Here is a 144,179-nt window from a genome sequence, read left to right as displayed (position 1 = left end):
AGTGTTTGTCTTGAGGCAATTTGGTTGAATGTTATCAATACAACCCTTTACTGTACATTTTCTTGATGTCATCCATCGCATTGACAAAAAGTAATGACAGCATCATTGTGTGTTTACAACAAAGTATAAATAAATAGGGTTTGAATATTCTGTTTGATGGCAAAAGCTGATATTACCTGCCAGAGACAACATTCCTTTAGTATGCAGCTTGAAAACTTACACTTTGCACTTACTGTCAGACTCCCTCACGGCACCCTACTGTTTATGGTAAACACATGGCCCAAGAGGGTCCACATGGATGCTGGTATGTTTTACAGGAAAGACTGTGTGTACGCTTTGACGCTTAATTTACTTACCGACCTTATAGGAGTGCTCTGATTGCAGTCTGTTAGTGTGAGCTACTGAAGTCATGGCAGAGGGAACAGAACAGATGGAGGAGGTCTTCAATACTGACGATGAGCTGCCATTACCTGAAGTGGGCCCTGAGCTGCATGAAGAAGAGACAGCGATAGAGCTACATGCGGCTCCTACCTCAGACACCAGCTCCAGTGTACAGGAGCCAGCAGCATGCGGCCCAAACCTGCTGAAGATGCTACTGGCGGCAGAGACCAGACAGACGGCTCATCAGAGCAGAGAGAGAGATGGGGAGAATGCATCTGGCACTGGAGAAGAGCTGGTTACTGAAGCTCTGAAGACTGATATGGTGAGAATGAGAATCTATGGCAACACACACACACACACACACACACACACACACACACACACACACACACACACACACACACACACACACACACACACACACACACACACACACACACACACACACACACACACACACACACACACACACACACACGGCATTGACAATGACATGAAAGTTTGTCCTTTCTAGACCAGCACATCAGAATCAAGCACGCATTGTATAGTATTTAACAAGGGACTTCTGGAGGCGTCAATCTGCAATACTTATGCTGTCAATGATCTCACCTTGAATGCACAACCCCATGAATGTTTGACCAGCATGGCCGTTCGCACACAGTGCACAGGGTTTGAGGGAAAAATGGCAGAGAGGAACCTTTTCCCTCACGGACGTTTGTAATGTGTGAGTGAGTTAATGTAGTCATTGTGTAGACACAGCGAGAGCAATGAGTCACAGATTCAGACTCCTGATTCACTAGATGAAAAGTAGCTCAAGCTCCAGTGTGTGTCAATGGTGGTAGGGTTTGTTTGGTATAAAGTGAGGTATTTTTCCACTTCATACTTTACTTTATAGTCCCTGCAGCCCCCCCCCCCCCCCCCTCCCCCTTTCACACATTCCATCATGCATACACAAGTGTACTATACTGTACACGTACACTCACACATTAAGATGCCTTCGCTGTCTTAATGTTTACCCTAGCGGCTAAAGAGACCAAAGCGTACTTCCGATATCATTCATATTCAGCACTAGACCTCTGGTAATATTTGACCTTTATGGCACCCAGCTCCTCCTTCCCTCACAAATGTTCTCACAGTCTTCACCTTGCTTTCCTCTCAAATCTTCCCAGTAGCCCCTCCTGTAAAACAAAGCCTCTCTTTAATCCTTGACGTCAGGTGCCTCTGTGCCATTCATTCATTCTCTTCACCTGTCACCTGCGTGTCACTATATTGCCTGAGAGAGCACGCCTCCTTGAGCGATCCCATTCAAAGCCTTGAGCACTGGAGGGTCTCTCTGTGACCACTGTGCAAGGGTCTCTGCCACCATGAAGAAGGGGTACAGTCTAGTGAACCTGAGCAAAGCAAAGGACACGGAGCCAGTGCAGTCCATCTGCATCAAGGTACCTCTAACTCTGATAGTGTACAAATGGAGTCAAATGGACCCATACGGGTTCATTTGGTTCCATTGTACACTCTCAGAATTACAATTGGATGAATTAACAGTAAGGATTTTACCGTGTACTGTGATCAGTGTGATGGCTAATTTATACATCACTGTATGGCCGTGACCATCATCAAAATAATGTGGATGTGAGTGAAAAGTAGGAGAGAGTTGAATACACTATGACTACTCTGCTTTTGAAATCTACTTTGACGCTAAGGTTTTTGCGTTTTGTGAAGATTTTTCCAGGGAACACATGTTTTAATCTCTCCCTAAGGATATTGGATACATTTGACACATACAACGACCTACATGAGAAGAATTACTGCCTTCATTGTACTTTACAGTGACTAGCTAAGGTTAAAGAAGCTAATTTCATAGCCCTGTTAGAGTTAGTTATGTCATCATTAAGTTAACTTTTTACACTGGACTGCACTGTGGCTTGGTCCCCTCTGGTAATGATTAAGCAGCTGCCTCGTCAATGGAACGAAACCCCAGACAATTAATTTGAGGACTTCATGTCTTGGGAAGACATAGATTAAAATGCAATCTTGTTTCAACTCTCACAGCCAACACTTTTGATGAGCGTACTCTTTTGTGCAGAGACAAAAGAGTACTGTAGGGGAAAACCCTTGTGCTGAGGTGGTGTATTTAAATGTAACATTTACTATTATATTCAGCCATTGATGTCAGTGAATCTGCAAAAAGGAACTGGCCTGAATACTTACACAGTTAGCCTATCCTGGGTATAATAACCACATGGAATTTGCTGTTGGCAGCGTGGGTCATCCAAGGTCAAACTAGCCTTTGGGCTCCAGTGTGTTTTAATACGTAGAATCGAGTTGCAGCCAAATCACAGAGGTTAGTCAGCTACAGAAGAAAAGAAAGAAAGAAGGGAAAAAAACAACAACAATAAGGATGATTGTGCTCGACTGTACAGCACTTTTTTGTTCCCACAGGTGTTAGAGAACAAAGGAGCTAAGAACAAGTGTTGGAGGCAGCATTTGTGTGTGCATGTGTTTAATGAGATTGGTCTGTTTGGTCAGAAAAATGAAGATCCTTATTCTACTTTACATTGATAGGCAGTGAAGAAAGAGACACAGACCCGGGACTAGGTTCATTCAGGGGCCTTGACCAAAATGCCCTTGTCAGAGGACTTGAAATGACCATACTAATGTAATTTCCCCATGGTTTAACTTACTGGATGCAGCTGAATAAGAGCAAAGTCACAGAAATAAATTCAAGGGACACTAGTCCACGAGATCCTCATTAGAAACTATTACATACATCTCAAATTTAATTGCCTCTAATGAGGAAGTAAGTGGACAGCAAGTGTCCAAATTTTGCATGAGTGATCACTCACTTAAGCCTTGGTGAGTGTTACACTTTTCTCCCCTTAATTCGCTAATGTGACTGGAATGAAAGTCATTAGAGGGCTAGCAGTGGGCACCCTCATGTTCTCTTTGCTTTTTCTTCCTTTTGCCCACTTTTTGTGACAGTAACTACTACTTCCACATACCGTGAGCTAAGGAAATGCAGTTAAAACTTTACAATGTTCAGCTGTTTAATTGACAACATACTGCAGATATACATTTGTATTTGACTAAAAACCTTTTTATATAGTGGGAGTCAATGGGGGAAAATGAAATGTTTTGTTCATACTTTCACTGAGAAACTTAATTTAACTTATTTGGAATTGATTAAATGTATTTAAATTATTGACTGTTTACTGTCATGAACAGGATCCAAATGCAGGAACTCAACTCCAATAAAGGAACTCAGGAGACTTGAATAACACTAGGCGAAGACTTTACTTGACAAATGTAGAACTACAGATAAACATTACAAGGAGTCGGAGAACAATTCACTAGAACATGACACTCATATATGCAAACATCTGTGAACTGAGATATAACATCCAACCATAAGACTACATAAGACCACTTCAACACAGTCTTTATAGTCTCTAGGCTTGTCAGCCAGACCAGGCTCAGCTGGCAACCACAGGTTCACTCAGGGCAAACAGGGAGGGCAGTAGGAGAGAACTCAGGGCAAATGGGCATGGGGGAGAAATCTCATTGACAAAAGGGACAGAGGCTGTGACCATGAGAGCTTTGTCTTGCAGATAATGAATTATCATATTATTGGTTGAAAACTCACATAAGCTACATTTTGGGTTTGAGTGTGTTTTGTAGTTGTCATGAATCAATTTATATTCTAGACATTGGTTACTACTACCTTTCCTTTCCCACTAAACCATCTGACATCTGTACAGACACAGTGACTCAAGAGGACCCATAGCAGAAACCGTAAGATGTTCAAAGAGTTATAGGGCTTGACCACCCTCATACTGTCTGTAACGAACCACTTAAGCACTGCCTTGCATAAAAAAGTGTCTTCAAAGTGTAGTGTTACCCTCATACTGTCTATCCCTTAGGAGAATGTGGTTGTTAAAAGTAGACATGACGGACTTAAAATGGGTGGCATTCATATTAGTGATGGAGTTTGAAATAGAGCAAGCCTGCACTTAAGAATACAGCACTAAAGACTTATAGGAGTAGACTTTCAGAACTATATTGGCTAATCCTTTCAGGAGCTGCCAGCTCAATTGCAGACATCTCATCTCAGCCCCATAGCCCTAAAATCCCCCTCGTGTGTGCGTGCGTTAGTGTGCACGAGTGTGCCCGTGCGTGCATGCCCGTGCGCGTGCGCGTGCGTGTGTGTGTGTGTGTGTGGAGAATGAAAACAGGAGGAGAGTTTGGGAGGAACATGTTAGGGTACTCAGTCTGTAAAGTGAAACTTGAAACACAGGCAAACAAAGTGTGAGCAGCGAGTGAGCATGGCTAAGTGGGATCCCTCCTGTAGCACTCCAGCTTTCCAACTCCCCGATTGGATGGGGAGATACAAACAGATAGAAGGAGGGGTAAGGAACTACAGGGGAAAGGAATCATACAGGATCTGTAATAATTAGTGTTTACTGAGTAAAGGTAAAGTAGCAATGCCATAATGTAGAAATACTCTGTTTGCAAGTAAAACCTTTAATTTAGTAAAAGTACAATAGTTTTGACCTACAATACAGTTACAGTACCAAAGTAAAAGTATCCATTTTGCAAAATGTCCCATCATGCAATCATGGTATTGAATTGTAATTAGTAATGCATTCATGTGTTCATACTGTAACTTTTAATGTTGCAGCTGATGAATGTGGAGCTGATTTTAATTACTTTGTGTGCTGTTGGGTAGCTTAGCCTATAATAATACATAATAATGTATAATTATGTGTATTAATAATCTAATTCTACAAGGTCATCAGTAACTAAAGCTGTTAATTAATGTAGTGTATAACAAAGTACAACATTTGCTTCTGAGATGTAGTGGAGTACAAACTATCAAAGACAGTCAAGTAAAGTTAAAGTACCTTTACTGTACAAGTAAATTGTACAGTAAAGTACAGTATTTGAGTAAATGTACTTAGTTAGCCTACTTGCGTCACTCGTATAAGGAATATTAAATATGCATACATGGTCAAATCCTTTATATAACTCTGAACGTGTTCATAGTCTTTGGAACAGTACCTTACTATAAGAAACATGGAACCTGCTGCTACTTTTTTCACTTACAGTATGATGCTAATGTTTCAAGATAATAATGTACAAACCTGCATATTATGCTAATGTTCTAAACATAATGTATATATCTGCTTTCATAGTTAAATTAATTTTGGTTTGTGTGTCGTTGTGTTAGTTGCTTGTTGTGTTATTCTGTCATTAGCGGATGGAATAACTATCTCTTATTGGTGATCTGTTATTCTTGCCCATGTCATTTGGACTTAGTCTGTTGTATGTTTTGTCATGAAAAATGGATGTGTCTTATATGATCTGTTCCTTCTCCCTGCAGCAAATACAGTTCACTGAACAGAAGCAGGAGTTCAACAAGCGTCCCGGCAAGATTGGCCGCCGTTCTTTGTCTCGCTCCATTTCCCAGTCCTCCACAGACAGCTATAGCTCAGGTATTACAGTCCACACATGCAGACATTCACACACATGCACACACACACACACACACACACACACACACACACACACACACACACACACACACACACACACACACACACACACACACACACACACACACACACACACACACACACACACACACACGCCTGTGTGCAGACACACAAAACCACAGACAAAGCGTGTGCACCCCAGGCGCACACACTGCGCCCACATGCTGCGCACACACAAACATATGCACACAAACCACAGACCAACACACACACTTTAAGTCTGGTCACGTCGTTGATGTAGCCCGCTATTTAGTTGGAACTGGATCTTATCCCAACAGCACGAGAACACAGGCCTCAAGGATTAGTCTCAAAGATTTGTCCTTCTGCCAAACTTTAATTAAAATGAAAAGTCCTCTGAAGAATTAATTCTGTTTAATTTAGTCTTAAATCGTCTGAGCCTTTCTCCAATCTGCTGATCACTGCCATCATTTATGCAGACATCAAAGGCGGAGAAAAGAAACGTATTCAGACCCACCTCACTGGAGTCTGATCCAAAAGAAATGGATGCTCAGTGTAGTAAAAATCTCCACCAGGAGCAATGCCCCAATAATAATGCTCACACAGTCTGACGCAGTAACATCAAACTGCATCTCTCCCTCTCTCTCCCTCTCTGTGTCCAGTGCACGCACATCATAGGCGTGTGAGATATGTTGTCACGTTTAGTATGTTGATTTTAATCAGACTTGGGCTTTAACCGAAGGCGTCAGTAGTTGTTTGCAAGATTACCTGTGAACAGACACACACACACAAACACACGCATGGTAGAAAACAATCATCTCCGTCCACAGCCTTCAGCCTGGCCCGGAGATACTGTAAAAATAGAGATTGAAAACACAACCAATTTGCACTCTTGAAACATTCCGACATCTCTCTACGAGGACGACATTTCAACCTAGAATTATTTTCAGGCTGTATTAATCATGTCAACCGCTTGTTTCCATTTCATGAAGCCTAACGTTACCATGTGACTGGTTCTCTGTGGCACAGCGAACAGCGACAGCTCTGAGGATGAGTCTTCACCCAGGGAGAGACAGCAGAGGAACTCCAAGGGCCACTCTGACTTTTGCACCAAAAGCATCAAACAGGCCAGCTTTGGACGCAGGGAGATAGAAATCGCAGAGCAAGGTTAGAGACCTTAAAGAGTATAAATTAAGCATTAGCTTACTGTGTATTTGTGTTAAGAACATTTGTGCATATAATATGCAACCTCAATATAGAACATAGACCTTAACAGTGCTTTGTGACTGTGATATATATATATATATATATATATATAGAGATGCCGGCTCTAATGGTCCTGAGGAAAAGAGCAGAGGGAGAGAAGCCGCTGGCTGGATCCAAAGTGGTTGGCTGTACACACATCACTGCACAGACAGCAGTAAGTCTAATGCATGTGCATATATATACAGTATGCACATTGGGACATATGCACATGCCAACATTCACCTAACCACAGTGGAACTGAAACCTGGGTGTTTTATTTATTTTATAGGGATAGAGCACATTAATGAACATCAGTGTAAGAGCCATTTGAGCCATTTCATTTTGTTTCTAAATTGATGATGTCACCGCAGGGCTTGGTGAAGGCCAAGGTGGCCAGGGTTACCGGGTATTTAACCCTGTCAGTAATCAAGGGCAGGCGTTGCTGATGGGTGGCAAACAGTTTTTTGACTGTGTTTAGGAGGGCTGTTGATTTAGCCACCATACGTTTAACTGTTTTTTTAATTGTATTTATTATTTGTATGCTGGAAGTGATTGTCACGAAAGCTACTAAGAATAAAGCGTTTATTTATGAACTTTACGGACGGTTTGGACTTTTGAGCACACGTCGAAACAACCCTAGCTGTCGGCAACCAGTAGTGCCTAAAAGTATAGGACTTTAGACACTACAATCAGAATAAAAATATAAGATGTAAATATGACAGAGTTTACCAAGAATGCTTTACATCCTTTCAGCAGTCCCTAGAAAGGTACTGCTGAAAGCTCGGTGATGCGAGGTTACAACTGTAGTAGGCAGGTAACAACAAAAACAGAAACATTATGTTGAGTGACAATATAAAAGTACAAATATACAACATACAAACGGAAAATTGTGTGTGTGTGTGTGTGTGTGTGTGTGTGTGTGTGTGTGTGTGTGTGTGTGTGTGTGTGTGTGTGTGTGTGTGTGTGTGTGTGTGTGTGTGTGTGTGTGTGTGTGTGTGTGTGTGCGCGCGCGCGCGCGTGCGCATGTGTGTTTAACAGGCAGACAGGCAACAGGCCATTAGTGTCCATTGTTCCTAGGCCTGGTTGCCTGGTGGAAAAGCTGCCCTTAAACGGTAGCAGCTGAAACAGTCTGTGGTTGGGGTGGCTGAAGTTTTGATTAATCCTACAGGCTTTACTGACACACCATCCATTGTATATCAGTAAAGCCCATTGTAAAGCCCCTCAGACATTGTTCTGATTAAAAACAACATTGTGATTTCAAAGAAAAAGTATGAGCATCAGATGATTCACGTTTATATGCTTATGTGTTGACATAGGTGCTGATTGAGACTCTGTCTATTCTGGGGGCCCAGTGTCGCTGGGCCGCGTGTAACATCTACTCCACCCAGAACCCAGTGGCTGCTGCCCTGGTGGAGGGAGGTGAGGATGTCTCCCCACTGCCCCTTATTATCATCCATCCCTCCCATTTATCTCTTTCACCATTATTTTATGATGATCCCCTCACTCCGTCTCAGGGATATCAGTCTTCGCATGGAAGGGAGAATCAGAGGAGGACTTCTGGTGGTGCATCGATCGCTGTGTCAACCAAGAGGACTGGCAGCCTAACATGGTACTCTGACATGCAGAAATTGTGGGGGGGGGGGGGACATTTTGGTAACCACTCATATGGCAAATAGCAAAAATAGCCGATCTACAAGCCCAAAATGTGACGCATTGTAAATCTGCAATATTCACAGTATTTGAAAAGAAGTCCACACCAACGCAACTATAGTTGCAACGTGCAACCAGTTGCAAGAAATTGCTGCAGTTTGAATTGACCAATTGCAGATGCATGGGCACAGTTTTGGCATAATGTAATTGCATGGTTGCAAGCGGTTGCAGTTGCAATTAGTTGCATTGCAAATCATTGGTGTGCACTGTGCTTTACAACTCAATTGTAAAGAAGTATGACCTGACACACTAACTTAAGATCCAGCACTCGGCATACTCAAGGACACAGTCTAAATAGTCTCTGGAGTTTGTCAACCAACCAGGCTCAGCTGGTCCTCACAGATGTGAATAACTTACTTAAATCTTTTTTTTATTAAATTGTTACATTTTGTTCATCAATTCCCTGACCTTCTCAGATTCTTGATGACGGTGGAGACATGACACATTGGCTGTACAAGAAGTACCCCAATCTATTCAAGAAGATTAAAGGCATTGTGGAAGAAAGTGTCACAGGGGTCCATAGGTTGGTTCAAGTTCCTTGTGTGGCTAGAGAGTCAATTAATAATAATGATAATAAATTGTATTTGTATTGCACTTTCCATTCACAGGGAATCCCAGGGTGCTACATGGTAAAAACACATCATCAATCTTAGAAGGTTAAAAGCAGGGTTTAAAAACAAATGTGGTTACACAACAATTTAACACGAAAACGCCTTCCGAAATAAAAAACGTTTTAGGCCTGTTTTAAAAGAGTCCAGGGTCTGCGGTGCTCTCAGATAAATAGGAAGGCTGTTCCACAGGCGCGGTGATGCCGACCAGAAGGCCCACTCCCCCATGGTGCGTAGATTGGTACTGGGGACATCGAGGAGGAATCTGTTTGCAGATCTGAGGGTGTGGGTGGAAGTTTGTGGAGGCTTAATTAGTTTCTGTAGGTAGGGAGGGACATGTCCGTTTATGCAGTTATGAGTGATTAGCAGGACCTTGTAGTCGATCCTGGCTGAAACGGGGAGCCAGTGCAGTGAGAATAGGATGGGTGTTATGTGGATGTATTGCAGCTTCTGAATACTCTTGCCAGGAATCCCAATGAAGAGTGTGTTGCAGTAGTCCAGTCTAGAGGAGATAAAGGCATGGACAAGCTTCTCTGCATCTGACAGGGTTAGAAGGGGCCGGAGTTTGGAAATGTTTTTGAGATGATAGAATGCGGTTTTGCACAGATGCTTTGTATGGCCATTGAAAGTCAGGTGAGGATCGAACTTAACACCCAAGTTTGTGACTGAGGAAGAGAAGGGGGTGACCTGACCGTCGAAGGTGAGATGAGATGAGGGGCATGACTGAACCTGGTGTGGTGTACCAACAAGGAGAGCTTCAGTTTTGTTATTGTTTAACTGAAGGAAGTTGTTGCTCATCCATGTTATTATCTCCTCAAGACAGGCATGGCTGCAGAGGGGCTGCGGGCAGTTTTAATGTACAGCTGGGTTTCATCTGCATATCAGTGGAAAGACATTCCATGTCTGCTGATAACACGACCAAGGGGTAACATGTAAATAATGAAGAGGAGGGGGCTGAGAACCGACCCCTGCGGGACACCACAGCGGACAGGGAGCAGTTTGGACTTGCACCCTCCTAGTGAGACATATTCAGTCCTATCAGAAAGGTAGGATTGACCATGCACTTGAGTGCAGAGTCTGACAGTCCAATGGTGGTGTGTAGATGCTCCAGGAGGAGCCTAACCGTGTCAAATGCCGCGGTTAGGTCAAGGAGGATGAGGAGTGATGGTGATCCTTCATCGGCTGTCATTAGCAGGTCATTTGTCACCCTCAGCAGAGCTGTTTCAGTACTGTGGGCTGAATGAAACCCTGATTGAAATTTCTCAAAAAGGTTGTTGTGGTTGAGATGGTCTTGGAGCCGAGAAGCAACCACCTTCTCTAACACCTTGGACATGAAGGTGAGGTTGGAAATAGGCCTATGTAATTAGCTAGAACCCCCGGGTCAAGGGTGGGCTTCTTGAGAAGGGGACGGATGACTTGAATTTGTTTTATTAGACGTCATACAGGAAAGGTTTTAAACACATGTTACATGATGTTCATCAGAGAAACGTCAAGGATACAAACACAGGAAAGTCGTGCGACTTATTTCCATAGTGGTCCTTGGTCTGTGACAAACAACATTGCTACAAAATTGCTAATATAAGGGACCATACTATTCTGCAACATTTTCTAAAAGCCATGCTTTGACCCTTATCTTAAAAAGGAGATGACTGCTGATGCTGTTTATAGTCAGGGGTAGCGAGTTCCAGTTTACTGCTCCTCCAAATCTAAATGGGCGTTTTCCCATTTCAGTGGTTTTCATACCATACTGAAATCACTGAAATCTAAATGCTGCCTGGAAGGTAGGAAAAACATTTGAAAATCTAAAAATAACTATGGTATGCTTTGGACAATGGTGGGCAGTAATGTGTGCTAAAACATGCAAAACTACAAGAATGGTCTTTTAGGAAGCTTCTTTGTTTTGGTGCTGCTTTTCTAACTTATGGGATGCCATCCACTTTCAATGTCTCTGCATAATTCCATCTCTACGTTTAAAGATTGTATATCCTGATTTTCTATTTTTCTATTCTACATGCATATCTCTTTGAATTTTCAGGCTGTATCAGCTGTCAAAGGCAGGGAAATTAGCTGTGCCAGCCATGAACGTCAACGACTCAGTGACCAAACAGAAGTTTGACAACCTGTACTGCTGCAGAGAGTCTATACTGGATGGGTATGAATCATTTTGTGAGAGGACAAACATGTGAGAACACAGGTGCAGCACAAGCCAGAACAGTTTAACTGTTCTTCACCATTTCTTACAGGTTAAAGCGAACTACCGGTGTTATGCTAGGTGGAAAGCATGTGGTGGTGTGTGGTTACGGTGAGGTTAGTAAAAGAAAAAACTAAATGACACTATTGCTTAGTAAAATGCATTTGTTTCGCAACCAAAGTTGTATCCTGCAACTAAGTGAACTATCCTCACATGTTAGGTCATATTTACCTTTGAGGTGTTTTTGGTATCTTATTGTGTATCGAATTTTACTGCTCACACCCCTCCACCCCCCTGTCTGTAGGTTGGCAAGGGCTGCTGTGTTGCCCTTAGGGCACTGGGTGCAATTGTATACATCACAGAAGTGGATCCCATCTGTGCCCTTCAGGCCTGGTATGACATATGACTCCAGGTCGCTATTGCAGGCTCAAATTTGCTTCCTTTATAACAAACTATCATGATACTGTCTCATAACATACTTGAAATATTTCTGCAACTGCCTCCCCCCTGCATTTCCCCAGCATGGATGGCCTCAGACTAGTCAAGCTGAGTGAAGTTATCAGACAGGCGGATGTGATCATTACCTGTACAGGTGAGATTGCAGCCATTAGCCTATATATAAAATAGTGTCCAAAAGAAAATTAGAGTCCAAGTTGTATTTTTTCTTACTAACATCCTCCTATATATTCAAATTGGCTTAAGGGAGGACCAGCCGTCCGTCGGACCACGGCCACGTCACTCTGGTTCAGACATATAACCATTAACAAACCCCATACGCCCATAGGCGTAGGCAAAGCAAGGCCCAGTCTTCTATGTATAGCACATTTCAACAACAAGGAAATGTGCTTTACACAGAACATCAAGCTAAGGAAACACAATTATACAATGACATTAGGATGCTTAAAACAATATAAGTAAAAATAACAGATACAATTTCAGTGCAGAAGAGAAAGAAAAAGGAAAAAATAAAAGTAACCCAATCAAAGGCAGCTGAAAACAGAAAGGTCTTTAGTTGTGTTATAAGAGAAATAAGAGTAGCAGCAGACCTGCAGTTTTCGGAGAGTTTGTATATACGGTATAGGCAGGACCACGGCCACGTCACTCTGACTCAGACACAACCATAAACAACCCCGATATGCCCGATATATAGGTTACGGTATATATGGAGATCCGGTTCTCCAGAGCCACAGATCCGACCACTACTGTATGTGCATATGGTCGTGACTCGTGCATATATGGGACCGACCGACTTCAATCTCGGCTCTCTCAATCCGACTGATAGGCCTATGTCCATATATGGGCATATGAATATCCAGTTGTCCAGAACCGCCGATCCAACCTATATGCTCATGGATGGGCATGCCAATATAAGGGTATGGGCAAATATACTAATGACATCAGTGATCTCTATATATGGGCATAAAAGGGACACCGGTAGACAGACAGATACGTACAGAGATCTCCATATATTATGGGCACAAAAGGGACACAGACAGACATGTACAACGACTCTGAGAAATCCCCCGACACTATGACTCAGACATATCGGTCGGATCGGCAGTGCGACATCTGTGTGAGGGCCACGTAGCGGCTCGAACCTCTAGTTACATAAAATAACCAACACGGAATATGAGAGGTGCAGCCATTTTGGATTGGAAGAACACAGAAAGACACTATAGCGAACTGTCTTTTATTTCTCTCATTACAAACGTGTCAAACTTAAATAAAACTCTGGAAGAGATAAATGATAGGTGGGCCAGTTTTACCTTTTTAGCTCCATTTTAAAAATAGCAAAAACAGCAGATCTATAAGCTAGCAATAATACATTGTGATGTGGCAGGTTTGTGAGCTGCTATTTTCAATTGTGTTATTTGCCATTTTGTTACTTTTGAAATTCTTCGTCCATAAAGACATGCCCAAAATAATTTTATTTAAATTAAAATACTAGCTTGACTGACTTGTGGTGCCACAGATCAAAAAAGAAAAGAAAAGTGAATGGGCTTTTGATCTGTGGCACCACAAAATGGCTGCCACTGCTATGCCCTTTTGGGTCCCTCCTTTGCTGGTCCACATAACATAACAGAGTTCCTGATTTACCTTGCGGTCCCTTACAGTCCTGCAACCAGGCCTGGTGGGTGGTGTCCTGGCAGGTTCACTTCATGGGCTCCTGTCTTACACCAGCAAAATATAGGACAGAGCTAATTAGAACAGATAACAGTGAACAGGTGTATCCCATTTTCCCGGAGGACTAGCTGAACAACCACACACACTTGCACTTACGCACACACACGACGCAAGCACGCACGCACGCACACACACTGATCTAAAACAGATACCTACTGTAACAATTATGCTGGGTTAAGTTGGAAGAAATATGAATTGTGACTTAATTGTCAGTTGTCAATTGTAGTAAAGATACAGCCTTCGGTTCTTGTGGGGTTAACGGTCACTGCTGTGCTGTGTCTATTATCTGTCTGTGTGTGTGCGCGTGTGTGCGTGCGACCATGCACGTGTGTGAAATTGTGTCTGGTCTCAGACTGATTCTGTTTCTCATCAGGAAATAAAAACGTGGTGAGCCGAGAGTACCTGGACAGAATGAAGAATGGCTGCATTGTCTGCAACATGGGACACTCCAACACTGAGATTGATGTGGTATGATGAACAAATTGTGTGTGTGTGTGTGTGTGTGTGTGTGTGTGTGTGTGTGTGTGTGTGTGTGTGTGTGTGTGTGTGTGTGTGTGTGTGTGTGTGTGTGTGTGTGTGTGTGTGTGTGTGTGTGTGTGTGTGTGTGTGTGTGTGCGCATGTGCGAGTGTGTGCGTGTGTATATAACTGAATATTCCTTTCCCTCAGGCAAGCCTGCGGACCCCAGAGTTGACATGGGAGCGTGTGAGGTCTCAGGTGGACCACGTTATCTGGCCTGATGGCAAGAGAATAATCCTCCTGGCAGAGGTGACAAGCATAAATACAGTAGAGGCTTAGTAACACACAATACCAAGACACTTTATCACCTTCAGATATATTTGTGAAGTACTGAGACTCACTGGCAATCTTCCAATATGTTCCTTTTTATTTATTTATATAATATAATGTTACATACATTATATTTATACTAGACCATACCCGGTCGACGCATCCGTGGGGGGATATGCGCACATGATCTGGCAACCCGGGAGGCGACATCCGTGGGGGGATATGCGCACATGATCTGGCAACCCGGGAGGCGACATTGTTTGACACATAAACGCTAATAAGAAGCTGAGATTTGATGAAATTGAAAAACGGGCTTCACAGTTAAGTTCAGATGGTAATGGTCAATGGCTGTGTGCAAAATCAGAGCAATTGCTCCAGACACTGAGGAGAACCGGGTAGCTTCACCACTACAGTCACCACTACAGACACACGACAGACAAACGGACAGAGGTTACTCAAATTATAGGAGGATGTTGTTGAAACTACTTTTTCTACTGTTAGAAATACAGTAGAATCATTAAGAATCAGACTGTAGAATATTAAAGGCAATGAAGGCAAAAACTATAGGAGAGAAATAATTTAAATGAAGTAAGAATTAACATTTTCCAAAAGGTTTTGGTGTGCAGGGGTGACTTGATAAGTGCTTTAAATGTATGTGTTAACTGAATTGCCATTTGTCTGTCAGGGTCGTCTGCTGAATCTAAGCTGCTCCACGGTGCCCACATTTGTCCTCTCTATCACCGCTACCACACAGGTAAAAATAAACTAACTAATCTTTAAAGGAGCATTTCACCCCTGGAAGAACTTACAGTCACTCAATGTTAATAATATTTGTAGTAGATAACAGTAGCAAAATTTGAAATTTGCACCCTATGGCCAGAAAAGTATAGAAGTCTGTGTGTTTGACTGGGGTTTGACTGGACTGCTGCATTACTACAATGACCATAATGCTTTGGGGCACTGCCCTTCCTTGCGGGGACGGGAGGCTGCGTGGGGGTGTGGTCTACATTGTAGTCAGGAAATAAGGTGAGATAAAGAGACTATGAGTCAAATGACTCATAGTCTCTGAGGATATGGATAAAAATCTAGAAATACAGATAAAACACAAAAAACACACCAGGATCATGTTTATGGGTCCTAGACCTAGATAAAAATAGGGGTTTGATGCAAAATCGGCGAAATGTCCCTTTAACAGGTCAAACTCTGCAGCATTACTGAAAGCATCTATTTTTATACTTTTTATGAGCCTTGTGTAACATTGAGAGTGGGTTGTAATATTCTATAGAAGTTAAGGAGAGATAAGACCACATGGCTGCTAGTAGTTTCTTGGCATGATTTATGCTTTGGCATAAAAATCACATAAAGATGACATGTTTACCACTTTATTGAGGTGACCTGTGATTTCCTCTGTGGTCCCATCAGGCTCTGGCTTTGATAGAGCTGTACAACGCCCCTGAGGGCCGCTACAAACAGGATGTCTACCTGCTGCCCAAGAAGATGGGTAAGGAAGCAACGTGAGAGACAAAAACTTTAGAGACAAAAACTGTTTTCATTTTTGGGGGATTATGTTTTGGCATTCCTTCTTTACTGGAACAGGAGACTGAAGAGAGAAAGGTAGGTAAGGACAGAGAAATGAGAAAACATGAGAGGAGCAGTTATCTGACATTTTGGAAAACATGGCCATACACTAATGAATAAATTACCATTATTCTAGTGCAGCGATTCCCAAACGTATTTTGCCATGCACCCTGCCATGACCCTGTTACCCCTGGAAATACGATACGATATTATAATACTTTATTGTCAGTTCACATTGAAATGTGTCCGCCTGCGTATTTGTCTCTACATATATGTACATATATATATCCATATGTGGGCAAATATGTGGACATATATAAGCTATATATGAAACATATTTTCTATATATCCACATATGCACATATATGAACCTGAATATGGCATATATGCAGCATATATTCTGCATATACTTGCCATATATTGGCATATGTTCATATATTAAAATAACACCAAGGCATAGCACCACCATTAGCCTTTTCATGTCACGCACCCCCTAGAGGGCGCCACAGTTTGGGAATCCCTGTTCTAGTGAATACAGTCCTATTCCGCCCTCGTCAAAAAGTTCCCCTTTTTCCAACTAGACAACTGGGAGTCCTTTTACTGTTTCTCGCAGAGCGATGGATTTATTCCTCCACTTGGTAACAGTGTAGCAGGAAAAACTACAAAAGAGAAATAAACATGGATTGGTAAAGTATTCTGTACTGCATACAAACAGAGCTGTCCAATTATGAGACATGAACTGACAACAATACAGAAAAGAATGAAGACATGAATTGACAAGCCCATACAATACAACCCCAATGAACAGAAAGCTGGCTGATGCAACACCAGCTAATGCTAAAATACAAGGTGTAAACTACAATGTCTAATAAAGCACAGAACTGTAGCCTAAATCAGCTTATATCAACACATAATCATTCACACAACAAAGGAATGCACAAACTTACAAGCAATGATCCTATGGTGATCACAAACTGAGTGGATGCCAAAAACGTTTGCAGAGTGCAGACACAACTTGCACACTGAGTTAAACAGGTGTTCCTAATGTTCCCTTAATTAGGCCCAAATTAGACCACAGCACAGAGGCTAAAGAGTTACACAACATACATGCACCACCTAGTGGCTCAACAATGAAATGTATGAAAATAAAATACAGAGTCCAGCACAAGTCCATATACCAGTGAACAAATGACCACTTGCACTTATACCTGTCCATATTCTAGTGAATAAATGACCATGTACTAGTGAAACCCATCCATAGAGTGGATGGGGAGAATTGTTGGAGAATTGCTTATTGACTAAATACGTTTCAGATGAATATGTGGCGGGCCTCCATCTACCAACATTTGACGCACACCTCACAGAGTTGACTGACGAACAGGCCAAGTACCTGGGCCTCCAAAAGTATGGGCCCTTCAAACCCAACTACTATAGGTGAAGACAAGCACACTTTGACACACACAATTTATACAAAAACCTGCATTGCAAGTTCCCCTGCTGTATCTAACCACCAAATATGTATGTTCAAACAGGTACTAAGCCACAGGCTTAAGGTTTCAGGACAGCTGCCTGACTGAGATAAAGTGGGAAAAACTTGATGCAGCTTCACAACCTCTCAGGCCCTGACATAGCGCACTGACGCCCTCTAGAGTCTCATGCTTATTGATACAGTGTGTAGCATGAGTGGGTCAAATCATTCCTCATCAATCTTTTACTAATATTTTCTGTTGTTTCTCTGGCAAAAATGTCTGATTAATTTAATCCAATTAATGTACTCTCTACCTTGCTTGTTACTATTGTATACTATAGTAGTAGAGCACTGCAATTGTAATTGTTTGACCAATATGACCGTAGAACTTCTGAAACAGAACTATACAAAATCCCCAATTTTCCCAAATCATAATTTGTAACTTTTGAAATAAAAGTTTCATCTCTTATACATTTTTGTGAGCAAGTATGTCAATGTTTAATGGTGGCAAGATAAAATTAAGCACAGGTGTGTCCAAACTGTCCAGTCAGCTCATGGGCCTGTAAATAATCCAATAGTGATTTCTCCCGCTAGGGGTCATAAAGGCACTGGTGATTATGTGATATTTATTGGCAAATGCTCAATAGGCTTTATGCACAGCAACCATATTGGAGATAAATTGGGCCTCTTCCTTACTTCCTTCACATGTGTTAGCAATTATATCATAATTCAGTGCAGAAGTAAGGAAGAGGCCCAATTTCTTTCCAATACGGCTGCTGTGTATGGAGCCCATTGCAAATTGCATCAGTTCTTAAGGGTCTCTCGAAAGAAAGAAAGAAAGAAAGAAAGAAAGAAAGAAATAATCCTTTATCCTCCTACCTTTTATGCTGAGTGCTAAAATGATCAGACTGCAGTGACAGATGGATGTCTGTGGATCTGTGACTTGCCCTGTAGCTAATCTGCAGGGTGAGGGGGTCATTACTTAACTTTGCTCTGGGGTGGGAGAGGTGACAACAAAGCTTACACACATACTAGAGAATTGGATTAGGGGGATATTGTGTATATTGGTGCTTGGCTACGTGTTGTATATTCATGCACATAAAGGAATATCAATCAGACCATCTAGCATCCTGTTCTTTCTGGCCTTGGCAAAGTCCCATTAGACCTACAGAGTGGGCTGTTCACAACATTCACAATATGCACTCTGTTCTATCCACTTCCAGCCCCCTGCCTCATCAATAAAATAAATAATAACAATAATAATAATGAACTTTATTCATCGCACACTAATCAAAACAAAGTTAGCCTACAAATGCATACATAAAACTGAAGAACTCATCAGATTAAATAAAACAAAAGAGTAAAAACATGACACATTTAATGAAGTAATTATTTCAACAAAAGTATTAAGAAAGATGAGCTTAAAGCTTAATCGAGCAAAGAAAAACTCCAAAAAGAAAACCCACAACGCATCGTGATGCTTTGTGAGCTTATACGTTGGCTATTTTTGCCATGTCGTACAACTACGTATAGGGCTTAAAGGACAACTTTGTTTTTTTACAACCAAGGTTTATATTTTAGCTTGTAATTGAAGTAAATAAATGATGAGTGTAATTTTTTTTTCATTTACTGCTTTCTATAGTTTTAGCATTTTTTGCGATATTTTTTACAGTGGGCGGGGGCATTCTGTCCGCTGGCTAAATATGCCTTTTTTACACAATAAAAAAGGTCCGGCTGTCTGAGATGGCCAGATGTGAGTTATTGGGGGCTAGAAGAGCTACTGTAAATAATAATAAAGAAAACGCCGGGTTAATGTGTTAAAAAAATACATATTTAGCCACCGGACAGAATGCCCCCGCCCACTGTGAAAACACTGTAAAAAAGATTGTGAAAATTGCTAAAACTATAGAAAGCAGTAAAAAAAAAAAAATTAACACTCATCTTTTATTTACTTTAATTACAATCTAAAACATAAACATTGGTTGTAAAAAAACAAAGTTGTCCTTTAAGTGGTTAAACTTCGTGGGAATGATCAGTAGACTACCTTGAAGAGAGATGATTAGGGTCAAATTTGGGTCAAAGGCCAAGGTCACAATGAAGGTCAAGGTAATCTTAGAAATAGAGAGGGGTAGAACAGATAATGCGGGCAGCAGGGTTTTTCGCCTCCGGGTACTTTTTTACCCCATTTGGATGTGGCCTCAAAAATGTTGAGTTTTAACCATTAAAATAACTGGTGCTAAGAAGATGTACTTACTCCTCATCTTTTTTTCTCAACTGTTGTGTCATGTCTACGACGTGTGTCTGGACACGAAAACCTGGAAATAATCTCCTTCCCTGGATTACTGTAATCCAGGAGTGTGTGTGTGTGTGTGTGTGTGTGTGTGTGTGTGTGTGTGTGTGTGTGTGTGTGTGTGTGTGTGTGTGTGTGTGTGTGTGTGTGTGTACAGATGCATTTATGTGCATATATTGTGTATCAGACAGTCCCTTCAACCTCTAGGCCACATTGTTGCTTCTCTGTCACTCCTGTCACCGACCTGTTCTAAGTCTTTATAATTCTTAGTACTGAACGAATTGCCATAATTCTGTTTCATTAGCATATCTTTAATGGTTGCTGGTAAAAACTGTAATACAGTAACTCAAGAGATTATAAAATCCAACTATATATTCCACACTAACACCAAGAGACAAATAAGATATCCACTGCAGGTACCTCATGCATCCACTCCTAAACTGAGAGTGAGAAGCATGCTGCATGCGCAATGGAACAATGAAGTGATGAATGAATGTTTCAATTTGACATCACTGGAAGTAGGGCCTATATTGTGTCGTACATTATTATCCCCCACACTAAAGCCTAATTCATATCCCATAATATTACAGAGTCACAATAATAAAAATGTATCTGTTTGATGTGATGCAATATTTTTAACAATGCATTTTCAAGCTAATTATTCCTGGTTCTGACCAAACTTATATTGTTTGAGAAAGCAGATCATCCAGCACATGAAGAAAATGTTATTGAAGCATACGTTGAGCTGACAGCACTGTGAAGTGCTTATGTGTGACTTCATAAACCCAGCATTTTCACACGTACAGTACTCTGAGAGAGGCTGCCTGCATGGTGGAGACACCAGCACTATCCAGGAGACTCCTGTTTAGAAGATGGATGCTGAAGAAAGGGCGCTACAAAACAAACATGACATGATACTGACCCTGATACTGACCCTGATACTAACCATAATATTGACCATGATTTTGACATGATACTGACACGATACTGACCATGATACTGACCGTGATACTGCCCACGACACTCACCATGATACTGTCATGATACTGACATGATACTGACATGATACTGACCATGACTAACCATAATACTGACATGATACTGACCATGATACTGAAATGATACTGACATGATACTGATATGATACTGAACATGACTAACCATGATACTGACCATGATACTGACATGATACTGACCATGCTACTGACCATGACAAACCATGATACTGACATGATACTGACATGATGCTTTTTTTCCCCCTCCCTGAGGCTAATAATTACAAAATAATCACATATAACAGTCAAGTTTAATGTAAAATCTGATATTTGGAAATCGAATTACATGTTTTCTAAATTATATAGCAATACAATTACACCTTCAGTTTGCTTCTTCGGATAGTCATGTCTGTAGAATCAGTGGTGTGTGTAGGCCTAGTGTGTGGATGAGTGGAAAGTGGGCTGTGGGAATGTTGTCTAGTGTTAACTGTTAACACAAAAAAAAAATCAAATGATGGAGGCAGCCATGTAGCAAAGAGAGAGAGAGAGAGAGAGAGAGAGAGAGAGAGAGAGAGAGAGAGAGAGAGAGACTGATAATGTGCAAGCCTTTAAAAGCATGATTTATACACGGTTAACATCAGTCTCTGTCCCTTCCATATTGGAAACTTTCTGAATATCAGAGCATGTCCACCTGGCTTGAACAGAACGAGCGGAGAACACAAAGAGTACGTTTTTGAGTAATCTCCCTTTCATTAACCACATGAACCCTAGTGTCCCTATTCTGGGCATGTCATAATAGGCACATTCATTGAAAACAGCCTAAGTTAAAAGCATAATGAAACACTTCTCGTTTCCATTGTAGTCCTGGTCACTATGCAAAGTAGAACACAAGTTATAAAGAATTCTGCACTAAAACTTCTCTAAAATGTCTTTCCCCTGGTAATGCAGAAAACAAGATGACACCAGGTTTAAGCATTCTTTGACACGGTCAATTATCTTTATTTGATTTGTATTCTTTTTTTTTTACTGGTTAGGTGTATACCACTGAGTGCAAACTTAGCAATGCATACTAGCAACACGCACGCACGCACAGGCACACAGGCACACACACACACACACACACACACACACACACACAGGCACACAGGCACACACACACACACACAGGCACACACACACACACACACACACACACACACACACACACACACACACACACACACACACACACACACACACACACACACACACACACACACACACACACACACACACACACACACACACACACACACACGTTAAATATATTTTTGTATGTTTTCTGCAGCAATCACTATAATATACTTTTCACTTGCAGTGTGACTGCAATGAAAAGCTAATTCAGTGCAGCATTTTCAAATAATGGATCAAGAGTTTCCATCCTCTCCAGTAGTCTCTCTATCTCCTTACCTCCTCTCTCCTTCCCCCTCTCCTCGGCAACCATACAGTATGTCTTCTCCCAACCCGATCGCCAGAGGAAACGTTCTCATTGAACGTTTTTCAACGTTTCTCAAAATCCGTGCATAGACTACTGGAAAACCACAAATTCCGTGCATAGCCGCCTCGCATCTCCCCCATTGTGACTAAACCATTTCGGAGCCGCGCAGTCTCAAGGGAATTGTCGCCGTGTGAAGGACCACCGAGCGAGCTAAAGCGAGCGAGTTGCCGTCCTGAACCTTTGCGACATTCCCTTGAGCCTACTCAGCGGCGTTTGAGTTACGTACCGATAGGCACAGAATCGTAAATTTTGTTGTGGGGACTGCTCTACCTCCTGGTTTTTCCGGGTTGCGACTGGTTACGCCCACCGTGGGACTCCCCGTACATATGCACGGAATTTGGGGGTTTCTAGGCGACTATGCACGGAATGACGTGCACAAATCCGTGCAATGTATACTAATTCTCTGGCGATCAGGCTGCTTCTCCACACTGACAGCATAACAAACCCACTGTCTTCTTTTTAAACCTTGAGGGTCCAAAACCCTTACTTTTCACAAAATGGAAAATGTTTTTTTTTTTTATTGATTGAATACTTTATTTGTCAGAAATGTAAACAGCACACGGTACAGTCAGACATTAAGACTAAAAGGATTACACAAAAAGGTCCTGGGGACTTATTATTTATTATTTTTGGCATGTAATCATAGGCAAAATTGTTTAAAAATATCAAAAAAAAAGCTAAAGTAGGCAGTCTACAAGCTCACAACGTTGCGCATCGCTACACATAGTGAAGTATAAAATTTGGCATTCATTTATGAAGAAAACATAGATAAAATATAGAGATACATGGTTTCTGCCCGTCATGCCCAGCAGCGACAAGATCTCACTCATCCCAACCTGACCCAGTGCCTCACACCAGACAAGTGTCATAATCTAACCTGCAGCTTCTATAAACACCCCTCTCCCCTTTCGTCCAAGTCCCAAAATTTCCAGTTCAAATCAGCTGAAGTCATCTCGTCCCTGCCTGGAGCATGGCCCCCCACCTCATGAATACAATTGATTAATTGATTGGGGCAGATTGGTCACGCTGATAGTGAAGTCAATGCTTAATGGCCTGCATATGGATTTATGTGTTATCCCCCAATAGTCGCCTGTCTGCTTTTGCCTATACCTTCTGGCTTTGAAGTGTAACATTACACTCAGTGTTTGATGTCATCATCAGCTAATTGCGTCCAAGATTGCCCAGAGGGATAGCATCCATACTGCTGCTGAGAGCCTTGTCTAGGGGTCCCTGAGAGAGAGAGAGAGAGAGAGAGAGAGAGAGAGAGAGAGAGAGAGAGAGAGAGAGAGAGAGAGAGAGAGAGAGAGAGAGAGAGAGAGAGAGAGAGAGAGAGAGAGAGAGACAGACAGACAGACAGACAGACAGACAGACAGACAGACAGACAGACAGACAGACAGACAGATGAGGAGGGGCGTAAGGAGAGGAGGAAGAAGGGAATCACATGAGTTATACATGCAGTAATCTAGAGAGATGGGTTCCAATTCACATGTCACATGTCTCCTAAAACACAGACTGGCAATAATACATCTCTATGCAGACTCAGGTGTGTCTATCATTGGATTTTGGGTCACGTGAAAGTCTTAAAGCCTTTCATCGCATTTCCAATAGTGCCCCTTGTGGAGTGTTCATGGTGTTCTGAGACTGCAGGGGTGCATGGGGGGATAGTGAGTTCAAACCCCTCTCTGCTCCACCTGCAGTCACTCACACACCCCACATCCACACCTTGCTGCATGCCACAGAAAATACAGGCCTACCACCTACAAGCTTTCATAGCAGTCAGAGCTGACTGACAATATCACATGTTGATGCTGCAGCTGTCATATTGTTGAAATTTTCATTGTGTATTTCTAAACATCAACAGCATCGCGGGTTGCTGGGAATGAAAGTATCTCACATATTGTTTAATTGTTTTCTCTGAAAGGAGAATTGGCTGTCCACTCCCTTTGCCTTTACTCTTTATTGAGACAGTGTATGAACGCTGGATGGGAAATGCACACAGACAAATGAGGCAAGTTTGGGGGTGGGATTCAAACAGGCCTGCAAGGGAGACCTTGCATGGGGTTCCAGAGGAGAACACTTTAAGCCGCTATACCGTTGAACGGGTGAGTCACCAAAGGTTCTTGCGATGAGTCTCTGAGTCAAAGCTCTCAGTCAGTTGTTGGCAAGTCTAGAACCACGGGATCCATCTATCTCACCAGTGTGAGTTCTACCATTGCCAAACACTGTGGGAGAGTAGCCGAGAAGAGTAGCCAAGTGGATGAGAAGCCGATAGCAGATACAGTAGAGCTGTCAGTTTCAGAGTCGAGTCCGGGACTGAGAGTCAGGTTACATGAGGCAGTGTCTCACGGATAGAATGTGGGCTTCCATGGCAACCAGGGATATGTGAGCGGGCTCACGCAATCGATCAGATCATTGCAGTGAAACCCTCAGTGTATATTTAACTCTGAGAGTGTAAAAAATGTACCCAAATGGACGGGTCCATTTATACACTCTTTTAGAGTTAAATTAACACTAAGGATGTTGGAGTGACATAATATGCCACAGATTCTTACCACACACACGCGCATGTGTGCATAGGCACACGCACACGCACATGCACGCGTACACGCACACGCACACGCACGCACACACACACACACACACACACACACACACACACACACACACACACACACACACACACACACACACACACACACACACACACACACACACACACACACACATATAGACACACACATATAGAAGAGAACAGGAGAGAGATACAATTATTATTATTCATCAACCTATAGAAATAGCTACGGTCATTCGACATTGTGGAGCTCAACCACAGCAGAGTGTCTCTCTTGTCCCATATTGGCACTACACATGATTGCTCAAACAGACATGAACAAAGCAAAAATGTGCTAGTGCCAAAATGGGCAAAGTGGATCGGGCCAGACCAGCTGAACATGCGGAAACCTGACCGTTGGAGTGTTGGTCAAAGGAAACTTTAAGGTACTGCACAGGTGCATATAAGGACAAATGTTGTGGGGAGTGTGGTTCTTTCTCTACTCTGTTTATGGCCCTATGGTAATTCACTGATCGTGTGCTGTCACAGTGAATTCTACCAGTGCCATACACAGAACAGGAGGAGATACTGCACGGCCCCAATGCACTGCTTTGGCCCACGTTGGCTGAAAGAACATAAACACAAGCATGATAAGCTTATAGGTCTGTTTTAATTCAGGAGGTTGCTTCCCTAAAATGATCCATCCATGAGCTTCATCTGCTGACCTCTGCTATTTTATTTCTTAAAACCTTTGGATAAACTTTGAGTTTTGAGTGGCTTTTCCTTTTAGTGTCAAGGGACCAATGGGCCGGAAGTAACAGTACCAAAGTCAAAAAATGTTGATTGTCCTATCTGTTTATTGTAGCCTAAGTTACAGTAATCCACCCATGCCATCTGCTCAACGGATAGACATAGTGCTTTTCCACAATCCTCCAGATTATTTGCGTAAGCAAGTCCTATATGCTACCATTCACACTGCCATCCACAGTACTTGTTACAGTAAAATCCTCAGTGTATATACTCTCTGAGTAAAATTAACACTGAGGATTGTACTGTGTAGAAGGTAGATTGCATTTGCGTGGTGACCTTGTTATCCTTGCTGTTTTGAGAAATTAGATCTGACTGGAGTACCAGGTGAATGAAGTCAACTACCTGGTAAGATGGGTAGGCTACTCAAGGACCAGGGTGTTTGGGCTCCATGAGACATCACCGATGAGAGCGGTAGGCTTATAGCGCACAGCATCGCAGAGTGTGGATTGATTCTGGCTATAGGGAATGATGGCTAAGTGATTTTTGAGACGCTCCAAATGGGTCCCAAAGCAGGGCTCATCTTCCCATTTCCGGGAGAGATCAATAGCGTAAAAAGCTTCAGAGAGAGAGGAGGGTGGGGGTGTCTAGAAGCCATATATTACACAATGTACCCCTGGTCTAAAACACACAGTACTATTTCTAAATTGTTTGAATTTGACTAATTGCCTGTAGTAAACTTTATACTGACATCTTGCCAGTTGCCCAATCGACTGTGAGTCCTTGTAGTGTTAATCTGGTCTGTGATGATGATTAGAACGCAAGTTATTTTTGGACCGATTTAGTATAGCAGGTCTGCCACCCGCTAAGATAACCTACAAGCAGACAGGTCAAAAACACTGCAGTTTAACGAAGGACCTTTATTACGGCTTTATATGCCAGTTTTAGCATAAAATCTGTAATCTGTATCAATATTTCAGCTCTTCCTCTTCATTTTAGAAATGATATGTCCACTTTATTTAGAACAAAAAGATTAAACATTAGCCAACACCAGATACCACGTGATTATAATTACTTTTTATTAGCCTACATTGGGTGAAATAGCATCGAGGACTATCAATATTATTATTTTTTTTCTTTCTAGAAAGTCACAATCTTACCTTCGATTAAACTTGCCCTTCCCTGGCTCGTCATAACTTCACACGATCACGAAAATCTCGAAAATTAAAATTGTATCAATAGCCTATAAATGAAAAACGTAGTCTATATTTGCCTTGATGGTCCAGAAGGTTTGCTCGTTATCTTTTTCTACATTCTATTTCAGAAGAGAGAAGGCTATTAGCTGGCCTGGCATCCACAGTGTCCGTTTACCTCTCCAAATATCTCCATCTGTTTGGATTTTCCTGTGGATAGGTTAGGTAATTAGTTGGTAAGCATCTTAACCCAGTGGCAGTGGGCTGTAGTAATCCATGCGGCCCTCCTCCTCCCTCCTCCCTGGTCCCTTCCCGTCTGCCGCGTGCTCAGAGGCCTCGAGCAATTCTCCTCTTTTTACGCACGGGGCGCGCGCGCCGGGGGACACTTGATTCATATAAGGGCTAAAGGCTGATTGAGTAAAAAAAAAAACATTATTAGCACCTTATTGTTAAACAGTACACTACAATGGCCAACGTATCGTGCCCATAATTGGTGACCTGCAACACAAAAGCCCTATCAAATTATGTTCTCCACTATTCGAGACGCATCTATTACTTTTTTAAGACTCATTATAACATTGATGTTTTGGTCTGGCTAGCCATATAGGCTACAGGGTAGCCGGAAAGCTCGCCCAAAAACACGCTCGCCCTCAGTTGTTCTTGTATTCTTGAATTTGTTTTACTGAGGATAAGGTTAGAAAGAAGTTTAGGGTTAGGCATAGTTTTACTGAGGTTAAGTTTAGGAATAGGGTTAGGTTTTGGCACCGTTTTACTGAGGTTAGGCCTACGTTTAGAAATAAGGTTAAGTTTAGTTTAGGCATAGTTTACTGAAGTTACTTTTAGGAATACCAGGTGGCGACCGTTCCGAGGTCTTGCCCCGAGGCGACTGTATTTTGGGGCGAGGTATTCGGCTGCTCTCACTGGGCATCTGCAATAGGCCTAGACTACCTTTATGTACATTATGCCAATAGGCTAATGTATATTTGGTTTATTTCTACTCTACATTAATCACCGCACATATTTATTTTTCGATTACAAGAGTTGATATCGATCCTCAATTCACACATTTTCCAAACCAAAAGTAGTTGGCCTACCTACCTATATGGGTGTGGCATCATGTCCTCTGCAGCTCCTTTCAACAACCAGGCGGTCCAAGCTCTCCTTCAGGTTTGTGAATAAGTGTCTTTGAGCTGAGGCCTCTACTCATTATATACAGGTACCCACACACCCCTCTTCTACTCCGGGGCTCATTGACCTGCTGTCGGTGATTAGACAGATGCCCAGGCCTAGGTGGAAAAAGTAGCATCATCCTTTCAGTTGATTTGAATTCGTCAGAGGGGATAGGTTTAGATTACGTCTCTCTTTCAAACTGGTAAAGTTGCACTGAAATCCATCCATGCGCCCATTGTCCTTCCCATACATTATGAAAGAGTCGCAGCCGGCGAGCTCGCACGTTGCCACCCTCCTCAGACAGGCTGAACGCCCGGACGCTCACAGCGCAGGGCAACCGATTCCCCGAATGGTAACCGGAAGACTCGCCCCAAAACATGCTCGTCCCCATTTTCTTTCGCAGACCGCTCGCCCCCAGCTGTTCTTGTACTCGTGTATTTGTTTTACTGAGGATAAGGTTAGCAATACGTCTAGGGTTACGCATAGTTTTACTGAGGTTAATTTTAGGAATAAAGTTAGGTTTTGGCACAGTTTTACTGAGGTTACGATTAGGAATAAGGTAGTTCCAGGCCAGCCCAGGCATAGATAGTTTACTGAAGCTAGGTTTAGGAATACGGATACCAGGTAGCGACCGTTCCGAGGTCGCCGGATTTGCCCCGGGGCGACTGTGTTTTGGGGCGAGTATTTTGGTATTCGACTGAATTAGACAGAAGTTGAAACTCTAAACCCCGAATATGCTCGGAGAGACACACAGGCAACAAAAGAAAGGGATGTTTATAAATATTTCACAAGATAATTAGAAGTGCGCCTATTGAGGACGACCTAATGACGAGGCAGCGTATTTTAGCAGTCCTCTGTCATGTCTACAGACAGTATAGGCTACCCTTTGCAGAGCAAAGGGTGAACCTGCCATGGGACGTTGTCGTTGAGGATCAATGTAGTACTACGCAGCCAATTGTTGGCAATTAAATTAAAAGCACACTGCAATGTTGAAGATGAATGTTAATATGTTAAAATATTACAATTTAAAATAATACAAAATAACACTAATTAGCAGGTGGTATAATACTTATATAGCCTAAATATGCTATAATAAATAAATACTTATTACTTATATAATTATTTATTTATTTCAGGATCAATTACTGTAATGACTTATGGGTTTCTGTCTTATTGATAATTCAAACCCGCTTGGACTTCTTGCTGAGATGTAATTATATTTCTAAATGACTTTCATTGTTGACTTTTATTATGATAGCCAATGATGTATTCACACAACTTATCTTTCCAATATATAATAATAATTATTATTATTATTATAATAATAATAATTATTATTATTATAATAATAATTATAATAATAATTATAATAATAATAATAATAAATAATTGTTTATGAATAGATCGCACTATATTGATTGTAAGTCAATTGATGTATGACCTTATCATTTGTTTAATCATTTGTTTGTTTCTTTCAGTTTGTGGCTTTCCTGTCAGTCCTACAATATGTTCTTATTTGAGGCAATCACAAATGGTGCTAGAATGCTATTGCATGTCAGCAAGGGTTAAAATGGCAGTAATTTGATCCTGGATAATTGTTAATGTACTGTATGTCCTTTATTGAGTGCCAAAGCCATCAACCAATGTTATATTATTCAAAAATACATTGTTTCTAAACCTGCAGCAGTTTGCTTTTGGAATGATATATTTAATGATAGCCTAATGTATAGGAAAAACACCTGAGTTTTATCAAGAAAACATTTCATCTTAAAAATAAGGTGCATGAGTGAGGTAACCTTTACGATGCTGCATAGATACCCAGTTAAAATCTTGTACTTGTACGTTTAAGATCTATATCAACATGCAATGCTTGTTTAATGACGATTCAAATGAAACAAAAACTGTGAATGTACAGTGTCATGTTGTTTTAAGGCCTTCTTATAACTATAAGACCTTCTCATTACTATATTTTGACGATATAAAGCATTGTGTGAATCCTAAAACTATTACAGACCTTGCAAAAATAAATTAAGTTAGGTTGATCCTTAAACTCCACCCAGAACTCATCTGCCTGCTCATTTTATTAGCCCAAAGTGGCTCAGAGTGGAGGAGCGAGTAGGCATATCACATCCTTTTGGAAGGGCAACAGATGGGACAACTTCATATATTTAAATAGTACATCTAAACAACATTATCAGTTACTTTTTCATAATTATATGGACATGACTTTTGAATAGGTGACCCTACTGGTAGCAGGAAGGAACTTCACAGTGATGACATCATGAATGGTGGAAGTTGCTAGATGTACACAGAACTTCAAGTACAAAATTGGCCCATAAATGAACATTGTAAATGTCTAGCATTAAAAAACCCAGAAATATTAGCAATGCTCTGGAAGCATTTCTACTGTAAAACTGCAGCACTATGTAACTTTCCTGTTCTACATCGGATGTCAACCCTTGTGTCCTGTGCTTTACCACTGATAATAGAGCCTGCCTGCTTGGTTAGGGAAGAAATTGAATTTTGATCTTCTTGTGACAGACAAGAAACAGGACCGTGTCAAAGGTCGTGTCTAACCTCTAAATGTCTCAATAGAAGAGCAGGCAGACCAAATACAACCACCCCAATTGTATGACTACTGTATTAACATACTGTACCATACAGATTGGACAAAATAACATTGTATTTGCCTAAAAAAAAAGTTACATAATGCAGCTTTAATTATTAAAACCATCAATTAGTTGAATTGAAGCCAGTACCACATACAGTGGCACGTGGCAATCAGTTTACACACACATTTACATTCCAAGGACCACAATGGAAATAAGGCAGCTCTTAAGCTTTTTTGTGCTTTTTGACAGATAGGTACAAATCTGTTCACGTATAGACATCTTTATCAATACAAATGTAAATCAAACCATTTTTGATGGTTGTCCACACAGAACCTCCATGTATTATCTTTCTTCCAGACCAGGATGACTGGGGTGGCCCAGGGGTTGTTAAGAGGGTCAGATGCTGCCTGCCTGCCATCTCCTGCACCGCTGTTGCCATAGGCGAACATGGATAGAGAAAGCCTCCCCTGTGTTCATTTTGTGCTGAACCAGTGGCTATAGGGTACGGTCCTCATCACGGGCAGCAAAAATGTCAAGGGTTTCTACAAGTAAGGCTTGTAGCTGAGAGGCCCTAGTGAGCTGCACCATCCCCTGAGGGGCCCTGTACTGGTGGTATTGGAACTGGTGGCTGACTGATCATCTAAAACCTGATTCCACTGTTCACACCCCCTGTTGAGCATCATTCCACTCTGAACAGCTGCCTGGGCTAGTGTGACAATATCCTGTCTGGCTGCTGTCATGGGTGAGCATTCATGCTGCCCCTGAAGTGGAATGGTGACATTATTGGCTCTCTTGCCACACTAAATGGCTATTGTCACTGGGCCCATATGGAAGTGGTGGGCCCTCTGTATATCTACAACTACTATGTCTGCAGTCTGAATCTGCATCGTTGTTGATGACCACATTGGAGTCGGTTCATTGTGAGCATCGGGCAGGGTTCCAGGGTTGCCCCGGTCTTTCACACCGATTGCAACTGGACCGGGAACGTTTGCTTTTCCTCTGTCTGGAAAAGCAAACCTGGAATGTGGTTGGGGCTGAAAAATTGCAACACATTCTGACTCCCAAGCAAATACAGATATGCCCTCAAAGACGATTGGGACTGAGGATATGATGCAGAAAAGCAGGTTCCTATGTTGTCTTAGTTAGTGCAGCTTGGTGGCATAGGCTGCTATCCTCTACTTTTCTTTTCTTGTCTGGTGAACAGTTGTTCCCTGGCTTCACTGGCCAAATCCCACCAGAATGGTCCACTCCTCTGGTCTGGTCTGGCTATATAGCCTGTAGTGACCATAGATGGTAGTGACCATCCTTCCAATGCCAATGCATGGTGGGAAGCTGTTTCATCGTTGGACCAGCCAATGAGTTTGGCCGTTATTTCAAACTGGACGCAATAGACGTTGATAGGCCCATCTCGGAGGTAACTTGGCACCTCCATAGGGGATACACTGCCGGGAACAAACAGTGGAGAGAGTTGGCTGCAGGGCAACCCTGGCAAGTAGCACCTCGTCTGTGGACAGTGGTGATTATGATAACAAAACATACATTAACTAGCCTACTTCGGCCATTTGAAAATAGCCGATCTACAATTTCAAATGCATCACCATGAGACACATTGTCAGCTTGTAGATCTGCTATTTTATACACTTGAAAACTTGTGAAATGGGACATTCTGCATGAGTAAAAATGTGACTTTTACTTGTAACAGAGTATTTCTAGTTGTAATATTGATAATTTTACTTAAGCAAAACATGCGAGTACTTTTTCCACCACAAACCCAAACACACATACAAAATAAATCGTAAATTAACATGACTAAATTACGTAAAAAATGCATACATTCTCAACGCATTCACAAAAAAAGAATAAACACAAAGTCAGAACAATAACTGACAGTGTGCATGCTGGGAAATCCATCTCGTCCAATGCCAACACGACTGTTAGCTAAAGTAGGAGACTGGGGTCAAAAGTAACACCATTTACATTTTCCTTCATAATTCACCGACTACTTGAAATCATCTTTTGTTATAAGAAACATATATATCCACCACTGCATAGGGATGAAGTGGTAAACGCATGTACAATATTTGCCTCTGAGATGTAGTGGAGGAGTAGAAGTAAAAGTAGGCCTACTGAAAATTGGAAATGCGCCAGTAAAGTGAACATACCTCAAGATTGTACTTATGTATAGTACTTGAGTAAATGTACTTAGTTACTTTACACCACTGCATAATTGATCTGGACTTATTTTTAACTCTATGATCTGGACAGACAGCTCCCTAACAGTTGTCCATCTATTTTACATTTTCTGAAGAAACTGTTTGTACTACCAAGTAGTTGCACCGCGCCGCGCGACTGCCATCTGGTGGGTGAAAGATAAAACAGGCCTATTCAGTTCAGTTGGCAAGAACAATTTTAGATTGATTGGATACGGCATCTACAATTGTTCCATCACAGAAACTTATATGAAAACGACTCACAAACAATTGTTCTTTCAGCAATAAGTTAGTATGCAGATATAGTTCATATTTTTATTTATTTATTTATTCAAGGTACAAGGGAAGCACATTTATTTTTTGCCTTTAAAATTGGAGATGTTGACTTATATCCTTGACATAAGGGTTAAACAAAAAAACAAAAACAAATTATAATTCAAATATATCTCTCATTATTAAAATAAATCCAAATGATGGCATCCAACTGCACCTTGGTTATTCTCAAATGTTCTCATTGAATGGCTATATCCCAAAACAAGGTCACTCCTTGGCAGTTGGGACATGTAGTACTCAGAACTACAGCAAGATTAATTTTATGAACTAGAAACTAATGCATGAATTGTCAATGACAATACATTTGCATCTTTTTTTGCCAACAGCATGCCAATTTAAAATTTTAAATGCAGGTGGTAACTTAAATACAAGTGGAAAACCCTTGCACCACTGAGGTGACAATTTTTTCATGAGCTAAACATCTCTTTGGGTGTCTTATCAAACTTTTTTCCCAGTCTGTCAGCAACTAATCAAGGTATTAATTCATTTTGGGTCAAGTTACATTTTCTCCAGGTGAGAAGAAATACACTAATTTAATGGTTAGGTAACACATTTCTTTCTTAAAGAAATAAGCAATCATAGAAACTCATCAGGCATCTTGGGATGAGTACACGCTACAAACATGTAATAAGCTTCATGCCAGTACAATGACATTTGTTATAATAGTAAATCATCACTGCTATGGTAATGTGTCCTTCTTTTTCAACCTTGTGGTGAAACCTCATGTTAACAGGCACATACTGCCTATGTACAGTGGACAAGATTTTAAAGAGGGATCACCTGCATTGAGAACACTATTATACAAATGATCTGAATTTAAACTAATCTAAGGGAGGGCTTCTTGGAGGTGCATCCATATGAGGAACATTGCTCTATTCATCTTCTCCCTTACAAACCATCAAGCCCCAAATCATCTCGTTAACTAACTCTAAATCAAATATGTATGAGATTCATTCTCTTTTTAGGGATGGGATGCAGATCTGCCAGAATTGGGTCCCACCATTTAGGTTATCTTGTTAAAGAATTTACGTCGCTCATTGAAATGACAGAAGGTATCATTCTATAATGTTGAATGGCAAAAATCAAGAGCACTTCTGTATGACAATACAAGTAGGTACAGTATAGGTCAAAAGCAGGAACGCGAAAGCACTCCCAATGAGAAGAGATCACCTGCACACTGACAATAAATCCTGATTCATACTTTGTTGCGCATGGGTGTTGCACTCAGAAAATAGACAAAATACAAGCTTGTAGATTGGGTAGATTTTGGTATGTGACACCCACGTGCAACTAAGCATATACCTCAGGCTTGACAATAAAGGTGGACACATTTGCATAAGAAAGACTAGGGTGTAACATCTCTTTGGAGTGGAGAATCTGATTGAACAAAAAGCAGCAAATCGTCCAAAAGCAAAATAAAGATGTATAATTCTCCTTATCTTTACAGGACAATTAGTTTCCAAACTAGCGTGTTATATAAGTATTAAAACCATACATTATGATAAGATTTACCACCGGCAAAAACTAACTATCCCTACGCAAGTCAAACACCTAGTATAGTTTAACACAAGCAATAGGCAAAGTTAAGAAGTTCAACGATTCAACAAGGACCTGGATAATCCCCCACCCCCACCCGCTTAAGCTCGATTTATACTTCGGACAATTGAGTCACGGGGAGAAAATAGCCACTCTACAAGCTCACAGCGCATCACGGGTGAGCTTGTAGATCCGCTATTTTCCGCGCGATCCCGTCGTACAACAAAGTATAAATCGGCCATTATTCCCCACAGCACAAACACCAAGCCCAGCCCCACACAACACCGCCTGAACTCACAGGGGGCCTACATAGGTGTCCTTCCTGTTTCTAACAGCATTACTGTAGCTCCACAAAGCCCTACACAACTTTACTTCGGTGTCATGCCACAATATACAAAAAGATACTTGGAGAATGACAAATACTTTCCTAGAACGGAGAGGAGGAGATGGAGGAAGTATCGGGAGCCTCCTCTTCTGACATCTGCTGGGCATTAGTGGTCAATGCGTAATGGGTACAGATAAGCCACAGATCTGTCTATTACTTAAAACACACTCACTCACACTCCCATGCACTCACCCACCCAAGTACACACACATGCAAAAAGAAAAAAACAGATACACTTGTGGCATTACGTAGTGTGATTTCTCAGGGTTGATGTGCTGGTGCATCTCCGTGGGGTGACAACTACGGTGGGTCAGGAGATTTGCATACTGGCCCTTGGGCCTCACCGAGGGCAGTTAGACAGGTCACATGCAGCCATACAAGCCTGGTATAGTTGACTGCCCTGCAATCTGCAACCTCGGAAGTGATAGTTGTAATGGCAACTTCCCAAGGATTCACAAGGTAAAGGCAATGGTATTCAAATGAAAGTGGAGGGTCAGAAATGGTAATGCATACTTGTGTGACTGCCCAGAAAAAGGTGGATTGTCATCCTGCAGTAATCTGATGGCAAGGGAGAAACAAGCGTGCCTGATGAACCAATAAAATATAGAATAAAACAAATACTCGTCGCAATAAAAAGGTGGTGAGGTGTGGCTGTGGGACATAGCTGGGATATTGAGTGTAAACAGTCTGCTCCTTTTTTTGTTGTGGTAATAGCAATCCATCTAGTCTCATCTTCCCAGCCTCGTTCTCCCAGGGAGGCGTCCTGCCCCCTGTCTTGTTCAAGTTTGGACTGGCTGGGGAGCAAAGGTCAAACAGAGCCAAAGCCTTGGCAGGGACAGCAGCCACAATGGATCATGAAAATGAATAATGCTCCTCCTTTCTGCTGTGGGTAGGGTCTCGGGGGTTGAGAGCCGAAGGGGGAGATAACGGATAGCAATGAGTTCCTAGAGGAAAGGGACATACTGCAATATAATCCTGCAGTTCCACGTATAGCGATAAAAATCGTTTTAGTCGTAAAAAATAGTCTCGTTTAAATATGAATATAATAGCAAGTTTCTGTTCTTTAGGAAATGATAGTCTGTGTGGTAGAGGTCAGCTCCCCTTCACTACAACTCCATATCCTGAGCCTCATCCTCCGAGAAGTCTGACATGGAGCTCTCAGACGAGGAGTCACCGGCTCCCTCCTCTTGCTCCTTTAGGGCCTCTTCTGTGGCATACTTCTGGATGTACTCTGTGACAAGGGGAAGAAGTGAGAAAGATGCATCGTTTTATCAATGTGAAGTCTACTGCAACTTGTTTCTATTCACTCAAACACAAGTAAAAACACAAGCACAAAAACATACACTTGTGGCATTATGTAGTGTGACTTCCTAGGGTTGATGTGCAGGTGCAGCTCTCTCTATGTTTTCATAGCCATTTTCATGACAAAACGGTGGGTCAGGAGATTTGCATACTGGCACTTGGCCTTGTTTTTCCCATTTCACTGGGCTTAAGTCATCCCGTCTCTACCCTCCTTTTTTGGTTTTACATTAGGCCTACAGTAAGTACCTGGTACTTTTTCGATGGCTTCCCCATCAAGGTACCAAGAAGGCTGAGGGAATACAGGAAGAGTGGGCAATAGATTTCCCTAGTGCGTAGTAGTGCCCATAATGTTTTGGTGCCCAGAAGTTTTAAATGTTACTAAGAAGTTTTCAGAGACCAGGAAGAACGAAGAACCGCATGTCAGGAATCAATCTGTATCCTTTATTTTGGATCTTCACAGATAGAGACCCCTGTGGTCTCCACCAAGAGCTCCCCCATCCAAATGTGTCACATCTTAATACCATTCTCAGTCACACAAGAACAGCTGTCAATTCTAACATGGTTGTTTTTATAACTCACACATACAGTCGACATTTGGAAATAGGTTGGCGTGAATCAGCTGCTGTAGGGGGGGTTGTGATAGAACTGTAACCCCTACAAGGACACCTTCTGAGTTCACAGGTTACCAACAGGTGTAGGTCAGAGCCGTCTATGACACATAATCTCAGATGAACATTAGTATAATTTGTTCTTGCTACCACAGGTAATGTGTTAACACTCCAGACTAGTGATTGGTCAGAGAATCGTCACTAGCGGAATGACAGAGACATATCCATGGATGGGAAGCTTGTGAATATTGTTGCTACGGTCAGCCGTTATTGTTTTATATTCGTATCTTCTCTTTGTGATCATGTCTGCTGTGTGTAATTGCCATGCAAGACTACATTTAGTTTTTGCAGTGAGAAAACACTAATTAGCTTTGTTTTTAAAAAAAATTACTGAGTAGAGAAGGGCTGCCCGAGATCACATGCAGCCATACTAGTCTATTATTGAAACCAATATTGCAACTTCACCGCACTTTTTAATATACAAAAAAATAAAACACAAGGTATAAAAGTATAAATTAGGCTTTAAGTGGCAGTTGCGAACATTGTTTAGCTGGGACCACGCAGTTAGTATAAACCACTCTGTGATTCTGTCTGTCTGTTGCTCAGTCTCGATCTCTCCCACATGTTCAAGCGCAAACTGAGAGCTGGTGGCAGCATATCACAGATTATGTGCTTATTTAGAAACATATCAGGGAATAGTCATGCTTACCGTATTTTCCGCACTATAAGGCGCACCGTCAGTGCGCCTTATAGTGCGGATGCGTCTTATAATCCGATGCGCCTTATATATGTATCAATATTGGTTCCCTTGGTTTCCGCACTATAAGGCGCACCGTCAGTGCGCCTTATAGTGCGGATGCGCCTTATAATGCGGTGCGCCCAATATATGAAAATAATACATTTATTGAAGGTGCGCCTTATACTCAGATGCGCCTTATAGTGTGGAAAATACGGTAATTGGTAGCAACCACAGAAGTAACTGATTTTATATCTTCATATTCTGTATTCTTAAACCAATAAAAGTGATTGTAAACCATAACAGTGTATGTGAAAGCACATAGACACAAATGTTGAGCAACAATGGTGGACAAACGACAAACCCCAGTATCTAATGCCAAAGACAAGAAAGAGAGTTGGTCAACATGTTTTCAGAACATTGCTACAGTTACACAAAGTAGCCAACTGCCACTTTAAGAAGGGGGGATCCGGGGAGCCCGATAGCAGAGTGGTTAGGGCGGGTACCACATAGGCTCTGATGCCTGACAGTGACTCCAAAGTTCGATTCTCAGGCCAGGTGCATGTCACACCCCATCTCTCTCCATTGTATATCAATAAAAAGCCTGAAAATTGTCTTAAAAAAAAGAAAAGAAAGGGGGATCCAACCTTTGATCTTGTGCTTGTAGTCCTCTGGCCGATGAAGGTACATGGCAGCTGCATCTCCATTCAGAGGGTCGATGGGATTAGGGTAGGCTAGCAGCTGGGGGAGGAACGACTCAAAGATGTTGGTGAGGTCTGAAAGATGGGGAGGGAGAGAAAGAGTTGTATTTAACATGGTGAATAGGAATGCCATGAAACTCCTTGATTGTGACGTTGTGGCTTTTCCACTGTAACATAGGCTGAACATAAAGTCAATCAATAGTTTTTTTTTATAACGTTTAGTTTTTACAATATTCAGCTGCCGCATAACGTCTGACTCTGTATTCCAAGGAACATATAGGAAAAACAGCCGATCTACAAACTCATAACACGTTGTGAGACTGTAGATCGGCTATTTTCAGCAAAGAAATTGGGCGTAGAAGGAAAATAAGGAGGGGGCCTACTATAGAGCCCTCTAGTACCCCGGTCAACAAACGCTTGAAATCCACCAAAAAAAAGCATCGCTCACGCTCTTTATTGTGCGTGGAAGTTTGTGCGCGACTGTTCTTGCCAAAGCGGGGCGTCTGGTCAATGCGTTTCAATGACAATGCACCCGGAGCGGAGAAAAACATCTGTGTATGGCCGGTCATTCATTAACATGGGAGCGTAAAAAAGCGGTGTCCGCACGCTTGCGCACCCTGTAGGTTTCATGGGTAAGTATTTGAGTAAAGAAAAAAGAAAAAACATAGAGGAATCAGGGCTCCAAATTGGTTTGAGGAACAGAAACATTAGGAGCAGAAATAAAAATGGAAACAGCCTGAATATAGCCTAAATCCGAACATAAAAATTCATTCATTTAAAATGAACATTTGAAATGAACATTTCAAATGTTCATTTTAAAGACAGTGATCATTCTTGTTCAAGGTGCATTTGTGCTCATGGTACCAGTATGCAGACTCTTGCAGAGTTTACCTGCATGCAAGCCAAGGTCACTCTGCTATATTCTAAACAGGGTCATATCGAGATATGTACTCTATAAAGAGCTTAATTAGACTCCAACTCCAAGAGCACCGTGTGTGTGTGTGTGTGTATAGGCACTAAGTAATGCGACACCTAGCACTACTAAGAAATTCAAAGTTGCTTGTTATCGGTACTTCTCTTAAGTTATTTGAGGATACAAGCTTGAATTAGGCTAGGTCTGTTAATGCAGTGGTTCCCAAACTTCCCCAAAAAAATGTATGTCTCCCCGGGACCCAAACTAGTGAAAATGGCCGATCTACAAGCACACAGTTTTGCGTGTTGTGAGCTAACAAGCTAACAACACGCAAAAGTTTGACTCTTTTCACTCCTTCTTAAAAGTATGTTTTCCCTCTTTTGAAAATAATTTCTGGGGACATTTTTTGAAAATCTATTTGACAAAATAAATGTAAACAAAATGTAGGAAATAAAGGGGTATTTACTCACGACCCATACAAATTTGACTGCGACCCATATATGGGTCCCGACCCACTGTTTGGGAAACACTGTTAATGCATTATCCAGGATTTTCATTTCGTGGTAACGTTTTTAACATACAGCCAGGTCAAAAGGGGAGCAATGCATGGAGAATAAATCTGTCATGTCTCCTACTTTATCACCTGGACAGGTCTGATTTCTCTGTGATTGACTGGTACAGTAAGTTCAAGTATGATACACACAAACACTACAGGTTCCAATCAGAACTGAGTCAAATGGTAGGATTAACGGGTTTGTGTGGTTTTCTTTTTCTTTTTCTATCCTATTTTGGCGAGATCTCATGTGTGATGTCCAGTCCACGTATTAGAGTAATCATTAACTGCCAGATGATGTCAAATAATAAAAAGGAGAGTTATCCTGTTAGATTTGGAAGCAGAACATTTTAATATGAACTTGTCATTTATTTTTAGCCTATTTGCCATCAATTTTATTATTGGTGCCAACAGCGACACATAAATAATCACATATTGCATACATTAACTGCTCAAGGGGAGCTGCTCCGTGACCAACAGTATAAGACTTGTACTGGGCAGCTTCCTCCCGGGTGTGAATGTGCATAACTGTATGACTGTAAAACAGGGCGTTGCTGAAAAAGAGCACTTGTGCTCAGCGAATCTACCCTGGATCAGTGTAAAGGTTTTAACTGGTTTAGGAATGTTATGGAACGGGGATGGAACGCAAGAAAGGAAGCATTACAATATTGGTTCTGCTCTGAATGAACCGGATGAAAAGAAAAACAAAAAAACATTGACATTACCACTACACCACAAGGCCCAAAAATGTCCTGGGTGTTTAGCCATTTCTAAGCTAGTGACCAATTAGGGCACCCAACAGCTGAATATAATTGCTCCTAGAAATGCCATCCAACAGCTGAATACCCCACTTCCTACTTAAAAACAGAGATAAAGACATGGCAGCACAAGTTCTACTTTCATGTGTTGAAAGGTTTTAATTTGACCCGTTATACTATCAGTTAGACACAAATAACCTCTTAAAAATCACTGCGTCATTCTGCTGAAAAATAATTAACATATAAGCACATTATAATTATTGTTAAACGTAAAATAAAACACCTGGAATAGAAGTTTAGCATTTCATGTTAGTCTAATGGTAACTCTGGTCACAGCCACAGAGCCTTCGAAATTCAATTGGAATGTTCACATAGGTGTACAAATGTTGACTAATCACACAAAGGTGACTTGAGCAACTTGTGTGGACAAAGTTAGAAAACTGACTCCATATTTGAGCCACAGTTTGTTCTGTTATGTGATCTTACAGGCTATGGATTTTATTAACATTCAGAGCTTGGGGCTCAGAATGGTCAATTGTGGTTGAAATACGAGTAGATTAGGCCTAGATGTTTTCTGTGAAGCTGTACCGTGGAATAAACTGTTACGCTGTCTGTTTCATCACTGACTATTAATGTCAGTCAGTCCAAATTAACCGACTAGTACAACTATTAAAAGGACTATAATGTAGCAGTTCTTACCATAGAGAGCTGTCCATGTCTGATTGATAACATCTAGACACACAGTTCCTGACCTGAGAAAAGAAAAACACAGTTAAAGCAGAGTGGGGGCATTGCAAGAGTCTGTCATGGTAAAAGAGGCCAGGAAGCTTATTGTAAAACATTAGTTACATAGGTTGTTTTAACGAAGATTCAACTTGCAAGGTCAAATAACAGAGTTAAACAAAACAGATCTATGTATTTACACAAATGACAGGTGAATCATTAATAGATCATGATAGACCAACTTACGCTTCATCAATGTTGGGATGGAATATTTTATTCATGAATCCTGTAAAATAAAAATGAAATCATATTTAGTCTCTTAAGTGATGGTGGACAGTTTCAATAATGTCTTACTGTATGTGAATAAAACACAGCAAACATTCCATACCTATTGATGGTGATTTGAATGGGTACTTATCTGGAAGGTCCACTCGAACCTTCCACACTCCTGACTCATAAGGTGCTGAAACAAAAGAAAAATAACACTTGAATCAAGTCACCACAAGTTCCATTTCCAAATAAAATGTAATCAGGCAGAACAGTGTTAGCCTACAAAGAGCGACAATTTGAGTTGCATTTGCTTTGTTTTCTTCTTCTTCTTTTTAAACAAATAGGGAAAAATATAGCTGCAAAGAGGAGGGGTTCAAGCCAAAACTACTGTTGCGAGGTGGCAAAACTTTTTCTGACACCTGTATTAAAAATAACTTACAAGTTCTATCATAACTGGAAAGACTCATTCATTTAAGGCCATTTGTTATAGGCCATGTCCTTTTTGAGCAATAGACTCAACCTATTGATCAAATAAAAGAAAACATTTTGGGGCCAGATTTAAGTGATTTTGCCTCATATGGGGGTGGTTTTAGAAAAAAAAGTACACACATGATTCAACAATGTTACAAACATATCCTGTGAGATTCATGCAAAAAAAATAACTTTGCACTTTAACCCTTAATCAAAATAATAAATGACTCTTACTTCCTGGTGGCCCGTGAAACTTGACCACGAACTCGTTGAGTCCACTAAGGATGGTTACCTCATGCTTGCTCTCGATGCTGACCTCTGGTCAAGGAAAAGACATACCAAAAACAGGCCACATAGAAATAAGTGTAACAGGGTGCTCACTTAGTCAACAACACATTCTTTTGAACGGAGACGTGGGATAAAGTGAAAACCAACTGGCATCCAAAAAAATGGAATGTAGCATCTAGGTAAAAAAGTTTGTCAAGCCAGCTGAACTAGCTTGAACATAGGTCAAACACAGCATCAATAAGCCATGGCATTGAGATCAATAATGCAGTGACCACAGTCTGACCTGCTCAGCCAACAGCTCAACTTACTTATCTTGCACGCAACTTGTGCTGATCAGAATTTAAAAAAGTTCTAGTGGCATTATCAGAGGGGAAATTCCTTGTTATTGTTACGCACCACCTGTACTATTTTTTAAGAACAGGTTGACCCAAATTTGATTCATATTTCACATAAGAAATGCTATGGATGAGTGAACAAAAAGTATAAAATGTACTATTGAAATGAACATTGCAGGGTCTTTCAACTTTATGGCAAAATAAGTGTATGCCTCTGAACCATAGATTATATGGCATGGTAAGCACAAGAATTCACAAAGCTAGAGTGTGAGGTAACCAAAAACTGAAGGCAGGGTAGTTTCTTCTATCTGTCTAGTATAGGTAGCATAGTCACTAGAGGGGATGGGGGTGGGGTGAATTCTGTAGGGAGGATGTGTCATAATTACCGGGTGTGGTGACAGGCTGTGAGACTAGACTGCGTTGAATGTTTGAATTGACACATAGCCTATGTATGCCTTTGTCACAAAGAAACAGAAAAGTGTGTGTGTGTGTGTGTGTGTGGGGGGGAGGGGGGTCAGTATCATACACAAAAGCAACAGCTACTCTACATTTCACCATCCTGTCATACTGTTAATCTCCAGTCACTGTAAACCTACTTTTACTTTATTTTGCACATGCTGTACGTAGTTTTATTCGACAAAGCACAAAACCACAAAAGATATAACTAGAAAACTAAAATACTTGACAGTATAACATCAAATTTGATTAATTGGGATAATCTAGTCTAGTGACCTAAAGCAGGGGCCCCTGTAGTGATGAAGCCTGTTAAAGGCACTGTGAAAGTTGTCATCTCTGGTCTCTTCTGTCTTCCCCCTGAGGTTGTCCATAGAAAGCAAAGCTATAACCACAAATGTGACCTCACGCCAGTTATGTTTCTAGGGTATTCAAGGTCATTCATCTTGAGGAGAGGCAAACAACCTAGACCGACTCTGTTATTAATCCATTCAAGGCAAGCTATGTCTTAAACCCTACATGGTCCATATTCGAGTAGTGGCTTTGAAGCTAAAGAGAGATAAAGCAGGGGAGCAGAAACTGATTTCTTACAGGCTCAATGGCTCATCTGTTTAACCTGTTCACGAATCAAGTTGCCAAGCATTAACATTTTTGTCCTGTGAAGGTAAAATTCCACTTTATAAGCATGGAATCTATCAAATATATGGCAGACAAAAACAGATGTAAGAGAAGAGGAAGAAGAATTTTCCCATAGTTATGGCAACAGTCCAGAGCGCCAGCATGGCCTGCTGGCTTTTGCAGTCACCTATCATCTGTTAAACAAAGTAACAAAGTTACATCACGTAATTAAACCATCATATGAGTGTCTGTTCTGTTTTTTATCAAGCTAATTTGGCATGTAAAATAGTGCTGTAAAATGGTAGTCAGATCCTACATTTATTATACTGCAGTGCACATGTAACACTAGTTGCCATTTCAATGAATTCTCTCCCTCTCCCATTCACTAAACTATCAGCTCTGAACAATACATTTTGTATAGACCCCTTAACAGACTACGTCACACTGATAAGAACCACTATGCGCGCGCAGGCCGAAAGGACAAATAATTGGTCTATAGCATCATTTACAAGATAACTCCATGAAAGTAAAAATTGAATAAACCAGTAAAATAGAGGTTTTGAATCAAAAGCAGTTGTGACAGTGATTGAGTGCCATTAGCAGTGGTGTAAAGTAACTCATTACATTTACTCAAGTACTGTACTTTTGAGGTATTTTTTTTTACTTTACTGGAGTATTTCCAAATTTCAGTGCTTTTACTTCTACTCCACTACAATTATTTGAAAACTTTAGTTAATTTGTAGATTTTGATTACTATTACAAAACATTTATTAACCACTTCAGCACTATTTCGGCCATTTGAAAATAGCCAATCTACTTGTAGATCTATTTTCAAAAGATTTGAAAACTTGTGAAATGGACATTCTGCACAATGAGTACTTTCTACTTTTGTTACTTTAAGTACACTTTGATACCAATACTTTTTACTTTTACTCAAGTACATTTTTAATTCTGGACTTTTACATCTACGTCTCTACATTGCAGTATTGATACTTGTATTTAAGTATTACAAAAATGAACTTTTACTTTTAAATAAACTTTATTTGAAATGATTCAGGGCGGTGTACTAGTTTCATAAAGCAGAAGCAGGTCTTCAGCATGTTGGTTGGTTAAATCCCAACCCCCATCCTGCATGTGCTCCGTACAGCACGTTTGTTGTTCCTCGATCAGCTGTCTCTCAAGCCCCGCCCTCTACCATTTTCCGGATAGTAACAGGCTGACCAATCAGACTAAGAGCTCTACTGCAGGACAAAAACAAAACAATTCAGCTCACGCTGCTGTCTGGACCTTTATAGGCCAAGTTAACATAGAATCTGTTGCATAATAATATTATATTCATATTTAGAGCACTGATATTATATGAGTACTTATCGCATGCTCAGTACACTTGTACGCTGTCAAAGGATTTTTGAACCAAAATAAGAAACTGTAAAAAAGACAAAAAGGAAAAAAGTTGTGATATAAGTTTCAAATGTGTACGGTACGTTCTTAAAACGGAGATGACACCGCGTCTCAGACACAGCAGATCTCGTGGAAAAACACGCCAACCGTGACATTTTTAACGACGTTAAAAATGAGTCCCGGCCGATCGAGGCCCTTTTCCTTTCTATCAAGCCATATTTAGGCTATACTTTGTGTATTGTCTCACAAAAAGAGTAAAATCAGGTCAAATTATATGTAGTCTTATAATAACTATACTACATTTGATCTCTGTCGTCGATAACGTAAAGCTAAGTTCATGTTAGCTGCTAACAATGTTTGCATCAGCCAACCAGTTGGTTAACAGATGACGTTATATTTGACGACATCTTTCATAATCCCTGCCTGATGTGATCAAGTGTCTGTCTGTTTAGTTCTGTTCAACTTCTGTGATCACTTAACGCGGATCTACGGCTGGTTTGTCAAGCTAAAATCCAGTTAGTTGGGCCAGGGAGAAAAACAAACAGCCAGCGTTGCCATGTCGGCTTATTATGAGCGACCTCGGGCTTTTATGTAAAGTTGCGTGTAATAATGGGTTGCGATTTTTTTGGTCTGGTTTCTAAAGTGTAGTTGCTTAATTGAGCTTGTTTCCTAATGTTGTTTAAACCAGTGGTTCGCAAACATTTTCAAGTCAACAACCCCCAAATGAACATGTATTTGTCTGCGGGCCCCATCTGAAAACATGTTATGCCAAGCTCACAAGGAGTCGCGAAGTGAGCTTGTAGATCGGCTATTTTCAAATAGCCAATGTATATGTTTAAAGTGCGAAGGGCTCGCTTCTTTTAGGCTTGTTTTCATACACCTGGTTGCTTATTTCTCTCACAAAACATGGCAACACTGAAAACAGCCTGATAGCTCCCTAGCCAAGCTAGTTTAGCCTGCTAATGTTATGCCAACCACAGCATCCGAACTGGCAGTGGGCAACAAAAAAAGATGAATTTTCAACTGATAAAAGTAAAGACGCGCAGTATCGATGACAGTAGTGTGTCGATCCCACTTCTGACACCGTTAATCATTGCATCAAACGCTTAAAACATCAATTCTACACAATCATTGTATATAATTCACGTTACGACACGCAACAACAGTCGTGGCAGCAGTTTCAGAGAGCTGTCAGCTATAGGATAAAAGGATAAAAGCAGCAGACATGTTGTACGTCATCATGAACACAGTGTTGTTGTTGTTGTATTATAATGATAAAAGGATACAGTTTCACCACGTCCGTGTCCATTCGCCTCTTGCCCGGACTTGGAGACGACATTTTTGTAACGTTATTCCCGATCAAGTGAACTGAAACGTCGCCTTATGATACTAGTTAATCTTCTACCTCGACAACAACTCGACGCGGTTGGAATGATGTTAACAACAGTCTCCCCAGTTGATCCATAAACCAGATCCCAGGTGGAGCATCGTCAGCTACTCATCTGTCAACTGTGTGAAAAACGTTTGTCTGTCTGCTGTTCTGTTCTGTTCTGTTCAGATTCAGAACCCCCTGCCTATCTAGTTCTGTCCTGTTTTCTACAACAAACACGCCAAAGGTGTCGTCAATGATGTCATAAATAAGCGTCATCGGGAGTTAGACGGGGATCGGTATTGCCAGGTTCTGAGAGATAAACAAGCAACTGAGTCTATTAAAACAAGCCCAAAAGAAGCGAGCCCTTCGCCCTTTAAAACATAAATTGGCTACTTGAAAACAAACGATCTACAAGCTCACAACGCGTCACGATGCGACGCGTTGTGAGCTAGTAGAACGTGGAATATTTCTGACACACATCTGGTATTTTCAGATGGGGCTTTGTGGACAGATATTAATTTGGGGGTTATTGATCCTGAAAATGTTTGAGAACCACTGGTGTAAACAACATTAGTTAACCCAAATAAACAACTACACTTTCCAAACAAGCCCCAAAAACGCATCCAGCAACCAATATTTACAAGCAACATTGCAGAAAAACAAACCCAAAGTCGCTTATAATAAGCGGACATGGCAACACTGACTGTGGAATTAATTCGTTCCATAATTTACAGATCCGGCCTAAAACGGATACGGAAACGGTCTGCATGTATCTTTGTGTGTACATTGCCTAATAAAGTAGGCGGGCTCTAGACCGGATCTTAACATTGAACAGTAAATGGAAATCCGTGCTTTCGGGCTCAAATCTGGGTCTTTATACTATTGCGACCCTTGATTCGTGTCGCCACTTTTCTCAGTTGAAAATACGTATTTTTGTTGTTGTCGAGTGTTCCTAGAAAAGGGGTCTTAGTGACTATGCATGTAGCCTTGTAATCTGTGCGGACTAGACGCTTCCGCTTTTTTGTGACGTCACTGAGCTATCCTTGGTATTTTTATTCTAGCCTGTCCTGAAGCGTCTCTGCGAATGACATCAACATAGACCAGCAGCACCAGACTATGCTTTAATTTATCATTCGTCGCACGACGGTGTCGCGCACCAAAGATAGCAGATCTACAAGCTCACATCGCGTCACATCGCACTACGTTGTGAGCTTGTATATCTGCCATCTTTGATGCGCGACACCATCGTACGATGGGGCATATACATCAGGATAAAGTATCGAGAGGAGGGGCCGAAGTATAGAAGTATGCGTGCCTAAAATAGAAAGCTCAAAGTCGTTATTTTATGAAATGCGAACATTTAAATTGTGATGATAAACGTAAGTTCCACTTGTGCAAAAACACATTTTGTTCGCTGCCAGAGCATGCGCAGTATGCAGCAAACTGCAGTTGCTCGGAGTGAATGTGCTGCTGGAACGTGTGGAATAAAGAGTGCTTGTTCTAGTACGTTTATAGCTATGGTTGAAATAGCCCAACCTTATTGCATTGAACAAGGGCCGTTGTTGTTTTTCTAAGTTGTTTTCTGGCTACTATAGCAGTGGTTCTCAACCTTTTCAGGCCGTGACCCCCCAAAATAATCATATTTGAACTGGGGACCCTCCACCCTGACCAAGCACTTGTAGGAGTTGAGGCATTCAGTTTAGTTTGACTCACTTATAGTGAAAATAGCAGATCTACTTACAATCTGGCCAATGTGTGGCCCTGTTTAACAGGGGCCGTTCCGCAGCCACCTATAAGTGCTCTTTTAGAGTGGTTTTGAAGGAGAGTAAGGATTCACATGATTTTATGACTGTTGGTAGGGAAAGTATAGTTTGTTGATTACTTTTGGTGCAGTTATGGACTTTAAAAAAAAAATGTTTTAAAAAGGTCTTAAAAGTCATTAAATTGTCACTTCACTGTCAACTGGGGACCCCCCAAAATCATGTGGGGATCCCCCTGGGGGTCGCGACCCACAGGTTTAGAACCACTGTACTATAGAGTCATTTTTCTAAGGGAGGAAGGAAACTCAATAGACATCGTATTTAGCCCATAACTCGAAAAGCATATGAGTCCAGGGTGTGGTGGGCATTTTTATGTATCTATGCAGATAGTTATGTATTGTCCTCTTGTGTGCAAGCTTAATTTAGGCATAAGGGAGGTGCTAGAAGAAAGGCCATGGGGTCACCAAAATTACTGGGTTCATGCTGGGGACTATCACACTATTCACCATCACACTTTTGCGCCTATTTGCATTCAAGTTATCACATATTCTAATAATATAAGTATAAAATAAGAGATTGCAAATATTTTACTGTCAGTGCATTTGTGGATAAAACATCACTCTGTCTGATGAAGACCGTGCTACTGATATTGCATCAATAAAGATGATAGGATGTCAATCTAGTGTGCTGACATTTTTTCTGCATCACACGTATGCTGATTTTGTCCTGCACAGTGTTAATTTATAACTCTGAAGGCATAGAAATGTAACCAAATGCATGCACATTTGTAGGCTACAATTTCAGGGTTACATTAACACTGAGGACTTTACTGTGTACACTTGGATTTGGGTCGGACCAGTGCATGGTCTACTCTACTGGTCTATTTATTTTAAGGGAATACATTCTGAATGTTAAACCTAATGGTATTTGCTTGGGTTTCTTCCTACTACATCCAGACACAAGACAAGTGGCAGCGGTGGCCTAGTGGTTAGAGGGGCGGCCTTGATACCGGAAGGTCCCTAGTTCGATTCCCCAATTCATCACATCAATCATGAATCACCGCTGAATAGCCCTTGAGCAAGGCTTCCATGCAGGGTCCGGCTGGAAACAAGCTTCGTGCTTAGTCCGACACCCTGGGTAAACAACAAACTTTGCTTTGCTTTGCTTTGCTTTGCTTTGCTTTGCGGGAATGACATAATCAGAGATAAACCAGTGGGTTATAGTTATATTATGCATAATCAGTAGCTTGTGTTCTCTGTATAGATAATGCCTATATTTCATGGACCTCTTATACTAGCCTGGGACCAGACGAATCTGCAAGTGCAAAAAAAAAAAGCACTCTAGTCTGTCAACGCCAGGCTACTCTTATACTTCTTTAGTCATTCATCACTCCATCAAGTCAAGGTGGGCGTCCCCATTGCATATCATTGTAACCACTTAAGCTCTCTATACTTTCGCCGATCTAAGCTCACAGGGCATTGCATTGGCTATTGTTTGCATTTTTTTGCAATTAAAAAAACATTGGAAAATAGAAATGCAAGGTTGAAAGTGGTTAAAAGCCATGTAGACCAATGTACGTATATAAAACTCAAGATAACCAATTGTAACCCACAGCAATGTGGACTGGAGGGACAACAACACAGAACAGCAATGCACCATAGTGTATTTAATCCACTCTGCTGTTCTCAACCATTAACTACATTGGTATTTGCTCTCTCACAACAGTCAGATTAGATAACCATTGAATGGATCACATTTCCGATCTGGTCGCGTTCAGAGGGGTTTGGGGGACCCCGGCCTCTAGGACCCCAAATATATTCTGGACGTGTTTTGGAAACACTAGCTCTGTTCAGAGCTAGTGGGAGACCCTGGGTCTGTGACCTCAATATGTTCTGGGAACAAGTAAGTGGTTTGGGATCTCAAAACCAGTATAGCATCACAATAATTCCCATGTGGCGGCTGAACAGAAGAAGGATTCATTTATATTCATAATATGATACTCCTGATTATGTTTTTTTGCTGATAGGGAGCAACTTGTCTGATTAGAGAAAGAAAAACTACAATTGTAACATGAACGTTATTATTTATTTATGCAGCACAGCTGGAGCACAGAAAAGACCTGTAATTTGACATGTATAGACATGTTGTGCACAACAAAGCAGTTTTCACATCATTCAGCCCACCCTACTCATCTCCACATTAGACCTACACCAGACTTTTAAGATCTTGGGAAATTGTTCTCTTAGAGTTGATTCTTTGCTCGATTCATTCAAACAAACAACTTCTTTCTCCCAAACCATTGAACACTGAGCAGGTATTGTAATTCCGCCAGTTTTCAAAATGCGGTTCCAAATATTCTGAAATAAAACGAGCAATCACAATACCTAACATTTGCACTTTTCATGTAATAACAGAGAGAAACCACACACCAGAAAGCTTCTTCAAATTAGGAAGCCTCACAATCTTTTGATTAATTTGTTAAGTACTGATCATTAATCTCCCACAATCACAATGAGTCATCAGTATGTTTTATTGATTGATTGAATACTTTATTAGTCAGAAATGTAAACAGCACGAGGTAAGGATAACACAAAACACTGGGGACTTGTTTCCTTTGTGGTCCTATGTATTCAATTCATAAACATAGCATAAAAATAGCACAATAATACATCAACAAACACAAAACGCTATATGTACAAAGGTGAAAAAGGAAAAAATGTCAGCAGTGAATGTCACCTCCTTTCTATGGGAAAATGATCTCCCCTTGTATACACACTCTCCTGATAGATGAATTTTCAGGCATGTTTTGAGAGAAGCCAGTGATCCACATGTTTAAGGGATGGTGTCAGGGCATTCCACATTTTGGTGGCAGAGTAGTGGAATGACAATATTCCCATGTTTGTTCTATAAATGGAGGTACCAGATCGTTGTCGCTCCCTCTAGTATTGTCGCTGTGGGTGTCACCCACTTTTTAGTTAGTCAGGTATGAGGGTATTGAGGGCCCTGCCCCTTTGACTATTTTAAATACCAATCCCGTTTTTAATTGCTTAACCCTGAGCCATCCCAGACTAGCAAAATGTCTTGGAATTGGGTGAGTCATGGGCTTTAGGCTGAGAAGTAGTCGGATCCGTTTTTAGTGACAGTGAGATGTTGGAGAACCAAGAGGTGCAAGCATAGTGAAAGTGGAATTGAATGAGGGTTCCAGCAAGAGTCTTGAGAGCACTTTTGTTGACAAAAGAGGAAATTCTGCTCAAAAATCATTTTGGGCAGAATTTGATTGACTTTTTTGTATCATTTTTTGATGCCATTTTTTCACCTGTCAGCCCAAAAAGGTAATCCCTTCTTTGTTTGAGATAACTATATCGTCAGCTCTGACCTTGAAATCATTTGCATTTACATTACTAAGGGAATGTTACTTTGGACCCAAAAAGAATGGATTCTGTTTTACCAAGGTGTAATGACAGTTTGTAAAGCCAAGTTTTACTGAGTTCAGAACTGAGCTACAGTACCTCAACTTGCATTTTGTCCTTGCCCGAGACATAGCCCTAGAATGTCTGTGCAGAGTTTTGATTGATTGATGTACTTTATTTAGTAAGACATGAGAACAACAGTACATGGAAGTACAAATTCACAATACAAGGTCAACTAAACTGGAAGACTCATTAAGCACTGAGCTTGTTTAAGATGAGATCCCCATGCACACAAATCATGATGACATACAAGAGACAGACAGATATACACACTACTATACAGAACGTCATACAATCAGCTTACAGGTTACTGGTATAAGAGTGAAAAATATGTACAAGAGAAGAAAAAAACGGGGTGGGGGGGTGGTGGTGGGGTAGGTTAAGACTTAGACAGGGGCCATTTTCGAATTGCACCCTCCTGAAGGTGTATCTTTAGGGCAGTTTTGAAAGTGAATAGGGTTTTACACTCCTTTACTCCTTTTGGTAGGGCATTCCACATTTTTGATGAATAGCATGAGAACAAGTTCATTCCCTTTGTTGAGCCAAATCTGGGTTGAACATGATTCGTGGAGCTGCCTCTGGTGTTATGATCGTGGACTTCATTAACGTTTTGGAAGTATTTTGACAAATACAGGGGGATCACAATGTTGTGGTGTATCTTGAAGACCAGGCCCATAGCAAGTTGCTGTACTCAACCCTAAACCATCCAATCCTAGCAAAATGAGCAGGGGTTAGATGGGTTTTGTGATTGAGGCCAAGAAGTATCCTTACTAGTTTGTTTTGGGATGTTTGGAGCCTTGTTTTTAAGGCCTTGGAGGTGTTGATACCATGAGAAGCATGCATAATCGTAATAACCTTGTAAGAGGGCCCCTGCAAGAATCTTCAGAGTATTCTTACTGACTAGACGAGTCTACCTCGTGTTTAATGTAGTCAGTCAAATACAGTAGATATGTGTCAGTGGAGTGGGATGTTCTGAAGCCAGATTGGAATTCAAACAGCAGTTTTTGTTCATCGTGGTAGCTGTTGATCTGTTCGTGAATTTATCTCTCTGTAACCTTTGAGATGAACAAAGGATGGAAACAGGGCGGTAGGCTAGTTGCAGGTTCTAATTTGTTTTATACAGAGGGATTACTCTTGCCATCTTGAATGTGTACGTTGTAATGTATATGTTTGAATCCCACTACATAAACTAACTATCTTAAAATCTTCAGTCTCACAGTCAGACGCATGCTTTCTTTAATCCTTTTACTTGCCCATATGCATACTTTTATATGCATATGGGCAATATGCATGCATCATTCAGGATATATCTTGAACCTTTTTAAAAATAAGTACTCCAGCACTACTTTAACTCAAGTACAAATTTGACAGAGGAACATCAACTTTCACTTGTAGTTAAGTAATAGTTGACCTGAGGTTGAGCACTTTATCTAACACTGCTCTTGAATGCCTTATTCTTTTTTTTTTAAATGCTTTATTCTTTGTAAATGCCTCTTAAGTGCGACGTCGTCTGACCAGCCCTGCTCTGATTGGCCCAGAAAACAGCAACATCAATGACCAGCCTGCTCTGATTGGTCCAAACAGCCCAGCTGGCCGTGACGTTGTGCCTGAGTTATGGTCCGTCGTACGACGGTGTTGCGCGCCCAATTTAGCAAATTTACAATCTCACAATGCGTAGCGGACGCGAGGCGCTGTGAGCTTGCAAATTGGATATTTTCAACACGCGACACCGTCGTCGTGGTGGTACGACGAAGTCTATAATCAGGCTGCAGCGCGTGACTCCATAGTCTAAACCAGTTGTGCATGATTGGCCAATACGCTTGTGCAAGGACGCGCTGTGATTGGCCAGTAGCCACTTTGAGTGACAGTTGGGGCAAACGCTCTCACCAAAACATTATTTACTATTCTGTCCCTATCGGTACATAACTCGAACGGCGCTGAGTCGACTAGCAGACCATTGGCCGGTCGACGCGGGCACTCGCGCCTGGAGGCGCTCGGGCGCGTCTCCTCGGCCTCAAGGTCTGCTGAGTCGGCGCGCCTCCGTCATGGTCCAAAACTATACTTTATCGGCGAAAAGAAATAGTCCGCGGTTGTTTGAAAAAGGCACTTCCGCGTTGGCCACAGAAGGGGGCGTGTTTATAGCACAACTGGTTTAGACTTTGTAATGTCGCGGCTGCAGCAGGTGTGGACTTCGAACTCGTGTTTTGGTCACCGTTGCCATGTCGGCTTATTATAAGCTACTTTGGGCTTTCCCCCCCTGTAAAGTTGCTTATTGGTAGTTGCGGGTTACGGTTTTGTTAGCCATGGTTCACATGACGCTTAATACATGAGTCATGTTTCAGGGCTACGGTTTTGTGGGCTTGTTCCTAAAGTGTAGTTGTACTAGTTGCTTATTTAGGCTCGCTTCCAATTTTTATTATTATTTAAACCACTGGTTCTCAAATATTTTCAGCCAGGGAGCATTTGTGTTTTATTACAAGAGTTTTTTAAAATAGCAGGTCGGGATGCGACGTGTTGTGAGCTTGTAGATATGCTATTTTCAAATAGCCGACGCATGTATGGACTTCGGGCATAGCGACGTAACATGGTCGCCACGCCCTTAAATCGTGCCACTTCCGCCGCCATCTTGAGGGAGTAGATTGACAGCTGCCACAAGTGTAGAGTAGTGTAGTGTAGTCTGTAGTCCTGTGTTTGTTGTCCAGCAAGTAGACGGTGTACATTATTATCTATCTCTAACTTGTCTGTTGCTCTAATTTAGCAATGGTACGACAGTGCTGCATTATCGGATGCAATGCCAAGGTTTCAGACGTTAAATTAAAAAAGTTAAATTGCACACATTTCCAACCTGGAGGAAAAGCTGTTGGAGATCAGATGTCGGAGATATCAAAGAAACGGCTTGGCATGGGTATCTTAAATACAATGAGATCGAGCTAACAGCTAAATTGTGTTTCTCTATGTGTCCAGTCTGAGAAAAGTAGTCTAACGTGGGTGGCTCACGGTCATATAAACATCTGTTGGAGGCGAGCATCAGCGTTGCCATGTCGGCTTATTATAAGCGACTTTGGGCTTTTTCTGTGAAGTTGCTTGTAAAATTAGTAGTTTTGTATGGCTTATTTATAAAGTTACTTGCTTATTTAGGTGCTTGCTTATTTAGTCTTTAAAAATTTAAACCAGTGGTTCTCAAATCTTTTCATGAAAATGTTTTGTGCCAGGGAGCATTTGTGTTGTTAGTTAGAATGTTTAAAAAAATATTCCAAATATTCTTTATTTTATTGCAAGAGTTTTTTTTAATAACCTATGTACAAGCTCACGTGAGCTTGTAGATCGGCTATTTTCAAGTAGCCGATGTATAAGCCACTTCTTTTGGGCTTGTTTTCATAGACCTGGTTGCTTATTTCTCTCGCAAAATATGGCAACACTGATCGCTGGTCTAGCCGTCTAGGACACAGATGTAATGACTTTTCCAGGTAGCGTGCCTTTGCGTCTGCATTCAGCTTCTCTCTGTATGGTAACTCTCTGACACGCATTGCCAGGTCCATCTTCTGTCCTTTACCAATAAATTCGCTGTAGTTCAGGACACGTCGTGACTCGTGGGTAACTGTCAATGTTGTTGATACGAGCTGTTGTTATGGAGCTCCCTTAATATGGCCACCCGAACTACTTCAGCTTAAGCTTGGCCACGCCTTTTGCCCGTTGTCTATAGGTTTGAAGTGCTCAAGTCAAGTGGCCTAAGTTGCTTCTTTTGGGCTTGTTTCCCTAGACGTGGTTGCGTGTTTCTTTCACAGAATCTGGCAACACTGTTTGGAGCGGTCGTGTTTTTTTTTTTTTTGGTGTGAGTTTCTTGCTTGGTGGCTGCAAGTCTGATGCGACAACACAATTTGAGTCGAAGTTGCGTCTGCAAGCTGGGTTATTATTAAATTACTGTCAACGCTTAAGCAAAAATGTCTTTTGCAGTAGATGGAGAACATTGTGGCAACAACAACAATCAGCTGAATAAGTTCGAGAAGCTGTCGTGGAGGCCCTCCGTCCGTGATTCAGGTTTGTAAACAAACTAGCCCTGGTCCAGACAGAGCGTAGCGAGTTCTCTCTAACGCCCTGCCAGTCGCCCTGGCAGACTCATAGACCGAAAATGAGGTATCAAACTTGAGTAAAAAAATAAACAAAACTACTTCGCTACTCACCGAAACAAAGGCAGTTTTGTGTTGTTGAAAGTCTATTCTCCAGGGTGGGAAGCCTCTCAGGACCCCACTTTCTCTGTATAATACACTTTTTGGGCAGAAAATAAAATATGTCCGCCAGATGGAAATTCCTTTATTTACTCCACTGCGCCCTCTACAGATCAGGTAAATATAAATTACCGTTGACCAGATCTGTAGAGGGCGCAGTGGAGTAAATAAAATAATTTCCATCTGGCGGACATATTTTATTTTCTGCCAAAAGTGTATTATACAGAAAAGGTGCGCTCCTGCGAGGCCTCCCACCCTGGAGAATAGACCTTCAACAACACAAAACTGCCTTTGTTTCAATGAGTAGCGGAATAGTTTTGTTTATTTTTTACTAAATTTGGAGACCTTACGGTAGTGGAATTTTCGGTCTATGAGAATAGCAGTGCAGCTGGCAGGGCGTTGGAGAGAACTCACTAACGCTCTGGACCAGAGCTATAAACAAACAAACTGCAGCAGCAGCATCACGAGCTGTGATGGCGCGTTGGTACATAGACAGTGCATAGAACTGATTTGAAGGATGCATCGGTTGTCAGTTGACAATGTTTTTGGAAATAATTTCAGTAGAATTTTGGCTTTTTTTGCCCAATACATTAGCCAAAGCTAGCTAGCCTGCTACGGAAGCCAACATTCTCCCAATGTTAGTTTATGTATGTATGTCTCTCTCCCTAAAATGAAACGGACAAGAAGTGGATACTCAGATATTTTAGAAGAAGTAAAAGGCCGGTTGTTCAACATGTTACTTGAGTATAAGTACAAAAGTATTGGCATCAAAATATACTTAAAGTGCCAAAAGTAAAAGTACTAACATTTTTGAAGATAGCAAAAAGATCAAGCTCATATGACATGTGAGCTTGTAGAGTTTTATGATAGAATAAGGTTTTTCATAATTGTAGTGGAGTAAAAGTACAATATTTTCCTCTGAGATGTAGTAGTAGAAGTAAAAGTACTGAAAACTCGAAATACTCCAGTAAAAGTAAAAATACCTCAAAATTGTTCTTAAGTACAGTACTTGAATAAATGTACTACTTGGTTACTTTACACCAAACAGTTCATTATGAAAGGGCTGCATGGCTTTGGCTTGGTCTTGGGACTGTGTGTGGGTCATCGTAGTGTCATAAGTGTTGTTTTCACTGGTATTTTTAAATGTATCTTCTGACTGAATGACAGTGACAGGTTCTAAGAAACGAGTGCGATGGCTTCAGGCTCGGCGCATATTCTCCCCTTCCTGCCCCAACCTGCGAATCCCCAACCGGTTTCTGAGAGAAGGTGGGTCTAGAGACCAATGTTGGCTGCACAAAACCTCTACCCATTCTATTGTCCAACATAAACGGTGAAAAGACTTCCTAAATCCCCTTTAAATCTACCCATCAGCTGCACTTGCCTCTCTGTTTAATTATTTCTCTTACTGATCAAAAAGCATATTTCAGTATATCCTATATCATTTTCACAATGATATAGGATGATCATTGTTGATCATCAACATCCAAAATAAGTGATTTGTGAACAGTGATTACAAACCCTGATGGTACTGTTCTTGGGAAAGGAATACAAAACAAAAGTTTCAGTAAAAGATGTTGTTCTGTTAGCCTTTATTTTATCTGATTATAGTTGTTTTGTATGGCTTTGAATGCTCATTTTGGCCCATTACAATAATGATATGAGCTGCAGGAGAAGTAGGGGGTTACAGTCTGCTTACTGTATACCATATTTATATTGAGCTTGTAGATCGGCTGTTTTTGATGTGAGACCCCCATGTGCAACTCAGGCTTTACATATTTAATCTGTACTGAAAACACCTCACTGTGTTAAATTTGCTGTTCTCTTCCTCAGGGCATTGTGCACCCCCTGCCCGTAGTGGGCACCGCTGTGTTGCAGACAATGCCAACCTTTATGTATTTGGAGGTTACAACCCAGACTTTGATGAGGCAGGTGGTTCCGAGAATGAAGACTACCCACTGTTCAGAGAACTGTGGAGGTTCCACTTTGCCACAGCCACCTGGCAGCAGGTCCGAACTGAGGGCTACATGCCCACCGAGCTTGCTTCAATGTCAAGTAAGTAGTAATGGTTGTTTCACTGATCGTTATCCCGAGGTTATCCAACCGAAGGAATGGCTTAGAGAGATACAGCGTCTGTATGTTGGTTACAGGGCAAGCACAAATGCCGGTTTAATTTAATCATGACAAGTAGAAAATAAGCATTTGATCAACTGTGGTGGCCATATTTGACATACATATGTGTCTTCAGCTGTGAGGTCACTCACTGTGACATTTGAGCACACTTGGCTCTTCTGCTTGTAGTGATTGGTCAGCAACTGTTAGTTATTAACCCAAGGGGTTATCAGATATCACCCTCTGTCCATTTATCATTGTAGTCACCCAGCGCAATGCATTCTGTGACTAAAAGAGAGAATAAAACATTGGCAAAATTACATATATACACGTATTCAGGCAAATTGATGCAGTAGTTGTGAATGTTTGTTTGTCTTATTCTACCCCACACATGGTAGCAATTCTGGGTAGCATCATTCAGTTGATCTTCCTTTAAAGATAAATACAGTTTTTTTTTTAAATCTCCGCCAGGCCGATAGGCCAAAGGCCAGAGATTACGTTTTCACTATATACACACACACACACACACACACACACACACACACACACACACACACACACACACACACACACACACACACACACACACACACACACACACACACACACACACACACACACACACACACACAAACAGGGGAGACTGGCTGTATATTCTTTGTCCACAACATTGCCATAACTATCTGTGTTATTTTTAAGTCCCTGCTTCAGCTATACAAAAAGTATTCTGTTTTTCTCTGTCCCCAAGCTGTTCTGCATGGGAACAACCTGCTTGTTTTTGGTGGCACTGGGATTCCATTTGGCGAAAACAATGGTAATGATGTCCATGTTTGCAATGTAATATACAAACGCTGGAACTTACTCAACTGTGGAGGGAAGAAACCCAACAGAATCTATGGGCAGGTAAGAAGAGCTTTACTGTGAATTAAGTCATACATGCAGTCATACCTTATCTCATCACATGTTTAGGTTTCTATTCACCATCTCCACTTCCAGGCTATGGTCATTATAAATGGCTACCTCTACGTATTTGGAGGGACAACTGGGTATCTTTATAGTACAGACTTACACAGACTGGACCTCGCCACCAGAGAGTGGACCCATCTCAAGCCCAGCAATGCTCCCTCAGATCTGCCTGAGGAGAGGTCAGTCTGTGGAGTAATTGAAATATAGTCTGGGGTGTGTGTAACCCTAAGGGAATCCCTGCAATATTAATGAACTTTTATCCCACTCAGGTACAGACATGAGCTAGCTCACGATGGACAGAGAATATACATTCTAGGAGGGGGCACGTCCTGGACTTCATACCCCCTAGACAAGGTACAAGATGGCTTGCCTTGTACACACAATGCAGGGGAAATGATGTGGTCAAATGGTCATTGTTATGTATTGGGTTAATTCCAAGTTTCTCTTGCCAGATTCATGCGTACAACCTGGAGACAAATTACTGGGAGGAAATAACCACCAAACCTCATGAAAAAATAGGTTTGTGACTAATGAAAAAGTAGGTTTGTTGTGCATACTATGGCAGTGCCATATTCTGAGGAAGGTGAACAAATTAAAGAAATTCCCATGCTTTGAAATCATGTGTAATCTGTCATCTACACCAGGATATCCTGCTGCACGCCGGTGTCACAGCTGTGTTCAGGTGAAAGACGGTAAGCGAACAAATGACCGTTTATATTTTTTCACTGATCATAAACTTGGACCTGCCTGTGAAATATTTGTGGATACCGTTCTTATGTCTCTCTCTCTCTCCCCAACCAGAGGTGTTTATATGTGGGGGTTATAATGGAGAGCAGATCCTGTCTGACCTGTGGAAGCTCAATCTGCAGACCTTCCAGTGGACCAGGATGCCAGCTCTCATGCCAGAGCCAGCATACTTCCACTGTGCTGCAGTCACTCCGGTTAGTACAATACAGTATGTATACAAACAAAGGCACAGTACAAGTGGATTTCCATTTTGTGTTAGTTCCGCTATATTAGACGCGTGATGTGCCTGTGGAGTGGCCCTGCGTGCGTAACCAGGTGATCAACAATGAATCGAAAAATCGATTCAAGCATACTTCGAGTCTTGAGACTAATATAAAACTTCCGTCTGCATTTGCCATTGTTCCACCGTTCCTAACACATCTGCCGGAATCAAAACAGGAGCGAGCGGTGTGACTCGCAGCTTGTCCTTAAAAGTTGAGAATATTTCATGCATGAATGGATTTCATTTCTATGCATGTCTAAGAAATGCTCGGAAAAACGGCACATGCAGTGGAAGAGAGCAGCGTATGTCCTAGGCATAGGAAAACGATGGTTTAGCTGACAATGTATTTCTAGCTACATGTCTCTGTGTTTGTTTACGGTCTATTGCGTTTTTAACTCTTGCAAGATTCTTGTGCAAGATATGTTTTTCTTCTCAACATAAACCACTGGTTCCTCTCTCCTTCAGGCTGGCTGTATGTACATTCATGGTGGTGTAGTGAATATGTCTGAGAATCGGAGAACTGGCTCCTTGTACAAGGTGTGGTTGGTTGTCCCCAGCCTGCTGGAGTTGACCTGGGAGAAGCTGCTCAAAGCCTTCCCTCGCCTTGCCCAACTTTCCACTCAACAGTTGCTCAGCCTGGGCCTCACACACACAATGATACAGCGCCTCAAGTAGATGCTGGATAGCCAGAGGTAAATGGGTGTCTGACAGAACAAGCACTAAATGACCCTCAGGCCGTTGTTGAGTAGACACAAACTCACAGAAGAACAAAGGTCTGAGAATGGACTGAAGAAGCATACTGATGTGGATTGATGCCTGATCATTCTTGAAAACCAAAACTTTTGATGCCTTTTGATTTCAATCTTATTTAAACATGTGCGTTGCTTCTGAAACCAGCTGCAATGTTTTAAGCTTGTCTGCATGAGCTCACAGTCCACAGAACATGGCACATTTCAGGATTGGATTCGTCCCCATTCATTAGGAGCCTTGCCTGGATGTGTGAGAACCAGAATCATAAATTCTATCTTGCTTTTTTTTATGTGCGTTTCAGAAGTTGCTTTAAATCCATTTGCTGTCCCTTTCCATTTAACACTTTGTCACCGTAATGAAGAAACTTGCACATTATGGAATGAGTGGATGTTCCAGAGAATATTGTTTTTATAGCTGAAAGGCAAAAAGAATGTTGATTCTGGTGCTGTAATTTTGCTGTCATTTAAGAGGCAGGGATATACTTTCTGTGACTATAGTTGAAGCGATGATGTTATATGACATGAGGTTACATGGCGCCTTTCCGACGTTAACGAACCCTATACCTAACCCTAACCGCACGCGGAAGCCACTAGTCGGAGTGGCGAGATGTCGAAATGGAAGGCGGTTACCATGACATGTACAGTCTACTGCTGCTATGCCCACTGTGAAATACTCATACTGTAGGTAAACATAACTATTTTTCTTCAACAGCTGAACTGTTGCATCTCAGTCAAACGTGGCGCTGTCCAAGAAAATATTTGATGTGGGATTGTGCGTCGATATTTCTAATCGGAATTATGCAGGGCATCATACTAGTACTAGACTCATAGACTTTGTCAGACTATATTGAAAACAAGACAGTTTAATAACAGGCCCATTAAACAATCTTCAGCTATCAGTAGCAAGTTACGAAGTGTGCAGTTTGAGTGAATCATTGGCTTCAGTGCTGTTCATTGTGTACCTGTTCTTGGGCCAGAGTAGGCCTTACCCCAGATTTATACTAGGTTGCATGGCAATGTAGCGCACCGAAAATAGCCAGTCTACAACACATCGCGGTGCGATGCGTTGTCAGCTTGTAGATCGGCTATTTTTGGTGCACGATACTGATGCGCAACAAGTATAGTATAAAGTAGTATACATTTAGTATAAATCACCCCTTAGTGTTGGATGAACAAGCAGCATGTCAATTACACCTTCTCCTACCTACCTGTAGGGTGATTGTGGGATAAAAATATATAACATCCTGTCCATATATTCTCCATAACTTGAGCCTTAATGTAAGTAAGTAGGTCGGAGTGGCTTAATGTCTGCTGAACAACAAGGGTGTCTAGGGCTCTAAGAAGATTGATTGCTGAGGTTGAGCGCCACACCTGCAGTCAGTTCCCATTACCTACCACATGTCTACCCGAACCATGCTACTCATACACTGAGTTGGCTGTAATGACATCACTGTGAATTTCGAGTGCCTCTGCCATTTTCCTCATGTTTTATTGAAAGGGATTGTTTGAACGCTTTAGAAATGCTGTAGCGCCAAGTGGATTGCTGAGCTTATATCATCCAGTGCCTTCAGTCTTCATCCAAAACATCCAAATAAGCTTTTATTTGGTTTCAGACTTTTTTAATCTGCCTGTAGCCTTTTTCATTTGCCATACCCGGTGCTCTGCATCCATGAGCCATTTTATATTTGCATATCCACAGAGTCCATTTATTGAACCTTATACAATCTTGTCAGTTGGTGGCATCATTGTGATAAAGGACAGTCTTAATATAACATTATTAATTCCTGAAAGCTATGAATATCCCTTTGTAAATGTTCCTGTATATTTAAATGTTTTCCTTTTCTGCCCTTGCCCAGCCTCATTTCTGTATCCTGTGTATTTTGAACCAGAGGAACCCATTTAGTATGATTGGTTGTTTTTACAACAAATTTATAGCTGTAGTTATGATATTTGTAATGACTAAAATGTCCAGGGGTTTCGCACTAGGAGCTAGATATATCAAGCATACTCAGGATTTTTAATGCTGTGATTATGAGAGTTAATTGAGCTTCTTATGTACACTACAGTTATGTACACGATGTAGACTATACAGATCCTCCACTGGATTCACAGCAAGCATTGAGCAAGGTTATTATAATGAACTTAAACTAAAACTAGGCCTGGAAGAAATACATTTTAATGAAGACTTAAGAACTAACTAAAACATATTTAACCATGACAATGCACTTAACCTATTTTTAAGTTTGCCTTTTAACTCACTTTGATTTATTTCCGATATCTTGGTTACATTTTATCTAATGCATCAAGTTCTACGTCACTTGTGTTTAACAAATGTTCAGGAAAACTCTTCTGAGTTCAGCTTGGCACACACAGTAAAGTAGTACATATTTTTCACATTGGTGTTAGAGGTTCAAATTTATGCTCACACAGAATATTTCTCTTTTTTTTTTTTACTTCCAAAACAACACTTTAACGCTACATTTAACATGTGTGATAAGTTATGGTCTTATTTATTTGACATGATGATGGTCTGCTTTGTTTGCCTTCTGAAAAGTACTGTACCTTATTGCTTATAAGACCAACATGTTTTGCCTCATCTGCATTAGGGCTGGGTAAGATATCCATCAATATCGTGATATGAAACTAGATATGGTCTGGTATTTTGGTAATCGTAATATGATAAATGTTGTCTTTTCCTGGTTTTAATCACTTAAGCTCATTTTATACCAACACAAATATTCAAAAATAATTGATTAAAAAAAGTTATTGTCACAATACAATATCATCGTCACAATTTCTATATAAAGGTATTTGGTAAAAAAATATTGTGATATTTCATTTCATCCATATCGCCCAGCCTTAATCTGCATTACTTGGTTGATGTCAATGAAAGTTATATGATATCTTTTGCATGTCCTTATGGTCTGCATGATGTCACTTTACATACAGGAGTAGACTATGGTAGGGAGATAGTGTCTCCACAAAGGCAACTATGACTGTATTGTACATTGTTTTGTAATTCCATTGTGTACAATCAATAAATGTACTGGCAGCAGGTTTTTCCAACATGTTGCGCTCTCTTTTTTCTCCTGAAAAAAAGTATTTTTTGTAATCTCCAAAATTGATTACTTTGAACAGAGTTGAGGAAAAAGCGAAAGTAGCCAATCTACAAGCTCAAAACTGGTCTTATTGAGATGTGAGCTTGTAGATTGGCTGTTTTTGTTATTTTTTAAAACGAAAACAAATGTTTTGAAACATTTTCCCCCAAAATTGATTATTTTATTAAAATCTTTAAATCGATTAAATCGCTTAGTTCAATTAACTGTCGCACCCTTAATTATTATATCCAAGATGATCCTTTCTCTCACATGGTCTCATTCACAATTTAAGTAATACATTATTCAAGGTGATTGAATGAAAATGTATACTTTTGAGAACTGTTACTATACATTAACAAAAGTTAATGAAAAGCATTAAATGTACAAAATACTCTTAAAGGTTGTTATCCATTAGCAGCACTATAAAAATAATCTATCCACCTCCTTAAACATGCCTTGGCTTACAGTACACTGACCAGTGTAGAGCCGGGTATATTGCTGTACACTTTACACTGTAAAGTTTACAATGACAGAAGTAGACAAATTACTTTAAAATGTTCTAGTTTTTATTGCCTTGAGGCCTGATATGCATACACATGTTATATATACTGTATATATATAATTATTGTTATTATTATTATAATTTTCCTTCTTCCCAGAAGCAGTAAGAATTCATGAATACAGAACAATTATTCCAGTGCATGCACAGCTGATTCTGAGATAAATTAAAATTCAGGATTTCACAGAAGAGTTCTTTGTTGCATATTATGATGTATGTCGGTGTGCAGGGAGTGAGACAGAAGAATTGGTGAGATTTGAAATGTTCAGGTTGATAGAAGGCAATAAAAAGCAGAATATTTGAATGGCTGTGCTGACTTTTGACCCATTGTATATCAGTGCACTCACAAAACATGTAGTACCTCCCTGAGTTGTTATCGTAGCAAAGCAAATGCTTAACATAAATAAGTAGATATCACAATAGAAAAGCAAAATGCTTCACAAAAATACACAGTACAAACACACACAAACTCAACCATTCAATTATCTGTTTCAGAAGAACTTGACAGTAACAAGAATAAAACTTTCACATCAAAAGGTTTTCATGATAATAAAATATGGAGTACATCTTGTGCTAACACATTTCAGTCACAGTCCCATCCCATTCATGTCCCACTGTTATGCCAAATTTATACTTAGTTACATGCTGGTATCGTGCACCAAAAATACCATAGCTCACAATGTGTAGCGCATTATGAGCTTGTAGATCTGCTATTTTTGGTGTGCGCCATTTGCATGCTAACAAGAATAATTCTGGCTTTAGCAGCTTGCAGGAGAAGGAGCAAAGAAGTAGAGAGCCAGTAGAATTAGGTAGACCACCACCAGAGCAGTGCCTGAGAGATGAACATAACGGTGAACAGGAGACTTGTATAGACAATTACATTAATGTTCATATCTGGAAGTAATTGGATTGGAGCAACCAACAATATTAATTCATCTAAAATATCATCCTAGTTCAGCTTTGATACAGAAGTCTAATCACAATGATTATGATTCAGAAGGACATTTGCAAGTAATTGACTGCGATGATTTGTGATGACTTCTATTTATTTGTATTTTAAATCATGTGGGTGTTTGAAAACATGGGAGATCAGCCCATCGCCGACAGGTAAAATACTATACATTTACAGCAATGAGTGTATGAAAACAGTTACCTCTCGCTGCCACATGGGACCGCTAACGTACTTATAAAAAGTGTAAAAACTTTAACACTTCATCAGCTAAGAGCAGTAGTCAACCAGGGTAAAATCCTGCCCTGATACAGTTAAATGCACTTGGCGCCTAAGTTCATTATGATTCTGAAAGGTGCTGCTGGATTAGTCACTGTATAACAACTTACCCTGAAAATAGTCTGACTTGCCATCCATGAAGATATAGTTGACGAGAATCACACTGAAGATACTGGCCCACAGGTGCAAGTCATTGAATATGAGCAAGAAGCCCACATCCTAAACAATGCACAAATAGTATGTTATCCGGAAACGAAACCACCACCAGTAGTTATTTTTTCTGCAAAAGCAACAATCATAAGGAGGGTGTGTCTTACATAGAAAGCGTTGAATAAGACGAGCAGAGGAATTTGTAGCATGCACACCTGCACGGCAATACAGCCTCCCACCTCCAGACTGAAAATGTAAACAATTTTGATTCAGTTAGTATATCTTTTATACAGTGGCAGTGGTTTCTTTAGAGCAGTGGTTTTCAAAATGAGCTCCAGGGACCCCAGGGGTCCTTAGTTGAGGGGGTCCCAGGTTTACTTAATATAACATCAAAATCTCAGCTTTACCACTTTAACCCTATTAGCTAGACCTTCTTTGGCTAGATGCCTGGAGAAGGTCAAATGACCGAAAGCTCGCAATAAATTATGGATATTTTCACAGAGATTTGAGCGTGTGGTTGCTGCTTTCTTTTGAAAATATTTCAAAATAGCTGATCTACATGCTCACAACGTGAAAGCGTCATTTTATTGTGTTAAAATGTTGACACGTTTTAACACTATAAATCTTGTGCCTGGCACAATATCTTTTCAGATGGGGTCAAATACGTATCAATGTGGGTGTCCTTGACATGAAAATATTTGAGAACCACCGCTTTAGACTTCTGTGACACAGCATTTAACTTTGGGGTTAAGGCAGGACCTATTGTACCTAAGGCTGATATTGTTCTGGAGGGCAAACTGGATCCCGTTGACAATCTCTGGGATCTCAGGAACCATCGCCAGAACTGTTACCCCTATGAAATACTAGAGAGAAAGAGAGAATAATGTCAGCGGTGTTCTGCAAAATTCTATGCAATATGTGTGTGAGTCAAAGTCTATTCACCTGTGAGATATTGGGCTGGCTTAGGATTGGCTGGATATGCTCAGTGACGAGATCAGCACATGCAGACATTAGCACAGTGCCCATGATGAGGATGAGCAGTGATCTCCAGCGTGACCAGTGGACCACTGCTCCGTGATTGCCAGTTACTGAACACACACAAAGGCATGACGTGTGCACTCGTAAAGGTCCATTTGGTTACATTTGTACATTCTCAGACTTACATAAATGCTCAGGATATTTAAGCATGAGACCATGGTGGTCTCACAGTTATCTATATTGTTAAGCACCAGATACGTATCTGGAATCTTTTGACATTCAACTTAGCTGTATTTCTTACACAGAGTATCGAAACGAAAGAGAGTCTCATACCGGGCCCCGCTCCAACATGGATGTCATAGATATGGGAGTGTGTCTTCAATGTGAAGATGAGACCAATGATGTAGGCAACAGGCAAGAGGACACACACAGTGTAGATCAGCGGTCTAGAAATGAGCAGACAGAAAAATACAGTAGGTATTATATTACACTATTACAATGTAATAGTGTTTTTCCCATCTAACATTACAGCTAAAATATCAAATTAATAGACAATCACTTACTCAACGTGGTCATGGAACAATGTTTTGTTCTGTTGAAGAAAATAGACAATCAAAAACTTATTCTCATAGTGTTTAGCCTTTATTTGCCTTAGGTGAGGGCAGTGACAAAAGGACAGAGACAGTGATAACTGTTAGTAGCCCAAGGGCTAATCCGGCAAAATCAGTGCAAGCTAAAGTGCTCAAAGTCAACGAGAGTAATGTCTCCGTAGAAGGAGCTCAGCATGTCGGTCGTCAAACATGGTCAAACTATTGTTAACTTAGTGATTAAATAAGACTGTGGGTACCGGTATGTATACTTGGCTGTATTTGCCCTCGCATACAGATCATCAGCCCTTGCTTACTGGTCAGGCTGATACGCCAATGACAAATACCCAGGTGGTACTCTACATGGTATACTGTTTTGATTGATTGAATGCTTTATTACTGTAGTTAGAAATGTAAACAGAACGTGGTACAGTAAGACATTTAAGCTAAAAGGACAACACAAAAAAGTCCTGGGGACTTGTTTCCATTGTGGTCCTATGTATGAAATACATAGTCAATGATTCACATTGTGTATATTACAGCATGTTTATAAAAATGTGTAGCAGAGCAGTGTATGTAAATGTTCTAATTCAACAGTCGAGGTCACTGACCAGGTCATAGTGGCAGTTATGGCAGACAAACTGCTCACTACTATTGCTTGTGGTATTTCCTCCTGTGGAGTTGGTACAAGCATCACACACCAGGTTCCCATAGGCCTTTGAGAATAGTGTGGGGGCGAACACACCTGGATGACAGTCAGAGAATTCACACCTTAGAATACAATTACAGCTCTTGTTGTCTGTATAACGGCACCTATTGTACAGCTCACTAACAGTGAAAGAAAACTAGGAGACAAGCTTGGAGACAATATGAGGCAACTTTGACTAAAAAAGACATTGCTAATAAGAAGGAGACCAGTATATTACTATATTAAACCCTATATACTTCTTTGACAGGGTCCCCCGGGGGTCTTTACTTGGTCCCCTCCTTTTTTACCCCCTACACCAAATCTCTTTTGCTGAACATAGCTGAGCCACAACTTCAAGCTCACAATGTGTCGTGTTGTGATGCGAGCTTCTAGATCAGCTGTTTTCCTTAACAACCCTTTAGGGTTTTCCTGTAAGAAACCTACAGTTAGGGGATAACAGACATTAAAATGAGATCCAAGTGCTTACCTCCAACAGAGATAAAGAGCAGAGCAGAGCTCACTCCTGTAGAGCGGCTATTGAAGCGCTGCTCGCTGTGTTTCAGACCGCCAATGATCATACAGATCCCCTGAAATACACAAATACCATTGTTCAAGTTTATGGTTTCTGTCTAGTTTAGGTCAAGGAATAATTATGTATAATAGGCAGAGTGACTTATTATAGTTTTATATTTTTAATTTGTTTTTATTTTTCAGTTTCAGTTGATTGTTTCAGGTTAGTTTTTATTGGTTTCATTATTAGTTTTTAATTATAATTTGTCAGATGCAATACATTCCATTTTGCTTTGCTTTTGCTTCCGATTATTACAATACAAACACAAATGTGAAAGCAGTTGACTCACAGTCATGTATACATTCCAGTCTCAATAAACATAGCACCATATGCTTGTTGTTTTGACAAATTTGACAATTTCTGTATAATGTCTATCTTATTTTAATTTGTTTTGTAAATGCACTATATCGTTTCAGTTGGTTTTCAAAAGTCTAGTTTGTTTATTTGTTTCAGTTAATAAAAATAATTCACACCTCGTTTTTATTTTACTTAACTATAATAATCTCAACTAACTATACGAACAAGAATACAGACCAAGTCAAGGCCAAGGCCTACAAATCTCCCAAGTTTGCTCATTACAAAGTTTTGCCTGATGGTGGCACTAGAGGTCAAAGGGTCACCAAAATCAACAGCTTTCTTACACCTGGGAGCATGAATGGACACACCAAATGATGTGTCTGTACAATAAAGCAGGGGTCTTCAACGTTTTCAGGCCAAGGACCCCCTAGCTGAGAGAGAGATGAAGCAGGGACCCCCTCTATATTGTATAAAATTGTGTTTCAGATTAAACTTGTTTTGTTCTCTTGGTCTGCTCTTTTTTCCCTCTACACCTCTTTGCCAAAAATAGCTGATCTACAAGCTCACGCTGCGAGGCGTTGTGAGCTTGTAGATCTGCTATTTTTGGCTTAAGTTCTCCTCAGAAAAGGGACATTAGGTTTCAAGTGGTTAAGGTAAAAAGAAATCATAACACAAAGATTTGGCGGACCCCCTGTAGTAACTCTGAGGACCCCCTAGGGGTCCCGGACCCCCTGTTGAAGACCCCTGCAATAAAGGGTTCAGGACTTGGAGCCTAATGGTGGTGCTCAAGTGTCATGGTTCACAAAACTCAACAGGCGATTATGTTTTGTATTATTGGTGGTTTTGCATAACTTTGTTGTAATCTGTCTGATGACCCGATGATGTGTTCTCACCATAATGTCATATTGAACTTTAAAACTTTATGTTTAATGTTGAAAGTGGAAAGCCCCATGTTTCCATCTGGTTGTTACTGGTCTTTTAGTATCCTGAAGTAAGGAGCTTGTTTTTAGTAGCGTGACTTACAGGGATGAAAAGGATGCATCCTAGTAGTGTGCCAGTCAGTGCTGCCTTAACCATCTCCTGTAGACAGGGATTGTCTGTCCGGTGACCTCTGATCAGGGCTGTGATGTAGAAGGTCAACTCTGTGATAGAGCCGAAGGAAGCGTTTACCACAGCTCCCACCGCAAAGTTACTCTGGGCAGAGATGCTGCAAACAAGGGAGACATCACAGGAGAATTGCAGAATCCTCAGTGTTCATTTAACTCTAAGAGTGCACAAATGTAACCAAAGGTTTTTGAAGGTTTTTGAAAGTCCCCCCCCCCCCATCAATTAATTTATTATATTTAAAAAATATTAAATTAAATGTAATGTAATTAAAAATGTATTTTTAAATCAATTAAAACAATATGTTCGATTAACTGTTGCACCCTACTTGCATCTCTGTGTGCTTTTATCCAAGAAAGAGAGCATACCTGGCAATTCCCATACCAATGTAATAGGACAAAGGTATTGTGGAACAGACTGCAATGCCAAACTTGACTTCTGAGCTGGCATACTTATTTTCTTTGTCTATGTATCCAATCACCAGGGCAACTATTACCAGAGGGAGGAGATCTGAGATGAGAGTCAAAGATTTAAACAGGTTTTATGCCATACAGACACAAACACACGCACGCACGCACGCACGCACGCACGCACGCACACAATAAACAATGATTCCTCTGGTCATCATTAGGTAAAGGATACTGACAGCAAACACATTGATCCCATCAACTGTATATTTGTAGTAGTACCAGTTTACCGCATGGTAACAGCATAGGAGTGCTCTGGTGTCATGCTAAAACAGTAAGAAAGTAAGAAAATAGAAATGACATAGTGAGTGAATCTTTTAAAGTCATTATGTGTCATCTATTCACAGCTTAGCTATATATTGTACAAAACAAATTCCATGAATGGTTAAAAAAATATATTTTGCATATATTTACATTTTCTCTGTGGTCCCAAAACATTACCCGAATAATTGAATCAAAGTTGGCTAAACTTCAGAAATGGCAGCACGTATTAACATTCAGTTAATATGTCATGGATGTTTCAATTTAGTTCTTTAATCAATCTTTATTTATTTTTGGGCTGTTTATGCTTTTATTGATAGAAAAGTGAAGTTAGGCAGGAATCGGGGAGAGAGAGATGGGGAGTGACACGCAGCAAAGGCTGTCGGGATCGGGACTCGAACCTGCGACGTGCTATCAGGCTACATTTGAGCCTAGGTGCCCGGTCCAGACCGTGCTTTAACTGATCTTAATTTAGTTCTTAAATTGATCTTTTCAGACTTTTCAAATCAGTCCACACTTTAAAATGCATTACAATGCAACAATAATACAACTTTGACAAAAAATAAATAAAATAAAACTATGATGATGATAATAATAATATAATAATAATAATAAAATGTATTGTGTTGGGTAACCTATCTCAAAACACTCGTAGTTGTAGCTTGCAATGCCAAAAGGTTTATTACGGAAAAAGAAAAAACATTTCGGAGAGTGAAAAAAGCAAGTCTACGCAAGTAGATTTTCAAACCGTACTGAAATTAACTGAATCAATGGCTTCCTAGAAAATCAAACAAACCATGGTACATCTTGGAAAAGAATCAGCAGTAATGTAAAGTATACCATGAGTTATAGTCAATGATCTAAGTATGCCAAACCACCAGTAAGGTATTTTAAGAGGGCAGAAAGCTACAGTAGTCTCAATAAGGCAATATCAACCGTCCTCAGGGTGTTTATGTACTGTTACTGGATCACTATGTCTTACCTTCACCCGTGAGCATGTGGAGACAGAGATGTCTTCAGGGGCCATGAGGAGAATGGTGCTCAGGGTGCGTGCGTTCATCTTTGCCACAGGGATGGTGAAGACCAGGATCCAGGAGAGGAAGCAAGCCAGGACATGAACCACGGCCAGAAGAGGATAACCCAGCAGCAGCCATACATATGTGGTGAAACGATGCTACACAACATGAAGGGGACAGTACTTCATCAAATGATAATGTGCTGAACTTGGTTTAGTAGTGTAGGCAGGCTGTTGCTGTGTCACAAAGGCTTTGTTCAGATTACAGACAAATCCAATTTGTACAGTATCCACAATGTTATTCTAAAGTGACCAGATCAGATTTGTGTGTTCAGACATCATCGGTTGGTTGTTGTGGTAACGACACAGTATGCTTAATTTATAGCTACTCTGAAAATAGCACATCTACAGGCTCACAATGCATCACAATCGACACTATCAAACAACAAAGTATAAATCAGGCTTCAGTGTCCAGAGACTGAGACACATCTTTAGAAATAAGATTTGAATTTAATTTCAAACCACCCAGGAATGTGGTTCAAATTTGATTAGCAAAAAACTGTTTCTATGTAGTTTATCTGCTGATCAGACTTAATAAAACCAATATGATTCCAAACTGGATTGGCCAAAAATCAGATTTGGGCTGCCAGTCTGAACATACAATTCATAGGCTCTCTAGTTTCTGTATAAAAAGTGTGACCCAATATGAGTCAGACACAGCGATAGCGCACATACCCAGTACGGTTTCTTTGGAGGTCCTCCCGGCAGTTCAGGGACTGTTCCGTCAGTGGGTGAAGGGAGCAGGATGGGTATGGTTTCCTCCACCCTATCTAAAGTGCACCCCTCACTATGAGTTTCACAGTGAAGGGAATTCTCACAGCACCTCACTGCATTTCCTACCTGGAGTAAGGATGGAGGTCATTTCAGAAACCAACATTAGTGTTGAACTTTGCTGATATTTAATGTAAATCCTTTCATTGTTTTATGAATTGAAAATAAAAAGATCATAATGTGTTATGGGTACAGCTTCTGCTGGAAAATCACAGCCTACATAAAACTTGTCCAAATGCGTTGTTCTATATAGGCTGGCCGCGATTTTCTATAGCTGAGAGAGTGAGCTCTCGCACCCCATTTGGATGCTATCAATGCATTGAATGGGACACTATCACGTTTTATCAGACCATTGAATGGGCAAAGTAGGCGATATACCGACCTACCCGCGATTTATCAGACCATTCATTGGGTGTTATCAGGACATACTGACCTACCGACGGAGATGACTTATATAAGTTAACTTTCGGTTTTGGACAATGACGGAGGCGCGCAGTCTCAAGCGAACTCGAGCCACGTGAAGCACCACCGAGCGAGCTAAAGCGAGCAAGTTGCCGTGCTGAACGTTGCGACTGATAAATCGCGGGTAGGTCAGAATCTCGCCTACTTCGCCCCCTCAATGGTGGTCTGATAAATCGCGGGTAGGTCAGTATGTCGCCTACTCACACATTCAATGGTCTGATAAAACGTGATGATGTCCCATTCAATGCATTGATAGCATTCAAAGCCGAAGCTCTCGGCACACAGAACATATTGGGGATATTCTGATTTTCACTTTCGTACATTAGAACGATAGGATTTGACGAAGTTCCCCTTTCATCAATCATGGATGAGTCTAAATAGAGCAGAGTTGTTTTAACAGGCTAACTAGCTGGAAAGATATTTTGTTTCAGTCTATTATAAATGGCTTTTATTAAACAACCTTCATGGACAACAGACACTGAGACAGTTAGGAAATTATGAGTTACATGTACAGTGTTTTGTGAATCAAGCACACTGTCTTCACTTACAGCAACAATGTAATGCAAATACAACGTTTCGGCCGCTTGGACCTTTATCAGGTATTAAAATTGTTGCTGTAAGGGAAGACGGGATTATTTTTTCTTCTCTCATGCATTGACTACCTACTCCTACACACCTGTGCCTTGACGTAGGTATGCAAAAGGACTTTTTTTAACTAGGTTTGATTGGTTTGAAATAGGAAGAGACAGGGGGAATAACACATACTGTACTCCAGCTACACACAAACGGTACCTCAAGTATTGACTTGCCAAAAGGCCACAGGAAGTACCATGCCAACTGCCAGCAAAGCTTACCTGCAAAGAGAAGGGAACAACAAAAAGATGTTTGGGCACGTGATCGTTATCCACTGGGATTGGTGATCAAATGCAGTGATAATGAAGCCAGGCCATGTTCATACCATATGTTGCTCCAAGGACAGTGATGAACATTAGTATGCTGACCACAAGGTACACCAGAAACATCCACCAACCAAACATGAACACATACGCTAGGTTTCCAAATGTGATTAGTTGACCTGATAGCAGAACAAGAAAAGTAAGACACATGATCAGCATAATTAAAGCTTCCATATGAGCAATTCATAACTGATACATACATACAGTATATGTACTTAGTTACAGATATAATGTCAATGCCATCCTTGATCTGTATCAGTTGGTAGTGGCACGAAACCTCACAAAACAATCAAATAAGCTAACCGAACCTGCATCTATGTGTGGTTTAATGACAGTAAGTTCAGAGTAGAGCTCTTTCACGACATCAGAGCGCTCTTCAAGCGGACGCTCCGTCACGTGGCTCTTCCATTTTCTGAAACCAAACTGATACATACGCGCGCACACACACACACACACACACACACACACACACACACCCCAATAATTGAAGTCAATGCATGCGTTTTTAACAACTGAAAATGTATGTAAATCCTTCTCCTTAGCCCTCACCCTGTAGTTGTTGACTAATTTATTGGCTTCCACTTCATTCTCTGCTCTGATGGTGGTCTTGCAGGTGATTTCTTCCCAACTGTCATCACGAACGGGGTGGCTGTGACCTGAAGTGACACATGGTGCCATTGACATGATAACAGTAGGATGAAATGCCATATTGTGAAATGGTGTTTCCCTTGAGAATAGTGCTCACGTGCGTGTGTGGACAGGCATGTAGCTGTGCAGAGTCCTGGACGGAGAGACGGATGTGGTGATGTGTTCCACGTGTCGAGTAAATCGGGTTGTTGGGAAGCTCCCTGGGAGTCCTGCTCCACTAGAGAATCTGTAACAGGAGAACACCGCTGTAATCAAAAGTAACTGACTCTTATTATGTCTCATTAGGGGATGTTGTGGGACATCGTAAAAGGCATCCATTGGCCAGGGGACATTTGGGTGACATGGTAGTTGAACATTGGTTTTATTTTTATGTTTTATCATAATACATCTGTGAAGCATATTTTTCCATTAAAAAGAGCTTTTATACAGTATATTATCAGTGAGTTGGTGAGGTATTTTAATGTGCTGAAAACTGTACCTCAAATAAACATTTAACCGGTGTTCTATGACAATTGTACAGTTCCTGGGTGCCTGTTTGCCCCGGGAGGTTAGGGCACGTCTCCTGTTCAACTCCTAGGCCGGGTGGACCGTTTTCTGCACGCTCCCTGTTTCCTGTCTATTTTCACTGTCGCTATCAATACAGACTCAAAACCTCACACACAACGCAAAACAACTGACAGTTCCATTTGCAATGTGCATGGCATGTGCAATAACTAAAATGTTAAATCTTACATTTTGACATGACCATCATGCTTCAAACGGCTCACTATCTTCAGAACAAAGTAGGGCTTTGTTTAGCCTCAATGAACCTATAAATTATCCGTGTAACAACCTGCGTCAGTCACCAGCCTGCAATCTCTGTCCTTTGCTTGATATATCTCTAGAATGTGAAGTGCTGCTCCTAATTACTGACCACATGTTCATGACAAAGAGGTCAAAAGCATGATTGCATCATGACAAGCAAGCTGCTTCCCTTTTTGAACATTCAGAACCGGGCATATTGCTCCAGTTGGAGCCTATTGAGTTCCAATTCCTCTTTCTGTTTGCAGTTTCAGCTGAACGTGAAAATGTTTAAATGTTTATCACTGGTGGCAATTTGATGTGATTTGTAGCAGCATTGGCCTGAGACACAAATCAAAGATTTGCTTTCTCTGTGAAGAAATGTTGGAGCTGTCCACCAACATATCGTTGCTATCCGGCAGAAACCAGCTAACTCCAATTTTCCGCTTTTGCATTCTCCATAAATCAGTGCTATTGAACACCCTTTACGTCTGTGTGTTGATCAAAAAAATATTGAAGCAATGAAAAGTATTAAAAAGCGCTTCTGACAAAACTCCATTGGATCCTCAAACTTTCTGCTAAACCAGCGAACTCCACCAAAGGGGGGTGGAGTTAGCTGGTTTTGCTGACTCCAGGCTCCACCTCCTTTTGACCTCCAACCTCATTGTGAGCTTTGAGGTCCATTTAGCTGTTCTTATCAATGATGAACAAAACCTCCTAACTCCACTTTTTGTTTTGTTTTTGTCATTTCCTGAAAAATTAACATTTTGGAGTTGAGTTTCTGGCGGACAGCAGAGATATTTAATCTGGCGGCTGATTCTGATGGGAAGATGCTGTGTCAATATCTAATCTATGGTTCTTATGGACAAAGCTCTCTGTGATCCCCAAGGATGCCTCGTGATACGTTGCTGCTAAACAAACTCGACACAAAAACAGACCAATTACAGCTGGAAATGACTAATTTATTAGTTTGTCAACAAAAAAGCTTAGTGATTGCTAGTTAGAGGCATAGAACAGACAATTATTTTATTATTTTATGACTCAATGTTTATTAGGTTTTACATTTTTAAACAAAAAATACAAACAAGAATACAGATAATTCGATTTTAATTAAGGCCTGTCGCAATTGTTATATAATCACATGATGCACTAATCTGAGCTAATAGTATTATAGGGCATCTCTATTTAGGGAAAAAAGTAAAAAACATTTATTTTCTAAAGAGCAGATCCACAAGCTGCACAACAACACGTTTTTTTTTCTATTTATGGCCTGGGGTTATGGGCTTCGTAGTTATTTGTCATATCTGCCCTGTGCAATTATTGTTTACAAAGATTAAAAGGCAGGCAGAAATATAATAATTATTTATAGCTATGTTCCAATTATGTCCAAATTAAATAATGAATGTATTATATAGAATTATATAGGCCTATGATAAAATGTCATAATCAATTGGCCATTGAAATATGGGAGAGACAATTAGAAGGAGAATAACAGTATAGCCTACAGTTTGGTTACAACATGCTTATGCAACTAAAAAACTGTTAATGTTGCATCAGTTTATTCCATGTCTCTTTTATGATTCATTTAAAACAAAACAAACAGCATCACTAGTCTCTCGAGTCTCACTCGCTCTCGCACACTTACGAACGAAGTACGAACTAACGGTGCACGCGCGCGCGCGCACACACACACACACACACACACACACACACACACACACACACACACACACACACACACACACACACACACAGGGATATCGCATGACAGACAGACATAATAAGACAGCGTCGTCACTCGTCATATCTCGGGTCTCTATGCTACTCTAGTGATATCAGAAGTGTAATGTGTATGTATGCTTAATATCATTGACTATACGTCTACTCGGCTCGCCATATGGATATATAATAGCTACATCTCGTGCGTGTATAAAGTTTTGCATGATCGTATATGCACAAATGTATCAATTTTAACGTCACCTTCGGTAGTCTGTCTTCTTCTTAGGCTTTTCGTATCGGTGTGCGTGTCTGAAAGAGACATCGCTGCTCTTCACCTTATGTCTATAATAGTGTACAGTCTGTCCACATTACACTCACTAGTCACTCACTACACTACAGTGTGATGCACTTGTCTGTGTTCTTTAAGACAAGCAGCGACGCGGGCGCACTGATTCACGGATCAGACTCGCGTGGGATTGTGGGAAATGTAGGCCCAGTGGCGGATAGTACTTGTGTACTACTACTACTACTACTAGCCCAGTGGTTCTCAAACCTTTTCATGTCAAGGACCCCCAAATTGACACTTATTAGCTTATTAATGGCATTTCTATCACTTGGACCGCAATTTATATTGTACAATCTATGTCAAATTGACCCATAAGGATCCATTTGGTGCCTAATCTATCATTTAGCTGGGGACCCCCTGGAACTCCCTCAAGGACCCCTATATATATATATATATATATATATATATATATATATATATATATATATATATATATTCGGGATCCTGTATATCCCCGGATATACAGTAGGCTACATTCCAGGGCCTAAAACACATTTTCAATTATAGGTCTAAAATTTGGCGATAGCATTTGTATATTTTGAAATATGCAAAAACATAAAAAATACAAAATAGTTTTGTATTTTTACTCAAGTAAATTTTGAATACCACACTTTTACTTGTAATGGAGTATTTCTACATTGTGGTATTGATACTTTTACTTAAAAAAAAGATTTGAGTACTTTTTACACCACTGATTATATAAGTGAAGGTAACACAATAACCAGCCAGTACAAGGTGAAATTTGACACAATTTGTCAAATTGTCAATTTGCTCAGTGATGTCATGCATGCATGTGACAAGGCCAAAGGCCTCCTTACACGTCTACAGGATGTTTAAGTGTCACCTGAACCTTTCACTGTAGTTATAGGTTTATGCAAACTTTTAACTTTCAGAAAAGTCAGGCACATTGTGCAATAACAAAATAAACATTTGTTGTCAAATAGCTTTAAGGTCACAGCGTCCTGGGTAAAGCTCTTTGTGACCCCAAAATTGGATTTGTCAATAGATATTTTCATGTCAAACCATTACCCACCTCCAGTGAACTAATCTATCTGATAGGATGAGGGCTTGCCATACCCTTGTTCCACCCATGAAACCGTTTTGCATGTTTCAAAAAGCAGTGGTGTAAAGTAAAGTAACTAAGTACTGTACTTAAGTACAATTTTGAGGTATTTTTACTTTCCAATGTTCAGTACTATTACTTCTACTCCACTACTTCTCAGAGGCAAATATTATACTTTTACTCCATTACAATTATTTGAAAATGTTAGTTACTAGTAACTTTGTAGATTTTGATTATTAATACAAAACATACATTAACCACTTCAGCCCTAAATGTACTTTGGCCATTTGAAAATAGCCGATCTACAAGCTCACAATGTGTGACGATGCGATGCATTGTGAGCTTGTAGATCTGCTATTTTCAAAAGTTTGAAAACTTGTGAAACGGGACATTCTGCTCAATGAGTACTTTCTACTTTTGGTACTTTAAGTACATTTTAATACCAATACTTTTGTACTTTTACACAAGTAAATTTTGAATTCCGGACTTTTACTTGTAACAGAGTATTTCTACATTGCAGCATTGATACTTTTACTTAAGTAAAAAAATGTAGTACTTTTCCCACCACTGTCAAAAAGGCTTGCAAAAATTGTCTAAGTCAAACATTTATAAAACACTAGAGACCACTCCCCTGAAGCATTTTACTGGCTATTAGAATGATAGAGAGATTGGAATGGCAGAATGTAATCCTGGAGGCGGAGCTTTTCATACATTAGGTTTAACTAAAAGTTGCCGCTTCAGTCAACTAGTGGGATACTCTGGTCAACTTGCTGTGAGGTCATGGTGAAACATTCATATGCCACCTGTTTGGTGGCACTCGTCCTGCTAGGCTGCTTGGTTGCGACCTTAATCGAAGCACAATTCGACGGCGTTGGCGGTGGGAGATGGTGGGAACCTGCTGCTAAACCTGCTCCTAAACCACAATCTGGCCAAAACATCTTCATACCAAACCCTCAACCCCCAAAGAAGCCCCCAAAAGAGAAGCCGCCCGTACAAAGGCCACAGACGCCCGGCAGACCGACCACTCCTGTCATGCACAGCTGTGCTGTAGAAGAGGGAGTGAGGGTCCCCTGTGGGTATAATGATATCTCTGCTCATGAATGTGATGCCATAGGCTGCTGTTTTGAGCGTCAACAGTGCTACTATGGAAAGGCAGGTGAGTGCTTTGCAAACTACTGAGACTAATTGTCAAGTATTAAATATCAGAAACAAAAGTACATGTATAATTTGAGTTCCGGTAAAAAAGAAGGGGAAAAAAACTCTCTCTGAAACTAAAGGGTCCATCAATTTATGTCAATCTTGTGTCCTTTAAAAAAGGTTGCATCATCGTCATTTAAACAGGCTGATCATAATTTTAAAATGCAGCTAAACAATATACTAGATAAATGTGACAGAATATATAGGAATTAGAAACAAGTTCCTCTTGAGGCCAATGTCTGGGATTTCCTTCGACAGGGAGTTTTTAAAGTATGTTATTATTATCTTAATACCAGTGGTAACAAATAAAAGTACAAAGAAGTTCCACACCTTTGTCCAAATCTGTAGGCAGAGGCTGAAATATCACCTGACTTAGAACACTTCAATATAAAACTCCAGACCATTTGATTTGATTTCAGCTTTGTTAAATTATTCTTTGGTAAAGTATAATATTGATAATAACTTTGGTATTTCTTTTATATTGTGTTTTAACCTTCCCTTAATTCTTCTTCTTTGCTCTAGTGACTGTCCAGTGCACCAAGGATGCCCAGTTTATTGTGGTGGTGGCCAGAGATGCCACTCTGCCCACCATTGACCTGGATTCCATCACACTGTTGGGGGAAGGTCAGGGCTGCACATTTGTTGACTTCAATTCTGGCTTTGCCATTTACCAGTTCCCTGTGACAAGCTGCGGCACTCTTGTTAAGGTAGCAGAACATCTAGTTTCTTTGTTTGTTGTTTGTTTTATTCATGTTATTTGTAGACTTTTTAATACTTTTTTAGACTTGACTTTGTGAAGATTGTTGTCCGATTATCCATGTACCTTTCCAGGAGGAGTCTGGCATTATTATCTATGAGAACAGGATGGCATCCTCATATGAGGTTGGAATTGGACCCTATGGAGCCATCACAAGAGACACTACCTATGAGTAGGCAATCCACGTTATGATTTTATTTCTATCAAATTAACCACTTGAACCCCCAAGCATTCCTATTGTGGGGGGAACATTTGCCAAAAATAGCAGATCTACAAGCTCACAGCGCATTTTGAGCTTGTAGATCGGTTATTTTCGGCAAAGAGATTTGGTGCAGATCGGAAAAAGAGTGCACCAAGTACAGTGCAATTCAGGTCATTAATTTAATAGTATATATAAGTATACCAAAGTGGTTAAGGACATAACATAACAAAGGAACATAATATCATACTTCTTGTCTTCCAGACTGCTCTTCCAGTGTAGGTATATTGGCCAAACTGTTGAAACCCTGGTTTTTGACTTATGGTTTTTGAAAAATGATCCTCAACCTCCAGTTAGTGGTATTGGTCACCTTGTCGTTTTGCTCAGATTGGGCAATGGACAATGCATCTCAAAGGGCTGCGATGAGGGTAAGAACATATTAGTCTGATCATTGTTTATGTCCCATCCCATTTCATAATTACACAATTACACAAGGGTACACAATGAACTAATATTTGTCCTGTCACAGAGATTGTGGCCTATAGCTCATACTTCACGACGGCAGATTATCCCGTGACAAAGGTGCTGAAGGATCCCATCTATGTGGACGTTAGCATTCAAGGCAGGACTGATCATATCCACCTAACTCTTGGTCGCTGTTGGACAACCACCTCTCCCAATCCTCACAGCCTTCCCCAGTGGGACCTACTGGTCAATGGGTAACTATCACACATCTTGTTCTTAATCTTGGTGAAGTTCATAATCCTGGTGAAATAAGGCTTGCATTTCTGCACACGGAATAATTAATACATGGCAATGAAATGCCTGAATTACCTTTTTATTCACGCTACATTTAGTTTTAGGATTCAATTAATAGTATAAGGTTGAAATACTGAAATAGATTCATTTACTCTGGTATATCACAGTAGGCCTATGTAATAATAATTACAATTATTGGTGAAGCTTATTATAACATGAAAAAGTCCAACAATGTACCGTAAATTACTCATCAGTTATGAATTAAAATATAAATATTGTCATAACATACCATAATTTGAACATATAAAATGTGTTCATTAAAATCCAGAATTTTAATTAAAACCTGATAGTATAAATATGGACCCTCACTGGTCTAGGATTTTACTGTGTAGTGTCGTGATAGAAAATAACTTTCCCTTCCATCATTCCAACCACTACAGCTCACAGTTGCATTGGTTGAAGTTTCCATGTAATACAAACCGTAATGATTTTCCTCCTCTGGTGACATTTTTCTCCATTCTTTGTTTCTCTGAGTACCACACGCAGTACATACCAAAATGAGGTTCATGAAAAGAATTTTTCAGTACCTGATGGAAAGTTCTTCCCCTCCAGGTGTCCATACAGGGATGACCGTTACTTAACCACCTTGGTTGCTGTTGATGACCATTCTGCTGGTGTTGCGGCTTACCCAAGTCACCACAAGCGCTTCATTTTCCAAATGTTCACCTTTGTAGATCAGACTTCTATGGTGCCTCTGAGGGAACAGGTAAATAATTCATAATTCCAGTGGAGTTAGTGATATTTAATTATAGCTTCTTCACTGATACTGCATATTACTGTGCTCACACTATTTTTGCAATCCAGGTGTATATTCACTGCACCACTACAGTGTGTGTCCCTGATGCTGGCAACGACTGTAGACAGTCGTGCTACAGAACAAGTGAGTGGGCTAAATTTATAATTTGTAGAACTCAGTATAAGTACGTACCAACCATGTGTGACTATGTTTACATATTTATCTACAGGGAGAAATGTTCGTGCCCTGACGAATACAGAGACAAGGACTGTGGTTTCCAGTCAGATGATCGTGGTCACTTCTTCTTAAAGAACACAATGACACATTTCAATTCAATTTCAATTACACATTGAGCACAAAGTCTGATTTACTTATTTGAGTAAAAGATTCAGAACCTCTACCAAGCTGTGTGCATGATTAAAATACTGCATGTAATTGTGCAAGTTTTAAATATTCAGACAAGACCAAAAAGAAAGTTTACATGATGAATGACATGGGTCCCTATTCCAGAGAAACTGGTGTCCAAAGAAGCTTGCCAAGATAATGTCCCATTCTCCTGCATTTTAAGATGAAGTAAAACACTGTGGTACAGTGGGTCAGTACTCATACAGGGTCCATTTGATGTAATTGTCTCATCCAATGCATTGTTAATATGATTTGATATTCAAGAAGAAAATATGGACTTTGAAACATTTCGCAATCACATCCGATCTACAAGCTCACAACGCATCGTGACGCTTTGAGAGCTTGTAGATCGTCTATTTTCAAATAGCCAATGTACGGTATCTAGGTTTAAAGTGCTCACGTGTTAGGCCTACTTATTTTGGGCTTGTTTTCAAATGCCTGGTTGCTTATTTCTCTCACAAAATTTGGCAACACTGCTCCTGAAACATTAGCTGATCATAAGTGATGTATTATTTTTAACTTAAAAACCTTACTTTTATTTTTGTTCATGTTTATACACAGAAGCAAGTCTTCTGAAAAGAGAAATAAATAGTTACATCTTACAGCAACATACAATTCTAGCAAATAAGCTATAATAAAGACAACTACATTTTTGTTCGGTTATGATTTTTGTTAACTTAACATTTCAGGATATTAGAACATTCCAAACAAAAGTATTTTCATATTTCATGTCTATTGTGCATACAATTCATTGAATTGATCAAATAAAAATGGTTTCAACTGTAGGCAAAGATTATGGCATATGGAAAGTCCCATGGTATACTGTATACAGAAGAGCTGCATGAGGAGCTGGGTCCCATCATCATTTGTGTTGTCAATGCAAAACTGGTCTCTCTTCTCTTTTGGGTGACATGAGGTGTAGAACAGATTAGCAAATAACATTACATGATGGAAGATTTTGAAAGATACAGAACAGATTGATTAATGACATCCCATGTTGAATAGAAGTGCTATTAGTGCTAGTGCGTGATTTTGCTATTTCAGGCTTCAGGCTGCTTGTTAAGTTAGGTATGAAATGATTGTGTCTTACTCCCTCCTCGCATGACTGAAGCTGAACAGTGGTGACAAATAAAGTCCTGGGTAAAGCTCTTTGTGACCCCAAAGTTGGATTTGTCAATAAATACTTTCAAACCATCACTCACTCCTAGTTAACTAATCCCCTTGTTCCATCCATGGAACTGTATTTCATGTTTCAAAAAAGGCTTACTAAATTGTCTAAATAAAAATGTATCTATATATCTGAAAGATTTTAATGGCTATTATGATAGAGCTAGATAGAAGATTTGAATGGCAGATTTTAACAATGGAGGCCGTTTTTAAATGTTTTGCTACATATAAAAGTTGTGGACTGCTTCAGTCAACTTATATAATACTCTGGTCAACTTCCTGTGAGGTCATGGTGAAACATTCATGTGCCACCTATTTGGTAGCACTAGCCCTGCAAGGCTGCCTGGTTGGGACCTCAGTTGAAGCTCAAAGCTGGTGGAATCAGAAACCACAACCTGGCCAAAAACCCTATTAACCAAGGACTCAATCGTCAAAAAACACAGATGGCCGTCGCCTCCTAGAAAAGCCGCAAATACCTGGACAAAAGCCACAGGAGACCTCCTGTCCGGAGCTGTGATAAAAGAGGGACAGAGGGTCTCCTGTTGGCTTCCTGATATCACAGCTAAACGATTGTGATGCCATATGCTGGCTGCTGTTTTGATGGTCAATACGGCTAAAGTGGAATGACAGGTGAGTGCTTGCCTCGCTGAGTTCTTTAAATGGAGTATCACCCTCAGATATTTGTATAGAATGACTTTTCTTCCTTGTTATTTTTCAACTACAAATAGATGAGGGGGCATGGCGTAATACATTACTCAATGCAACAAACAAATTACATGCTCAAACAAGTCTTTTAAAACCCAATACACAATTATACACAAACTACATGTCTCCCCAGCAATATGGAGTAAATATGACATTTTATGCTCTCCCTTGTATCCTATAGGTGTAAAAGTGGACATGGTGATATGGTGACAGATGGGTATCTGTTCTGGACCTGCCCACAAATTAGACACTTCTGGGTATCCATCCAAGATGAAATCTTTAAACTGATAGGAATAAAGAAAAATAAAATCTGGTAAATCTATTAAGAGCGTCGCTCTACACTGCTCAGTTGTCAATCCTTAACAAATGGATTGATGCCAGTCTTCCAAGTGTCACCTTAAGGTTTGAAAGTTTGAAATGTAATGCCCTTGGAGAGACTCTGCTTAGGGAGTAACTTTGCCAAATTCATAGAAGCACAGCCACCATACATGTATAGAGGATGAGTGGTCAAATGTTGTGTGTATTGGAGTGACTGAAGACCGTAAGTCAGTCAGGTTTTCATATTAATTGGGAGGGAGCAGATGGATAAATGTGGCCGACCTTTTTAATGGGGGAGATGATGTTGGCAACTATAATGTGATAAATAATGTATTATTTTATTGTCTTTTTTTGTTGTTATTGTATTGTTATGTCATCTTTGTTTAATACAAATATTGAAACAAATGTAGGTGTGGCATCTTTTTAACAAACTGATCACATTTTTGTAATAGTTACTACACCAGTGCCTACATTGGGAATAAACAGAAGAAAATTAGCACCAAAAACTTCTTAGATATGGTAACTGAATCAAAGTGTAAACAAACGTTCCACCCCTTGAACAATTCTATAATCAAAGTCTGAAATAGCACCTGGCTTAGAACACTTAAAAATAAAGAAATCCCATGCATGAGATCAATTGGTGGATTTCAGCTTTGCTAGATTTTGTCAGTGAAGTTTAATTTTCAAAACAGATAATTTGGGGTTAGTTTTATATTACAAACCTTCCTTTAATTATCTTATTAGCTCGAGTGCCCGTGCAGTGCACCACGCCCAGATTATTGTGGTTGTGGCAATGCCACTTTGCCCACCATTCACCTGGATTCTATCCCACTGTTAGGTGAGGGTCAAGGCTTGGTGTGACAGCCTGTGGCACCGTTGTTAAGGTTTTTGAGTTTCCAAGACTTTTTTTGTTGACTTGCCTTGAACACATTTAAGTGACAATTGTTGTTAGCCCTGTGTGATGTGGTACCTTTTTCAGGATGAGGCTGGTGTTAATCTATAAACGGGATGTCTTCCTCATATGAGATTGGAATTGGAGCCTGTGGAGCCATCACAAGAGACATTACCTACAAGTAGACAATCCTCATTTAGGAATGTTTTGCCATCACACATGCCATCCATCCAAGGACATAAGAAAGGAACATAATATCATACTTCTTGTCTTCCAGTGCATATTGGCAACTCTGCATCCACACGCACACAGAATATTGTGCATCCTAAATTGTGGAACACAAAGAAGTACATTTCACAGTTTTATTAAGAACAGTTTAGAATATATTTGTCTTTTGTTCCATATAAATTCTTTATTCTACCCAACTCATTTGTAACTTTGGCAAGGTTCCAAAAGTTTCACATCCCCATGTTTGCATAATACAAGCGCACACCATCATAATCTGAAAGATTCACAATAGTGAAGTGATGAGCCATTTGTATCCAATGCACTGTAAGCACCAAGGGGCATATTACGAGAAACTGCTGATGTACTCCATGGAGCTTTTCACACGTTCAATCACATTAAAAATACATACAAAAAACAACTTCCATGCTTTGGGCTCTAGTCCCCTGAAGGAGGTAATGTACATATTCAGTTCACATGGCACTGTGGCTTCAGCCTTGCACTGCTCTTGAGCTCAGGTCCCTCTGTGACTGAATGTTTGAGGAATGACACTCTTGAACCTGGGATACATTTTGAAATCCCTGGTACAGACAGATCCCAAGAAAACACCTGATCTGTCTTTATTTGCTGTCAATTATAGATCAGCACTGATCACTGATTGTCTTGCAAGTATAACTTAGATTCCCTGACCTGAATAAACCATTATACTGTATCATTTATGTTCTTGCATAGTTTTATCTCTGCTACCAAAAGATGACAGATGTCATGTACAGGCTATTTCCACAGTGGAACATTCCTTCTGGTTTCTTATCAAACTGAAACCTTAACAAAGTTCAATTTATCCAGGAAAAAACAACAACCCACAATCAGGCACTGGAGAGATATGTTGGGCAGTTTGTGGCCTTGAAACAGCTGAACATGAAAGCTTTTGTTGGTACTTGCGTCAAAGTGGTGCTGGACACCTAAGAATGTGTGTATGGTCATACAACACTTGTGGACCAAAGTAAAGCTCAAGAAAAAAGAAAAGAAAAAGATAAACACACTTCCCGAGTCCTCTATTGCCCCTTGTTTGGTCACACCTCTTTTCGCTGTAGGGTAAAACAACCAATTCCCCAGGGTCCGGCAATGCAAACTCTTCTCAGTCAGACTTGTCTTTCTTTTTGCCTCCACCGACCATAGGGACTCTGCTGGCCACAGCAGACCCTACTGCAGTCACTCCTCCAGCAACAGCACATACTCCGCCTTTGACTAGACCAAAACCCATCGCAGGCACAGTGGCCACTGATGATACAGCTGACTTGGTGACGTCCAGACTCTTTCCTCCTATCCAGGCAACACCTCCCACTGTTGCTCCCACTGCTCCTTTGGTAACGCTGTACAGCCCCCCGGTCAACCTCCCAAACATGCCAGGTTGTGGCTGTGGATGGTCCTTGTTGGTGTCTATAAAGCACAACGATTCAACATCTCACTGTTAAATAAGGAAATACAAACATTTTTCTTATATTCCCTGGAAACAAAAGGTCTGAATAAATTGAGTAGTGCTTTTTGCCATGCCTCTTTTTAACAGGGATTCAAACACCGGTTTCCTGCATTAAACCAAATTTCTACCACTCTGCCAATAAGACATCCCGGCTAGGGAGATATTACACTACTATGAGCTTCAGGCGGTTACTAGTTGTCAACCTGTAGGTGTCCTAACTGCCATCAGGGTCTACATTTCTCAGTGGAAGAGTAGGGAGACCATCTCCAACCACTGCAGATGTGCTAGTTATATTAACATACTATACAATACAGATTTATTAAAAACAATCATATAATAATATGTTATGCCTTAGAATACGTTCCAGATTGCAGCTTTAATAAGAGAAAAAGAAGACAAAAAAAATATGTATTGGCTTTGCAATACACATATCAAACCTACCTGCTTCTGATGGCTCATCTTTGAGGAATGCTGGCGTCTCCTCCTGTACCTGCTCAGTTTGACTCATGTCTCTGCCTGGCAAAGAAAACAAAAACAGGGTCCCCACACATTTTTAGCAATGAATTTCCAAAACTTTTCCAAAACTTTTCCAGAATATTTAGCCCAATTTCCAGGCCTATATAACAATCATTCGGCGCAATAATGTGTCTCTTACTCCTATGTAGAATGCCCAAAAATAAAGTTTGAGACATACATTAGGCTGCCGTCACACAGCCCGTTCGGCGAAAAACTACTTATGTTACATATTTCGTGTAATATTATTCATGTTTATGAAAATGTTTTGTTTTAACAAAATCAATAGCCAAAAACAATGCATAGCCAAATATTTTTCCAGGACCCTTGATAAATTCCAGGACCTTTGATGATGTTTGATCAATTTCAAACCTTTTCCAGTACTGGATTTTTTTATTTTTTTTTTCAAAATATTTCCAGGAATTTCATGACCGTGGGGACCCTGCAAAAATCAAGTACATGCCAATGAAAACTGTTAATAACATCTACAAATTCAGTCCATCTAAAAAGGAAAACATGTTTCTGTAATACTGTGGAAAATCATTTTCCTGTAAAAAAATAAAACAACAACAAACATGGAATTCTACATGAGGTGCACTATACTGTATAAAAGCAACGTTTGATTTAAATGCATTTAGTTAGGAGAATGTCTACAATTAGGCCGTCTAGAATGTATTAAAGACTCCTTCACACAGTAAAATCTTCAGAGAATGTACAATGTGAATGTACAAATGGAAACAAATGGACCACACGGGGTGCATTTGGATCCATTTAGTAAAGATTGTTAAATTAACACTATGGATTTTACTGTGTACTTTGGGTGTGCTCATCCCGACTAGACTACACAAAACAAAGCAGACCAGTTCACTCACTGGTAATCAAATATTTGTACAACCGGATCTGAATGAATCCATTTTGTTTAGGCCTCACCAAGGGGAACGAATCTAATGTCTTATAAAACAAAATATATAGTGACATTGAAAAGTATAATGGCCCCCTTTTCTTTCTTTTTTTTCTCTTCACAAGAATTGGTATAAACAGTAGCAATGACAACCACCTTTAATAGTTGCACAGCACCCACATGGACATTAAAGACAGCCATGTGCACACAGAACCACTGACAGTCTACTATTAACCACTTAAGCCATATGTACTAGGGTCTTATGATGAATAGCAAGAATAGGCAATCTACAAGTTCAGAGCTCAGAACTCGCAGATCTGCTATTAAAAATAAAATGATATTTTATTGGCAATTTTCGCCCAGAATATGGACACCAGCCAGGCTGAAAGTGGTGCAGGGTTTGAATGGGTTATGGATGGAGTGTAAAAGGAGTTTAGTAATGATGATTGTATTAGTCATGGTTTGCTCAGTCAGCACTTGGTGGTGCTTAATATTTTAGACATGATCATTAGACTTGAGAGTTGAACCCAATGGTCATCAATATGTCCATACCCAAGGGCCCAGCATCCGCCTTTGAAATTGAGTTTATATAGGAATGACAGTTCATATGAATGGCCTGTAGTTTCGCTGTTTTACCCCTGCTGGTGTCAGAAGATATTGCTCCCAATGCAAGTGGGTGGGTTTTTGCCGAACTTTAGACTTGATTTTATTACCTTAATAAACATGGTCATAAATACTATATGCTTCCAGTCGCTAGTTTAGTCTTCGTTCAATCACCATGATATGCGTTTTGGTAAATTATGGTCCCATTTATTTTTAAATTGATGATAAAGTAGGATATGTTCTAGGAGGGGCGGGATAATTTGATTGACAAGCTACGCAACCAATAGCATTCATTCCCCGCCCTTGGTTGACAAGCTACCAAACCAATAGCATTAATTTCCGGTTGCATAGGATATGACGCGATATAGAAAGATGGATTTGAAATTGCTGAAAAATAGGCTTCATTTGCGGTCTCTAGAGTCTATGGGCGCAACACTGTCCATTCTTTTTAGTCTATGGTACATTGTCCATACATGGACAAATGTATCTGTGACAAGACTTGTCCTTGTATGGCAAATTTTTTATTTAATTTACATAATATTGTAATGTTCTTATTTTGATCATGAGACCCAATTACTGAATGTTAGTCTCCAGGTTTTCTTCAGAATATGATACTAAAAACTTTTTTTTTTTCTTAATTTTTCCTGCTTTTATTGTGAACATTTCTTTTTAAATTATATTTATTATTTATTTTCAATTACATTCCACTGTCTATACCAAATTTCAAATCATGTTTACATGAGATTTTTTGTCTTTATCTTTTGAAAAGGAAAATGTGACAGCAATAACAATATGGGGGGAGGGATGGGGAAAGGGAGAAAATAAAATAAATAAAAAGAAAATGTCTGACTGACTTCATGTCAATACTGTGAATCTAATAAAGATATTTGTTTAAAAAAAAAAGAATATGATACTGATTTATTATGACACTATGTATAGCACATTAGTCCATTAGCACCTTGGTTTCTCAAACGTTATTTTTTTCAAGGACCACAATAACTGAGTGTACAAATGGAACAGTTACACCTGTAATGGTCATTCAGGGCTAGCTCTTTAAGTGTTTCTTCTGGTAATAATATGTGCGCTCATTTATATGTCCACGGCAAAACTAGAATTTTGACAAAAATATCCACCACAAGCCAGCATGGCGATGACCACTGGTTGAACCTTATGACTGAAGTCAAACCAGGGTAATGTCTGTTGTTAATTGATATTAAGTATTACCTCCCCCTATCAACCTGTACAATAAGTAGAACACCATCTTGCCTCCTCACCATCCCCCTTTTAAACCTGAACTATATCAAACAGTTACCACGTCATTCCAACTTGAATAAAGTCATTGGCCAGCCTAATGTGTGAAGTTGATTACTCAGCCCACGGGGGGCCTGACGTGGCAGTACACTAGATACCAGTGTTGCCATGTCAGCTTATTATGAGCGACTTTGGGCTTCTTTTTCTGTAAAGTTGCTTGTAAATATTGGTAGTTTCTTGGGCTTGCTAGCTAAAGTGTACTTGCTTATTTAGGCTTGCTTCCAAATGTTTTAATTATATTTGAACAAGTGGTTCTCAAATATTTTCATGAAAATGTTTTGTGCCAGGGTGCATTTGTGTTAGAATGTTTCAAAAACATTCCAAATGTTCCACATTTTATTGCAACTTTTTTTAAATAGCAGATCTACAAGTTCACAACGAGTCGCATGGCGAAGCGTTGTGAGCTTGTAAATCGGCTATTTTCAAATAGCCCGATTCATAGGTTTAAAGCGCTCATGTGGCCTGCAGTCGCTTCTTCTGGGCTGGTTTTCCTACACCTGGTTGCTTGTTTCTCCCTCAACGCCTGGCAACACTGCTAGATACACGTATGTTAGCATGTAGCTTCCATTGTGTTTAAAGGACGAAAGCCAGACAGTTATTTATAACGATAGTTTTTTTTAACACAATTAAACGCAGGATGAGGGAACTTTACCCAGACATGACATGTCCGGCTAGTGTTGCTTTCTGTCATTGTGTAACTTTAAAGTACATATGTTAACTTTGGACGTGTATATTAACCCTATGGTTACATTAAAGTTACAGTGAGCTACTTCTATGTCAGACGTTTGGTGTCTTTTTAGTTTGTTCTACGACAAAGACCTCTTGTTCCACCTTCAACATCATCAACAATTATAAGCAGAATGTATGTCACTTACCTTGGTTAGTTACCAGTTGTAGCTAGCAGGACTGCAGGCTGCAGCTGAGTGAGTTACCTACTGTTAGTGTTTCTACAAGTACAGCCTATCCAAACAGTCACACTGGAATTGGTGACGTAATGAATTGTGTGACTCCAGATGTCGCCGTTTCCCCAATTTCAGCAAATTCGCCACTAAAACAAAGGTGTGGTGGTTGGTTGAGGTTTAGCTGTTAAGGCACGGTCACACCGCACTTTTATTCTGCTTATGAGGGCGGATTCATTTCTGCCAATGCATTTCAATGGGAACGAGCGTTTTTTTTGTGCAGAAATCCACAAATGGCAGCAAACCACTCGCATTCCCATTGAAATGCATTGGCAGAATCCACCCTCATAGGTTTGATTAATTGAATACTTTATTAGAAGTTTGCAGAAAAAAAGCACATGAAAGCACAGTTCAATACATGGTCAGCTAAGAGGATTTAAAACCCAAGAAAGCCATATGGCTTGTTTCCATTGGGATCCTTTGTACTCAATTCATAGTGACATTAAATCACAGACAGATATACACTGCAGAACATCATAAAAACAGTTTTAAAAAAAAGGAAAACTAAAAATATGTACAGTAAACAGATTGGGGGAGGGGGGGGGGCTAGGTTTTGACTTTTACAGGGGCCAGTTTCGAATTGCATTCACTGTGGCTGTGGGTACTTTTTTAGGGTGGTTTTGAAGGAGAGTAGGGTTTTACATGCCTTCACTGTTTTTGGTAGGGCCATTCCACATTTTTGTGGCATACTGGGAGAACTAATTCAACCCCTTGTTTGTGCCAAATCTGGGTTGGACGTGATCAGTGATTGCGGACTTCATTTACGTTTTTGAAATACTTTGACAGGTACAACATGGGTATCTTAACGTTGTGGTGTATCTTGTAGACCAGGCCCATTGCAAGTTGCTGTACTATGTCCTCGACCCTAGCAAAGTGAGCTGGGGCTAGATGAGTTGTAGGTGTAAGGCCAAGAAGTAGCCTTACCAGTTTGTTTTGGGATGTCTGGAGCCTTGTTTTTAAGGCCTTTGTGGTGTTGTGGTACCATGAGGTGCATGCATAGTCCAAGTAACCTTGGATGAGACTAGGTAGAATAAAAGTGCAGTGTGACCGTGCCCTATGCATTATTATGATGAAATTCATTGGTGAAAAAAGTATTCACATAAAAGTATCAATACTGCAATGTAGAAGTTATAAGTAAAAGTCTGTAATTCAAAATTTACTTGAGTAAAAGTTCAAAAGTATTGGTATCAAAATGTACTCAAAGTAACAAAAGTAGAAAGTACTTTTTCAAATTAGTTTTCAAATGAATAAAAATCTTTTGAAAATAGCCAAAATGTATGTAGGACTGAAGAGGTTAATCAAAATCTACAAAGTAACTAGTAAATAAAGTTTTCAAATAATTCTAGTGGAGTAAAAGTATAATATTTGTCTCTAAGATGTAGTGGAGTAGAAGTAAAAGTACTGAAAATTAGTAATACTCCAGTAAAGTAAAAATACCTCAACATTGTACTTAAGTACAGTCCTTGAGTAAATGTACTTAGTTACTTTACACCACTGATGACATTTGTGAGGAATTAATCATGGGTGAAGTTTCAAAAGGCTCACAAGAATGTCAAGCAGTTAAACATTTAATCATCCACACTCCTATGTATAGTTTAATTTTAGATAGCCCACCCTATCCATAATGACGTGATCACACACAAACAAACAAACACACACACACACACACACACACACACACACACACACACACACACACACACACACACACACACACACACACACACACACACACACACGTTGGTGTAAGAAAGTAGCACTTCCATCTATGAATCAAATGGAATCAATTTGAATTTAATTCCTAGTTTAAGTTTTTGTAAATGGAGTCACTTAATTCAACAGGTCACCAATGTCTGTGTGACACATTTTAATGTGTTTTTGAGAGAACTTCTGTCTGCCTCCACCCACATTCCAAACAACAGTTTCAGCTGGACCATGTATTTGCAGATAAAATGGGCCTAATGTGGTAACCATTATGAATGTAAGGTCACTCACTAGGGCAGGCTACATGACACTGACAGCAATATAAATGTGGTAAACAGTGGTGGAAAAAGTCCTCACACGTTTTACTTAAGTAAAAGTATCAATACTGCAATGTAGATATACTCTGTTACAAGTAGAAGTCCTGCATTCAAAATGTACTTGAGTAAACGTACAAAAGTATTGACACAAATATACTTAAAGTGTTGAAAAAATATTTTGCAAATTGCCGATCTACAAGCTCACAATGCATTGCATTTTTTACTTGAGTGAAGTATTTCTAATTTCAAAACCTTTACTTTTACTCCCCTACATCTCTGAGGAAAATATTATACTTTTACTCCACTACAATCATTTGAAAACTTTAGCTACAAAATACACTAACCACTTCAGCCCTATATATATTTCGGCCATTTCAAAATAGCAGATCTACAAGCTCACAATGTGTTACGATGTGATGCATTGTGAGCTTGTAGATCTGCTATTTTCAAAAGCTGATTTTTATACATTTGGGGGGACATTCTGCATAAAATGAGTACTTTCTACTTTTTGTACTTTAAGTACATTTTGATGCTAATACTTTTGTACTTTTACTCAAGTAAATGTTTTACTTTTACTTGTAACAGTGTATTTCTACACTGCAATATTGAATGCGAGTACTTTTTCCATCACTGTACAGATACAGTACAAGTATCTGCTTGTCGGCCTATGAATGCATGTATAATAATGAGTAAAAAGAGAAAAATATGAACATTGAACTTGAAGACGTGTAAATCAGTGGTTCTCAACCAGTGGTCCAGGGACCACCACCAGTGGTCCTTGGGGGGGTACCAGCCAGGGGGTCCCCAGCATAATAGCGTCACAATCATTTTAACCACTCAGCTTTGGCTATTAAACAAGAAATGACTAAAGTCATAATATAGCCGCCAGCGGCAGGCTTTTTTTGCCCCAATCTGCAGCACAAAATGTAAAAGTGGTCTTTAAAATGAAATCTCAGCCATTCCAATGCAACCAAAATAACTCAACAGAGAGGTTCATCGGTTGGCTACCAATATAAAGGATGTGTGTGTGTGTGTGTGTGTGTGTGTGTGTGTGTGTGTGTGTGTGTGTGTGTGTGTGTGTGTGTGTGTGTGTGTGTGTGTGTGTGTGTGTGTGTGTGTGTGTGCGTGTGTGTCGCAATGTACTTGTGTGAAAGTACAATAGTATTGGTATCAAAATGTACGTAAAGTTCCAAAAGTGAAAGTACTAAAATGTTTGAAAATAGCAGATCTACAAGTAGGTATTATACTTGTAGGTGTGAAATAGGGCTAAAGTGTTAAATGTATGTTTTATAATGTAATGCACAATATTTGCCTCTGAGATGTAGTTGAGTAGAAGTAAATTAAATTTGTTTCAGCAACAAAAATAGTTAGCCTAGCCTACTTATGCTTAGGCTATGAAAGTAAAGTGCAACCCTAATCCTAAGTGAAACCACCTTTCAGGGTGAAAATGGCGCAGCCTCGCTTCTCCATCTAAACGTGCAATACAGGGGAATCCGCAAAAGTGTGATGTTATGTGTCACGTAGGCTGACTAGGCTCTCTTGCATGAGTGAAATAAGCAGTCAGTTCTATGAAAACAAAGCCAAAAGAAGCGACTAGGCTACATGAGCAGTAGCACAGACTAGTACATTGGCTATTTGAAAATAGCATATGTACATGTGCGCAAAGTGTTGCATTCACAACGCTTTTTGAGCTTGTAGATCGGCTATTTTCAAAAAGATCTTGAAAAGAAAAAGTTAAAGAATATTTGGAATATATATATATATACATATATATATATATATATATATATATATATATATATATATATATATATATATATATATATATATATATACACACATACATACGAGCAGTAGCACAGACTAGTACATTGGCTATTTGAAAATAGCAGATCTACATGCTCGCAAAGTGTTGCATGCACGACGCTTTTTGAGCTTGTAGATCGGCTATTTGCAAAAAGATCTTGAAAAGAAAAAGTTAAATAATATTTGGAATATGTATTTATATGTATATATATATATATATATATGTATATATATATATATATATATATATATATATATATATATATATATATATATATATATATATATATATATATATATATATATATATATATATATTCTGTCAGTCATTGTACGTATATTGTAATGAATTGATTACTGCAACAAAGTAAGGATACAGCACTATTGTTACAACTTGTGCAACTTATTTCAACTTAACCACAACAACAATATCATTATGTGCATGCAAATATGCACTGAAGGGCAGAGCAGATCACTCACTCCAGACCTTTGCGATCCGGGGCGACCGTGTTTAGGGGCGAGGCAGAACGGCACTGGTCGCTCACCCCAGACCGTTGCGATCAGGGGCGACCGTGTTTAGGGGCGAGAGATAGTGAGTTGTGGCTCGTTGAGTTTTTCGGAGCCTCAACACGTATGTTCGTCTGTTAAGGGGTGTAAAGTAACTAAGTACATTTACTCCAGTAAAGTACAATGATTGTGAGCTTGTAGATCGGCTGTTTTCAGAGTATTTCAGACAGTATGCGCGTGTGTGAGTACCCCCCCCCCCCCACCCCCCCATCTGTTTTGAGCCAGGGAACCCCCTTCCCTGCGGGGCCGGGCGATGTGAAGTCGTCGAAAAATAAATGTTCTAAGTAACTAAGTACATTTACTCAAGTACTGTATAAGCGTGCATCCGTTGTTTGGCCGCTATTAGACCTTTGCAGTCAGAGGTAAGGGGGGGTGGGAGGACAACTGCCCGGCGTGCCTGCGCCGCGGTGCTGCGAGGGGAGGCGGGTGCTGTAAACGACGGCCGTCCATTGGCTAGGACGGCCGTCCATTGGCTTTAAAGTAGTGTCTCCCCATTGGCTGTGAAGTAGTGAAGGACAGCCAGGACAGCCAATAGCAAAAAAAGTGTTGAATACATGTCGGAAATCTGTCGGGCCAGAGTCAGAGTGAATACAGAGCCGCGCTTTCAGCTGGCGGCTAAAAATAGCAGATCTACATGCTCATATTGCGTCACCGAGTGCCGCGCTATGAGCTTGTAGATCTGCTATTTTTGAAAAATCTTTAAAATGTGTGCATATCTTTGAATATATATATATTTTTTTCAAAGCGAACATTTTTAACTCAAATCTTTACTTCTGGGGGTCCCTGGCACAAAACATTTTCATATGGGGGTCCGCGGCCAAATGTATATGAATTTAGGGGTCCTTGGCATGAAAAAGGTTGAAAACCACTGGTGTAAATGATGATTTTGGCGGGAGGGGACAAAGATACAGAGAGTAGATGGTCAAACCACGGAGCACTTTTCCCGCACTGAGAGTGGAAGTGACGTCATCCTGGGTCCCGATTCCTGCACAGCTGAGATGTGTTGCCTGGTGTTTATGTTGTTGACACATCCGAGGAAATAACACGTTGAACCAAGTTCATTTGATGCAGAGTTGATCGTTTCGGGTCGATTAGAAGTCGTGGATGTGGTCGAGTCGAGGCGTCACTGTGTATCTTATTGATGTAGAACAACTTCCTCGTCGTTGCGTCCAACAAGTTTGCTGTCTGTCTGTCTGTCTGCCCCGTCGTCTGGTCAGCTTTCAAAAGTTCCGCCGTCTGGACAGACAGGTAGTGATGATGGGTGTCGATATGTGTGTGTGTGTGTGTGTGTGTGTGTGTGTGTGTGTGTGTGGGGGGGGGGGGGGGGGGGGTGGGGGTGAGCATAAGGACCCTGGGATAGACGGGTATTTCATTATATGTATGTATGTATATGTATGTGTGTGCAGGGGTAGACACTTAGTTCATGACATGTGTCATGGTCATGACGTGCGTGTGTGTGTGTGTGTGTGTGTGTGTGTGTGTGTGTGTGTGTGTGTGTGTGTGTGTGTGTGTGTAAAAGATTTTCTTGAGTACCATGGTATCATAATCTGAAACGCTATAGTGGTGGAATGAACTCCCCACTGATGTCATGACAGCAGAGTCACAAACCATCTTTCGCAGCAGGCTGAAAACCCACCTCTTCAGGAAACACTACCTTTCCTCCTTCCTCTTTGCCTGGCCTATTTGTTGTCAATTAGTTGTACGAGCTCGATCAAGATGACTTCCAAAGTTTGAAGGCCCTGAGTAGCCAACCTGGTGTGGTGGAGATCTGTGCTCCGAGGAGTGCACTTTTCTAGTAAACGTAGAGGTCTTTAAACTTTGAAATGGCAGTAAACTCAGAAAAATGGTGTACGGTTAAAAATGCAGTTCAAGTAGTGTTCAAGTAGAGTTAACTGTCATTAGTTCAGGGGCACTCGATAGCCTACATATGAAAAAACAACTGGTATGAATGTAATGCTCTTTTCATCTGTAATGTTATTAGATGTCAGCAGATGGCAGTATAGCCTCGCATATTACTGACTCATCAGATTCTGTTGGCCTGAGCTAGGTGCACCATGAAATGAACTGTACTGCATATATATGATAAGTTATTTTGTAATGGGCCCCTCATGTGTCTATGCATGATTTGTGCAACAATGAGGAAAAGTAGCATTGAGCACTGATGGGACTACATAATATATTGTCGGCACAAACAAACAAAAACATCTATGTTCCAGAGAGAGTGGTGCTTCATCAAAGACAAATCTAGATGGTAAAAAGATCCCATGTTCTGGGATGACAGGCAGCAACTCCAAAGAATACACTGCAACAACTGTTATATATATGTTTTGGAAGAAGACATGGTGTGGTTCATTCCTGCAAGTTTATAAATCATAATTTCACCCAACCATGTCAATGTCATTTATGAAAAACAATCTGTTTTCAAGATTTAGTGGCTGTTTTTTCATCAACAAGTTGGCCATTCTTCCCTTCAATTTCTTTATTTTTTCTAGAATTCTAGAATACAATTAGAGTCAAAATGTCAGTCAAGTTTGTCATGGAACTGCAGTTTCCTCTTTGTACTTTCAGCTAGGCTAATGTCTTGCTTATTATATATAATAATCTCTGTCTGATAAATATGCATTTAAAGCTGTAAATGGTTAACCTAATATTTAATTCTTGTACACAACACTGGCGCGAAATGGATCTGTGATGAGTTACAGTTTTATTTAGTTTAGTTTTCCCTATGTTCCAATAATCAATATGCAGTCCTGAAGATCATTTTGTCTCTTCTCTAGAAAGGTAACTGGACAAGAGTCATTATTAGCAATAGCCATATAATGGCCATGTTTCATGTCCATTTTTGTCAACAAAAACATCAATCGATCTATCAATCAATCAAACTGAGGCAACAAGGCTCTCCACCACTCCCCTTCCCTACTGTTTGAGCAAACAATATACCAACACAAATTAGGACTAGCTGCTTTGTATCAATTGAGAGGCCAACAAAGATACAACACGGATATGTCATTAGTGAACGGGTGGGGCGAGAGAAGAGGGGGCTCTGGCCTCTCCAAATGTAATGAAGAGGTCTCCATGGTGACCAGCCTGCCAGTTGCAGTCCTTGCATAGGGGGGCAGCAGAGATCAAATACTGCTTAAGGAAGAACAAACCTGCTCTTAAGTGGAGGGTTAAATGTTCTGTCCCTTGGGGGAAAGCCCTCATTAAAGCCTAATTTATACTTTGTCTTGTCACGTTCCTCATTTAATGATCAGTTATTTTTGTTGAGCTGATACATTTGTCCTAAGCGTATGCAAATGTTCTTTCAGATGCAGATCTTGGATGTCACAAACGTGACATCCAAGATTAGTAGGAAAGAAAAACTTCTTTCGGTTCTAGTTTATAGCGTACAATATTGATCAGTAATGAACTCAACTATGGTATAAGATTGAGTATTTGAAATACTTTCTTCTGCACTGGCACAACATAAAGTAATGGCTGCAAATCTGACCAATGTAAATTGGCTGACATGTAAATTGCATTTCAAACCAATCCTATATTAAATTGCCTTGTGGGTACAGACAGTGACGGTGGGCGTCTCAAATGTAACATGCCCATCTATGTAGACTATTCTAGTTATATAAACCTTGCTGGTGTCACTAATGATGTCACACACTGACATCATTCTGTGTGGTATCATAAACTCATTACAAACTCGGCGAACATACTTTATCGACCCGAGAGAGTGCGGTGCCTGGCGTGAAGTCTGTCGGATTGGTGGTTGTCCAGAACCACCTTTCTGACAGATATGCCCATATATAGGCATTCATGGAGATCCGGTTTACCAGGACCACCGATCCGACCGTTATGCCCATATATGGGCGGGCATGCCATTTATGGGCATAAAAGGGACAAGGGCAGACAGATACACAGAGATGTCAATATATGGGCACAAAAGCGACACACATAGACAGATGGATACAGAGATCTTCATATATGGGCATAAAAGGGACACAGACAGACGGATGAGTACAATGGGTATTGCATATTCCGGGTGCACTTGGAGCATGCATTCCCAACTTGCATCGTTCCCAACTTGCGTGGTCCGCAAGTAGGCCCGTTGCCTCAAGGGCAGGAAGTTGATATAACTCACTCACTCACTCACTCACTCACTCACTCATATCACTTACTAATATTCTGTTTGAATATTTCCCTCTGAAATAAGACTTTTTTCATGTACAGTACAGTATGTGTTATGTACAGTATGAATGCCTGATAAACCATATTTTCTTCAGCGAAGGGATAATATGAAATAGCAAGCCTGTTTAATTCTCCTTCTGAATCTTTCATTCATGATTTTAAACATTCTTATTCAGTTTTTTCTTAAAAGTTGCCAGAAATGACTAAAAATGTCTATATGAATTGAACTTAAAATATATAAATATAAGCCTAAATAAAGCCTATGATGTATTTTTGAAGCGATTGTAAAATGCACTTTGAAAAAAGAAAAAACATCAAGTAGGTTGATGGGCCTTATTCCACATCTGAACCACATCTGTGTTGTGTTTTGACACCTACTTTTCAATGAGAGATCTGGTGTTGTGTGGTTATAATGGTGGACACTTTGGCAAGGGAGGTGTTTTTGTCTCTGCTTCTAGTTGTAAAAGGATTAGCCAAAAGACTGGTTTTGGTGGGTGGTTCTGAACACTGAGGAGGTGCTCAGTGTTGTGGGACAGCTGTAATTAGATTACTGTAACCCTCATATGAGGGGCCTGCACCCGTGGTGGTCCAATGCTGTGGCAGGGAGCTTGGGACCACATTTGGATTCAGCCTTTTAGACTGAGGAGAGGTGGGAGAGCAAGTCTTCTGAAAGGCCAGCCAAGGGGAGGGTTCTCAAATCCGTTTGAAACCTTTTGTCATTTAGACAGGGATTTATTTGTCATTAGGGATCAATCAATGGATCAGAGCAACATCATGTTGCATAATCAATTAGCCTCGTGGTATCTTTAAATGAGACATTTGAAAATATGAAGTGTGTGTGTGTGTGTGTGTGTGTGTATATATTTTTTTTAAATAAGTATTATTATTATATTTTTAACTTTACAAAAGCAGAGAATATGTACATGTACTGTATATATACACCCACCTGCACATGGAACCTGACATCGAAGACTGAGAATACTGATCATTAGCATCCAACCAGCTGGCTTCCTGTTAAATTTGCTGCTGAAATGATGGTCAGTTTGTCATCAGCATCCAACTGGTTTCCTGTTAATTTGTTGCTGAAATGGCGTTCAGTTTATCATCATCTGAAGCTGTGTGGTTCATAATTTCTCTGTGCTGCGCTTATGCCAGACTGCTCATTCCGTTACTGACAGCCTGTTGCTAGCCTCCTCACCATGGTTTCCTACAACCACAGTGACCATGTTGGTTTTTAACATCCCCTTTTGGAGTTAAGCCCCCGTGTTCAAGCAAGTTAAGTCTCTCTTTAGCAGTGGACAACTATTCTCCCTCCCTCACAAGTGAAACTGATGTAAGGCTGACCCCCTAAGCATGCATCAGCTGGACATTACTATTCATGTCCCACTTGAGTTGTCGCTCCGTGTCCTTCCTTTTTGCTTTTTTTATTTTATTACGATACCTCAATGTGGGGCCAGAAAAGATTTAAGGCTAATTTATGCTTCTTAGCAAAGACCATATCGCTCCATGAAACATCACGTAGGTTCAGTTGAAAGTCAATTGTTGTTATTTTATTTCAGTTAGTTTATTTTCCTGTTAGTGTTTTTCTCGCAGTTGTCTCTCACAAAAACATTGAGTATTTGTTGGAATTGCAAGGGAACATTTAAAAATTTAAAGACTCAAAATGTTGTCTTGAAAAAAAAAGAAAAAGTAGATATAGACATAGATATTTGTCCCAAATTGTGCCGTGGTCTTTGCATTTGTAAATGGAATTGCAGTAAAACCTGAGTCTCTGTATATATAGTATAAATAGTAGTCTGTTTATAGTTTCTGCTCTGTATATACTAATCATTTGTATCTCCTTATACAAAAAAGACAATATAAAAATTATGTAAAATGTCTCTTACTTTTGACTGTGTAGCCTAACCTTTGTATACAGGATTCTGCTGCTATTGAAATGCTTTCAGTGGTGTGACCATGTCAGATGATTGGATTGGGATCTTCTACACTGCACCATCTGTGTTGGACCTTAATAACTGGCCTGGTGATTTATTGCCTGTACTCAGCAGTGTCTTTTTGAAGGAAGCACAGACAAAAGCCTTGACTCACCACCCCCTGCTGTTTTTAATAGTTCTGTAGGATGTGTGTGTGTGTGTGTGTGTGTGTGTGTGTGTGTGTGTGTGTGTGTGTGTGTGTGGGTGGGTGGTGTTAATGTAGAGGCATCAGCCTTTAGGAGCTGATGTGAAAGAAGATTGAACGCCTAAAATCAAATAAGTTGAACGTTTTTTCTCAAAACATTTCAAAGGATCTGCCACAAATCACACTTTGTGCCAACCCAAGTTTTCTCTCAATGTTGCAGCTGCAGAAAAGGCTTGCATTCACAGACCCCTCGTTCTAATTTCTCTAAATATCCCAGGAGGTAGTATTTTATTGTTCAGGTAAGCCTCCAGTCAGCCCCTCCTTTTCTCCTCCTTTCCCTCGTGAAGACGATAAGGTGCTACAGAGAAGCTTGTCTTATCTCTTTCCTAGTTTCCTTTGCGCTGAAACAGTCATGTTTTATGGGTTGTAGCTCTTTTGTTTCCTTGCTCTCTCTCGCTCTCGCTCTCGCTCTCGCTCTCTCGCTGATCACTAAAACTCATTCTTCATGGAAGTTGTTTGAAGGGCTAGAATAGGAAAAACCCCCTTCCCTCCCATCCTTCTCTTCTCACTTCTCCTCCTCTGTCCCCTCTTTATTGAATCTTGCCTCTGTATCATTTATCTCCACATGCCCCCCTTCTCCCTTGCTCCTCACTTTGAGGGGGCCTTTAGGGGGCACCCTCTTTTCTCCTCCAGCTGGGTTTGTTGACACACAGTCAATCTAGGGCTCTCTTTCACCACTGTCTGCTACCCCTCTTTTTAACTCACCCCCACCCCCCTTAATTCTGCTCTTCTCTTTTCCCTGAACAGTAAAGCTGCCACAGCTGTGGACCGTATTAGCATAGCTGCTGAGGAGGGGAGGGGAGGGGGTGCTAAATATATTACGGCCATTACCTTTTGTTCAAGCACTGACAGTTTTAAGACGTTTCAGCTTTTCACTGTGCAAAGGGGAAGAACATAATAGAATGCCATGATGATTTCATTGTAACAGCTTTTTAAATATGGGTCAGAATGTGAGGAAGGAAGGATGCAGGGGGGTGGGGGGGGGCATGTTTTCATTGTCAAAAAAGTAGTGAATATCTAATTAGCCTAGTTAGAAGAAAAACTAAGTAATTTATAAGCTTTTGCATTTGTGTAAGCTTTTGCATTCTTTTTTATATGCAAATGGAATACAACATTTGTATTAATTACTAATGGTACAATTTTAAATATGTTTAGTCTGTTTTTTTTCTGTTTTTTTTTCTTGGTCTCAACAGGTGGTGAAATGAGCAAGTCCAGGTCCACCGGGGATAAAAAGTCTTCCCATCCCGCTGTCACCAGGATCACCCGCAGTTCCACCACCCAGGCCAGGCAGACGGACGGGATCCGGAGCCAGGACCCTGGGCCCGGCCTCTACGGAAAACAACGCAGGAAGCAGACAGACTCTGCTCTAGCCCAGGACCTTAGCCTGATGAGTGTGAGTGGACGGGACATTCTGTCTGCAAGGTAAGCCTATACATACGACACCATGTTAACACATATGTGCAGTTGTATGTTTTGTGCATATGATCATTGTCAATAAAGATGTCAAATCAAAAACAACTCTCAAATCAAAAACACAACGTTGAATGTTGAACTTTGGTAGAACGTTGTGTTGTATATATCTACCAGGGCATCACAATTTAAGTCCAAATATTGTTGATAATCTTTTCCTGTGCTCTGTGATCAATCACCTGGTCTACTCCACAGTACTATCATTATTGTTGCCCAGTGCAGCACTTTCCTTTTGGTATTGCTATACTTCTTATACTGTACGGTCTGTTCTGGGCTCTGTCCTTAGCGAAGGAAATATGTCCAAGTGTAGCAGTGACCCTACGAAGGCAAATCAGCCCTCTGGGCCTACATCGACTCAGGGCTGTCCATCTGAGCCTGTGGTCAAACCATCGTCCCGGGGAGGTCTGGCATCTGTGGTTCGACTAGTGAAGTTAGGGCGCTGTAAGAGTGTAGTGGTGGTGGCTGGGGCCGGGATCAGCACGGCCAGTGGGATCCCAGATTTCAGGTAAGTCTCTTGAGTTTTGGTTCTCAGATTTTTTCTGTACTGTTTTGTATCTCTGTCTGTATGCATGATTCTTTTCTTTTTTAATAATTTTTCTCCATACCAACCTATAAATGTACCGTATGTTGATCTCACCCACTTAAAGAACGCCGGGAACAGGGCTGTATGCTAACCTGAAGAAGTACAACATCCCTTATCCAGAAGCTGTCTTCAACATCGACTACTTCTCTGATGACCCGCAACCTTTCTTCTCGTTGGCCAAGGAGCTGTATCCTGGTAGTCATCGGCCCAATTACATCCACTATTTCATCCGCATGCTGCATCACAAGGGCCTGCTTCTCAGGATGTACACCCAGAACATTGATGGTCTAGAGAAACGTGAGTGGAGGTCTTTAAACGTGAACCCTAGCGTCCCTATTCTGGGTCGAACATTGAGTGAAAATGGCAGATCTACAAGCTCACAACGTGTTGCGTTGCGACACGTCGTGAACTTGTAGATTGGCTATTTTTGGCGAAGAGACTTGGTTTAGAGGGAAATACAAGTATATAGGGATGTAACGATTCACTCAACTCATCATTCTCCAATACTTGGTTCACGATATTATTGTCTCGCTCTTTTTTTCCCCCAACACATTTTATAGACAAATTATGATTATTAGAATTATTTCAGACAGAAACTAGAAAATACTGTACTTTATTTATCTTATTTTTTCTATATGAAATTAAAGAATGGTACGTTTATGTATAGTATATTTATTATATACTTTGTTGTATGTCGGTGTCGCACCTAGAAAATTGCAGATCTACAAGCTCACAACGTGTCACATTGTGAAGCCTGAAGACTGCTGTCTTCAGCCTTGGTCAGGTTATACTGTCTACCGTTCATTTTCTTTTAGTCTTTTTGGCGACACCAGTGGTAGCTATATGGTCATTACTGTTATCTCTTATAACTGCAATTCCCAGAAGTGAAGCCCATTCGAAATTAAACAGTCCTACCGGAGGCACTTTATTAAAACAAACACAGCTGAGCTGCGGGGAGCTGTCCATGTCTGAGGACGGATGTGCTGCTACACCAGAAACAAAAACATCTAACAGTTGGAACATTTATTCACTGTCATATGAACTGTGCAAACAGTGCGCCGCTGTGTTCACAACTTTACCACTAAAGCCTACTTTATACTCTGTTGTATAATGGTGTCGCATTCCCAATGACAAATGATTGTGTGCTGTGAAAAAGCAAACTCAAAACTAGATTAACTACTTAAAAACGCTTTTCAATTCACCAATATGAATCGTCACATTATTTAACTGTCTCACGATGCATTGTTACATCCCTACTAGGAGACTAAGTATAGGGTTTAAGTGGTTATGGGCAAATATTTAGGATGTTACTTCTAATCTGACTGACACAATGAAATGCTTGTGAACAAAAGGTCATGTTGCTAATTTCCTCTCATTACCTGTTGATCTTTTCCCCAGTGTGTGGCATCCCAGATGACAAGCTTGTAGAGGCTCATGGTAGTTTTGACACGGCTGCCTGTCATCTGTGTTACACACCATATCCTGCCGAGGAGGCTAAGGTGAGGTCTGGCTCTTGTCAACCCAGCAAACCTTGTCCAAATAACCATGTGTGTGATGATGAATCTTTCCTCAATTGTCATATTTGACAGCATGCCATTATGAACGACAGTGTCCCCACGTGTTCATTCTGCGCTGGGACAGTCAAGCCTAACGTCGTGTTTTTTGGAGAGGACCTTCCTGAGAAGTACTTCCTGCACGCTAAAGACTTCGCCAAAGCCGACCTACTAATCATCATGGGCACATCCTTACAGGTAAGTGTCAGTCCTTTTATTTATAGGATTTGGGATTCAAAGCACATGAATTTAGGATTGCAACAGTGAATTGAACTAATTGATTTAATTCATTATAAAAATGATAATCGTTTTTAGTAAATTTGATTTGATTTTGATTTTATTTGGATCTCTTTTAGCCGAGGCTAATCTTCCAAGAGTCCAGCAAGCAGAAATACAATACATTACATACGTACAGTGTACAATACTGATAAAAATTACAATAAACATATTGCAACATACCATAATGTAAAAACAGTACCAATATACAGAGTTACACAATAAAAAGATGTAACTCATCTCACATACACACCTACTACTAGGCCTTAGGCCTGTTGCACCTAAGGGATGACCATGGATACCCATGGTGGACTATGCATGGCAGGGGCGTCCTCCTCCCTGAGCCAGGCCTAGACCTGACCGCATACCAGTAAATATCGAGTTTGGGGGATTATTTATTTATTAGATTGTTTTGAAAACCACTTTAAACTGGCATCCTTATTGTGGTCACATTACAGGTGAAAACAGAAGATCTACAAGCTCCATTGTGAGATTGTAGATCGGTTATTTTCACAATTTCTTTAGTAGACTATAACAAAAATAATTTGAATGTTTTCGTCAATTATCACTCAATTAATCGAAGAAAATAATGAATGGCTATTAGCACTACATGAATGTCAGACTCGGTCTCTCAAAACCAAAATGTTTACAGATTGAGCCATTTGCTAGCCTGGTAAACACTGTGAAGTCTACAGTGCCGCGTCTGCTCCTGAACCGCCATGCAGTGGGCCCCTTTGAGAGAGTGCCCCTGCGGCGAACAGACCACATGGAACTGGGTGATTTGGTGGATACAGTCAGGAAGTTCGCTGAAATGCTCGGCTGGCACAATGAGATCGAAGACCTGATGAGCAACCAGGACAATCCGGTAGATTTCATCTCTTACCTCTAATAAAATCTATTGTAGTGTTTAGTACTCAATTTCAGTGGTTCTCAACCTGGGATGTAATGACAGTGAAGTGACAATTTAAGGACTTTTAAGACCTTTTTTAAAAAGGAAATTAAATGAAAAAAGACCATAATTGCATCAAAAGTAATCAACAAACTACTATAAAAACTGGTCAAACATTGGCCAATAATATAAGAGAGGCAAACATTTTGAAAATAGCTGATCTACAAACACACGTGAGCTTGTAGATTGGATATTTATATATATAAATATTTATGTGAAACTAAATGTAATGCCTCCACTCAAATATGATTATTTTGGGGGGGTCTGAAAAGGTTGAGAACCACTGCTCTATTTGACAAGCTTAACTTAATGAATCATAAAGTCACTCTTTGTAGATTGTAAAGTATGTTGTGTGACTCGGCCAATATTGTTTCCTTTTCAGAGCAACTCTATCTTGGTAAGCAGTGGTCCTTTGGGGAGTGAACAGAAGCCATTTCAGTGTAAATCCAGTAGTCTGTCTCCCAAGTCCAGACCAGGACCTCAAAGTCCAACTACCAGTTGCAGTGAGACCGATTCTGAGACGGACTGCAAGAGCTCCACATCATCTAACCCAAGCAACTGAGAATACGTTTCACCATTTAGTTCAGAAGACATTGGAGAGGTTTGGATGGTGTCTCCTCTTGAGTTAAAATTTTTTAACATGTCATTTTTGTTATGTAATGAATTGTCATAGTTGAGCTTTCTACTATTGACAAAGGATTACATGGGTAGTGGGTACGCCAGTGTATGCCTGCATGTTTGAGTATGCAAGCATGTGTATATTTCAATTCTGAACAGATCTTTTTTTATAGCAGTACAGCACTTCATTCATTGTCATAGTAAAGAAAATATATTTAATAAAGTTATTTGACTTCAATATTGTTTATGCCATTGTTTCTCAACCTTTTTTGGGCCAGTGCCCCCTATCCAATACCCAGGTCGCTTACCGCCCCACCCACCCACCCACCCAATTAAAATGTAAGCTTCTTTTTTAAACACTAGTTTATGCAGTATCTTTGTTTCTGCCCCTCCCTCCTCCCTAAAGCAAAACAAAACAAAAAGTTATTTTCCAGTTTTAATAACTTTGCAATAGAAGCCTCACTACATATATAAAAAGTGTGGTTACACCTTCGGTCTTGCAAACAATGTACAAAAAGAACACAATTATTCTTAACCCACTATATTCTTCAGATTGTGGGAAAAAGTGATCAACATGCATTTCATCCACATATTGTGCAAAGCTCAAACTGTCTTGGCTTGATTAGGCTTGTACTGTAACAGGAGCAGAAATGTGATCTTTAACATCAGAGGCTATTCTGGCTTTCTAATAAGGAAAACTGTAATTTTTCATATATTCACCCTGTATAGCCATGACGTATGTGACTCAAAGGTGTGAAAACCTGATCTTTTGTGTAACTTCAAACAAGCTGGACTCCAGAGGTGACACAAGGACTTGAGTAATAATCCAAGTCCACAATTGTATAGAAATGTATTTTGTGAGTAGGTAATAGTGGTAAAGCATGGCTATTCTGTACTATCAATTGACTGGCATGTTGCTTATCCCAGAAACAAAACGGTAAAACATCTACAGGTAAAGATTTCAGGCGAATTTCCAGTGTTTAAATTGGCAATAAAACTACCACAAGTGTTTTGCTTAAGAAACAACATTATCAGTCACCCAAAGCAGAAAGATATACACTCAAGGTACCAATTCTGTTCCATATCATACTCAACCATGCACTTTTCTTCAACAGAATTTGATACCCACACATCTATTAAAACTGTAGCAATCAATTTCAAAGAACCATGATTTTAAACCTTATATACTTTTGTATCTATATAAAATCATTTTCAATATAGAAAAAGCATACACGTCTGAGGACCTATTTAACGCCATGCTTGATCAAAGAAAAAAAATACATGAATAGAAAAGTCATTTCTAATACACATTTCTTAAGAGTCCACAATGGGTAAGGCAGAAATGATCCAAACACTATTCATCCACCACAGGAAATTGTTGCAGCATCTCTGTTCATCTTAAATGTGCTTACATGAAACAACAAATGATACACTTTAAGTTATAACAGTTAAGGTGATGGCATTGCATTTAGCTACTATACTGTTTACACAGTCAAAATGTTACTCCCCAAACAGCTACTGCCTTACAGCTTCATTCCACAATGGACAGCCACGCTGATTTTAAAACTAGGAGTTGCTTGATTAGGCGCTGCTCACAGCACTTGCTATATAATTCTATTCATAAATTTGTATATAATGTGCACTTGTATAGTACATCCATATAAATAGTTTACATCAACATCAGTTAGCAGGAACATTTAAAACTATTTAAAATCATAAGCCTCAGTAAGGAATGATAATTTCTTATTCAAAACCAATGACACTTGGTCAAACCTTGGCAATAGCGCTTTCAGTGAAATATACGATTCAGTACATCACTGATCTACTTTATATTTTGTCAACATAGGTAAAAAAAAAAAAAAGGTGCATGAAATGGAAAAACAAAATCCTCCCATCAACAGTAATAAAGACAACCACCTATGTGTAAAGGGTGCCATCAGAATGTGTTTCTGCCATGTCAAGTCCAACTCTGCTTTTAGAGAATGGCTTATGGGTATGGGCCCCTATAGTTAGACCAGTGTTGGGGCCAGTGCAGCGCATATACTGGAAGAGGTGGCCTGGATCCGGAGTGCACTAGTCGGAGTCTGATCCCGAGCTGTCTTCAGCTGGCTGACACAGAGCTTCGTCTAGTGGTGCTAGCGTACCGTCCCTCCTAACACCCATGGGGCGGATCAGGTTCTGCCTATGGGCACAGAGACCAGAATATTAGCACTGTGTACAGTTGTTTTTTGTTCCATGACAGGTGGAAGAAGGTCCAATGCTGGGAGCACAAATGAAAAGGCAGATTTAAAAAACACACATCCAAATTAACGTGATGCAGACACAGTATAGCTTTGATTAGAGTCCAACCCCCTTTGTGACCATGGACGATCTAAGAGGAGGCCCTCGGCTGCTGTTGTACACCTTTACTCCCTTCCTAAGCTCAAGGACCCTTGGAAGATGAGTCCTCCCCTTTCAGAGACGCTCGCCCCTATTTGGTAACCCCACCCCCACCCCCACTTGGCCTTCCTTCCCTTTCTATGGCAGTTTAATTACAGGATCAGTCCTCAGTCTAATCTCCTCAAAGCCGCGACTGCCCCTTCATCCTAATCCAATTATATCTGCACTGTGTGTCACCACTTCCCTCTAAGATGATTTATCAGAGAATTATCCAATCAAATATTTAAAAAGATCCCATTTGCATTCATTTGCAGATGGAAAACATCAATGATCGTGTAATTCCTAGTTTGTTCTGAAATTAGAATTGGCCAGTTTTGGGAAAGGTCTCGGCCACAGGTTTCCAAAACAAGAAAAGTATTAAGTGAAATAATCCCCACAGAGACCAGTGAATAATGTGTGATAAGTAAAGGATATAGCCTCATGGAAATGATCACTCGCAACTATTTGGAACCGTTGAGCCGTTTTATGATGCATGAAGCCCACGGTGAAGAAAACAGTTAATAATGGCATGCTGCCATAAGAAGAATAAAAGTGACACCTTTCAGTCATACTAGACCAATTAACATTGATTAAAGTCCAACTCCCTAACCACCTGTGCCCTACTTCATGCAATGGCAGTAGGTAAAACTGGCAGCAACAAGACACGGAGCGAAAACGTGTACCAGAGAGAGAGAGAAAAAACACTTTTATACACCCAATCCTGTCAGTCCTGTGTGGTACTCTCTCTCATCCCAATTAGTCCAAAAATCCATCCTATCCCCATGAACGCTGAGAGGGGGCTGCCTGGTACTGGCAGATGTAAGAGCTGGGGGATGGGAGTCAGAATATGTGCTAATTGGGAGACCAGTTAAGCAGTTTGGGGAAGCACATTCTTGCAGGGCACTGCCTGATCTCCCGAGAGCTCGTAGTGGGGGTGGCGTTGCTGTCTGCGACTCTCCCTCATGACCACATCTCCTTTACAGTGACACACAACAGAATAGAGCGAGGAGAAGAAAGAGGGACCCAGCCTTGAAAAGGAATCTGCTTCTTGTGGGCACACGTGTCTCATTACAACTCAACCCCTTTCTCTTTGACTTGACAATGACAATGTCAGCTTTTTTTTTCTTCCAGGGGTTCATCCCCACCAAAGTTCTCTTTTTTTTTTGGTGGTCTAATTTCACCTCCATGTGTCAGTCCACCCCCCTGTGTGTGCGCAATGTTTGGCTCTTCAGAATGAAGAAAAGGTGAATAAAGTCGGGGACACACATATGTTATTAGAAATCTCAAACGAGCCACATAAAGGATCTAAGGCCTTGCCAGCCCACTGTGCGCACCAATTAGGTGATAATTAATGGAGAGCTGGTAATGATGCTGCACAGGAGTGACGGCAGCTTCCATTTACAGTGGCTGAATGCGGCGGCATGCTGGAAGACCAGGCCTAATTGAAGCCGCTGGGCTAACGGCAGGAGATTCTTCCTTTTAATGAACCGGTTGGCAGGGAGCGCGCTCAGTGTTACCTTTGTCCAGGGCGTCATCTTTGACTAGAATTAGCTTCTGCTCCCTAAAGGAAAAGGTCAACATGAATACAACAGGGTTGAAGAGACAATATCTCATAATGATTCATCTCACTCGAGTGTTTTTGGGGGGCTTTTGTCCAAAGCATTCGTTTTCATATGTTTACCTTGACAACTTGTCAAACATGTTGACGAGTTTCTGCGCTTCGTACTCTTTCTGCTCTTCCGTCATGTCTTCTATGGGGTTGGGCAGTGGCTCCTCAACGTGGCCTGTGATGGGATTAATGCTGCAATAGGTACAGTAGGAGTAGAAACAGGTCAAAAAGGGAAAGGTGTGCATAGCACACGTCTGAAATGTTACACAGATAATACATACACATGGCATCAAACGATTGGGTCACTTTGAGGCCAGATGATGATGAATACCCCCCTCACACACACTTCACTCACAAGGGTTTAGCGGATTTGTATTCCTCTGTGTCCGAGTCTTCGTCTTCGGAGTACTGAGTCTCGCCTCTGCCTCCTGCCAGAAGTCCTCGAGCCACCAGGAGTCCTGCTGCGTTGCCGTACCCTGTGTACTTCAACAGGTTGTCCACTGCAAGGAACGCCACAAATACATGGTGGTGTTGAAATGTACATAGAAAAATAAAATAAATCATCTACTGGAGTTGATGTTATTGAGCACTCATGCTGTCCGTACACTGTATTTTCCCATTCGTCAACACCACAATGCATGTTCCCTCTCATTTTGTCCATCTATCTTCAGGTTTTCTCTCACCACTTTCTTTGCAGAGGACGAAGAGAAACTCTGCAGCACTCTGCTTTACGCCCATGTCAACATGGGTCATGAGCCGAACCAACTTGTTTCTGACGGTGGTGCCGATCTCTGGCCTAATCTTCACATCTTTTAGTGGAGGAAGCACCTGAGGGGGAAGAAGTATAATAGATACCATCACATTATTGCTTTGGTTTAGTTTTAGGACATTACTAGCTTTTCACCACTTAAGCCCTATTATACTTTATTATATCACAAATAGCTAAATTAGCCAATCTACAAGCATTGTGAGCTTGTAAAAATGTTGGAACTTATTTGCCTATAATGACATGCCCAAAATAGGGGCACCAGGTTGAAAGTGGTTTATCATTTCCATTTAAAAAGCTATTTTGAAAAATGGCCTGACGTGTGTGCAAAATATACATTCCATATAATGAGTACGATATTACATAAATTGAAGAAAGCAATCCAATACAGAATGTATTGATGGCAAGTTTGAAATAACTGATTCCATTTTGAGGAGCAATTATTACCTGAGCCTTGATATATCTGCGTATCTCCCTGTGGTGTCTGGAGCCCTCAGTTAACAGGCTCAGTACTGGCGTCAGTCCTTCCTTGTAGTTTGAACCCTGCTTAGAATGAGACAGAAAATAGGGACGTGAAAGCCTGACCACACTGACACGCTACAGCTCTAGTGTGTGTGCTGTGGTCACCGGGTGTATATTGTCGCTGTCGGTTGGAAACCTGGAATGTCCAAAACCATTACTTTCCAGGTAAAACAATTACCTGTTCCAAGGTGGTTATTATTTAGTCACAAGCTTGTGTTAATACTTTTCATCGGTTAAATATGTTTCACTTTAGAAATCTTTCAAAAATAGAAGATCTACAAGCTCACAATGCGTCAATTGGCTATTTTTGCTACTTTTACAATGAAGTAGGGCATTCATTTGCAAAAAATTAAAATATGGAGATGTAAGGTTTCTGCCCAGCAGCGACAATTTGCATCAGAAATGAGGAGATGGGTAACTTGAGGATATTTGTTGACAAGTTGTTCAGTAGGATTAATCATACTTAAACCAAGGAAAATACACAGCCATGCATGCAGCTTACAAGAGTAAAAGTAAAGTAATCTACAAATATGCATCCAAATATACACTACACTGTACAATAGGGCTTAAGTGGTTAATTTATGTTTTGTAATAATCAAAAGTACAGTATTTGCCTCTGAGATGTAGTGGAGTAGAAGTATAACTTTCCAAGCCTGTGTACCAGCCATCCCTGTACTGGCCTGCCTAGTAGTTATTGCGGGTGACTATTACGGTGGTTCTCAAAGTGGGGTCCGGGGACCCCCAGAGGTCATTGGGTGGGTTCAAGGGGTTTCCCAGCAAAATGTGTTAATACCATAGACTGTATAAAAAGAATGGACTAAGCCACACCTCTGGTTTCTACAAACCGAAAATGAAGCCGGTTGTTCAGGAATTTGAAATTCTTTAATATATGCCAAAAAGCTACCGGGAATAGGAACCGGAAATCAATCCCTTAAGAATGCTATTGGTTGGGTAGCTTGCCATTCAAGAGCGGGGGCGGGGAATGAATGCTATTGGTTGTGTAGCTTGTCAATCAAATCATCCCACGCCTCCTAGAGCATAGCCTACTTTATCGTCAATTTTAAAATAAATGACCATAATTTAGCAAAACTCATATCATGATGATTGAAAGGAGACTTTAAACTAGCGACTAGAAGCATATAGTATTTATGACAATGTTTATTAAGGTAAGAAAATAAAGTCTAAAGTTCGTCAAAAACCCATCTGCTTACATTGAGAGAATATTCTTTCTGACGCCAGCAGGGATAAAACAGCGAAACTACAGGCCATTCATATGAACTGTCTCTTCCATATTAGAGTCAATGTAAAATCTCAAGCTGGCCCCTTGGTTAATACAGGATCATAATCATTTAAACCACTTAATATATATTTTATACATTGGCTATTCAGAAATAGCAGATATACAAGCTCACAACTACTGGACTATTACCTTGTCTATCCTTTTCTCCATGAAGTCGAGCAGCACCTGTACAGCATCCATGTTCTTGCCACTGTACTCCTCCTGCCCTCCCTGGACAGGCACTTCTATCAGCATGTCCAGACAGGACACAGGCAGGTTACTCAGCAGGTTCACTGCATGACTGGGAAGAAAATAAAAAGGTGCTGTAAGACAAGGGATTTTTTGTTTTTGTTAAAATAAGTGTTAAATAGCTCTATATTCTGATAATAATCATTGCTATGGAGCAGTGGTTCTCAATCTTTATTTATGTCAATGACCCGCCCCTCAGAGAGTGTACGAATGGAACCATTTGTACATTCTCAGAGTTACAGATTTGTAAGAGTCCATTTGGAAACCCCCGAAGGAACTTGAGAACCACTGCTTTAGGGGTCATCCCTATGTTCCCCGGGTTCTATGTTCCCCACTAGGGTTAGGGTTAAGTTTAGGGTAAGGTAAGCGGGGAACATAGAACCCGGGGAACATAGACACGCTCCACTGCTATACCTGTAATTCAGGATATCAGTTTCATCCAATCTGGAGCTAGTACTCATCCATGATACATGTGATAAACAAGTGAGATTGGAAATGCTGATTCTGTTGAATCAACAAATGATCACAATTGGAACACTATCAAATTGAAACTGGTAAGTGGGTAATCTCCTGATTGGATGAAATTGGTGACCCACCTGAAAATGTAAATTCTGATTACTAGAGAAATCAGAATACAGAGTTTTAGCTTTTTAACAAAATACTTAGTTTTACCCCCCAAATACCACTTACACCACCCTTTAAGACCTAAGAATCAGACATGTCACACATATTTACATGATATAATGCGAAAAGATACCGAAAGAAGAAAAAAGAAATACTGGGAAAAAAATCTATACACTTATTAGTTTTATTTGTTTTCTTTTTTCCTTTGGCCACTTGGCTTTATTTGGATAGGATAGCAGATGAGGGGGAAGACATGCACAACAAGGCTCCACCTGGAATCGAACTGGGGACACTAGGATTACATGGTTGATTCACTGATGTGGTCATCTACCGGTGCACCCCAATGCACTGAATGTCATAAATGAAACAAGGCTTACATTCCAGTCGCAGTGTTCCCGTCTCATATTTGGGGCCTTACATCAAATCAGACAAACTTCAACAAAGCATCCTCCAAACAATGGGCAAAACCACTGTGACCAAGTTCTGAAACAGGTTCACCTCACAGGTCAAAGGGGTGCATCGTAAATCACTTTTACGTGACACCATTTCATTTTCACTCTGTCTGTGGCCACACATTCTTGGGATTCTTGCATTACATTAAAATGAAATGAACACACTTCCACAGCAGTATGAGAAACTAGAAACACCAAAGGATGTAACAAAAAACATGGTTCATACGTCTATCTTTCCTAGTGTGCACTAGGAACCACTGTGTGCGGTGTAGTTCTTTTATCACTGACAGTAAGGAACAACATTGACATATTTTGGCATTAAGATGGAGCCAAATGAATGACAATGTGAAGGGCAGTGGTGAAAGGGGGCTTCGAACCTGTGTGCTTCCTCTGTTTTCTCCTCTGTCTGAGTCTTTAACAGCAAGAGATGACGCATGATGGCTGCAATGAGGCGAAGCTGATGGTCACCTTCCTATCAAATAAAGGATGGACAACAGCATGAAGCAGAGGAAACAAATACATCCAGGGGATACAGGGAAAGAAGTAATCAGGTACATTTTCCATAATATATTATAGAGATGTTCTGATAAAGTTGTTTCGTTCGAGATACCAATTCTGATACCTGAACTTGCTTAATGCTCAACAGTGAGTACAGATCCGATACCATTGGGTTTGATACCGAGCACTGCCAATTCGGCGTATGAGTAGCATGTCTTGGGTAACTAAGACATGCAGGAAGTACTGGGAGCTGGCGGTAGGTGTGGTGCTCCACCTCAGCAATCCATCACCCAGGGGTCTACCAAAAAGGGGATTGCTCAGTTTATACCAACAATAACCCACTCCCGACTTTCTTAATTACTGTTGGATGGTCTGGCTCAGTTTGTAAAACATGATGGATACAGAGAATGAATGCCATGTTAGCACTGCAAGTGTTGTTGTTTGCCTGTGTATCAATCAGCTATAATCACGTAATAAATGAAGTGATATCAGATAGATTGGTGCATAGACTCATGTACTCACCGATACCCCATCAAGAATTTTAGGCTGTATCTGAGACATTTCCAATACTGGTATCAGAACAACTCAAGTTAAACAGGGCAACTCAGGGCAAAAACAACATTTAGCCCTACTCTATTTTCCTATTATTTTATGTGTAAAAGATTGAATCAGACAATTATTTCACAGCTCCCCCTGTCCTTCCAGCTTAGAACAGGAAATACATATACTCCTCAGGCCATTTAGGCTAGTAACATCCCACAAAACCACAATTATTTTGTGGTTGTAATGTTTACCTCAAGGAAGCGACGATTGTTGCCCAGCGCACTTTACACATAAAATATTAGGAAAATGTGGCTAAATGTTATTTTTGCCCGGAAATGTCCTTTAAAAACATGTAAGGGTTAGAGAGTAAACAAACGAGAGTGAAGCGCAGAAACAAATTCTAAGAGAGAGAAGCAAAGAAGATAATCATAACATCCCTTAAACCGTTACTATGGTGATAAGAAAAGAAATTAGAGGAATTTTGGATTTCCTCAACCTAAAAAGAGTGGTTCTCAGCCATAGTCCAAATATTCCTGGTTTTCAACTGAGCATATTAAGACCTATCATGCATGAAGAGAGAATAAGACTCCCTTCACAATGTGTGATGTGAAGAGGAGCATCTGCATTATGGCTGTATGAGGCCTAAATGCACCACATGCCTTGCCCTTGTTCATAGAGATCCGGCAAACTAAATGTGTAGAACTTTTGGTGGGACTCAAGTTGGTGTCTGTAGTGATGTAACGTAGCCCTCCTTCACAGTGTCATAGTGCGGGACAATAAGCTGTTTTTTAGCACAAAGGTGTTGAACGGAGCACTGAAGGATCATCTTGACTAATTCTCCCTGACTAATCACAGAATGCTGAGAAGATGCCCTAGGGGCTTTGGCCAGGTCAGATAGATGATAAACCTCTTATTGGGGCAGGGGCTAAAGAAGGGATCAGACCAGTTTGGAAGCACTAAACCAATGATATTAAAACCGATTAATTTAAATGATAGCCTTCAAACCATGCAGGTTTATTTCTCAAATGTGTTAGATTAAAAACTAAAAAAGATGATACACACACTTGTCTATAATCAAAATGACAATTCAAATTATCACATTGCACCAAGATGCGTCGTACGTACATTATATTAAGAACATAATATTTCAGTTAAGAGAGCATACTGTAAGTACAATGCACTCACCTCATCACCGGTGTCAGGTAGTGTGAGGTTAAACAATGCTTTCAAAGCTTCCATGGCACGCTCATTGTCCTCAGCAGGGATGGGTGGGGCCTGAGGTTCGGCAGGGGCAGCTTCATACTGACCAACCCAATGCACATCCAAGGTGTGCTCTAGCACCTCTGTTAGAACTCTCACCGCGTGCAGTTCTCTCCGCAAGCCTCCCCTCACATCAGGTCGGAGGGCAGAGAGCAGGAAGAGGAGGCGCAGTGTGAACAGGCCTACTTCGTGGTGGCCCATACGGATGGCATGTAAGCGTGCACACAGACCCCGAGCCAACTGCACATCTGCTCCGACCTGCTGCGCTGCAGCGCTGTTGTACACTACGTTGCACAAGCACTTCAAGGCTTCGACGACCACCCTCTCCTCAGCCTCAGTCTGGGTGTCTTCCTGAAGGCCGTTTTGATTGTCACCTCGTTCCTCGCCATCGTGCAACCTTAGCCGGGCCAGCTCGGCCAGCACCAGCATGCCCTCCCTGGTGGCCACGGGGCCGAGGACACGCTTGTCTCTTGACAGGATGCGGAGTGTCTCTAGGCAGGCCTTTTGGCAGCATGACTGCAGCTGCCTCCCAAGTGCTGCTAGCAGACACTGACACAGCTCCTACATGGGGACGGTAGGAAAGGCAAGGCTACAATCAACCAACATATCAATTACAGGGCTGCGATCAACCGCCCAAAAAAAAACATATTGAAAAGTTTAGTACGTACACTTCGCAGATTCTCCTCCTCCTGGTCAAAGGTGAAAGTGTGGCTATTCTGAAAGAGACAAACATGATGCTCATTCTGGACACTGTGGAACATCTGTCATGAAATTTGCTTTTGAAATGTAATATGAATATTTGATTTAATCTGAGACCACTGGCGATTAATGCGTCCTGTGGCCAAAATAGCCTTTGACGTGTGTGTGGTACAGCAAATGAGCTTCGTTTACTGCATTGGTTCTCAAAATGGGGGTCCGGGGACCCCCAGGGCCCCGTCCTGGGGGGGGGGGGGGTATTTTTGAATACATTTAATCGGACTGCAGCCATCCATCACATTAACACAGTGTTGAACTAGAAGAGGGCGCTCCTCCACAGAGCACAATATCTCCACACATATCGATTCAAACGCATGGTGTTAAAATAATAAACGTGTAATAACAAAAATGTTCCAAGATTCCAGCTATAACAACTTGCGATGCTACAGTTAAACGACCAGAAGCCGTTGCATTAGCGATGTGCAGCTAACACGTTAGCACCAGGGTTTGTTTTGGTTGAAGAATCAACACCTCACCTCTTGGTTAAACCGGTTCAAAAGCTGCTTGATCTCCTCCTCGTTGTTCGCTTGGAGCTGCGCTATGATGTTGTTCAGATCCATGGCTGGAATATTAATATACCACAGCAAACAGATGAGATTATCCTGTGTAAAAGCTTGCTATTACCTCAGTCAGCCAGGCAGGGAGGCTAGCAGTGGCTAGGTCAGTGTGCAGTGTTGCCAGGTTTTGTGAGAGTAATAAGAAACCGGGGGTCCAGGAAAACAATCCCTTAATCCCATGTATAACGCACAAACATTTTTTTTTTTTTTTAATTGCGCTCTTTTCTCTTTAAGCACCTTAGCGTCTATAAGTATATCATGCACAGTATACACACATTGCTGCTATGCTCAGGCACCTTAGTTTGTTTCTTATCTCAGGTACTTTGTAAATATGTAGATAACTTGTTTTTTGGCCTTCTATTGTTCTCTTGTTCGATCTCCTTCCCACTTGCCCCCTACCCCTCTTCTTCTTCTTCTCCTCCTCCTCCTCCTCCTCCTCCTCTCTCCCCACTCTTCTTTCTACGGAATTTAACGTTGCGATGGGAATGTACAAAAACGAATTTCACCCACTTTTTTACCTTGTAAACCTGTGATGTGACAATAAACCTGATTCTGAACAAGCCCAAAAGAAATAGGCCACATTTAAACCTATAATTATGCATCGGCTATTCAAAACTAAAATAAAATGTGGAATATTTGGAAAATTTTTACACAAATCTTGTACGGGGGTCCCTAGCACAACATATTTTAGATTGGGGAGGGGGGGGGGGGGGGCAAATATTTAAATATAAATTAAACTTGACATGAAAATGTTTGAGAACCACCGGTTTTAACAACATTAGGAAACAAGACCCAAAATAAGCAACAACACTTTCGAAACAAGCCCCCCCCCCCCAAAAAAAAACACAACCCGCAACTAAGCAATATTTACAAGCAACTTTACAGAAAAACAAGCCCAAAGTCGCTTATAAAACGTGGACATGGCAACCTTAGTGTGTAACCGGTTTGGTTTCCCCACTGTAAAGGAAACACCCCTTCACTAGGTTTCACTGATCTGTGGTGTTATTGCAGTGACAGTGTGGTGGTGGTGGTGGGCACAAGGCTGTCAACCCCAGGCCAGCTAGAACAGTGGTTCTCAACCTATGGGTCGGGACCACCAGGGGGGTCCCCAGATGACAGTGAAGTGACAATTTAAGGACTTAAGAAAAGTCCCCCCAAAAAAAAGAAGACCATTAGGCCTACTGTATCAAAAGTAACCAACAAACTATACTATAAAACTGTCAAATAATATAAGAGGCAAACTGTTTTGAAAATAGCCTTGCGAGGCGTTGTGAGCTTGTAGATCAGCTATTTTCACAATATTTATCTGCGGAACCAAGTCAAACAAAATGGTGGGTCCCCAGTTCAAATATGATTATTTTGGAGAGTCGCGGCCAGAAAATGTTGAGAACCACTGAGCAGCTAGAATACTCAGCTGCAAGTGAAACAACATTTTTACACAAAATTGTAATAAATGATAGATGGGTTCTCTCTCCTGATTGGATGAAATTGGTGACCCACTTGAAATTGTATTTTCTGTTTACTAAAGAGCTGGAGAGATAGGGAGACCCTTGTTACTGAACAGACACATAGCAATTGTAGCAGGGGGGGGGGGGGGGGGGGGTTTCAAAGGGAATACTAACAATAAAATACACAATGCCTACGCCACCTTTTTTCTAGAGGGAAGGTCCTCTTTAACAATGAAATGCACAGGTTCGTGTAACCAAGGATGAGCATGGAAATAAGACATAGAATGACTTTATAAAAAAAGGCTGTTTATTATTTTCCTTCATAAACATCCTTCATGAATATCCAACATTCTTTCATGTACATAAAGTATTCAAGCTTTTAAAATACACACTAGACTAAAACACCACAATCATATAAATAACCAACACATACAATACCATATATTGGGCTGGCGTAACAGAGGAGGAGAAGGAGCACAGCAGCATGGACTAAGGGCATACTTTGTACCATACTTACTAATTTACCAGGCGGCCTATATGCCGATACATTTAGAAAAGCCATGCCTTCCAGCTCTTGTCCTCCTCAGGTACAGCAAGCTAGGGGATCTCCTGAATGAAAACAGCCCAGCCATTTTATCTCTTGTGACAATAAACCCCACCCTTAATTTGAAACAAGGAGCACCTGGCTGATGCTGCCATAGTAACAGGTCTACCTGGTTACATATGCATTTTCGTCAATACATCACCAGTCAATCAAATGCAATGAACTTCCGGGTCAATTATGTTTTAGCATGTCAGTAGACTCATGAGTAGACTCTGTGGTGATTTTGGTAACATGACAAAAAGGCAATACAATTGTATTTCCCAAATATTGTAATAATATTTTACACTGACCCAGCCCTTTTATCTCCTGTGACAATAAACACCACCCTTAATTTTAAACAAGGAGCACCTGGCTGATGCTGCCATAGTAACAGGTCTACCTGGTTACACAATGATTACTATCATACTGTATAGAGCTTTAACCTGTTAGCTGAAAAACCTATTCTTTAAACCAAAAATATCACTTACAGCACCTATAATAATCTAATTAAGTCAATATATCAGAGACCAGTACTTTTCCTTTCACATGCCTACTTTAAGCTACATTTAGCCTTTAATACTTCTACTTTTACTTAAGTAGGATTTTTCATGCAGGGCCTTTTCCTGTAATGCAGTCTTTTCATTTATATTTTACCTTGATATAGACTTAAGTATATAGGTAAAAATAAAATATTGCATTAGCCTACACATTTAATAAACAATTCTACGGCAAAACTGTGAGTCTACTCTGTGCAACTTAATGGAATTGCCACTTACTGTGAATGGAAGACAAACTTTCAGCTTCAGGATTTACAAAATGTACATCACTAGAAAGGAACATGCACTATTCACACACACACACACACACACACACACACACACACACACACACACACACACACACACACACACACACACACACACACACACACACACACACACACACACACACACACACACACACACACACACACACACACACACAGCTACAGTGGTTATCCGTTTAGGTAGGTGATTCTTCTTACGGCTCGTCCTACAATGCAACACACCCAGGGACCGTATGTACCATTCACCCTGGAAGATCACTCAAGATTGAGTCATCAAACCAGAGGACAGCCATCTTTATTATGATCATAAACCAATGGGATGAACACATCTACTTCAGAGCCTCAAAGGGGTTTGGACTCATGGGCAGGCCTGGTTATAAAGGCTGCATTACAGTAAAATTATGTCATTAATTATCTGAACTTACATTATTTGCCTTTACCCACTTAGTTATATAGTCATTACTGGTTATTTATCAAAGATATTGTGTAAATATTGAGTGAAAGCACCAATAATTCATTAATATCGAGATATGTGGTCAAACAGTGATATTTGGTTTGGTCCATCCCCCAATACGGATAACGCACAGGTTATATGCTCCAATAAAACCCTTGGCAGGAGTCAGAGGTCAAAGGTTATGGGAAAGATGCATGAACCCAGCAGGGCTTCTTTCTATAGAAATATTGTTATTTCCGCACCATGTTCACGCACACACACACGCGCACACACACACACACACACACACACACACACACACACACACACACACACACACACACACACACACACACACACACACACACACACACACACACACACACACACACACACACACACACACACACACACACACACACACACACACACACACACACACACACACTTCACAGGCATTTGCAGTGAAAGAGAATTTGGGTATTTTTGAATATTCTCCAAATAAATGGAGAAGAAAAAAGAAAATAAAGAAATGATTGTTTCAGCCACATAACTGTCACAGCAGTCAATGTGTTTTTGTAGATTAAATGTAATATGATAAATATTCATATAATCACATTAATCAGTAAGATGTACTTGTACCAAACACACTTGCAATACACTCAAGTAGATAAAATCAGAAGTATATTCACTGGGGAAAAACAAAACAGTGATCTACATCTACAGTATGTTTTGACACACAAGCACAGACACAAGAGAGAACAAATGACAATATGCGATTTTTCATTTAGATTTTAAAATTATTTATGTGGCAACAAATAATTCCACATACATAAACTGTCATCTTAAACTGTAACAGTTTAACCACAACAGACATTTTCCAGTGCTTTTATTTACAGAAAAAGTGACTAGTCCATGTATGTTACTGTACACTTTGATACTCTTCCCTTTCTATATATACCCACAGGGTATATATATTAGGTCCTCAGTAGCTTTGAATGCATTATAAAATACACAAACCTAAGTTAATGTTTTCTTTACTAACCGTACAAAACAGAAAGCAAAATATCGATTGTAACATAGAAGATAAAGGATACACCATGTTACAAAGTTACAGGAAATACATACAGTACTATGTCACAACACTCAATAAAAACCATGAGAAGATGACAAGCCAATTTGACTAGTTATAAGGTTACATATACCTACCCTCTGATGTCAAGGTCTTGTTGAAACTCTTCTGCTACACCATATGTGAGAGACACACAAAGCTCATAACAATGAGTCGTGCAACATTGACCGAGAGAGAATAGCAGTACTGACGTCAGTAAGGGCTTACAACGCAAGCAGTTGCACATATTACTGACAGTGTGGGTGGGAGGAGAGTGTGCTCATTTAAGAGACTGACAAGGGGGCAGTTACAGAAAAAGGAGTACATTCCTAAAAAAAGAAACAAAGGCACAGCTTGGCAGGAGAATTGCACTCTTCCAATGATTCTGCTGCCACTTTTGAAAACCTATATGATTTGAAGTATGTTTTTTCTTCCAACACTGAAAACAGAATTTGTTGAAGAACTTACATCAAATCCCTAAGTAAAGTACACCACAAACATTTGCATGATTGATGTGATGTGCCAATTACAGTAGTCAGAGCCTCCACACCGTGATTCCAATAACCTTTCATTGGTTCTCTTCACCATATCCTTTTTCTGTTGCACTTGATTGTGTGCCACTGGGAACTTAGGGAAGGTTTGCATCCACTGTTTTGGCAGGCTTGTAGCGTGTGCTGTGCACGGTTGTCCACTGTGTCCAGAGAAGTTCTCCAGAAGTCGTTGGCTATTTAGCCCACCCTGTGGTGGCAGTGGCTTCTCCGTTGATATATGCAAATCCAGGGAAATGTTGTGAGTGCTCATACTCTGAGTTCCTTCGTGGTCCTAGCATGTACTCCCCGTACATGTCCCCAGAGGAGGTGTATCGGGACGAGTGCATAGGGGGGCTGGTGTAACAGCTGTTAACTGGTGAGACATCCGGCCACCGGGTGGCGACAGGCGTGGAATGCAACCGAGGAGTGTTGCCCATAAAGCAAGGATCCACTCGAGACATCTGGCTGCTTAGCGGGTACTGGTGAAGAGACAAAATGCATAGGTGAAGCAGAAAAATATATTCTGGGTAATGTGAACCACACAGCCACTAAGTAATTGGGAGCTCAACCTGGATATCAAAAGGCTTTCATGAGCAAAATGTGCCAACAGCATATATCATGAATGTTCTTGTTATAAATTAAACTACAAGTACTTTTGGGATAACTGCCATTGCATGTTTCCTCTTTTTTTAAACAGAACTTATATTTTTAAAATACTCCAGTCCTGTGGGAAGTCAGATAAACAAAGTTCTACTACAAATAAGAGTATAACTGCAACGTCCCTGGTTTGATTCCAGCTGAACAATTTCCTTTCTCTCTACACTGTAGCCTACTTCTAAAACTAAAAGCAAAACCCCCCCACCTAACACTAGTCTTAAAAAAAACAAAAGACTTTAATTAATCTGCACTTTAATAAAGTTCCACACACAAGTTCAACCACAGAAAAGACACACATTTATTTTCGGGTAATCAGCTAACAGCTGGACTGGCATAAGTGGTTTTCCAGTATTATTTTTGTTGCCCGTGGAAACTGACTACAAACAGTCCTGGCTAAATGTGCTTCTCTTACAAAATATTTTGGACAGTTGGCGAGCCAACAAAGTGCGCCGTTCGTTTTCAGCTCCATCCTCAACTTTGTGAGAGACACAAAAACAAAGCACAGGCATTGTGCCTGATTTAAGCTCTGACCAGGGTGAAATAGTGGAAGTAAAGACCCTTTCCCTTATCTCACTAAATATAAACACACAACAGCCGGTTGTATTATGAGCGACCGTGGCATGGAAAAAGACTGTCACCATGGGTCAGGGCTCAGCGACCTCTTGTTCACGCGCAGAAAAGGGACCATTGAATAACAATATTTTAATAAACGCCCCCTTGCCCCAGCCCATTGCCACTGGCTCAAACAGATGAAGTGACTATTGAGTTCTGGGAAGGGGAGTTACAGAGCAATGCCTCCCCTGGGCCTGGGCCAAGCCACCTTTCACTGTCTGCTTCCGCTGTGTGCACAGTAAAATCCTCCGTGTTCCATTCAGCTCCGAGGAGTGTACAAATGGAACCAAATGGACCCGTATGGGTCCATTTGGTTCCATTTGTACACTCCTCGTGGCTGAAAGAACACGGAGGATTTTACTGTGTGGAAAGGGGCGATTCGGGGGCTTTAGAAACTTTGAGACGGCTGAGGCTCAGCTGATCTCTGCCCAATATAATGGCGAGAGAGACTAGAGTACCCTTGACAGGAAATTACCATCAGAAGGGTCAACTCACACCACCCGCTACATGACTAAGTCTACGAGTTCAGGCATCAGCATCACACGGCCGCGTTGTCCCTGATAGCCTACTAATACACTGTCCATTTTCTCATCATCTTTGACTCTTCAGGACATCTTTTCATTATTCAGGGACGATGGTGCAGATGTTTAAACTGGCAATCTGATTGACCCATGAACTGGCTGTCGTTTTCCAGCCCGCCCACAAACTGCAAAATTGGGACCATTTGACACCCTCGGAGGCAAATGAACACTTCTTTAGTGTTAAAAAAGGAGCACAAGTTGAGTTTGTTGAGATTTAGTAGTAGTAGAGATCTTTTGCAATGGGTAGTGAACATAATGGTTGCAATATAAAAAAGAACATGTCTGAACATTAAGGATAACTACACATTAAAAGCGTCGCTGAGAGTGTACCAAGCCATTTAAAAAATAGGGAAAATAAACCTACAGGCTCATGATGAAAAATGTAAAACAAAAATATATATATATATTTAAAAAAAAAATGCCTATAGTGACATGCCCAAAATAGGGATGCCAGGTTGAAGGTGGTTAATGTAATGACAGTATATTCTGGCAAAATTACTGCTCACACGCATATTGTTTGTTAACAGCGCTGGGGCTGGTGGGACTGACCTGTGCAGATGAGCGGTGATAGGCAGAGTAGTGGAGGGGGGAAGGGAGGTTTGATTCATGGGTCAGACTGGGATACTGGCTCTGGATAGAATGGGAATGCTGGTTGGCATAGCTGCCATAGTTGTAGCTACCAGTGTATCTAAAATTCAAATCAACAGGAAGAAAGATTAGGTCAAAATACATTTAAACTTAATACTTAAAACACTTCACTTATTTTCAACCTTATCTTCATATAATTGGTCCGCACTAATGCTCTGTATGACATGGTACCATTTCTGTCTACATAATCTGTGTCCCGGAGGTGGGCTGTGGAAAGTTTGGAAATTTGCCTACCAGTGACACATTGGTGTTCTAAACTAATGGAAACTACAGCCAAGTTAGCCTGCTGAAATATGAGCCATTGTTATTGCATCAACAACAACAACAACAACAAAAAGTTCCGAAATCTTGTTTGAAATCACCACTGAAGATGTCATCGCCAAAAAACATTTTTGAACTATCCACAGTCTACCTCTGAGACATGTGTAAATAGAAAGGAGTGTGTAGACAGAAATGATACCATCCCATAGGGAGCATTTATGAGGACCGATATAGAGAGATAATGTTGAAAAAAGGTGAAATGTTCATATAACATAATATAATATAATATAATATAATATAATATAATATAATATAATATAATATAATATAATATAATATAATATAATATAATATGTAATTATAATACGTATCACAAATAACTGAAAGTGAACTTAAAAGTCACGATAAACAAAATAACATTTGGTCTGAAAATTAAGCAAAAGTTTTTCTTCCATTATGTAATCTCACCCGTGCTCTTCCCTGTGGGCATAGACTGGCAATCGATGAGCAGAAGACGGAGGGGGCACGGGGGCACCGCTGCGCATGCAGGCCAGCTGCTGTCCACCTTCTGGAGGGGAGCCACCTGATGTTGTCACTGTGTATGTGAGGGACCATGTATATGATTGAACAGCCCCTGGTACACACATATACACACAGAGACAAACGCTGTTGTCAAAGGGGCAACATAGGTGCTCTAACTGTTATGAAATTATGGTGGATTACAAAATTCTTTGTGCATTTTTATTCTTTCTCAGAATATAGCTGCTCTGCAAGCTCACAACTCGCCATGGTACGACGTGTTGTGAGATTGCAGATCGTCTATTTTCAAAATTATTTAGAAAATGAGGTTAAGGGCCTTCCACACCAAGTACTATAATATTGTTCACCACTATCGTCGCTATAGTTGTGATGTGGACTCTGCCGTCCACTTGAGTTAGATCAATTTTTAAAACATCTACATTTATAGTGCTTGGTCTGGCAGGCCCTTTACACAGTAAAATCATCGATGTTCAGAGAATGTACAGTTGCTTGCATGTGCTAAACTGTGTGGCCTGGCGGACTTGTTTGTGTCTCACCTGTGGTGGTGGTGGTGGTGGCAGTGGTGGCGGCTCCGGTGTACTCAGGGGACTGGGCCGCTATGGGGGAGATGACAGCGGGGACACCCACTGAGTGGACAGACCTAGCTGGAGAGTAGGGACCCGGGGACGAGGAGGTGGGCGTGGTTTCTGTCAGCGTAATCTCCTCTTCTCGCTCTGCTAAAAGTGAGAAACCAAGAACGTTTACATACTGTGAGTTGATTCAAATAAGAGCCGAGTCGACCGGGGCACTCAGGTGATGCAGTGGTAAAGTAGCTGTGGGTTGGAATCCACCGCAGTGCATCAGGCTTTGTCTATACTAACACAATTGGTTCGGGGGGGGGGAAGCCGGGCGGGGAGGGTGGTATTTGTCACTGCACATACTCCTACAGGCTGGCGAGTCTACGTCCTCCCAGTGGCTCACTGGTAGGTGAGCCAGTAGGATACAATAGCAGTGCCAACATACAAAAATGTGTGTGTGTGGAGGATTTATCACTTTCAATTGTATAGTTTTCCAGTTCCAAGTTTATCTGATCATATTTTTCATTTCATCACTTCCAATTTCACTTGTTTATCCTGTATATGTTCTCTCTTGATTGGATACAATTGGTATCCCGACCTGAAAACATATTTTCTATTTACTAAAGACCTGGAAAGGCGGGGAGACCCTTATTACTGTACAAACAGTAATGTTCAGTACGTATAAATGTATTAAACACTTATTTTAACCAAGAAAATATCACTTCCACCCCTTTAACGTAATGGATTTTACAGTGTATATTGTAGAGATAGTTAGTTGGTACAGTACAGTACAGTAAAGTACAGTGTTAATGTTGGCAGGTTATCAAAGGTCTTGTAAAGCAGTGTTTCTCAAAGTGGGGTCCGGGAAACCCCCCCCAGGGATCCTTGAGAGGGTCTCAGCTAACTTATTGGTAGTTAGGAACCAAATGGACCCGTAACTTTGTACACTCTCAGAGTTATGGGGGTCCGTGGCCTAATGCATAACAAACTGGGTGTCCATGAAATTAAAAAACACTGTTGTAAAGTTCTCACCTGTGCTTCCTTCTCCCTTCATGGCCCTCATGAGCTCGTTGGCTCTCTCCTGACAGTGCAGCGACTCCAGCAGGTAAAGTACGTAGTCATCAAACATCAGATGGATCAGGTGGAAGGATCCTAACATGCAAACATACACGCGTGTCCTCAATTATTATGTGGATGATGTATGGAGGATGTCTGATTTAAGAAGAATACTGTTGTCAGACAGGCATTGTATTTGGAAGTGTAGCTCTGCTCCCATGATGCTCCAAAATAATCTGCGCATGACACAGACTCTGAGATCACAAACCCCCCTGAAGCAGAGCCTAAAGATATGCAGTTATTACATGATAATGGCATGATAATAGACACATGAGCCCCTCATAGGGCAGAAACGAAAGAAGAACATGATACAATACATATGAACCTGCAATGGCTGTGACAGTGAAGATTTAAATGTGTGAATGTCGCTCTGCTTAAATAGACAGCGCAGACTGAAATATTAGGATCATGGCCGTATGTGATTGGACAGTGTATGAGCATGGGGCCAGCTCGACTTCCTTGCCTGCCTTAACTATCGCAATGCTCCATTTGAGGCTTGACCATCCTAGTATCCGTACATAATCTTGTAACTATACTTAATCATTCTTAAGCTGTGGAATCATGCAGATTACACCTTTGGAAATGTACAGTATATTCTCTCTGCATGTGCTTAGTAAACTTAAGAACATGCTGTGTCACGCTACCATACCATGATTGTTCTCCAAGCTTATGCTAGGACTTTTAAGTCACAACAAATACCACCACACACTCGAATGCAAAGTTTATTCAATCATTAAAAGACAAGGCCAATGTTTTGGCAGCTAGCTGCCTTATTCCTGTTGGTAACTGGCACAGTTACCCTGAGAACACTGGGCAACATTTAAAAATATATATATATATATTTATTCTATATTTGATTTTACATTTATTTTATAAATAAAGGGCCAAATACATATGTTATTTTAATTACATTTAAGGCCCAATATTTCTACAAATTGGTACAAAATCTGTGATATCCAGTAATTTTGGGCTTATGCAAGAAGTTGAAGCGTAAATTTAGGCCTGGTAATGATGTACCGTGCATGTTCAAATCATGTATACTTTACATTATTTCCCACCATTTTTCTAAGCATACATTTATTTATTCTTTCTTTTTTTCCTACATTTTGGAAACATCTGCCAATTTAACGTTGAGGTGCCCACTGGACCTGTATCGGTCTTGTTTAGTTGTTCTTGTTGGGGTATACATACTTGGAACTCATGCTCTGCATTTACCCATGCTAACTATTAGGAGTGAGTCAGGATCAATAATCAAATCTGATTTGTCAAAATAAGCTGTTTATGTTATATGGGGATAAGTTGAATTGGTAGCGACACTCACAGTGTGGCTTTTCAGTGTGAAAAATAACCCCTTGTCTATGATTCGGGTTCAAACATTTACAGGCTGGCCTTAAGGACATAAATGGCCTGATCAAGTTTGAAGCATCTCCTACACCATCTGCTTGATGAAATCATATCCTCCAGATGACTGTGGATGGCTGCATGTAGCTCAAAAAGAGGAAGGCAGGGTTGTTTCCAGAGTTAGTGCCAAAAATATGACAGCTGACCCCTGGGGTTGCATGGAGGATGCGACCGTGGCATAGAAGGAAGCCCCAAACAATCGTGACATTGTGCTGGCCATTACTGCCACCGCGTGCATAATAAACACTGATGGCCATTCAGAGAGCGAAGCGCAATACTGCGTGGTCATAAAATGGAAAGACGGGCAAACGCGTCGGGGACAAGGGGAGGGTGGCCTTTGTTAATTAGCTGTTGTTGCACACAGACCTGCTTTATCAAAACACTGGAACCAGCTGTGTCTTTGATATTCACAGACAGGGCCAAAGGAGAGAGGCAGGGGGAAGGGAAGCCATTTTTTCCTTTCTCTCTTTTTACAGCCTCTAACTCCTTCAAACCAAGCTAGTAAAGTAAAGACCCGGGGCCAGCGGCAAGGGAGCCATTTTACCCATCATGCCTCCTTATTTTAGGTCTGAGACACAGAAGCCCACACAGGGCTGTTAAACTCCCTGTATACACTTGACACATCGGCAAAGTCACATTATATTCACGTCTTAGGATTGTCAAATGTGTGTCTTCCTTTTGTTGGAAGGGAATAGAACTGCATGGATCACGTGACAGTCAGACGAAGGCTGTTGGCCACTCACCAAAGCTGGGTGCACTGTGGAGGGTCATATCCCGTATGACTCTGGTACCAAAACATGACCACATCAGCAGGAACTGTTGGGCCACCTTCTTCAGGCACCCGGGCCTCTTCCCTGCCACCTAAAGAGAGCATTTCCATGTGAAAAGGGGGGAAGGGTAGGGATGCCGGGGTAGAATTAACCCCCAGGTCCGTATTGGGGCTTAACCCTCAGGAACGAAAAACATGTCAACAAGTCAACTATTTAATTTGCCCCTGGGGACACGCCTTCCTATTGAACTATTGTCTGGTGAGTCCAAGACGTTGCCAGGGCAACCAAATTTTACAAGCCCATATCTGGCACATAATGGCCGCAAATGGGAGCCTTGAAGACATCATTAACTAAGAGGATTGCAGCGTAAGTGGCTCTGTGTAAAAAAAAAAAGGTCGGGTAGGATGTATTCAGTGCATTGGTGTACAGACATAAGTTACATTCAGAGTTACTTTGAAAAAAAGTTAGTGAAACTTTCACAGGTTTCTCTTGAAATACATCAACTAAATAAGATATAATCAAGGATGATTGGGAGAGATCAGCCCAATCCCAAATTTGTGTGGGGAAAAAAATACAATATTTTAATCCTGACATTACATTACATTACAGTCATTTAGCAGACGCTTTTATCCAAAGCGACTTACAATAAGTGCATTCAACATAGGTGGGAACGAAACTACTAATCACCAGAAGCATTAAGTGCATTCTCTTCTAAAACAAGCAACCAAGAGTATACCTAGCGCTAAAGTAAAAGTGCAATATATCAGCTGACCTTGACTACGCAGTGGTCCACCATAGCGTCTAGCCACTCGATGTAGGCTTCAATGGGAGACTGCTCCTCCAGCAGACGGTCAAACTCCTGATACACTGTGACAGGATGGAGAAGGTGAGCTTCACAACAAACATGTTGGATTTTTTACCACATCTCTTGAAAAGACTCAACTACATGCGGCGAGATGAAACCAAAAGCACTAATTGCTAACGATATGAAAACGGCGAGGTCTGAAATGGACACTATTCATGGAACCCGCCCCTCTATTTCTGTGACCTATATGACCCCATGTGGGACATTTCTGAGGGGTGACACCAGAATGAAATGGGGATGCTCGGCAGGGTGTTTTCAGAGAAGAGTCAACTTGTTTAACCTTTAGTCTCCATCATTAAGGGGTTGACTTTCGTGGTCGTGGGAATGACTTCTACCATGGTGTGTTATTTAAGTGCTATGGGTTATGTAATTGCTATTTGCTTATGTATAATTGTTTTAATACACATATATATATATATAGATTGCACTTTATTTCACAGGGGTACGTATATAAAGGTGGATGTGTGTGTACACCCAGGAGTGAGTGGAATAAGGATCGGATACACACAGATTGTACACACACACACACACACACACACACACACACACACACACACACACACACACACACACACACACACACACACACACACACACACACACACACACACACACACACACACACACACACACACACACACACACACACACACACGCCTCTTCGTCTACTTACGGTGGATAATAAGGCGTCTGTGTTCATCTTTTGAGTCTTCCATAGTGTATAGAGTCTGCTTAGTGATGCTGTTCAAGTCCACGTTCCTCCAGTCCTCTAGCATTTGGAATGTGATGTCAGCGTTGTGGATCACAGTGCGTGACGCCTGAGGGGTCAACAGAGACAATATTACCTACCCTAATACACCCATGTCCCTTATCAGTGATGTCGGTTCATGTGGATTTTTATTACATTCACAGAATGATAGGCACCTGACATAGATGGTTTAACGATGTTTGCCGCTTTAGAATCTGTGAAAATCTTCTGGATACTGGGAAACAGAAGGAAGAACAAAACAGGCTTTACTCTACAATTCTCATTCTCAAAGATTTCCTCTTAGATCTGAATAATCTTTAAAAATATATATTTTTTATAATGCAGCCACTTACATTCAAACTTGATATTCCTTAAGTTTTCAGGTAGGTCATGAAGTGCAACCTTTAACCACTCGTCAAGCTGTTTGGCAAATTTCCGGATAACCTGAGTTAAACTGGATGGGGGGGGGGCAAAATAATACACTTGAGCCACACATTCTAATATAAACAGTCAGTCCTCGTAAGTCTTAGTTCTTATTTACTCTGCTGATCCTTTTTTTGTCAGTTGTGTTGCAGTATTATATAGCATCACATAGATGAAGAATAGTTACATTGTATAATATTTTGAACAAAACACAAACACAAACTATAACATTTAACATTTAACAGCACCAAAGCAAGACAAAAAAGAGAGACATCTGCTGATCCTTCTGATCAGTTCCCACACACAGACTCTCTTCAAGTCATGTAATAAAAACATGTAATATTTGACAATTTGAAAGATTATGGTCACACCAGTGTCTGGAACGATCACATGCAAGATAAATGTGGGACATGCATGCTCACCTATCAGGCAGTGCTTGCAGGACGGTGGGCATGAGCACTCCAGAAATAGCCTTGTAGAGGATGGAGTCACAGACCCCTACGATGTTAACCACGGTGGCGTAGCCTAGCACAGGGAGCATGTGTGGCGGCATGCCCTGCCAGAAGTGCAGCAGGAAACTTTGGACCTATAGACACAACACACACGTCAGAATATTCAGTCGACCCTTTTCACAGCAGCCTTTTTGACAGGTAAACCCAGATGATTACAATGACATTAAATGTGTGTTTCTTTTCAGTGCTTCTGTGCGCACACACACACACACACACACACACACACACACACGTAGGCGCAAAATGTTTGTTCTCATATAATGACATTTAGAATTGTTACTTTAACTACAGTACATACAGTGGGAACTTTCAAAAAATCACTTGGGATTATACTGTATGTTGAGAAAATGGAAAATGATACTGTAGAAGTTGGCAAAGAAAATAAAGAAAATAACAGTCCAGCAGAGAAAAAAAGAAAACTTGCCTCATCGAAGTTGGCACGTATGACTGTATCTAGTATCCTTTGACAGTGTGTTCTATACATCATGATGAAGGTTGACACCTGTGGGCGAGAACAGAGAATTAATCTAAATACAGCACAAACGCAACAGCTTTGTCTCTTCTGGGGCTCTCAAAGGCAGGATACAAAAACAAGAGAATAAATCTTGAGCAAGGCATGCACACCAATAAATACCTGTTACAGGTCCAGACTGGAAGCCATGTTATATAAAACAAGCTTTAGACATCACCAACACACAAACCATTTGAAATCATGGCCCCCCTTTTAAAGCCGGACAGCTAGTGCCTGTCCTTTGTCCATTGCTGGATCTTATTATCTCCCCAAAAGATTAAGAGTTAGTGAGGAGCCAGCATATAAATCCTCAAGGTCCTTCTCTAAACCCGAGCCCAGGGAAGGGCCTGGGACAGATAATAGGCTGGAGCCAGAGGGGGCACAGGCAGCGATGCTAACATGGCAGGGGAGAGGGAGGGCGATGTGGACGGACTTTTAAAAGTCCTGTTTACCTTCTCTTCGGGCAGGCTGGCGGGCAAATTTAGGTCTTTGACATTTGGAAAGTCTGGCAGGAGCGTCCCCAGTTTGGAGCGTGGTGAATACGCTACTGTCTGCTTGGTGACCTCTTTCTTCCCCGTCTCGTTCACCCACGCCGCACCCTTTCTGGAGTACATCACATCATAATACTGAGAGCTCTCCTTCACCGCAATGCCGTAGTAGTGGTACCTGGGGAATACGGGCCATCTATAGTCAACACGCACAAGACCGTTTACACGCCCCTACACAGTAAAAAGTAAGTGCCGTTTTAACTCTGAGAGTATACAAAATGTATACTCTGCAGTCTGCGCTCACATTCATACACTCTCAAAGTTACAGATGCATAAATGAAAACAGGGTTTTAAATGTGAGTCGACAGAACTACATTATAAAGATGAGCATACAGTTTGCTCAGAACATTTTATGTGAAGTGGAATACGTAAATTCTGCGTTAGTGCTTGTTTGGGAGAGATAAGCCTTCACTCCTGTCCAGAAGCTGATTCAAGCAGAACATACAGACCACCTGACTGATTATAACGTACTATTTCCTTTTATTAATAATACATTATGGTCTGGTTCATTTGAATAACTAGCCATTTTCTTAGCCAGAGAACAAGTGGATAACTTACTTTGACTGGCCCCTAGTTCCCAGTCTTCGGGTCGTCAGTTGTGGAAACTGCTGTCTGATGATCTGTGTAATTTGGGAGAGGAAAAGGTGTTGGTGTGTTTTATCTTAATGGGTAACTACTGAGTTGAATATGGATTCATCAATTGACATTTAATTTTACGGAGTGAAAAAGAGGCCAAATCCCATCTTATCCACCTGACTATTTAATTCACTCAATGAGGAGGGAAATGAAACGGCATGCAAGACATTTCAAATGGTTTATTTTACTTATGGTTTCGGAATCAATCAATACAGAATCAATACAATCTAATATGTTAGTTAATAAAGTATAGACTGCTCTGCGTAATAACTTGCAGTGTGAAATTCCCATAACTATATCCCCTGGGAGGTCTTTGAGAGCCATCCGTTTATGACAAGTTCAGGGGCATTACTTTTTTCTTTCTTTTTTCGTATATCAAACATCTCTCCAAGCCTCCGTCCCCCCAAACCCTCCCTCCATCTCTTTCTTCCACTCCCCCCTTCTTCCTTTCCTCTCTTTTTGTCTGAGAGATCGGCTCCTTGGTCCAACTCCCGGTGCAGAAACTTTAGCAAACAGTGTAGCTCTCCATTGTGTGGGATGAAAAAAGGGGCCACGCTGTGAAGTTTCTGTCAGACCCTGCTTGATAAATGAGCAGACAGGGAGGCAGCCCAGGCCCTCGCTCGTTTTTTTGTCCTGAATCAATGAAGCCTTCCTAAAGGACACCCCACACTGCTCCAGCCACTGATCTAACATTCCGCAACATCTCACCCTTCCAAATTTCCTTTAATTACACATTAATCCAGGCCCCTTCTCTTTTTCAATATCTTCCGACAGGAGCTCTGGAGGGGAGGGGTGCGTGGGGGCTGAGCTGAGGGTTGGGGGTTGGGGGTTGGGGCTAGGGTCCAGGGCATAGGGGCGGTTGGGGGTAGGTAGGTTGAGGGACTTCTCCAGGGTTGTGGGAACTGAGGCATGGTGTTCAGTGGGTTTCAGGAGAAGCAGCCACAGAACTTCACTCCTTGCTTTATCTCCTCAAGCGGATATCAACAGTTGACATTTACTTTTATGGCATGAGAAAAACAGCTTTTTAGACATTTTGGCTACAGGGTTCGGTGTCATTATTACCCTGATATTATTCCCTCAGCCTGTGGTTACGATCTATTTCCGCTGATGGTCTGTGGTCATTTTGCTTGGATTCATGGTTTTCTCAGGCGTTCAGTGTACAGATGTGTAGATAGAAACACAATTTGCAGATTAAAAACATGCCTTGATTGCTTCCGTGGTCTAGTCTATTTTGCCTCATCGCATGTTGAATCACTAATGCAGAGTAGAAAAGAAATGTCATCTGAAGGCCTTTCGTCTACACTAAACATAATGTTGAGTAGGCCTACAGTATGTTTCTATTTTTCTTTTGAGTTGAACTTGAGAAGCGTGTTGGAATCGATGAAAACAATGGCTACGAAGTATCTTAATACAACATACAGTATAGTATTCTAAAATGGTATCAGATATTGAATCGGTTAGTGGTTCTCAAAGTGGGGTTCGGGGACCCCCAGGGATCCTTGAGGGTGTTCTAGTGGGTCCCCAGCAAAATGAGGAACAGTTTAACCACTTATAACCTGAAACATTTTGAAAAATCAATCAATCAAACAAACAACTGTAGAACATAATTTTAAAAAGTTCTCTTATGGGGGTTCCTGGCTCAAAATCTTTTCAGATGGGAATACATATCGTCTCTGTCGGGTGGAAAACTGTTCAAAACTGTTACTTTTCAGGATTCAAATTCAAAAGTAGCAGCTCTACAAGCTCAAAACACATCGCTTCGTGTCACGTTTCGAGCTTGTGAATCTGCTACTTTTGATACTTTTGTTTGACACTGTAGTATGATCAAGGGCATTCATTTATTCATTCAACGATTTTCATTTGGGGGTCCTTGAAATGTTTCAGAATCACTGTGTATAGGCGAGGCTTCAACTTGCTCTTTTAGACACCGTGTCATGTCTTGTCACATTTCATATAATCACCCCATGGATCATTTTTATTTGTCACACAATGTTTAACAATCTGCTCTGAAATGAAGTTGGAATCGTACCTTTCCAAAGCTGGCAGCGTTCACAGGCAGTGATTCTTGCTTCTCACTGAAGTCGAGGTAGTGCATGTAGAGGGCACTTCGGGGGATACACACACCCTCAGCAATCTCATAGTTGTCCTCGAGCCTGTAGGTACCGAAGAAATGTTATCAGAAACCAAAAACATGCTCCTGTAATGATAGTGGGGTCCCACTAAGGGGTTCCCAGACCTTTTCAACTCGCGACCCCAAAAAATTAATTTGGTGTCTTTCCGGGACGCAAACATACAAAAATACAATATGAATTAAACCAGTTAAGCCGTATTGCAAAGAATTGCCGATCTACAAGCCCGCAATGCATCGTATCTTGTGAATTCGATGTTTTTAAAATATTCTGAAACTTTCAGAGACAGTTTTGAAATTGTATTTATCTATATTTATTTAATTTTTGAAAAATACCAAAATTTATTACAAAAATAATTTGATTATTTTTTTGCAGGAAAGGTAAAAACAAAACAAAACCAGGAAATGTATTTGCATTACACAAAAACGGGTCCACGACCCAAGATGGGTCGCAACCCTGTGTTTGGGTAACACTGACTTAATTCAAAGCCATTGTAAGTCAGGGTTCATTATGACACTCCTGTTAATAACATGGCAACGTTACACATACATTTATTTTACGAAATGTTGTGGGAAAGCGACAGACCACATGCATGTATGAGGGATACAATTTAGTTCAATGAGCATAGTTATGACAACTCAAGTTTCACGTTCTAACTGTGAGATATGCTGTGATAAATAAAAATGGGATTTGATCAAGTATGTCTTCATCATTTAAGACAAACCAAAGAATAATCAAATGTCAGTACCAGAAGTGTACAGATCTAAGTGGATTCAAGTATATTTGACATCTGTGCAGCACAGAACTGTTTACATCAAACTGGACCCAAGAAAACACCACTTTTACCAGTTTTGACTACTATTACTGATTATAATTACAATTATTTTGTGTATACAGCTAGATTATTGGAGATAATAACTTGAATAAGGTAAAAAGATACATATTTAAAAAATGTGTTTTTCTGCTACTTGTATATTTCCGCCAATATATCCCCAACATATTCTTATTGAAAACCCCCCGAACATTTTTGTATTTAACATTAATGTGGGGTAAATTCTTACACTAAGATCAATTATATTGAATTATTAACATTATAATTATTTTAATATTCTTTAATTGTTTAATAAGACTTCAATCCATTTGGAATGACGAACTGGTTTGAAATCAAACCAGCATGAAAACCAACTGGAATGTCTTCGTAAAAAAAGACGTTACTGCTGTGTCTGACCAAAACTGTAACATAACTGACTGTTCAGAATTCTGGAGTGTCACAAACAACTATCCACATAGATAGTATCCGACAGGATATAAAGTGTCTTAAAGTCACAAAGGCAGGTTTTACGCATCAAGCTACCAACATGCAAAGGCTATACTGTAAAATCCTGAGTGTGTACTCAACTATGAGTGTACAAATAACAAAATGGACCCTTCAGATACACTTGGTCATATTTGTACACTCCTAGAGTTAAACAACTTTGTGGATTTTACTGTGTATAGTTGCCAATTTCTATTAGAAATCTGAATTTGTATTTATTTTATTTTATTGATCGCAAAGTAATTGACATGAAAAGGCCTTCTTATTTTTTTCAGACTTTGACCATTGGCAAACTTGTGAGTTAAAACATTAAAAAAAGATTAGGTCTAGATGACTGGTGTTTTGCATTGTTTTTCATCACATATATCAGTTGATTATTATTTATACAGAAGACTGAATGGTAAAATATACATAACTACAAAATAAAATTCAAAAGGACTCACCACTGCAGAGTAGCCGGTGTCGAATGCGATTTAGAAGCTCTGTTATTTTCTTTTTCTTCATCTATAACCCACAAAACATACTGGTTTCAAACCAAGGCAAAGTAAGGGACCACAGATATGTATTTTGGCATTAATTAATTTGTTTATATTTGAAGGACATGTTATCACTGTAAGCACTATAATGCCTGCACATCATGGTTTAATGACATTTACAGCCTTTCACGCCTTAAGGTGCCAATAGTATAAATTACTGAACAGTAAGGAATGTTTTTCAAAGCCACAATTTACAACATTCCTATTGAAAAACCACGATGATGCTGAGGAATACTAATCTGGCTTACTTTCATCAATGGACATATTCCCCAGGGAGGTGTGACTGGAATAACGTTTACTCTCACTCTCATTAAGGCATCTTTCAATCCAGCTCTCTATAAAAGAAACGATAGGCCACAAGTCAAAGAGTGCAAAAGCTACTTCGAAATTAATTATGAAACACGCCACCATTTAATACAATTCAAAACATAAATTACACCATGTTGCATTTTAATTTAAATTCAAATTAATATGGACAAATATATTTGGTTATAATAGTGAGAATCATGAATTCTGTATTAGGTATACAACATGTTATAGCTGTATTGTATACGTTTTTGTAGTGACTTTGTATTGACAATGCAACAGGTGTCACTTTTGAAACACGGTCATTTGTTCAGTTGGTGCTTTTTTCCATTAAGCTGTGCAAATCATTCAGAGCACGGGATATCTTAAACGTCATTAATTTGACTGGGCAAGTTGACAACTATCAATGATGTGGGCACTAGTAGAGCTATGGTTCTTTTTTTGATGTTTTCACCAAAACGGCAGGAATCCTGCATTGTTCCAGGGGGGTGGGAGGTGGGTGGGCTACAAGCGCACACACATTCACCCAATGGAGCTTGTGCACATCGCTGGACCAGCCTCATGGAGGCTCATCAAGGCTATTGTCCTGTTTAAATTTCTACTTAAAAATTGCTCAACTGGTGTCCTTTCTGAGAAAGAAAATTGGTAGTTCACCACTGCATTCATTTGGAAATGAATGTAGAAAAGATAAACCCTTATGGAAAAGTGTTTTGTTAAAGTTCTCAATTGAATGTATTTCCTAAATTAAAGTGTGTGACTTGTGAATTCATATGCAATTGCATATCAAAATAAGTAGAAATTTAGTATCTAGAATAGATTAATCTTTATGCAGTAGGTTGGGCTTAATCTAACAGATACATTCTTTATAATGTATTCCTCTTCGGGCTCAAAGCTGCATATCGCCTTTTTCTGACACCATCTTATCTCATATAAAACCCTTTCCCCCCATAATAACTGGGATGCAATCTAAAGATTAGCCTTGAAATGTAGCGGGGCATAAAGTATTTTCTAAAACCTCAACATGAAAATGTAGTATCTCAGAGATCTTTAAGTACAGTGCATAAGTAAAAGCATTTAATTACTTCACATATTTTCATCAGAAACACTGATGTAATGTTTCCCCTAAGTCGTGCAAATCTGTATTTTCCGCATAGGAATTGACAACAATCCCTAAAGCAGCCATTGGCAGCACATCCTGTTGGCAAGGCAACCTGTTACATCCAGTCAAAAAGGGGGTTTAGCATGAAGGGGGGGGGGGGGGTCACAGATATTCAAAAGTTTTAGGGACTTGGAACTTTGCACTAGATGAAGATTCTACACCTAGATCTGTGGCACGTGTGCATAGAATAGGTCAGAATGCCATTAGTATCCCATGGCTCCATAGTAACAGGCTGTTTAGTCATAGTCTGTTTTAGGAAATGAAAATGTCTTATTTACTATATTATAATACATTATTACATAATGTTATCTAACTATTTTAACCTATTTTAAATATTAAAAATATTATTTTTAGGAAATGAAATAAGCCAATTCTATTTAAAAACAAAATGCTTTACAGCCTACTACTAAAATGACGTCCCTCACTTTTTGTCTACAAAAAAATGTTTTTGACATCTGTAATCTTCATATATTTGCAAACTTTGTGTTAAGTCTATTGGTCCACTCTACTGCTTATGCGCAAAAAAAGAGAAGTTAAACCACTCGGTTATTATATAGTTAGTCGACTAAAGAAAAGCTATCCACAATAGCTCAAATGCTGGGTGGAATAATTTGCCACAGGCACAGATAAGCTGGGGATGTAAATAATTGGATTAAATATGATCAACAGGTGAAATGGATGTTAGCTCATTTATTAATGCACTTGCAAACTGGACTACAAAGTAGATTATGATGCTCAGTATCCTTAAGTTTAATATTGAATTGGAGTTCAATCGTAATTCTAAAACTTTTTCCTATTTATATCATTTCCTAAAAGATAAAAAGCAAAGCATTCACTATTTTCAACTACCTTGTGGTAAAAAAGGCCCAAAAATTCTTACCAAGCACATATAAAATGGCAATATATTTTAATTTAACTTTTTAATGGTTGTTGAAAAGTTCAGCTTACCTGACAAAGTGGTTTACAGGGAGCAGGTGCATAAAACGTAAAGGCACGCAATAATTATTTTTCCCCCACTGACAATGGTGGAATTTAAAGAGATTAATTGTGGAAATTGTATAGAATGCTTGAAGAAAGCCAATGGCAATCAGGCCAAGCAAATGCTTGGACTATTTCACTACATTCCATGATGCTTTTTTTCAGGACATGAATTTGTGGTATTACACCTCCATAACACTCTCCTCCATGTCAGTTGTTAGAACTAAAAACAAAGTCCTGAATGAATAACCTAAACTCAGACCGAACGAGTGGAATAAAGGCCAAAGCATCAGACACTCAGACGCACTGTCTGAGTGGCTACAGAGAAAGTTTGAGACGTCCAGGGCTCCAGCAGTGGAAGTATCTACAGTGATCCAGAACAGTGGCCGATTTGCTCAACACATCCAGGCAAGGCAAAGCGATGGGACGAGAACATCAGGACTAACCTGTAGAATCCATATCAGGCTCCTCCAGTAGCCCACAATGCATCCTCTTCCCATCAACGACACCGGCTCCCTCCGAGAAAATGGCTTAGTGCACGTTTCCCCCCTCCTCGGTGGGTCTCCCCGTGTCCGGCTCCGTTTCTCCGTGACCACTGGCCGTTCGCACGAGATGTTGAGGAGGATCTGAGGTCCGCCGAGAGAGGGGTGGTGTTGGTGGTGGTGGAGAGGGGGAGGTGGGATAGAGGGTGGAAGGAGGAGAGGAGGAGGAGGGGGTGGGGGGTTAGAGACTCCAGAAATCCAGCGGGGGGAAAGCCAGACCCGTCAAAATGTTTGCTGATGTTTCATGGGAAAGGGGCTGATTTTATAGGAGCCCTGATGGGGACATGTCATTGATAGGCTTGGAAGGCTGATGAATGGGACCAAGTCAGATGGGGATGTGGCAAGGCTCACTGGAAGTCTTTTGTGGGGCTGTTTTGAATAAGAAAAGCTCCCTCCCAAAGAAAAAAAAAGAAGAGGCTTAGATCTACGCAATCCTAGCACTGTGGCCTCCCCGTCTTCCATTATAGCATTTAATACGTTTTTATACACCCCCCAGCTCCAAATACACACAGAACCACTACTATTACCATCCCTTGTAATTCTAAATCCTAGTCTGAGCCCATAAAACACTTGTAATGTTAGACCTGTCTCTTCACTGCCCGTAAAATCCCATACCTCGATCATATATCGACAGTACACATTTGTTATCTTCGCGACTCGTACGTGCATATGTTCAGCGAGCTAACTCAAACTTCCAGAGATTGCCAAGTGTGAACTTTTTCTGGAGATAATTCTCACTCCCTCATCTCTGCCTTTCGTTGTGGCAACCTTATTTTGGTGTGCCTCTGAGAAGAGGGAATAGTCACAAAGGGGGGGGAAGTAAAAGTGCAAAGCCTGGGGCTGGGAGGGCTCTGATGGAGTGCCTGAGAGCTGGAGAAGGGAAAGCTGTGATTAGAATATGAATGGAACCACGGGAGAGGGGGAGAAGAGAGGGAAAGAAGAGGGAGAGGAGAAAGGCGGATTATGGCTGAATTACTCACCACACCATGGATGGCAAAAAGAGGACTTTCTCTGCCAGTGCGCAGGCGTAGGGACATGGCCTGTACTTTCTGAAAACATAAAAAATTCTAATGCAGGCCGGGCTTCATCACCTGGATGCACGTGTGTGAGACAGTGTGGCAGCAACATTGCCATGCACCTATAATTCATGGTTTTATAGT

General features: G+C 40.6%; 9 protein-coding genes across 15 annotated transcripts; 4 read left to right on the top strand and 5 right to left on the bottom strand.

Annotated features, from left to right (window-relative positions):
• Window positions 1–248: 248 nt before the first annotated feature.
• Window positions 249–18,302, top strand: LOC311047762 (S-adenosylhomocysteine hydrolase-like protein 1; the record flags this gene model as incomplete). Of its 4 annotated transcripts, XM_084060615.1 has the most annotated exons (18): window positions 249–304; window positions 368–703; window positions 5,759–5,870; window positions 6,918–7,055; window positions 7,208–7,308; window positions 8,450–8,552; window positions 8,648–8,742; window positions 9,260–9,366; window positions 11,487–11,603; window positions 11,695–11,758; window positions 11,947–12,035; window positions 12,164–12,234; window positions 14,200–14,294; window positions 14,494–14,592; window positions 15,299–15,367; window positions 16,036–16,114; window positions 17,505–17,625; window positions 17,724–18,302. In XM_084060615.1, the coding sequence occupies exons 2-18, from the start codon at window positions 410–412 to the stop codon at window positions 17,728–17,730; spliced, it is 1,761 nt and encodes a 586-aa protein (XP_083916741.1). In that variant the 5' UTR covers window positions 249–304; window positions 368–409. The 4 variants fall into 4 exon arrangements, with proteins under 4 accessions (XP_083916741.1, XP_083916742.1, XP_083916743.1 ...); XM_084060616.1 differs by lacking the exon at window positions 17,724–18,302 and having other exon boundaries at window positions 17,505–17,629; XM_084060617.1 differs by lacking the exons at window positions 249–304; window positions 368–703 and adding an exon at window positions 4,697–4,784.
• A 14,963-nt stretch (window positions 18,303–33,265) lies between these two features.
• LOC311048052 (ubiquitin-conjugating enzyme E2 H-like) lies at window positions 33,266–46,940 on the bottom strand. Its single transcript, XM_084061060.1, has 7 exons — window positions 46,635–46,940; window positions 42,488–42,564; window positions 41,901–41,975; window positions 41,759–41,798; window positions 41,489–41,541; window positions 38,512–38,640; window positions 33,266–36,449 (listed from the first exon to the last, which is right to left on the bottom strand). Exons 1-7 carry the CDS (start codon window positions 46,685–46,687, stop codon window positions 36,325–36,327), a joined length of 552 nt encoding a protein of 183 aa, XP_083917186.1. The 5' UTR covers window positions 46,688–46,940; the 3' UTR covers window positions 33,266–36,324.
• An 8,575-nt stretch (window positions 46,941–55,515) lies between these two features.
• Window positions 55,516–64,077, top strand: LOC311047135 (kelch domain-containing protein 10-like). Its single transcript, XM_084059756.1, has 10 exons — window positions 55,516–55,988; window positions 57,344–57,442; window positions 58,007–58,228; window positions 59,034–59,188; window positions 59,282–59,430; window positions 59,521–59,605; window positions 59,704–59,770; window positions 59,896–59,943; window positions 60,053–60,192; window positions 60,726–64,077. Exons 1-10 carry the CDS (start codon window positions 55,892–55,894, stop codon window positions 60,933–60,935), a joined length of 1,272 nt encoding a protein of 423 aa, XP_083915882.1. The 5' UTR covers window positions 55,516–55,891; the 3' UTR covers window positions 60,936–64,077.
• A 706-nt stretch (window positions 64,078–64,783) lies between these two features.
• On the bottom strand, window positions 64,784–77,820 carry cax2 (cation/H+ exchanger protein 2). Its single transcript, XM_084061053.1, has 20 exons — window positions 77,670–77,820; window positions 75,007–75,135; window positions 74,811–74,917; window positions 74,570–74,684; window positions 74,264–74,380; window positions 74,098–74,159; window positions 72,748–72,912; window positions 71,980–72,171; window positions 70,912–71,002; window positions 70,638–70,779; window positions 70,189–70,372; window positions 68,785–68,884; window positions 68,221–68,354; window positions 67,586–67,614; window positions 67,356–67,468; window positions 66,987–67,132; window positions 66,813–66,907; window positions 66,212–66,290; window positions 66,005–66,113; window positions 64,784–65,498 (listed from the first exon to the last, which is right to left on the bottom strand). The coding sequence occupies exons 1-20, from the start codon at window positions 77,728–77,730 to the stop codon at window positions 65,425–65,427; spliced, it is 2,244 nt and encodes a 747-aa protein (XP_083917179.1). The 5' UTR covers window positions 77,731–77,820; the 3' UTR covers window positions 64,784–65,424.
• Window positions 77,821–79,597: 1,777 nt separating this feature from the next.
• Window positions 79,598–82,849, top strand: LOC311046976 (zona pellucida sperm-binding protein 4-like; the record flags this gene model as incomplete). The annotated part of the gene is made up of 8 exons (XM_084059555.1): window positions 79,598–79,973; window positions 80,537–80,721; window positions 80,846–80,943; window positions 81,235–81,398; window positions 81,500–81,689; window positions 82,342–82,495; window positions 82,594–82,669; window positions 82,755–82,849. The coding sequence occupies 8 exons, from the start codon at window positions 79,598–79,600 to the stop codon at window positions 82,832–82,834; spliced, it is 1,323 nt and encodes a 440-aa protein (XP_083915681.1). The 3' UTR covers window positions 82,835–82,849.
• A 2,022-nt stretch (window positions 82,850–84,871) lies between these two features.
• tmem263 (transmembrane protein 263) lies at window positions 84,872–92,037 on the bottom strand. The gene is made up of 3 exons (XM_084061109.1): window positions 91,921–92,037; window positions 88,159–88,233; window positions 84,872–87,677 (listed from the first exon to the last, which is right to left on the bottom strand). Exons 2-3 carry the CDS (start codon window positions 88,223–88,225, stop codon window positions 87,376–87,378), a joined length of 369 nt encoding a protein of 122 aa, XP_083917235.1. The 5' UTR covers window positions 88,226–88,233; window positions 91,921–92,037; the 3' UTR covers window positions 84,872–87,375.
• A 5,343-nt stretch (window positions 92,038–97,380) lies between these two features.
• Window positions 97,381–108,428, top strand: LOC311046746 (NAD-dependent protein deacetylase sirtuin-3). Of its 3 annotated transcripts, none has more exons than XM_084059269.1 (8): window positions 97,381–97,646; window positions 103,949–104,177; window positions 104,512–104,730; window positions 104,873–105,105; window positions 106,207–106,307; window positions 106,398–106,559; window positions 107,290–107,502; window positions 107,969–108,428. In XM_084059269.1, the coding sequence occupies exons 2-8, from the start codon at window positions 103,957–103,959 to the stop codon at window positions 108,146–108,148; spliced, it is 1,329 nt and encodes a 442-aa protein (XP_083915395.1). In that variant the 5' UTR covers window positions 97,381–97,646; window positions 103,949–103,956; the 3' UTR covers window positions 108,149–108,428. The 3 variants fall into 3 exon arrangements, with proteins under 3 accessions (XP_083915395.1, XP_083915396.1, XP_083915397.1); XM_084059270.1 differs by having other exon boundaries at window positions 103,911–104,177; XM_084059271.1 differs by lacking the exon at window positions 97,381–97,646 and having other exon boundaries at window positions 104,041–104,177; window positions 104,517–104,730.
• Window positions 108,429–109,037: 609 nt separating this feature from the next.
• Window positions 109,038–119,845, bottom strand: ric8b (RIC8 guanine nucleotide exchange factor B). 2 transcript variants are annotated; one of them, XM_084061110.1, is made up of 10 exons: window positions 119,657–119,845; window positions 119,093–119,140; window positions 118,350–118,985; window positions 116,501–116,595; window positions 114,949–115,099; window positions 113,445–113,543; window positions 112,915–113,059; window positions 112,587–112,731; window positions 112,304–112,423; window positions 109,038–110,386 (listed from the first exon to the last, which is right to left on the bottom strand). In XM_084061110.1, exons 1-10 carry the CDS (start codon window positions 119,738–119,740, stop codon window positions 110,278–110,280), a joined length of 1,632 nt encoding a protein of 543 aa, XP_083917236.1. In that variant the 5' UTR covers window positions 119,741–119,845; the 3' UTR covers window positions 109,038–110,277. The 2 variants fall into 2 exon arrangements, with proteins under 2 accessions (XP_083917236.1, XP_083917237.1); XM_084061111.1 differs by having other exon boundaries at window positions 113,445–113,540.
• A 5,017-nt stretch (window positions 119,846–124,862) lies between these two features.
• rfx4 (regulatory factor X, 4) lies at window positions 124,863–143,052 on the bottom strand (the record flags this gene model as incomplete). The annotated part of the gene is made up of 18 exons (XM_084059259.1): window positions 142,924–143,052; window positions 140,283–140,369; window positions 139,942–140,002; window positions 138,084–138,207; window positions 135,977–136,038; window positions 135,323–135,536; window positions 134,784–134,861; window positions 134,270–134,433; window positions 133,778–133,878; window positions 133,601–133,659; window positions 133,350–133,494; window positions 132,584–132,678; window positions 131,785–131,902; window positions 129,557–129,676; window positions 128,504–128,683; window positions 127,896–128,061; window positions 127,068–127,206; window positions 124,863–125,147 (listed from the first exon to the last, which is right to left on the bottom strand). Exons 1-18 carry the CDS (start codon window positions 142,964–142,966, stop codon window positions 124,863–124,865), a joined length of 2,241 nt encoding a protein of 746 aa, XP_083915385.1. The 5' UTR covers window positions 142,967–143,052.
• Window positions 143,053–144,179: the final 1,127 nt, after the last annotated feature.

The sequence above is a fragment of the Gymnoscopelus microlampas genome, assembly GCF_963454915.1.
Source record: "Gymnoscopelus microlampas genome assembly, chromosome: 6".
Lineage (NCBI taxonomy): Eukaryota > Metazoa > Chordata > Actinopteri > Myctophiformes > Myctophidae > Gymnoscopelus > Gymnoscopelus microlampas.
This window is presented reverse-complemented; position numbering and strand designations above follow the sequence as displayed.

Bases quoted from the DNA above. Each gene is read 5' to 3' on its own strand.
- tmem263 (XM_084061109.1), bottom strand. From the start codon at position 88,225: ATGAGTCAAACTGAGCAGGTACAGGAGGAGACGCCAGCATTCCTCAAA. The intron at 87,678-88,158 runs GTAGGTTTGATA...TGTGCTTTATAG, and splicing joins AGATGAGCCATCAGAAGCAG to ACACCAACAAGGACCATCCA.
- cax2 (XM_084061053.1), bottom strand. From the start codon at position 77,730: ATGTCTCTTTCAGACACGCACACCGATACGAAAAGCCTAAGAAGAAGA. The intron at 74,381-74,569 runs GTTCGGTTAGCT...TTCTGCTATCAG, and splicing joins TAAACCACACATAGATGCAG to GTCAACTAATCACATTTGGA. The intron at 65,499-66,004 runs GTAAGTTGTTAT...TTCATCTCTCAG, and splicing joins CAAGTCAGACTATTTTCAGG to GCACTGCTCTGGTGGTGGTC.
- LOC311046746 (XM_084059269.1), top strand. From the start codon at position 103,957: ATGAGCAAGTCCAGGTCCACCGGGGATAAAAAGTCTTCCCATCCCGCT. The intron at 104,731-104,872 runs GTAAGTCTCTTG...ACCCACTTAAAG, and splicing joins AGTGGGATCCCAGATTTCAG to AACGCCGGGAACAGGGCTGT. The intron at 106,560-107,289 runs GTAAGTGTCAGT...AAATGTTTACAG, and splicing joins TCATGGGCACATCCTTACAG to ATTGAGCCATTTGCTAGCCT.
- LOC311048052 (XM_084061060.1), bottom strand. From the start codon at position 46,687: ATGTCGTCTCCAAGTCCGGGCAAGAGGCGAATGGACACGGACGTGGTG. The intron at 41,542-41,758 runs GTAAGTTGGTCT...TTCTTTTCTCAG, and splicing joins CATCCCAACATTGATGAAGC to GTCAGGAACTGTGTGTCTAG. The intron at 36,450-38,511 runs GTTGGATCCCCC...CCCTTGTCACAG, and splicing joins CTACAAGCACAAGATCAAAG to AGTACATCCAGAAGTATGCC.
- ric8b (XM_084061110.1), bottom strand. From the start codon at position 119,740: ATGGATCTGAACAACATCATAGCGCAGCTCCAAGCGAACAACGAGGAG. The intron at 115,100-116,500 runs GTTCGAAGCCCC...TTTTCTTCCCAG, and splicing joins AAAACAGAGGAAGCACACAG to TCATGCAGTGAACCTGCTGA. The intron at 112,424-112,586 runs GTGAGTGAAGTG...TACCTATTGCAG, and splicing joins TACAAATCCGCTAAACCCTT to CATTAATCCCATCACAGGCC.
- LOC311047135 (XM_084059756.1), top strand. From the start codon at position 55,892: ATGTCTTTTGCAGTAGATGGAGAACATTGTGGCAACAACAACAATCAG. The intron at 59,606-59,703 runs GTACAAGATGGC...TTCTCTTGCCAG, and splicing joins CTTCATACCCCCTAGACAAG to ATTCATGCGTACAACCTGGA. The intron at 59,771-59,895 runs GTTTGTGACTAA...CATCTACACCAG, and splicing joins CAAACCTCATGAAAAAATAG to GATATCCTGCTGCACGCCGG.